The sequence below is a fragment of the Papaver somniferum genome, unplaced genomic scaffold, assembly GCF_003573695.1.
Source record: "Papaver somniferum cultivar HN1 unplaced genomic scaffold, ASM357369v1 unplaced-scaffold_117, whole genome shotgun sequence".
NCBI lineage: Eukaryota > Viridiplantae > Streptophyta > Magnoliopsida > Ranunculales > Papaveraceae > Papaver > Papaver somniferum.
The window spans coordinates 1,845,134-1,972,063 of record NW_020620714.1 but is presented as its reverse complement, the minus strand read 5'-3'; the positions used below and the strand labels follow the sequence as shown (position 1 = coordinate 1,972,063).

Here is a 126,930-nt window from a genome sequence, read left to right as displayed (position 1 = left end):
CTTGTTTCTCCAATATATGGTACCATTTGCATGCACTGCCGGGCAACATGGAGGCACCACCTCATTAATTTTTATTAAGTTAGGAGCCACACTGATCCTTCGCCATTTAGTGTCACGACCCACTGTCAATACCTCCCAACTTGCATAGCTACTAGCCGAGTCACTAGCAGATAGTCTCCGGAGGCAGAAAACTTTGTGTTCCTTCTTCTCTGGATCAAACCCAAACTGATATATCTGATTAAAACTACTCGCTATTTCTAACGGGTTATCTTCACTCTCAAATTTTTCTTTTTCTTCAGCTAATAATGTTGATTCGATCCATGGTGTCACTTCTCGTGTAGTGACATTGTATATCCTAACAGCTGCTGATTCCCAGTGCATGAAACAAACCAGACCATTTACCGGTTCCATTACTTTATCATCGGTTTGCCTAACATTATGAATAATTACTTTTCCCTCGCCACCAGTTGATAAATTTCCTGAAAAAATGCGCAGAATTGGCGTCTCTTTTCGTTTAGGATGCACTGGAGCGATGCAGAGGAGATTCAGACGTGATTTTGAACGGGTACAGTGTAGATGAATGAAGTGTTGAACCTGTGTGATCAGATTCAGCCAATATTCGCTTACTGACTTGAACCGTGAGAGTGATTTGGCCGGAAGTCTGCTTAGAATCTCTGTTTCTATGCCCTCATCCACATAACATGGGAAACTACCAACTGGAGTCGCATTGATCCCATCATCATCATCTTCACAAAACTTCAAGGATAACAAGGAATTACTGATCATGTTGATCATGCTGTTGCTGTCCTCCTCTCTTCTTCGTTTTTTGTTTGATGTGCAATTAATGTTTTCATCCCTTCTTCTTCTATTCGATGACCGGCGGCCGTAATTACTAGTGTTGTTAATCTCCTCCTCCCTTCTTATTTTCTTCAATGACCGGCGACCAGCATTATGGAAATCGCTGCTACTGCAAATCTCCCCCCTTCTTCTCTTAATTGACATTAGGGCAAGTAGAGCAAAATTACAAAAAATTCATGCTGGGACTCTTGGCGAGTGCGCCTGAGTTGTTTAAATAGGGAGCAGTAGAGTACGCCATAAAAAGATTAATCAGAAAAAGGAAGGGTCTAAAACTTAGATAGTCAGAAGCCCAAGTCCAATGCAACAAAATTGACTTAGTTTTGGAATGATTTTTCGGGGACCGTGGTTTTTTTTGGGACCATGGTTCTATTTTTAGTAAGACATTTAGAAGTAAATCTAAGTCACCTCTTATCTAGATATTTTATATTAATACCTAAACTACTCTCCTAATTAATTTTGGATAATGATTAGTGAATTCACTAGTGAAATGATTAAGCTAAAGAAGTAGAATTATTGAGAGAGTAAAATTAGAGAAGATGAAGAAGAAAAACATGGAAAATAATTTTTTTTTCCAATTCACTAAGCTTGAGTATTCAAGTGATGATAACTCATCTGATTCTTCATCTCCATCATCTCCTAGAGTATTTGTTAATCTTCACAATGATCTAGATATGAGTTATTTCTTAGATGGTGAATGTATTCTTCCATAAACTCAATCTCAAGATGATAATGATGGATTTTACCAACCACAACCGGAGGAAGATTATATGGGTACCCAAGTATACTTTAAACTTAGATGATGGTGGTTGAATTGGTCCAAATATTCATAAAACTGTAAATTTTTATAAAAATTCCTGCTAGGTTCAGGTAGTTCGGTTACCAAGTGTGAAGAACAAGTAACCGAACGCGGAGTTCGGTTAATAAATGTCAAGAACATATAACCGAACACCGAGTTCGGTTTCTTTTTTCAAACACGCAGGTAGCCGAACTTTAGTAATAAGATTTATAGAGGTATCTTCGGTTAGTTTGCAAACTTCAACGCAACCAAGTTCCCAACCGAACTGCAGGTTAAAAGTAACCTAGTATTAGAAGTTCGGTTGGTTCGCAAACTTCAACATATTTTGCGAATCAACCGAACTGGGCTTATATATGCGTATATGCAATTAGGCAAACGTTCGTTACTACGAAATTTGTTTCTTGCGAATTAGGTAGAGTTCGGTTACGAAGTTTCAAAGGTAGAGTTCGGTTACAAAGAAAACTTAATATTTTTGCGGACGAACCGAATTTTTGGACTTCTCATTATTTTCGTAAACTAAAGTTCGGTGATATCCTTATTTTGCGAAGGAACCGAACTTATGGACTTATGTTGTTCTAATACAAGGAGTTTGGTTAGAAGTATTTTTTGCGAATCAACCGAACTCTGAGTTCGGTTAAGAAAAAAATAATTCATGATAACCGAACTTTTTGCGACGAAACCGAACGTTTTACGACGTAACCGAACTTTTCTCTGGAAAAAAAAACCTCCATTAAACCTCTTTGCAACTTCAATTTTCAACTCATTTTGATGATTACTTCTCATTTATTCAACTAAAAACGAATGACAAGTAATGGGTTTGTGAGAATATCTTTGTTAATGTTTTTAAATTAAGCTATATATATATAGAGGTGGTGGTGGTTGGTGGTGGTGGTAATCGGAGGTGGTGGTGGTAATCAGTGGTTGGTGGTGGTGATAATCGGCGGTGGTGGGTGGTGGTTGTGGGAGGAGGTGGTGGTGGTAATCGGTGGTTGGTGGTGGTGATAATTGAAGGTGGTGGCGGTGGTAATCGGCGGTGGTGGGTGGTGGTGGTGGGATGAGGTGGTCCTACGGATGATAATATAACGTAATTATTAGTGTCTATAGGATCGGCTTATATGGTAGTATTAGTTTTGCGCCGAATAAATGGTTTTTGAATTTCAGAAATTTTGCATGTGTTTAGGATCGGCTTATATGGTAGTATTAGTTTTGCTCCGATTAATGTTGTTTGAATTTCATGAATTCTTCATGTGTAGGATCGGCTTATTTGTATGACATCAATTTGCGCCGAATATATGTTTCAATCATAACTATAGATTCGGCTTATTCGATAGTATTAGGATTGAGCAGAATATCATTGTTAAAATTCATAAATTTTATAAGTTTAAAGGATCAGCTTATTTATATGATATCATGTTAATCCGAATACATGTTTCAATTCATAATTATAGGTTCTGCTTATTCGATAGTTTTGGTTGTGAGCCGAATATGTAGAATCGGCTTATAAGTCTTTGGTTCTGATGCGCCGAACCACTCTCTGTGTAAGGTAAGAAAAATGTTAAGACATAGTTCGGCGTATATGTGCTATTTCGGATAAGCCGAACATTCTTATTTTCCAAATCCCTTTGTTGTTCGAATTAGTCTTATAACTTTCATACTTATGTCAGGACCAATGCAGCTACAAAGAGGAAGAAGATGGAGGTAACACCTTCTACTTCTAAAACTCCCGATCCTAGAGGAGGAGGTAAGAAAAAATTGGAAGCAGGAGGTAGAGGAGGCATTTCAGAAGAAGAAGCTGAACAAGTAAGAATTGAAAGACAAGAAGAAGGAATAGCTGAAGATGAAGAAGTTGATGATAATCAAGAAATTCATCAAGAAACACAACCCCAAGGAAAACCCAAGAAAGACAAGATAGGTAAGAAGGTGGCAGAACCCGAGAAAGAGAAGGATGATGCTGATCGACGGATCACTGGTTTACACATTCCTGATGAAGATGACGTAATTATACCTCCATCAGATGGTTTGCCTCATGGTCTTCCGGAAGATGGAGGAAATGTGTTGATTGGTTATGCCTGATCTTGGGAAAAGAGAATTTATGAGACTCCTGATCACAACCGTGCGGTCCGAGTATTGAGACACCAGAGGGCAGTGGAATGGAAACTTTCTGAAGAGGTTCCTGAGGTGATTGCTTACATACAAGTCAGTGCTTTATGGCCTTCTATCAATTATGGACATAAGGAATATGATAGTGTGTCGACCTCTGCCTTTACCGAGCGTTTTTTTCCAGAAACTTACACATTTCAATTACGTTTTGGAGAGATGTCAATCACTCCTGATGAGGCTAGAAAGATTACAGGCCTTAAAGTAAGGGGTAGAAGTGTGTATGTTGATTTTTATGACATGAATTGGGATGAGATCTACAATTTGTTCGAGGAAAGTCTTGGTTGGGATTCAAACAAAACTGAGTTGGAGTTTGTCGATCCGTTAAAGATTTCAATTACGTATGCACTCCCAATGGAAGAAATAAGAAGAATAAGAAGATCAAGCTGACTAACTTGAAAAAGGAGTTTGATAACACAAAGCAGAGAGTAATGGATCCCGTCAAAGTGAAGCAAGCCGGAACTGCCTACTTGCTTTATACTCTTGGTAGAGACATCTTTACCTACACAACCGGAAACAAGGTAAATGCTAATTATCTCCAATTGATAAATAATCTTGAAACTTGTAACAAGTATGCTTGGGGAACGACTACGCTCGCTTACCTGATGGAACAACTTGCTACCGCGTCTAGGTTGACAAGTACAAACATCGGAGGGAACTTCACTTTGCTCCAGGTAACTTTTGGGAGTTCAGAGTATGGTTCGGCTTATAACCATAAAATCGTATAAGAAAAACTTGTTATTTATTTGCTTCGGCTTATAGTACTTGATCCATATAAACCGAACAGTTCTCTGAGTTTGCAAATTTTATTCTTACTTTGATGTTTCCAAGTAAAAATTGTTTTTATCACTTCAATCACTTTGATTTTTGAATGTGATTCTTTGGATGTAGGTGTGGATATATGACCGTTTCCCAATTTTGAACTTGGCCAAAGTATTTGAGAAGGAGATCGATTATGTTGATACAGAGCCAACTGTAGCACGGTACGAGTACGAGGACTCGAAGAAAAGGAACAAAAAACACTTGGTGGCAAGATTGAGAGAGACGTTAGACTTACTGGGTGTTGATGATGTCACTTTTAAACCATATGAGAAGGAAGATGAAGAAGATGAAGTTGTTGAAGATGGGGATATGCCGGTAGGTATGTATCATGGTCCATTGTGGTATCTCGGTGGTTATGTTATATACGATCCTCGGCGAGTACTCCGTCAATTAGGATGCGTGCAAAAGGTTCCTTTGTTTGATGAGAAATTCAGGTTGTTACCAAAGAGTGGTACTGGAACTAAAAGCACCACTTCATCTTGGGAACCAAAGTAAGATCTTGATCCCACCCTTGAGTTTTGGAATAACTTAGACGATCACACATTAGATGCGTCCAAGTTAGCACCTTTACTTGATGATCCATGTGAAGAGGATCCGGGCTATATGGATTGGTATAACCAAATTTATCATCCCTTCATTATCAATAAGAAAAGTCAAAAGGTAGTTGATAAGAGGAAGGTGAAGGCAATCAAGATCACCAACAAGTCTACTTCCGAAGATATAGTCAACGCTTTCAAGATAATGGTAAGAATGACTTCACTTTATACTATTTTCATATATTAGTTATGGTAAAAATGTCTTCAACCTCACGGTTATAAGTTATTGACAAATAAAAAAATAGCTTGCCGCGGGTAAGGAGATGTTGAAAAAAATGAAGGCCAAACTTGGTTGCAAAACACCAATGATCGTGGAAGAACAAAAATACCTCTACAAAAAGTGGGATGCAATCATCAACAAAGGATAAAGACCTGAGGAACCCGCACAAAAGCCTACCACTAAGAGGTCTCGACAAGTTGGTGAAGGTACAAGCCAAGATGGTGCTACCGGCCAACCCGGTAATGATGCGTCGGAAGATGAAGATCAAGGTGGAAGAAGAGGTGGTCGTGCAACTAAGAAGAGGTGTCGTGGTTAAATGCCCTTTTATGTTTCCAAGTTCCTTTTAATGTTTTCTTAAGTTTTAAGTACACTTTTATGGTGTTTCCAATACTTTGGTTTTAGGTGCTTAAATTTATTTTAATGGTGTTGGGATTGTGTTATGGACACCTTGAATTTCATGTTTTAATGAACTGCATAACAGTTAATTAGTTACTTATTACCTGCAATTTACTCTGGTTCGGCTGATCCTGTAATTTGAGTTATGCTCCGAATATGGAAACTCTGTTTCGGCGTATCCTGTAATGTTAGTTACGCGCCGAACCATTTGTCCTTCAGGTTCGGCTTATTCGATGGTATTAGTTTTGCGCCGAACCTTTAATTTCGATAGTATAATTAGAGTTCAACGGATAGTTTTTTTATTTTTTCTTAAACTATTGATCCGTCGGGGAATTTCTATGTATAGTGCATCCCATTCCTACTCATTTCCACACATACCAATTTTTGTTTGTTGCATTTCTACTCAAAAATGGAACCATTCACCGTTGAAGATGATAAAATTCTTGGAGCTTTTATTAGAACCTATCGTGAGCGGCATAATTCACGAGGTATTTAAATGAAGTTCCACCGTGCTTAACGCTTTATTTTGCATACTAACTTCGGTATTCTTATTTTTTAAGGAAGCTAGAGTTCAAAGCCTTTGTAAAATACGCCATGGAGGAAGATACGAGCTTGGAATGTCTTATACATGGTTGAGGAGAAGAACTCCGAGATTTATTAGAGAAATAATTGTCGAGATTCGTTAGAGATAATTTAAGATTGAACTATTATGTAAATCAGTGGATGGTTCGGCTTAGATATGCAAACTCGATCAGCACCGAAACAGGTAATCCTCACAACCGGGATAGTGCGGCCTTGTTTTTCCGAATTGAAACTATTAAAGAAACGGTGAAAGACTTTATAGCTTTAGTTCGGATTGTGAGTATATATCGTCTCAAGGGTGAAACAAACTCTTAGATTAAGATCGAGCTTTAAAGGAATGGAGAAGATGGAAAGGAAAGAATTTCGAATACAAAAATCACTACTACATTCTTAGAAGGTTTCTCATTACCCGTTTAGGATATTAGAAGAATTCGATTAGAAATTTATTGTAAGGCTATTATGTAACGGGTGTGTAATCCACATTTTATATGAATTTGAAAAGTCTATTTGGAATGATATAATATTTTCTGTGTTCATGAATCATGAAAGGTTCGGCTTATCCCGTAATTCCAGTTATGCGCCGAATATTGAAATCCGTTGTTCCGCTTTCTTAAAAAAATATAATACAAGCCGAACCTAGCCGAGTAACTCAGGGTTTTTTTTTTTGGTCAGGTTCGGCTTGCAGTGAAATAACATTAGAAGCCGAACCTAATAAAAAACTCTGGTTTTTTTTTGTCAGGTTCGGTTTTCAGCAAAATAATACTCTAAGCCAAACCTGGCATAAAAACTCTGGATTTTCATCACTCTGTCGGTTTCGGCTTTCCTTGAACTAAAGGTACCAGCCGAACCATCTCCTGTGTTCATGGTTACAGTTTCTAGAAAACGACACGTTCCATAACCAAAAAGTAAATCATTCAAGTATTTCGTTTTGATGGGTACATGTAATTGCAATTCTAGTCAAAATATCATCCTCATCATACTTGAAAATCAAAAGACACATAATACGCGGATAAATCCATGAAACATTTTTATGGAGATCATAAACAAATCTCATCCTCTTTACTGACCTCTTTATCATCCTCTTCACTGACCTCATTCTCATCATCTTCACTCACCTCTTGCTTATCATCTTCATCCTCATCACTTGAATACATAATTACTTTTCCTCTTGGAGGATGCACATTCAAATATATCCAAAGATCCAATTCCGTCGCATAATTTGCACACCAATACATCGCTAAATTATTTTCAAATCTAGGCCAAAAGGATGCACTCATCAAGGGTGGTAATTGGCAACCAGGTCTAAGTTTGAGGCCGATAAAATGAAAATTTTGAACAAATCCAAGAACAAGTCTTCTATCCTTCACACCATCATTACAAGGTTTTGTTGGAGGCGCGTAAGTAAAGCTACTACTCGTCCATGAGAAACAATGTACGACGCAATTGAATGTCTCCGCTATTAAAAACCCACAAATGGGCATTGACATCCAATCTTTTTTCTTGCATTGTAGATAGTTTGCATAGTCGAATTGTTATTCTTGTTGTCCGCCTTCAATTTGCTAAGAATCCTAGACGGTGGAAAACGTGCTCGTGTCATTTTATCCACTTCTAGCATCTCATCAGGTTTGAGTCGCGCTACTTTCGCATGTCCATGAAGGTCTTTGGGACGTGGGTGGTTATGACGACAATCCATATTTTTATTCATTATCCAATATTGATCTTCTTTGCTCAAGGACTTATTCTTGAGGTTGAAAACGATCTTGAAAGGGAAATTTCTTTTCTTCGTCTTTGTCCTATTCTTTCTCCCGGTCTTCCCAACGTATACAATACCCTTTTTAACCTTTCTAGCGCCGGTTCTACTACGCTCACAAATCATTTCAAACCGATCCCATCGGATTTGTTGTCCTTTAACTAGTACACAATTTATCTTCATCGCGTGTTCCTCAAGCCAATCCAGAACTTCGGGTTTAATTTTCCATCTCCACGTTCATTCCAAAACAAGTAATTAGTAAGAAAAACTTTGGAATATTTCGACAACATTAAGGTAAACAAAAGGTTCTTACATACCAAATCATTTTGGAAGTGATCCTTGGTATCCTCGTGAATTATGTCTACTGGATCGGGTTGATCTTCCATGGGTACGATCTACAAAGAATATCACAAGGTTCAAATACTTGAAAGGGAAAATAATAGAAATATTCGGCTCATATAATAATCATATTATGTGCCGAACCCTAACATTTAAAGGTTTCGGCTTATACGATGTTCTCAATATCTGCCGAACCAATAACAATATTTCAATCCAAAAATTAAAAATTTATGTTCGGCTCATACAATAATCATATTATGTGCAGAACCATGAACATTTAGAGGTTTCGGCTTATACGATATTCTCAATATGTGCCGAACCAATAACAATATTTTAACCCAAAAAATAACAAATTGATGTTCGGCTCATACTATTTTCGAAATATAAGCCGAACCAGTAATTATTTTTTTCCGGGCTATTCAGGATGTTGTTCGGCTTACTATGAAACTTTCATATAAGCCGAACTAGTTTCTAGCAAAAGGGTTGGAATTGAAAATTATAAGTTCGGCGCATGCTGCAAACAGATTCAGTGAGCCGAACCGTTCATCAATTGGTAGATTCGGCTCATAGATTTGAGTCGAATCTCAACCTGTTTCGCCGAACCATGATCCAAAAAACCTAACTTTTGATAATTAAGAGCTATAGAAGTGAGATTAAGCATAGGATAGAAGTGTACCTGTGTATCAGAAGTATTGGGTTCCTCGTCAATGTCTTCATCATCAGGATTTGGCTCATAAAAATCATCATCTTGAGTTTGAGTTTGAGTTTGAGTTTGAGTTTGAGTGGGTGTAAAATTATTCTCATAATCTAAGAAATTAGCCATTTGGGAATCATTGGTGTAGTTGATGTGTATTTTCCTAGGTTTTTTAAATGAATTATGACCCTCCTCATCCTCCATTGAATCAAGAATTAAAATTTTCTCACTGTCTCCTTCTCTTTCTCTCCTTCTCAATAAAAACTTTGATTTTTTTCCCCAAAATTTTTCATTTAAACAACCTTTATAGTTCTGAAAATTATCTTAATCATTAAACAAAATATTTAATCACTAATCAATATTACTAACACTAATACGTAAAGGGCAGATTTGCCATTAAAAAGAATTTGGATTAAGGAGTTATCTGAATTTGCTCTATTCAATATGCCCAGAAAGATTTCAGTATTCCAAATTCAATATGCTTTATTCAATCACAACCTTTTTTGTCTTTATTCAAGATTTCAGTATGGCCAAAATCAGGGTTCTTCGTATAAACAATTAATATGGTAGTTGGTTCCCATGACCCATATATGTTCCTGTTACAAGTTTGGGTAGTTAGCACATTTGATTGTCTCCCCAGGTTCCTTTCCTTATATAAGTATTAGTGTGTGAACTTGACTTTGAAATTCAGTACTTCTAGCAATTTTTTCTTTGCTTGTCCCGATCATTTTTTTTCCTTTGCTTGTAGGTCCTGACACTGCATTGCATTGCCAAAGGCTGATGGTAAACATGTTTACTGAAATATCACTGAATAGGACCTGATGAATGGGTAGCCAGACGATTCGCCCATCAGTAACTCCTTACCATTGTAATAGCTCACATCCTGCTAATAAAACGCGGCGCAGAGGCCTCATTTAGCTCCGAGTCTTACCTCAAACCATATATTTATGTCACTTCGTCGGGTAACAAATTCAAATCCTAGCAACGAGTCTCAATTTATATCAGAAATAAGTTTTCTTTATCGCAAGGAGAGTTTCAGTTAGCAATTTGTAATTACAAGACTGTTTCAAATACTCCCTCCGTTCCATTTTAGATGATGTTTTAGGGTTATTTCTTTGTTCCATAACACTTAAAGTTTTCATATTTTTCCACAAAACTACCAATAACACCCTTATATTTTGCTTTGCAACTGTAAATTTATTTTTAAATGCACTTATAACATTTAATGTTCGAAGATTTTTCTTAAGGTTATGGATGGATCTTAATCTATGTGAAAGCTCCAAAAACATTATCTAAAATGGAACGGAGAGGTATGATTCGAGGTGATTTCCATTTTAGAACTTCATATATATATTTTACTTATTAAACCTTTAATGTTTGCTAAATGCCCTGTCACAGAAATTACAACCACCAAAGGCAGCACAACTCCGAGAGGCAGAAGCTGGGTGTGATTTGATTTTTTTTGTTGAGACCTTGCGGTTTGTATTGCCACTAGTTACAGTAAGAATTTTTTTGCTACCAGGAGCACGCAGGTTAACATTGTCATGTTTCGTGGGACAAGAAGAATAGTTCTAGTACGTAAAGAGAGTCAGTTACAGAACACAAGACATTCCATAACATCAAAACTAATGAGAACCCCTAGAAAACTAGTTCTGATTGCCGACTCTTGTCTTGTTGAGGCTGCACGGGAATGAGGCTTTCGTAATAAGTTGTAAATAGAGACCTATCAGGGTGAAGGGGAAGAAACCGGAAGATTGTGTCCATCATCTCGATCTCTTCCAAAGTCTTTGTCTTGCGATCATAAGAATACAACCGGCCTACCTTATTATATCTACTATCGATTTCTCTGTATGTGGAGATAAGGATCCTGTCAGCATCTGTTGCAACTTCATGAAAATTAAAATCTTTGGTATGAATAGGCAGTGTAATAGTTTCTGAGCTGCAGTTACTACTTCCTTTCCTTGACAATTCTCCAATTTTTTTCTCGACTCCGTCGTGTAACATCCATAGCTTAACAATGTGATTGCTCTCATATATTAGCGTCACGCGTCCACTCAACATAAGCATAGCAATATGCTGATTATACATTTTCTCACGAGGCTCGTCAAGGATGAAACTAGGAATAGGAATAACCCTGAACTTCTCACTTCCAACATCAAATGCAATTATGACGTCGATATCTGTAGGAACATAATCCCCAAGGTCTGCCTTGCTGCTCATCAGCTTGTTTCTCCAGTATATGGTACCATTTGCATGAATTCCCGAACAATATAGAGGCACCGCCTCGTTAATTTTTACTAAATTGTTCTCATTTGGAGCCACATTGATTTTTCGCCATTTAGTGTCACGGCCCACTGTCAATGCCTCCCAACTTGCATAGCTACTAGCAGAGTCTCCAATAGCGGACAGGCTCCAGAAGCAGAAAACTTTGTGTTCCTTCTTCTCTGGATCAAACCCAATTTCATATATCTGTTTGAAATTACTCTCTGTGCTGAATGGATTGTTTTCACTCCAAAATTTATTTCTTTTTTCGGCTAGTAATGTTGCATGGTGTCACTTCTCGTGTGCTGACATTGTATATCCTAACAGCTGCTGTTGCCCGGCTTATGAAACAAACCAGGCCGTTTACCGGTTCCAAAACTTGATCATAATCAAACCAATTATAATCATCGGTTGTCTGCTTAACATCATGAAGAATAAATTTTCTTTCACCTCTAGTTGTTTGCACAGATACATTTGCCGTAAAAATACGTTGAGTTTGAATCTTGTTATTTTTTTTGTTCCTGAACCACCGGAGCGATGCAGAGGAGACTCAGACGTGATTTCGAACGGATAGAGTGTAGATGGATGAAGTGTTGATCATGTGTAATCATAGACAGCCAATGTTTGCATACCGACTTGAAACGTAAGAGTGATTTCGCCGGAAGTCTGCTCAGAATCTCTGTTTCTATGCCCTCATCCATATAACATGGGAAACTACCAACTGGAGTCGCATTGATCTCATCATTATCATCATGTTTATAAAACTTTAAGGAACACAAGGAATTACTGATCATGTTGATCATACTGTTGCTGTCCTCCTCTCTTCTTCGTTTTTTATTTGATGTGCAATTAATGTTATCATCCCTGCTGCTGCTCTCCTCTCTGCTTCTTCTATTCGATGACCGCCGGCCGTAATTGCTAGTGTTGTTAATCTCCTCCTCCCTTTTTATTTTCTTCAGTGACCGTCGATTAGCATTATGGAAATCGCTGCTGCTGCAAATCTCCCACGTTCGTCTCTTTATTGACATTAGGGCAAGTAGAGCTTAAATAAATTTCATGCAGACGGAAGAGATGAAAAGATCAATATAGAATCTGACTTGGGACTCTTGGCGAGTGCGGTTGGTTTTAAATAGGTAGCATACGCCGTAAAAAGATTAATCATAAAAAGGAAAGGTCTAAAACTTGGTTGTCAGAAGCCCAGGTCCAATGCAACAAAATTGACTTTTTTTTCTCTTTTTTTTAGAAACCTGTTTTGAGGCAATACTTTTTAGTTTTATTTTTTTAGGCATACTTTAACATTATCTCATCTACGATGGATTTATAAAGGGTGTCTAAAAGATAGTGCAATTTCCTATATATCTTTAAGCGATTTAAATTTCTCAATTGCCTTTACTCATAGAAACCTAAAATCAAAAATAATAATTATCTTTAAACTTAAACATATTCTATTCGTCTCTAGATTTAAAGTCGAAAATCAAAATCGATATTTGTTTAATTGCCACAATTAATTAGCGGTTCATGAAAATTTAATCGCCTATTAAATATAGATATAAAATGACTCGCACAAAAAGAAAAAAACACTAGATAGGCGTTTAAATTCTTCTTCTAATCCGTCAATTGAAGAACAAGAAGAAGTTGAGGTGTTGAAACTGAAATTCAATCAGAAATTCAATTGAGCGAAGAATAGACTCTTGAAATTAATAGAAGATATCTTCTATAACTCGTTTCTTATTTTGTTGTTTTTCATTGATAGAATAAGTTTAATCATAAAAAAAGCCTAGTTTTTTGCAACTACGGGATGAAGTTCAGTTTATAATTGAGATGAATTAGTAGCCGAACTTCAGTCTGTTCGTCCCCTGAAGGTGCTTATGTACAGTTATCATCCGAACCTAGTTTAACATATTTAGCGAACTGCAAGTTTGTCTCATTAGATAATATGAAAATAGAGCTGAACCATACGATAACGTAGAAGATGTATATTTTTCGGGTTCGGCTGATTATTTAGTTTATAACCTGAACCTATTATTTAAAAATGGTTCGGCTGATTGATTATTTGGTTAATATGCTTGTGCTTTTTCACAAGATGGAAGTTCGGCTAACAAGCATTTTTTTCAAATGAGCCGAACTGTTAATCTATATATATGTCGTACCAGTTATCAGTCAAACCTCTCTCTGGTTTGCCAAACTTGCATATGAAAACTCAGTTTTTTAACGAATTGAACCTATAAGGACATTAAACATACCTATGTGCTATATTCTCTTTACGAGATGAAGATTGTCCTTTGTCATTTGAATCACCCATCTTGAATTTCAATAATCTCAAAAATCTAGGTTTTTTTATTTTTATTTCTTCTTCCTCTCAAAAAATCCAACTTTATCACAAATATCTGATTTCTCTACTAATGCAACACGAACAACACTTTAATCAATCAATTACTAATTAATCATTGTGATTCAATCTAATCATAATCATAATCATAATCATAATCATTTACTCGAATTAATTATGAGGGTAGTTATGCCATTATCAAAAAAGATCGATAAGGCACGATGATGTTTTTTATCTAGTGACCTTATTTGGGCACCATTAGGTATGCCTAGAAAAAATAAATGAGTATGCCTCAAAACTGGTTTCTTATTTTTATCTTTAAAATTAATACCGTAAACTTTATCCTTAAAATTAATACAACAACTATTAGTAAATTACTAACTGAGATCAAACAAATCACTCCTTCCATTTCAACATGCAGTTTTCACATATATTCTTTGTTAAAGATTTAGTTATCACATTTTGATAATCGTAAAAATTCCATGTATCACATGAATTATAGGTTATTTCGATTGCATTCTTCTATTGAATTTATAAATATGTGCAGTTTGTATGTGTTTTTTTTTCGTCTCTTTTTTTTTGGAGTTTGTGAGACTGTTGAAAGAAAATTGTTGAAGTTTTCATGACTTCATTTTTGATATAGAAGAAAAGGGGGATAAACGTAAAGCCAAATCAGATCAGCTCTAGAATCGAAGTTATTTTGGAATATACTTCACTACTAGTATTTTGTTGGTCCAAAATAAAAGTTGTGTTTGTGCACTTGATATCTTATGAAATTATATCCTATTTCGCAAGTATTGAACCGATGACTTTTGGTTAGGTGAATTAATGGATTTGAAGTTGCTCGTAATTATGTCCCTCTAGTGGTACATCTGTTAATACAACATGAATATGTTTAATCTTTCAACAAATAAATGAGTTTTTTACATGAGAATAATGAAAGTTTGATCTCATACATGGATGTTTTTACAGTAACTCAAGATTTTGTGGCCACCAACATCAATATGGTTTATCTCCAACATTGGTAGAGTATGGTTTTTCCTTAAATTCACATCTGCCGAAGACTTACTGAAGATTTGGGAAGCTGGCTCATAGGGTCTTCAATTCGGAGTTCTCCACCTGTTTCAATGGAATAAAGACTTTAATCTTGCAATGCAAAATAAAACCCATGCTCATGTGTGGGTTTGCATCACGGGATTAATCCTAGAATACTGGTGAATGAAAACCTTGTTCCAGATTTCTCGAGCTATAGATGTACTTGTTTGAATTGATGAAGCTATTAGAAAGCGTATGTCTAATTACTATGTGAGAGTTATTGTCTCGGTATGTCTAAAAGAGATGGATTTTCTTTTACGGTTTACCTCTCCTATGAACGTGTTCCATCATACTACTCTTTTTCCTCAGTCTTTGGACATGGTCGTAAAGACTGCAAGAAAAGAAGAGATGATGATGATACTCAATGTAGAGGAATATCTGAAATGGATATGACTAGTTATGAGTGAAAATCTTGAGTTCCCAACATGGAAGTGATGTCTAATTCCACTGCGAAGAATGAAGTTTATAGTAGTAACATAGAAGACAAAACAGTGGTGGAAAGACGTAAAGTTCCTACAGAAGTAATTGTTGTTGAAATATCCAACACATTTCCTTGTTGTTATATTCTCAATTTTCAATTTTGATGTTCTTGAATTGGAATTACATGAATCGACTATTATGGAAATTTTATAATTTGAAAGTTTAAGAAGTTTAACCCATATATTCTCTAGTTATATATGATTCAAGAGATTTAGAAACACAATATCAATATCAATATTTTTTATTAGAGAGTTCACTGAAAGCAGACGGATTTGAATTGATAATATACCCAAAATGTACCTAAATTAACCATGTATAATTATAATATTTTCTTTTGTTTTTCTCTTCATCTAGTTCTTCACAAACTCGAGAACTTTTATTCTTCGCCTACTTCAAAAACCTCGTTTCTCGTTGCTTGATTGAAAATACTAAATCAAAAAGTCCAAAAACTCCATTTTGAAAAGACACTGAAATAAAAGAAAATCAACACAACCTCTTGTGATTTTTTTTTAAATTCAAGTATGAAAAGATTATCGAGTCAAGTAAGTAATAGATTATTATAAGCAGTCATTAAGTTTCAACACACAACATATACAGGGGTGCTGTGAACTAAGCCATGATTCCTCAGTTAGTTAGCTAAGTATCACAATATAACGAATGTTGCTACCATAATAATTTACGGCGAATTTGGCCCTATGTCAACTTTGAAGAACTTATGACATACTAAGGGTCAGTTTGGCATATAGGCCCTTGTTGAAGGCCACTGTGACAGACCGGAAAATTACGCATAGCACCTAGACGCGCAGACCATAAATTTTCCGATGCGCCATGCTACAAACAGTGCCTTAACACTAAGAATATTGCACGTTCATTTCCCTTGCAAGCATGATCATGGATCATGATGCGGCTAACTTAACTTCCACACCGTTCCAAGTTACCGTAGAACAAGGGTATAAACTATGTAGTCGATTTCGGCCATCTCGGCCGAAATTTCGGCGAAATTCCGGATTTCGGTCCAAGAAGACAAGATTTTGTTAATTTCGGTCGGACGAAATCTTTGCGAAAATTTCGGCCGGAAACGCATTTTTCGGTCGGAATTTTGGCCGGAATATATATATATATATATATTTTTTAAATTGGGTGGATTAATCTCAAGTACAAAAATTAAACAGATTAATTCACTCACTAGTATTATTGCTTGTTGTTGTGTTTGAATTTCTTGACCTAAAATTATCATTTGGTGTTGATGATGAGGAAGGTGAACAACCAGATTTACTAATACTATGTTTCTTTTAAGTGGGTCAATACTCCCTCAGTCTTCTAGTATGACTCAAACTAGGATTGGAATTAACGCTCCATCCCCATGAAATTGAACCTGGCAACAAACACTTCTTATTATAAAAGTTGAAACCGAAATTACACCGAAATTTGAAAACGGAATCTCCCCAAGACAACGTTGTACCAGTGTCTCATTCCGTACTTTCCTTAGGCTTATGCAAGCTCCGCTAACTTGCATATTGATATAGCTTACTTTCCAGGCCATGCCCAATGCGCCATTGGTACATGCCTATGTCGAACGCCTTGATAGGAAGTATGAGCATCCAAGGAATGAAGTGCAACTAGCCTCATCAAGTTTGACCGCAATCATCTCTTGCATCGAGCTACCAATCCATATGATATGAGAGGCCGGTGTGCAGCAATTATCTCACAATTAAATGAATGAGTGACAAAGTGTTGGACCGGCAATGATGCAACTCATTGCGGCTGCCTTCGTACCCTTCCCTACTCTAAAGGGATCAAGCACAGACCGTAGTTCATCCTCGAAGGAACGACGACTTAAGCCAAACTCGTTTGCAAGGTCGTGACCAAGCCATAATGGTAATAGCCTAGTCTGTATAGGCTGTTCCGTCAAAATGTACCAAGGTTGCGCATTATCAAGTCCGCGACATGGCATAATGATGACTTAGCATCAAATGCTTTATTTACAAGGTTACACAACTATAAACGAGGCTTACACATCATTTATACTCTTTCGACTAAGCTATGAAGCTTACTTGGTGCATGGTCCGCATATGCGCATTCAACCAACTACCCCTCCCTATATATGCTAACTTACCATTTTTACAACTTAGAAATGGGAGAGGATTGACATGCTTGCTTCACTATTCATGAAAGTTTCCATGTACTTCTGAATATCCGGCAATGATTGTTGAGTTCTGTTCTGTATTGCGCAATGATTGCGAAACACTCACTCAAACGTATTGTATAATGATTGTGCAACACTGATTTTGGATATCTCACAATGATTGCGCGAAATTCTCTCTGGTGTATTGCACAATGATTGTGCAATATTCTCTTGGCCAACCCTCTCTGTCCTGATACACAATGATTGTGCAATATTAGCCTTAGGCTAATCGTCCGCATAATGCACAATGTTTGCATTGCAACGTCCAAAATCATCTACCCCAACTGGCATAATGCATCATGATGATGCAACATCGGCCCTTGGCCAAATGCCAAACATAATACGCCATCCTGGCGCGATATTGGCCTTAAGTCAATATACCTCTTACAAAACAAATAAAGCTTTGTATGAAGCTTCATCTCATGCCATTACGTATTTTTTAACATGCCCCACTAAAATCACGGGGTGTTACAATCACTTTTCCAAAGAACTTTTTTTTTATCAAAAAAAAGTAGTTATGTTTCAACAAAAACAGATACAAGATTACTGCGAACTAAGCCATGATTCATCATTATTACAAATGAGCAGTTGTGGTATAGCCATGATTCTGATCCCCCTGTACCATTGGATAAGGGCCAGTTTGGCACATAAGCCCTTATTGAGGGCCACTTTCCCAAATATTCACGCCCTATACTAAAAAAATCCCAATATTCTCTTCTTCTTCTCTTGTTTGAGTTTCTGCTTCTCTCTCTACTCTTTCCATCCCCAAAAAATCATCAATTTTCAAAATCAAATCTAGGGTTTCCTGTAAATCTGATTGAATTTCTCCCACCATCAATAAATTTCAACCAATTTTGATTTTTCAAAAAAAAAAAAAAAAAAAAGTTCCAATCTCTTTTCATATGAGAGATTTCTAGAGAAGAAGAAGATCCAATCAATGTATAAAGACAGTAGAGGTGGTGGTTTATCCTCAAGATCAGAAATAGGTATTGATAGAAAGAAAATTAATGATGCTTTAGATAAACATCTTGAGAAATCATCTCCTGCATCAACTTCCAAAAACAACAGAACAACAATTCCTTCATCTTCTTCTGGTAAACAACAACAACAAATTGATGATAGAACAGCAGCAGCTTCTTTCCTTAAGAAGAGTAACAGCACCAACAACAACACCAACAACAACAAGTGTTCTGATGCTGGTAACTGACTCCCTTTACTCCTTTTGATGTTATTGTATGATTTTGTATCTGGGCTTTTGATTTTGTTATTATTAGTTTAATTTTTACCAAGACCTGAATGTTTTCGTTTTTGGGGCGCGCCTCGAGGCGAATTCGTTGGTACTGTGTTTATTTATTATTAGTAGATTGTAGTTCTGAAATTTACTGTTGATGTTGGAGAGATTGGTGTTGGGGAGTTGGTAATTTGTTTAATGTTGGTGTTTGTAATTTGCAGAGGAATCGGAATCAGACAGTGAAGAGTCAGATGTTAGTGGTTCTGAAGGGGATGACACATCTTGGATATCATGGTTTTGTAATTTGAGGGGGAATGAATTTTTCTGCGAAGTGGACGATGAGTATATTCAAGATGATTTTAATCTTTGTGGATTGAGTAGCCAAGTTCCGTATTACGAATATGCGCTTGACTTGATAGTGGATGTTGAATCCTCTCATGGTAAGAACTGCTCCTTTAAATTTCTATGTTTTATGTGTTCCTGTAGCTGCATGAATTACAAAATATCCTGAGATATCAACACTTGTAGCCAATTTGTGTGGAACTTTATAAGTGCTGCCTATACTTCCTGTAGAATTACACTTTTGGTTATGAGAAGTCATATTTTTAGCTATGCAATTCCTTTATGAGGACAGTGAAGTGGGTTTTACGTGTCGCAGGGGACAGTAGTCTATATGCATGTTTATCTCTGGCTAATTAAGAGTTGGCCAATTAGATATGAGAGACGGAACACAATAAATGTTTATAGTTTATACATTTCAAAACTAAATGAACAGTCTCGATTTTAACAAGCTTCTTAAACTTGTAATTATTCTAATGTTTTGTTCCACTAGACTTTTATTGGTCATATCTTGTTGGCTTATTGGTCATACAACTTACCCCAAAACATAACTAGGAGCGGTACTTCAACTGGCGAATCCGTGATTTTACTGATATGAGTTTCTGCTGTATACTATTTTTTGGATGAATTGCAAAATAACCCGAGATTTCAACACCATTAGCCATCTTCTGTGGAACTTTATGCCAGTGCTGCCTTTACTTCCTGTAGAGTTACACTTTTGGTTGTGAGAAGTCATATTATTAGCTATGGAATGCCTTTGAGGACAGCGAATATACATGCTGCAGAGGAAAGTGGTCTGTTTGCATGTTTAACTCTGGCTATGAAGAGTTATGGCTGTCACATTTTCCAACTAGATAAGAGACGGAACAAATGTTTATACAATTTAAAACTAAATGAATAACTATCTAAACTTTAACAAGCTTCTTGAACTTGTAAATATTCCAATGTTTTGTTCCACTAGGCTATTATTGGTATTATCTTGTTGCCGTATTGGTCATACAACTCAAGCTTGCCCATTACCCAAAGCATAACTACGAGCAGTGCTTTACTTCAAGTGGTTAATGCATGATTTTACTGATGAGTTTCTGCGGTATACTTTTTTTTTTTTTGGATACATTTTAACTGTTTGAATCCTAGTAATAGCTGCTTATATTTTTGATGTTATCCTATTTGTTTCAATTGGTAAACAGAAGATTTCTTTCCTTCTGACATACCCAGGTGATATGTTCACTGAAGAACAAAATGAGTTGGTTGAATCTGCAGCAGAGATGCTGTATGGTCTGATCCATGTCAGATACATATTAACCACTAAAGGGATGACTACGATGGTGAGAACTTGCTCGGTTTTCTTTTGCTTGCCCTCAAACCCTTTTATAATTATTTTTAGTTTATAGTTAGAACCATGATGATTACTCAAAGTGACGCCCCCTACCGTCTTATTTAGATGGACAAGTATAAGAACTATGACTTCGGTAGATGCCCTAGAGGTTATTGCTGTGGACAACACTGCCTTCCAGTTGGACAATCAGACATTCCTCGGTCAAGTACAGTGAAGATCTACTGTCCCAAGTGCGAAGATATATACTATCCCAGATCCAAGTATCAAGGCAGTATCCTAACATTTTATTTGGTTAATTAGTTCTCTGGCTGCATCCATCAAATGTATATCAACTGCATTAGTTCTGCATGATTTTACTTGAGTTAAATTGTTAGATTTATTTCCATATATGCTGGGGAATGTTTGGGTTGAAGTTTTCCTTTCCCGTGTCCATTCTGCAAGGCAGTATGCTATTTGATTCAGTAGGACTCGATTCTGGACGTATTTAATTGCCTATTATATGCTATGGTAAAATTCGAGTTTGGTAAGTCTTTGGTAGGGTCTCTCATGACTGGATGGTGGGGGCAGTGTCCTCCACTGGCCCCAGCATTTCAGGGGATACTCGTGAAATTGTTCTTGCTTTGATGTATAAGTCACATGCTCGTCCTTGTTCGTACATTACACCTTGATAACTTCATTATGCAAAACTTTTCTTTAACGTGACATAGACATCGACGGAGCTTATTTTGGGACCACATTTCCTCATTTATTCTTGATGACGTATGGTTACCTGAAGCCGCAAAAGGCATCTCAAAGCTATGTTCCAAGAGTGTTTGGCTTCAAGCTCCACAAGCAATGAGCAGAAGCTATGGTTGTTTGCAGTATCCCCCCAGCATTGTAGGTCTCCTGTTGTTACAGTGGTCATGGTTCTTACTTACTCGGGTAGAGTTCAGAAATACCTCAAAAGTTTGCAATTGGCTTTGCCTATTTTAGATGTTATTGGAAAATATTTGAAGAAGTGATTGAACCTACCAGTTGAACCGAGTACATGGAAAGCAAACCCTAAAACGAAAAAGAAAAAAAAAAAAAGAAAAAAGAACCACTAGTTGAACTGTAAGTTTCTTTACTATAGCCTTTCATTGAGAGAGCATATGTAATTTTCCTTTTGCTTTTAGTTCAAAAGTGTTCGAAAGTGCCCTCTTGTATTGTTTGGTTATTATTTCTTTTAGATTATTTCCTCCTTTTACTCTTCATGATATTAAAGCTGAGATTGTTACACTCCCGTTACTTCTGCAAGAGATGAAGTATCTGAAATTCATATAATGGCCTGTTGCTGTTATGTACTTACGTTGTCATTCTGTAGATTGCACATGATTCATGAAGTTTTGTTGGGTTCCATGATTATGATTAATGCCAACTTCGAGATAATGCAATCCAGCATAACTTATTAATACTATTTCAGGTCCTCGAACTCGCTGTCGAGAAGCAAACAGGCCATTTCAGAACCTATTAATGAACTAATCAAAGTGAACACTACAATGAACCTATTAAGCAAACAAGTAGCCACACAATATTGCTGAAAACTGCAACTGAAGCTAAGAGTCTTTGCTTGCACCCAATTGTTCATCAACAAACCCGCACAAGTACAAACTTTCAGATCTTCCCTGAACTTGCAGATGCAGAGATTATAAACTCATTTCAAGGCACACAGATGACTGAACTCCATAGCATTTTTCGAAGAGAAAAATTTATATTAAAGAGAAAAGAAAAGCCGAAGCCAATACAAACTGAGAAAGCAGTGACACAACAAAAGCTTCTCAAACAAAAGACAACTTAGACCACTGAAACAAAACTGAAAAAGCTTAGGTGTGCAGAGATAGCTCCCAGTTATGAATAAGTTGGCTGCTATCTAGAAACTTAAACGTATTCATATCGCAACTCCAAAGAACCAACGTTTCTTTAATCAGAACAATGACTTCTTCCACATCTTTAGACCTCCCACCAAAGACCTTGTGATTCCTTTCATTCCAAACATTCCATATAACGGCATAGTGCAAAATGTTTCATATGTTCTTACATCTTCTGGCCAAAACGTTACACTCCCAAGCTTCAAAAAGCTGTAACACATTTCCAGGCATCGGCCAAGAGATTCTCAAAGACTTAATGAAATAATCCCACAATTTAAAAGAATAAGAACAGTGCAACAACAGATGCTCAGCCGACTCCAACGCATTATTGCACAAAGGGCAATCAGTATTGTCCAATTCAACCCTTCTATGACTAAGCATAACTCTTGTAGGGAGAGAGTTATGAAAAATAGGCCAAAAAAGAAAACTGACCTTTCGGGGGTATGTAATTTTTCCAAAGAAACTTTGAGAAGCAACACTTCGGGACATTTCCAGCAAGAGTATTGTAGCATAATTTGTTGCTGTAGTTGGCAGTGAATTGAACTTCATCATCTCTGTCTACTAGAGTAGGTACCGGACCAATATCTCAACGCAACAGGTCCCATTCCATCTATTCGTTGGCATTTAACATGTTGTCGTGCTAACTTACCAGCGAGCCTCATGCGTAACCTAGCCAAGGGAGCCGAAGCGGATGGGGGTTGAACAGGTTGCCGTGCTAACCTACCAGCAAGTCTCATGAGTAACCTAGACAAGGGAGCCGAAGCGGATAGGGGTTGAGATTGTGTCATAAGGAGGGCAATCTAACACTACCTTCCATGTTAATTCCTGCAATATTACGTTATTGGGGGCTCGAACCTGGGACCTCCTGGAGCACATGAAACTTTGGGAAACGGGTGACTAGCTGAGCTAGGTGCCCCGGTTTAATTCCAATAAGTACTAATTCAACTACTGAATTTGTTGCCTTATTAATTGCGAATCCAAAAAAAATCGGTGTCCAACAAACTTGAAGCCACACAAGAGAATGAGACTCTGTACGGTGTCTAAGAAATTGTCATCCCAACACTCAAAAGCCTGAACCCATGCAGTGTTTCTACACAAAAAGAAAGAACCATTTTTTAGGGATCATGGTATCTTTTTGGGGAGGTGAGGTCATGGTCTTATTAGGCCAACCTCCCTATACTTATAAGGGGTATCCTAAAGTTGGGTAAATACACATCTATCCTTTAATTTAATTTAAATTAAAACTAACCTAATAACTATATAAATCTAATCATATATATCTAACCTAAATGAATCTATTAACCAAAATCAAAATCAAAAACAAAAACAGGGGAATCGAAACTTTTTAGTTTTGAAAAAAAAATTATTCTCTTCTTCTTCTCTCTCTCTCCTTGACGTTCCTCGTTCGATTGAAAAATGAGTATTAACCATCAAATGAGTTGAAAATGGAAGTTGCAAATAGAAGTTCGGTTAGGAATTATGTGAAAAACTTTGTCAAACTAACCGAACCTAATGAAAATGATGAACATGAAGAACAGTTTGGCTATTTCGCAAAAAAAATTCCCAACCGAACCTTAGTTCGGTTAGTAGCAAAAAACATTTCCCAACCGAACCCTAATAATTCGATTAGTAACAAAAACATTTCCCAACCGAACCTAATAGTTCGGTTAGTTGCTAAAAACATTTCCCAACCGAATCTAGTTGTTCGGCTACTTGGAAAAAACATTTCCCAACTGAACCTTAGTTCGGTTATTTCGCAAAATATTTCCCAACCGAACCTTGTAGTTCGGTTAGTTGCAAAAAAAAATTCCCAACAAAACTAGTCAGTTCGGTTACGTCACAAAAAATGTTTCTTAACCAAACTTTAAGTTCGGTTTGATCGTAAAAATATTAAATAGTTTTGTAACCGAACTATTTAATGGTGACACCAAATATATAGTTCGGTTTGATCGCAAGGAAAATTTTCAATTTTTTTGTAACCGAACTTCTTACTGGTAACTAATCATACTAATCATTACTAATCATTAAGTTCGTTTTTTGGTCATAAATTTCGGTAAACGAACTTAATCGCAAAAAAATTTAAAATTTCTCGCAACGAAATTTTTTCATTTTTTGTAATAGAACTTCTTAATGGTAACTAATCATTACTAATCATTAACTAATAACTAACTGATTATTAAACTAACACATTTAATTAAGGAGGGTAAGTTTTGTATTAAGAAAAACATTTAGTTAAGGGATGACTTAGAATTACTTATAATATCTTGCCTAAAATCATGGTCCCAAAAAAATGGTTCAAAAGAAAAATTGACACCCCACCCGACCCCCAAACCAGGGCCGTCTTTTACATAGGGCCTGATGGTCAACCGCCCCAGGCCCAAAAATTTGAGGGGCCCAAAATGTTTTGTTTTTTAACGACCTATGTATATGTATTTCCGCGCTAAATCGACGGAAGTGAAGAAGTAATAGTGGAAGCAAGCGAGCAACTGCTTCAACTATCTCAGTCATTTTTGGTTAGTTTCCCAATTTCATAGTGTATCGTTCCTTCTTTGTTACCATAGATAGGAGAAAAACCGACAAAGAATAAGACACTGCCTCCAACATGAATTCCTAGCTCCGTCCCTGGCTGTGACTAGCTATGAACCAAGGACTCGCAGGCATATAACACGTTGGTGGACGGAACTAGTATAGGGGAACTCCTCCGAACTCTATGATCTAAGCACCCGCTTTTCGGTGAAAAACAACCAATTTCCTTTAAATAATCGCCTTCGACGATTTGACAGAAAGGTTAATATTTTCTAAGAGAGAGATATTTTGATAACAATCTAGAATTAGGATATTCCAAATTCACGAAACGATTTTCTTATATATACCGTCTCTTGTCCGCAAGAAAAGATTATACTACTCAAACTGTAATCATGGCGGAGACTCTTCCCACAGATATCTTAAAAAACATATTTTCTCGCTTACCCATCAAAGCCATCTTGCTCTGCAAACGAGTATGTAATACACTGATACTTGGAGAGCAGTCATCGGGAACAACGTAGGTCTCCTTTGTAGATTTCAAAACAGATATATATGGAAACTAAAGAGAAGATATAAGAAGATATTTTGTTACTAAACTCTGCAAGATTTTCATTGATTGATAAAACCCTTAAATAGGCAGTACATACACACGTTTACATTAAACCACGACTAACATAGTTTCCTACCTTTTAGGATTCATATCCCACTACTACAATACTTATTCAAAACTCTTAAAACACCTAAATACTAGGACTAATACCAGCTAAATCAAAAGACCAAATCTTAAGCAAACTAACACAAAATATTCAAACGTGTTGGACACATTCAAATTCCAACACCCTCCCTGAATGTGTCAACCATAAATTTTCTTCCATCATCTTCATAACATCATCACATCATTCATCATCATTATCCTCATCTTTATAACATCATCACATATCATCATTCATCATTCATAACATTACAATAAAATTACCTCTTCATCATCAATGGCACCCGTGCAGAAATTTGCATTCTCCTCCTTTGGTATATCACGACAATATTTTTCGATGTGGCCGAATCTCTTATAGTGGTAACATTGCACTGCGTGTCTCTTGCTATCTATAAAGTAACATTTTTCAGTAGTATGGTTAGTTCTTTTACAAATTGAACAGAACTCACCTTTCTTTGCCCAAAGTTCCTTTTCTTCATAGCCTTCATCCTCCAATCTGTGTAATTTTTGTTCATGTGCTTGAAGAGAACCCATAAGATCATTAAAAGTATATTTTGACAAATCTTTTGACTCTTAAATGGCAACAACAACATGATCATATTTGTGAGTGAGAAAACGTAATACCTTTTCCACGATTTTTTGATCATAAATTACTTCACCATAGGCCCTCATCGCATTAACAGTCTTAATAACATTATCAAGAAAAACTTGAACTGAATCAGAATTTCCCATAGCAAAAGTTTTGAATTGACGACGGAGAGTTTGCAACTTTACCATGATTGTTTTATCTGTCCCTTCAAATTTTTCTTTCAAAAGATCCCACGTCCCTTTTGATGTTTTGCATAGAGAAATCTTTGGGAAAATTGCATCATCTACACCTTCTTGTATAACAGTTAATGCTTTAGCATCCTTCCTCACCTTCTCTTTGTATTCTTTTTCTTGCTCTGGAGTTGCCCTTTCTAGATTGATTTCATCGTATCCGGTTTCTACCAAATCCCATAAATCAAAAGCAATAAAAATTGTTTTTAGTTTAATTGACCATAAATTGTAACTGTCACTTTTGAATACAGGAACATTTGTTTGCAGCGACGCTCCTTTAGTTGCCATTAATTGTCCGAGGATCTACTGGCTTTGATACCAAATGTAGATTTCAAAACAGATATATATGGAAACTAAAGAGAAGATATAGGAAGATATTTTGTTACTAAACTCGGCAAGATTTTTATTGATTAATTAAAGCCTTAAATAGGCAGTACATGCACACGTTTACATTAAACCAAGACTAACATAGTTTCCTATCTTTTAAGATCCATATCCCACGATTACAATACTTATTCAAAACTCTTAAAACACCTAAATACTAGGACTAATACCAGCTAAATCAAAAGACCAAATCTTAAGCAAACTAACACAAAATATTCAAACGTGTTGGACACATTCAAATTCCAACACTTTCACCTTTAAAAGGACTACACCATCACCATGGATTGGTATGGATCATGCAACACAAATCTTCTATGGAGATCCAGAATACGAAAATAAGATCCAGAAATACTATTCAGGTGTATACTCTTGGGAGTCACCTTGGATGGAGAAAAGAAGAAAAAGTCCCTCACTATTGCTTCTTCTCATCCGAGGACTCTGGTGTCTTTGGTAATGGAGCCGTTCATTGGATCAACTTGAGAGAGTCACAAAAATGTGATATTTTAGCTTTCGGTTTAGCAAATGAGGAATTCTGGCCCATTCCATCCCCTCCTTATACCAACAGTTTTGGGGCGAATCTATGTTCCAAACTCACCCTATTGGGAGGTAATTTGTGTGTCGTTCATTCAAACTATCAATCTATAAATAAACGCCTAGATATTCGGGCGTTTAAGAAGACTAATAATGGTAATAGTCAGGGAGAAAAGACAGAAAAACAACGAGAGTACGACACATGGAGTTGGAGTAAAGAGCACAGTATAGCATGGGAAGTCGAAGTTACGTACACACCATTCGTCATCACAAAGTGCAGTACTGTTCTATTGTGGGAAAATGAGACTAGTAATCTTCGTTGTTTTGATCCTAGAACGTCAACACTGGAAAAATATTGGGATGGAGGCGAACGCGACAGTGTGTACGTCCAAGCAGTTCCTCACATGAACAGTCTTGTTTCCTTGAAAGAGCTCGGAGAAATTTAACTATGATGGCGAGATAATCAACACTAAGCCGTGCTAAAGGTAAAAGCCATAAGGATTAGCTGATAAGAAGTCCTAACTTATTTAGGATTCGGTAGGAGTACTCTAACGCATTTTCTGGAACAAGGTCTCCTGCTTAATAAACCACGGATCAACTTTAGTTCGTGGTTCCGCCACTGGCTTCACTAGAAACAAACTTCTGATCGAAACGTTGCCGACAGACTTTTCGGTAGAGGGGAGGGGACGCAAAATCCCAGCCCCAATACTTTCTGTAGGTAAGAAGAAAACAGATTAATATTCTTTGGAGCAATTATTAAGTGGGTGGGTGATGGCTGGATGGAATTGGTTGGTTTAGATTTTTAGATTGGGTTCGTTTTATAATGGCACTTAAATTTTAATTATTATTGAACCATAAGTCTTTCAAATTCTTATATAATCAGAAAATTCAACAATGCCTGTAGATGAATCAATATCATAGAAAATGAAAGGTCTTTTTTAGATTTTGTGTACAAGAGATCCGATGGAACTAACAGAATAGTTCAGATTTATCCACCCAAAAATTCACAGTTAATCTCGCCTTTCTCTTTTATAAAATTATATGCTCCATATGTTAGACTAGGTCATGTGGACTACATTTGGCTGCCGGACTAGCCAAAAAATGTTACAGTCCAAAAAAAAAAAAAGGTATTGTCGGTTTGTTAACACTAGTTCTCGCTCCTAGTAATTACTCGCATGGTACCTAGTAACGAGATAGTTGCGCTGAATCAAAATCACCTTTTCGTGAAATGGTTTAGCGTATTTAGATTTATTTTTTAATCTAACGGCTGAGATTGGTTGCGCTGAACCATCCAGCGCAACCTAAATTTATTTTTTACTGAATGATTCATCGTCGTAGCTTCTCCAAAGACCTAAGTCAAGACCGAATTTTACATTGCTCATTATATTTTTCCTGTTGAAATTCACTATCCACCGTTGCAATAAATAGTCTTGGTTGCAGTAAATATCTTCTTTTGGTCTAAAATTGTGTAGCTGAAGATGAAGAAAAAGAAAGGGAAAGAAAATAGTATAGTACGTTGTTGAACAAGGACTTGCATGTGGAATAATTGATGTTATTGCTGCATGTTCTTAGTAGTACATAGTTTATGTACCTTATGGGATCTGAATCCCCCACTAGCTGCTACTCGTGGAAAAGAGTAAAATGTCTGCCACACTTGTCCAACATTATTAATTAATTAGAGTACGTGTTTTTCTTCTTCATTTTTTGTTTTAATTAGCATTATTATTAAGTAGTTGTTAACACGTGATTTCGATAATGCTAACACGTGCATATGTTGGTTAGCTAGACTAGATTGCTAGTTTAAATGTTTTACTCCACTTTTCGGTAAATATATATATGGGGATCGAGCTGGATCTGCTCAGGGACTGGTTCAGTAGCTTCTGATCAGTTAGTAACAAGTAAAATAAATTAATTTTACCCCGCTGTAAAAGAGTCATCATGCATTGTTTGTTTAACAAAGAATCTCATGCATGATTTTATTTTCTGCTTCAAAATAAAAAATCATGCATGTTTTAATTTTATTTCTTGATCTAGCGTTAATAACTATTAATAGCGATAGGGTGATGCATATCTGCCTGTCCAGTTGTCGTTTACACATTGGTAAGGAGTTGCCATTTCCACATCACATCGTGATATTTAGTCGTATAGTAATCTCATAAACACCCCATCCTACTGGCCATACTGCAGTGATTGATATCCACTATATGGATCAACGTTTTAAAAGGGATGATCAGAAATTTGGACCTACTCAAGGTCTTGACAGTTGGGCTGAACTTGACTTTTTGCGTTCTTGATATGATCAGTCTTCTTGCATTTGCAGAAAAAACTCTCGATTACTTTTTCACTGCATTGACTATTAAGTGTAAACCCAACGTTATAAAAGTACAGTTGCGATTAGTCCGGTTGACCTCATTTTCCAAAAAAGTTAATGTAAATTGTAAATTTGCTTTCACCAAAATCTAGTTGCTCATCCATCTTCGCAGTTCACTCGCATAATGGTTTACCTATTCTTCCTCTCGGACTCCTCCTTGTTCAGCAAAACCATCACCAGCAATTCTTCTTTGTGGATTGGATGTGAGTAGATTTTTTTCGTTATTCCTTTTATTTTTATGTTATTTATAGATTAGTTATTATCATGGGCTAAGTGGTAAAATGTCCCAAAATCGACTCCATGATTGTGAAAATGTCCCGGACGTTAGGGAAAAGATTAAAATGTCCCAAAATCTTATCAAAATGCGCCAACCGCTACTTTTGCCGTTAGAGATGGTTAAGTGATAAAATTAGCACGCATGTGGTCCCGCACGTGTGAAAAGACGACATTTATACCCTTATGACAAATAAACTGACATAAGGGGAACTGTTTTGGACGGTCGCCACTACCAAACGAACAACCACCAATCACCACCGCTGCCACCTCCGCCACCTCCACCACCACTACCACCACCATCCCCACCACCGCCATCACCACTACCACTAAAACAACCACCACCAACACCAACACCACCGCCACCGCTAAGCCTCCTCCACCACCACCACCACCACCGCCCCCGCCTCCTCCACCACCACCGCCACCACTACCACCACCGTTTCCACAGCCACCACCACCACCAACGCCACCACCTGAACCCTAAATCCTGAACCCCAAACCCTGAACCCTAAGCTCTGAACCCTAAACCCTGAAACCATAGATTCTGTTGAAGGGTAAAAGAGACCATTCATAACACAGTTGACCAGTGAAAACCTGTCAAAATGCCCCATTTTGACTATTATAGGTAAGAGTAACGGAATTGAGCATTTTGATAAGAATTTGGGGCATTTTAATTTTTTCCATAACGTCCGGGGCATTTTCACAACCTTGGGGTCGATTTTGGGGCATTTTGCCACCGAACCCTATCCTATTTTTCACCTATCTATACCGTTATGGTTGCTTTATCTACTTTTTTGAGGTTTATTTCTGCTTTAATGAAGATTCTTAGTTATTGGGTTGAGTTTTAAGATCAATAATGATGCTCTCCAACGACGAAATCTTCATCTTTGTTGTCTCTAGTAGCGAAATCTTCATCATCAACTTATCCGTCGATGGGATCTTCAACGGTGCTTTCTTTAACGAAGGAAGGTTTTTTACTAGGTACAAGAGATTTGAGCAAATCACTTTTATTTTGGAAACATATATTTCTAAAGAAGAAACACAAACTAGTTGAATTTTAATTCCGAGAAAAATCATTCTTCCTCCGATTCAATCGGATCTTACTCAAACTTGTATTTGTCTTACTCCGATAATCATTCTCTTTCTCTTATCGGATTTCTCGATATTGTACTTTTACGATATGTTCTTGTTATTTTGTATTTTCTTTTTTTCGATCTTAAACTCATCGTAACTTCGAATTTATATTAATGAAAAGGTTCTTTGTTTATCAAGAAAAATGGAAAAAAAATAATTTCACATTTCACTTGCAACTAGGGATAGACCTGGGTAGGCTAAAAAGAGTATTTTTGACCATGGCTTAGGCAATCAACAAGCCCAAAGAAACAGTTTTGAAAAACAATTAGGGAGAATTGCTATGAGTCGTCATAGGTCCCTGCTTGAAAAAAAAACTATTATGGATCCGGATCCTCCCGGATATCACCGGTCCCTACTTATAAAAGTCAGGTTGGGTTCCTAAACTTATGTACCGAGAAATGGAATCGTTAAAATCCTAGGTGCCTGTTAGGTATTGAAAAACTATCAATTTCTTAAGTTCTTGATGTCTTCTTCACTTTTGCTTGAAGCCAAATTATTTTTGTACAAATTTATTATTATTTTCAAATTAATATTCTAAATAAAGATTAAGTATAAGATAAAAATGGAAAACGAGAAAAAAAAAAATCAAAGTCAAAACTCGCCAGTCCTTTCAATTTCGCTAAAAGAATTAATAAAAAAAAGGAAATAAACGGGTACCCGCCGAGTATACCCGACTGGGCCCGATAAGTTTTTGGCTTCAAATCGGGTGTATTCATCGGGTATCTAAATGACTAATGGGTCTAATTTTAGGACCCGAAATCTGACCCAATTAGATTGGTTCCAGTTCGGTTCCAATTAACTGGATACCCACTGACATTCCTAGCTAATACTAACGTAGTCGGCCGGCCAGAATCCACATTCCTAGTCTCGATCCATGCCTGAGATCAAGATCTCTCAATCTTTGTGGCCCGATAAACTCGTCGATGAGTGAGCAGGTCGAGAGATAATTTTTCATTATAGAAATAAAAAAATGTGTGAAATTATAATATTAAAAATAATTGAGCTCGTCTATGATCTTTGTGTTTTCATCCGGAAACAAACAAGTTTTCGAAATTTTATCGAAATAAAACTCTTAAAGCGTCCGGTTCAGCCCAAATCCCGATCAATTGAATGTTCGTTTAGGGTTTATCTCAATATACCCAACAATACGAAAACAACTTTGTTAGGCCTGTTTCTACGCACCATTGCAAAAAAATCTATCTTCCATAACGGCGGCATGGAAAATCAGTTGTGTCATTGTGGTAAAACAATTGAGCGACAGTAATTTAGCGAATGATATTAATAATATCATTAACGATAGAGTCTTTATTGCTGACACATCTCATAATATCGCTCGATGGACTAACTAGCGGCAATAATTAGATCTTTATCGGTTATAAATATCTAATTTTCAAACTAAATTTTTACACCCAAATTTTTGCACAAAATTTTTCTTTATTTCTCCCTTTGTGAATCTAATTTTATTTTCAAAATTTCTCAAATGAAAGAATTCAAAATCCAACTTGATCGGTAACGCAATTTGATCTTTCAGGTAGTGGTTGAAGGTGCTGTTAAGAAGAAAAGACAAAAAAAAATTCAAAGCAAGGTAAATTAAGGCAAAGCAAATTTTAAGACTAAGAAAACTCCGTTCATGAATTACGTGAAATGAAGAAGATGAAGAACATTGTCTCATAGTTTTATTCTTAAAGTCTATATTTTAAATTGTTATATATTGTCTAGTTTTATGTCCTATAAATTGACTATTAATGATTAATTCGAAGTTTATAAAAAAAAAACTCACTTGTTTTTATGAATTCGAAAACTTGACTCGTATTATTGAGAATTAAGCTTATATTTTATTCTTAATTCAATCTTACATTTCAATTTTAACTAATAAAGTAAGAAAAATATTAAATATTCTACTTAAGTTTAAGTTGACAATTAAAAAACTAAAACATAAATATTGGATTATATCTAGGCAACACTTTTAAAAATCTCAAAACAACTTTCATATTGGATGTCTATTTCGTTGTTGCAGCGCCACTGTGCCCGACACCTTTGTTCAGTGTCTACCATGGTTTCACCACTCTTCATGTTTCGACCTGTTTGCCTTTTTGAAGAAACATGCAAAACAATTTTTTTTATGTTGAAGTGATGACTCAACCCATGCGCACCGTGATTGCTCAGGTTTAGTGTTTCTTCATGAAATGTCACAAATATGTTTTCTCAAAATGGTGGGGCATGGAGTCAGACGCAAACGATACGATGATCAATAAAATAAACATCATTCCTGAAAAAACATTCATCTCCGCAGTAGTAAATTTTGAACTTCGCCTTCTTATTCGATTTTGCACATTGGCTCGATTAACAATTGTTTGATTTTCTGCATCATGTTGGTTTTCTATGAAATGTTCATATTTTCATCCAGCTCTTTAAAAAATTAAAAAAGTGTGGTACAAGTGCGCGTTTGGAAATTTTATTAGAGAGATTGAAAAAATCTTGTGTGAGTCAAAATGAATTTGAAGTTAAGAATTTATAAGGATGGGAACTCCTAGCCGTCGAATGGAAAACAACTGAGTGACGCTCATAATAGAGAGCAACGAAAACAATAATGTTGGCGCTTCTCTGACCAACGAGCGCTCTTAAGACCATCGAGCAGTAGAATCTCGATCACTCGCTAGACATTCAACGGCGTTTATGTCCAAGTGGTACATTTTCCATTTAATCACTCATGTATGCCACTTTGCCATATATACCCACAATGGATACAAAAGTGGCAAACCAGTTGATATGCGGTACCCATGGAAATAGGCCTTAACCAGTTGAGTGTTTTTGTTCAGGAAACAAGCAAATCCAGGAAATTTTACCAAGATATCTCGGACTCTCGGTAGGTCCGGTTCCGGGTCCAAGTCACTTTATAGGATGTTTTTGTCATTTGGATGGTCCACTAGGGTTTATATCGGTATACCCAACAACAAGAAAACAACTTATCCCCCGAACATAAAGGACCCACAGTTTCCGAAAGATATGATGATGATAACAAGGCAAAACGGGCATTTTTTTAAAACACAATAATAATAATACTAATTACTATGAAATTATAATTAGGGGTTCCAAAAATTGGATCTTTGTTTGTTACTATTAGGGATTAACAAAGTAAATATTTAGGTTTTCTGTTTTGTTAATAATCCTAATTTTTCCACTGAATTCAAAATTTATTTCCTTTGTGTCCATTTTTTTTCTACCTAGATTATCACTACTGTCAGTCATATCCCTCTCTTCTTCTTCTTCTTCACTTGTATTTCTACCTACTTAACTTTTTGTCAGTAGAGTCACTCTCTGTGAACAGTTGAAACACACTGCTCAACACAATAATACTGCACAACAGACAGAACACAAGGGATCTAATCTAATCTAAGAGTTGAGTTGAGTAAATGGGGTGAATTTAATGGAGGAAGATGAAGAACAGTAGATGGAGATGATGATGATGATCATCATCTTTAGTACCTGCTGATCCAGACCCTCTACCAGATTTCTTTTCCTAAAGTGAGTTTTTCTGATTTCATGTTTGTTTCTTATGGTACATTGATTTGTTATTGGTGTTTTTATTGATTCGTTGCTATCTAATTGGAAAAGTGATCTTTTTTTTTTCAATTGGGTTTCATGGGGTTGGTTGATTGTGATCAAAAAGTTGAGGTTTTTTTGAATTGAGAAAAAGGGTTTGAGATTTTTGTTGTTTATGGGGTTTTGAAGACAAGAATTTGGATGAACTTTTTTGGATGTGTATGTGTTTAATTAGTCTTTGGATTCGGGTTCAATTATTGGGGTGTGTTAATGTTTGATGATCTGCCAAATTATATTATTTAGATCTAAATGTGGGTTTGATCATGAGCTGTATATGTTTACAGAATTCATTTTCTATTTCATTTGGTGGTGGTTTCATGTCAATTAGACCCACAGACACAGCTATTCAAGTTGAAATTCTGCGATTTGGACTTTCATTTTGTCCATGGTTCTACTCAATTGGGTTCAGTTGTTGTTTGAGGGAATCGTCTTCGTCCCAAATCTCAACTTTTAACTCTGTACATTGCTTCACCTGACCAATTTTTCATCTTTTTATTGTGTCGGCTGGTCTTGTTAGGTTTGACTCTTCTCATAGTTTGAATCTTTCTTTTGTTTCATTTTGGGAATTTCAGTGTGATTCAGTTCTTAGTTGTTTGAGAGATCATATTGACGAATTGTATTGCCAGGTAAAGATCTCTTCACTTGTGGTTTATCTGGTGAAAGTCAAGTCATTGAATTTGCCGTAATGAGGAATTTTGTGTTGGGGTTTAACAAAATTCCTTAACAGAGAATTCACTTGTCCTCGAGCTTACTCATTTTGGTTGTAGCATAGTAATTTTGAAGATCATTATAAACTTGAATGCTGGAAATTGCTGTTGATGATCCAGTGAAGTGAATTGTAGGACCAAGGAAACTCCAATAGAATAAAAAGCAGTCAGTTCTGCCACTAGTTATTCTTGGCAATCTTAGTAAATTTTTGAATTATGAAGATGAAATATGCTTTCACAAACACACAAGTATTGAGAATTCTGTGATTTGGACTTCATTTTGTGCCTTTTTTTGATCTGTGGTCTTGTGTGTACTGTAGGTATATTGGAAGAGCGAGGTTGACATTATAGGTTTTGAGGACAGCTTTAATGCCGAATTAGTTGGGTTTTAAAACTGTTTTGAGTTTGATCTGGCTTGGCTTGATTACTTGGATTTGTATATTAGATACAGGAATCACACTTTTGGCAAATCAGAACAGATTTTTTGGTTATTTTTGGCTGGAATCATGGCGTCGTCTATGTTACATGGTGAATCGAGACGGTTGTATTCCTGGTGGTGGGATAGTCATATTAGCCCAAAGAATTCAAGATGGCTACAGGATAATCTAACAGGTACAGCCTTTTAAAGTTTTTAACCAGATTTGGACCACCAAATTTTGCCCTGCTCTACCACTGTTTGTTCACATGTGCTTTATCGAATCTTCATAAATTGCATATGCTGTCAGATCAGAAAGCTAATACTTGCGAGGGTAGATTTAAGTCAATACTATTTACTGATCAAAGATATGCTGTTACTTGAACAGATATGGATGCTAAGGTCAAAGCGATGATCAAACTCATAGAAATAGATGCAGATTCGTTTGCAAAGAGGGCTGATATGTATTACAAGCAACGACCTGAACTTATGAAACTGGTCGAGGAATTCTACCGTGCATACCGTGCTTTGGCAGAAAGATATAATCAAGCAACAGGAGATCTTCGGCAAGCTCAAAAGCAAATGGCAGAAGCATTCCCAGACCAAGTTCCCTTTGGGATGGCAGATGATTCACCCACAGGCTCTTCAGTCAGTGATGGGGGTCCTCATACTCCTGAGATGCCACATCCTCTACGTGCATTGCTTGATCCTGGGGACTTCTCCTTAACTGGCAAAGAAGGGTTGAAGATACTCAATGAGATGTTTGGACCAGAAGGAGTCTCTCGTCATGCCAAATTTGGTGAAGGAAAAGTGAGGAAAGGTCTGAAATTTCATGATGAAGATGCAGATCATAAGTCAACTAATGGATCCGGGGATTTCTCGAATCACGATGGGCAAAATGATGTATCTGAGTTGTCAAATGAAAGCCACAACGTCAAGAATCGGATAATGTCTGAATCTGAAGAAGTGGGTCAAGCTGAGATCAAAATTCAGACCCTAACAGAAGCCCTTGCAAAATTAGAAGCCGAAACAGAAGCAAGTCTTCTTCAGTACCGTCAGAGTTTGGATAGGTTATGTAGTTTGGAGGCTGACGTTTCTCGTGCGCATGAGGATTCCAAAGGACTGACTGAGCGAGCAGATAAAGCTGAAAGTGAAGTCGAATCCCTTAAACAGTCTCTTGCTAGATTAGAAGATGAAAAAGAAGCTGGTCTTCTTCAATATCAACATTGTTTGGATATAATATCTAATCTGGAAAGAAAAATCTCTCTCGCTGATGAGGAAGCTGGAAGACTTAGTCAGCGAGCTTCCGAAGCAGTAGCCGAAGTGCAGTTCTTGAAGCAAGCTCTGGCAAAACTAGAATCTGAAAAAGAAGCCGGTCTTGTCCAAATCCAGAAATATTTAGAGATGATATCTTATCTGGAGATGAGAGTTTCACAGGCAGAGGAGAATGTGGAGCGACTAAATGGCCAAGCAAGTGAAGCTGAAAATGAAACCCAAAGACTTAAGGAAGACGTTGCTATACTAAAATCCGAGAAAGAAGCTTGTCTTGTACAGTACAATCAGAGTTTGGAAACCATATCTAATCTAGAGACCAGAATTTCTCAGGCGGAAGATGATGCTGAAGTTGTAAATGGGCGAGTTACTAAAGCTGAAGCCACAGCTCAAACCTTGAAGGAAGCTCTTTCGATTTCAGAACTTGATAGAGAATCCAGTCTTGCACAATACAATCAATGTTTGGGGACTATTTCTGATCTAGAGATCAAACTCCGTCGTGCAGAGGAGGATGCTTTAAGACTTAGTGAGAGAGCTGAAAAGGGGGAGAGTGATGTCCAGTCTCTGAATCAACTTGTTGCTACGTTACAGGAAGAGAAAGAAACAGCTGCGCTTCAGTATCTCAGTTGTTTGGGGACAATTTCTGATTTGGAGAATGACCTCATTGGTGCCCAAGATGAAGTCAAAAACCTGAGAAATGAGATAGCTAAGGTAGTTTCAGAGTTACACGGTACTGAAAAGCATAATCTTCATTTAGAGAATTCGCTTTCTGATATGAATGCACAAGTAGAAGGGTTGAGGGCGAAAGTGAAAGTATTCGAGGGGTCGTGTTTGTCTCTTCAGGAAGAAAAACTTACACTTGTTGCTGAGAAGTCCAGCCTAGTTTCTCAGTTGGAGATTGTTATGGAGAAAGTTGGGAGGTTGTCAGAGAAAAACTCTCTACTGGAGGTTTCTCTCTCTGCTGCAAACGTTGAACTCGACGGGTTAAGAAATAAATCAAACAGCTTAGAAGAATCTTACCGATCTGTTGACAGTGAGAGAGCGGTTCTTCTTACTGAAAGAGACACTCTCTTGTCCAATTTAGAAAGTATTCAGAGAAGGCTTGAAGTTCTGGAGAGCAACTACGCAGAACTAGAAGAAAACTACTCAAATCTGAAGAAGGAGAAGATATCCACAATTCAACAAGTAGAGGAACTCCGCAAGTCCTTGAATCTGGAAAAGCAAGAACATGCAAACTTCGTTCAGTCTAGTGAGACCCGGCTAGCTCGTCTGGAAGACCAAATTGTTCACGTGCAAGAAGAAGGCTGTTGGAGAAAGAAAGAATTTGAGGATGAACAAGATAAAGCAATCAAGGCTCAAGTTGAGATCTTTATCCTGCAAAGATCAATCCAAGATATGGAGGAAAAGAATTTCTCTTTGATGATTGAGTGTCAAAAATACTACGACGCATCAAAACTATCAGAGAAAGTAATCTCGCAACTGGAACAGGAGTCGTTTGAACAACATGTGGAAATGAATTCCTTGATAAACCAACTTGAAATTCTGAGAATGGGACTTTATGAAATTTTGAGGTCACTTGAAGTTGAAACAGATCGTGAGTGCGAAGACGATAAGTTGCTTCTACAGAAAATTTTGCAAAAAATTGATGATGTCGGGAGTTCTTTATTGGCAAGCCAGGAGGAGAACCAAGAACTTCTATTCGAGAAGTTCGTTCTTGAAACTTTGTTAGGACAGCTGAGATTAGAGGCAGTAGAACTGGAGTCTACAAAAGATACTGTTGATCAAGAATTGAAGATGAGGTCCGAGGAGCTAACGAGGCTGCAAGACGAGAAACAAGAACTGTTGGAGATGAACGGGCAACTGAGAGTGGAAGTAAGGGAAGGGGAGCAAAGAGAGAATGGACTGAAGGTTGAGATGGACCACCTACATACGATGTTGTCAGATTTGCAAGAAGAACATCTTGTGTTACAGTGTGAATATTCCAGTGCACATGAAGAAAACAAATCGTTAGCAAAGGAATGCTCAGAGACGAAGGAGAAAAAATGCTTGCTAGAGGAAGAGAACAGTGTTATTCTTGAAGAGTTGCTGACTCTAGGTAACCTGTTTTCAATTTCCAAAAGTCATTGTGCTGAGAAGGATGCGGAGTTAGAAAGGCTTTGTAATAATCTTGATCAACTTCGTGAGGTTAAACATAAGCTTGGGATGGAGAATATTACAATTGGAGAAAAACTGGAAACTGTTGAAACAGATAAGATTCATCTCCAGACTTCAGTTTTGAAGTTGGAAGATGAACTGAGTGGAGTCAAGAATGTAAACAGTCAGTTGCGTCATGAGCTTCTGAGTGAAAAGGATATGGTGAATCAGAAGGATACAGAGCTTTTGGAAGCAGAGCACAAGCTCCTAGCTGCACAGAGTGATAATGTAGAGTTGCTTAGAAATATCGAGGAACTGAAGAAGGAAAATGACATGGCTAGGCTGGTAAGAATGGAGTTGGAGAATCAGAATTTTAAGCAACTAGAAGAGAATACTCATCAGATCAAGGAGATTAGATCGCTTCGAGAGGCACACGACAAGTTCGAATCAGATTTGGCTAAATTACATGAAGAGGTTAATGGTTGTAAAACTAGAGAAGCTTTTCTGAGTGTTCAGCTACAAAATGAGATCCAAGCACGTGAAGCCGAGGCCGCAGAGATGTTTAGTGAGCTTCAGATCTCCACAATCTGCTCTCAGCTATTCGAAAATAAAGTACACGAGGCCTTTGCAGCAAATAAGAATCTTGAAGGAGAAAGTATTCTAAATCAAGCAGAAATTGAACACCTTAAAGAAAGGCTTCGTGTTTTAGAGGGCGAAAGTGCAGGACTAAAATCAAATTTAGCTGCATATAGCCCGGTCATTGTTTCTCTGAGGGATAGTGTAACGTGTCTTGAAGATCATGCACTTTCTCAAGCAAAGAGCCGGGAAGCTGGTAAGCAGGTATGCGCCTTTTGTCTCTCTGTCTGTCTCAATTTTGTTAACAATTTGAATAGTTCCTCAATCAGATAAGTATATCTTATTCTTCAGTTACAGATTCAGGATGAAGAGTTTGCAGATAGCTATTATGAACCGAATGGTATAACTTCTCCTGAAGATCATGCACTTTCTCAAGCACAGAGCCGGGGAGGTGGTAAGCAGGTATGTGGTTTTCTCTTCTTTTGCAATTTTGTTTACCTTTTGAATAGTTCCTCAATCAGATAAGCATTTCTTACTCTTCAGTTACAGATTCAGGATGAAGAGTTTGCAGAGAGCTGTGATGACCCGAATGACGACCAAAATTTGTTGGTGGTAGATGGAGTTTCCGAGTTGAAGGAGTTGCAGGCTAGGGTTAAATTATTGGAGAAGGCACTTGTGAAAATGGTGAAGCTCTCAAAGCAGGAAGCCTTAGCTGCCAGTGCTAGACTCGAGACTGCATTGAAAGATGCTGAAGAGCTGAGATCCAAAAGTAGTATTATTCGAGAAATAGTCCAGACGAGTGGGGTTACTGTTGCTATGCACTTGGAAAATGAGGAGCTTGACAATGAACACGGGAATGTCAATGCGCAGAAAGCTGAAGCTGAAACCTCTAAAGTAAGAAATAGTGTTTCAATGAAAGATATCCCACTGGATCAGATGTCGGAATGTTCATCATACGATCACGGATTTGGTTCACACGGAGTAAGCAGGAGAGAAAATGCGGAAACTGATGACCAGATGCTCGAGCTGTGGGAAACCAGCGACCATGATTACAGCATTGATACAATAGTCAATAAACCACAAAAGATGAAACGTGTGTTAACCCGAGAACGTCCCGCTCAGCAGCAAATTATTGCAGTGGATGAGCAGAGAAGTCGAAATCCCTCTTCCGAGTTTGAAGTTGAGAAGGAGCTCCGAGTGGACAGCTTAGCGGTATCCAAGAGAATCACAGTGCCACGTCAAGATGCAAACAAAAGAAAGATCCTGGAAAGACTTTCTTCTGATTCGCAGAAATTGATGAATCTACAGATAACCATCCAAGATTTGCGAAAGAAGATAGAGAAGTCTAAGAAGAGTAAGAAAAGTACAAAGTTTATTGAATACAACAACGTCAAGGAGCAGCTACAGTTAGTGGAGGAAGCAACCATGCAGTTAGTAGACGTCAATGGTACATTGATTAAAAATGCTGAACAGAGTCCTCTTCCCTCTGACCGTAGAGGTTTTCAAGAGCCTGAAGAGACTGCAAAACTTCAAAGACGAAGGGTTTCGGAACAGGCACGAGAAGGGTCTGAAAAGGTTGGACAGTTGGAATTGGAAATGCAGAAGATCCAGTTTATTTTGCTGAAACTTGAAGGCGAAAATGATGTCAAAGGAATAAACGTTGCAAAGAAAAGTACTGGAGTTTTATTGCGCGATTACATCTCTGGTGGTGTTAGAGGTAGTAGCCAGGGGCGAAAGAAGAAGATTCCTTGTTGCGCCTGCGTGAAGAAACCTTCAACCAAGGATGAATGAGGTGATAGAGAGTCAGCAGCAGATTTTTCCTGCCAGTTTAGTTAATATGAGTTGATGAACCTTTCAGTTTTAGATTTCTACATTTTCCCACTGCTAGAATAATTAAGCTTTGTTTAGAGATGTTTTGTGGTCTAGAAATTAAACTACTATTCTTGGTTGAGTATTTCCATTATTAACCGGAAAAAAAAAAAGTGATGGTGGCCCTTAGTAAGTAAAGTGTTATGATATTAACACCCACTTATTTGTTAAGGGCAACAGTATTTCTTAAAATAATCCCAAGAATTAAAATTCCAAATTCACGAACATACTGCAAGCAATTGTCTCTTATATGCAGCCTGTGATAATCATGGCGGAGGATCTTCCCAGGGATATCTTAAAAAACATATTTTCCCGCCTTGCAGTGCAAACGGGTATGCACAACTTGGAGAAAGATCGTCTGTAACAATGTAGGTTTCCTTGTCACGTTTAAAAAACTTTCACCGTGGAGTAATTATGCAGCAAAACTCTACTATGGAGATCCCGAATACGAGTCTAAGATTGAGAAATACTATTATGAGAATACACTTGTATCATTATTAATCCCTGTAGATGATAATTTGCAACCCGATATGGTTGGTTCATGCAATGGTTTGGTTTGCTATAAAACGGATTCTATACATTATATTGGCTTTACGTGTAGTAATCCCATAACCGGAGAAGTTGCTGATATCCCATACGGTAGGTGGATTCGGATACGTTGGTTCAACCAATGAGTACAAGGTTGTTCGAATCATTGATAGAGCTTGGAAGTCATACCCACGTGTTGATGTATATACTCTTGGGAGTCTGCTTGGATGGAGAAACAAAGGAATTTTGCGTCCCCCATACTTCTCATCCAGCGCATCAGGTGTCTTTGCTAATGAAGCCCTTCATTGGATCCGCATGAATGGGATTGTAGCTTTCGGGCTGGCCGATGAGGAATTCAGGAACATCATAACGCCTATTAATATTTGCAATAAGGACTGTCGCAATTGCAGACTCATTATATTGGGGAGGTAATTTGTGTGTAGTTCATACCAACCATGAACCTATACATAAACGACTAGATATATGGGCGTTTAAGAGGAATGTGATGGATAATGGCATTAGCACTAGTTACGGTGAAGGACGAGAGTACTAGTACGACCACACATGGAATTGGTGTGAAGGGTACAGTATAGCATGGGAAGGTGAAGTTCTATACACACCGTTTGTCATCACAAAGCGGAATACAGTTCTGTTGTGGCAAAATGGTACTAGTAATCTTTGTTGTTATGATCCTAAGACGTCAACTTTGCAAAAATACTGGGATGGAGATGAAAACGACAATGTGTTCGTTCAAGCGATTCCTCACATGAACAGTCTTGTTTTGGAGAATCTTCAATTCCTCCCAGAGGAGGAAGGAAGAGGAGTTCTAATTTAAGTCAGCTTTGATCAACGTTTTTTCCTGGTACTAAATTTCTGGCTAGACAACAATACTTGGGATTCTTAAATATGATTAGGATTTATTAGGAAATCTTGACAGCTTTTTTCTCATTCAAGTCTCTTACTTTATGAATTTAGCTTTCATTTAGCAGCAGTTGGTAGAAATTTGTTTTAGATCCCAACTTTTTGGAATTTGTTTTGATTCTTTGATAAATTCTTGGAGTGCTATGACAATATAATTAGATGTTTAATGTGCACTATTCTGTCATTAAAATTTTACGTAAATAAAAAAAGAGCTGTTGAGAGCAAGTCTTATGGTGGAATCCATCCATCTTCCATCTTTCATGCCACCTCAGCACTTGGAACTGTGGATGGAAGCGCAAGTGTAATGGTGGAATACTAGAAACGCTATTCTTAATGGAGCTAAAAAAACGCAATTAAGAATGGAGCTAAAAAAACAATTAAAAAAATGGAGTTTCTTTTTCAACCGTTAGATTTCAACAACTCATTTTAAATCTACGGATAAAAAAAACGCAATTCTTAATTGCACTTTTTTAGCTCCATTCTTAATTGCGTTTAACACTATTCTTATTGGCGTTCAGATGGATTCCACGAAACCGTGGAACCTTGCTTGGATTTTCTGTGGAAGACTCCAACTTGAAAGCCACTAGACTTGACATTCTATGATTTTTCCACATTTGAAATAGTTTGGATTCCATCATAAGACTTGCTATGATAGGAGAATCCAGAAGGGATCACATGTCTACCGAAAGTCTTCAATTATTCACCTGAAAACAATGTTCAACCTTCGCTAGTGTTCAAAAAAAATTACATTAACTTATGCATTCCCATTCTGGAACATTGACGTGTGAGCACCTCAATTAGAAGAAACACATTACTCAGATGCCTTTGTTAATCCTACATTGATTTCTAATATCAGCTCGGCTTATAAGCAAACCAAACCAAAAAAGATAGTACTAGAAGTCTAGAATGCCAGCTTTCTCAAAAAGTAAAAAAGTTAAGATATCATGTCAGCTTCCTCGTGCTTTTACCTCTAGCACGTCTTAATGTTGATTGTCAGGCCATCACAGTTCGATTTCTCCGATCTCTTTCAAAGAAACAAGACTGTCTGTGAGGAATTGCTTGAACGTAAAAGTTGTTGTGTTCATCTCCATCATCCCAATATTCTTGCAAAGTTGACGTCTTAGGATCGAAACAATGAAGATTACTAGTCCCATTTTCCCACAATAGAAGTGTATTCTGCATTGTAACGACAAAACGGTGTGTACTGAACATCGCCTTCCAATGCTATGCTGTACTCCAAACTCCAACTCCATGTATGGTCGTAGTAGCTAGACTCTCGTTGTTTTTCATTCGTTTTTCCGTAACTAGTACTAATATTATCAGTCGCTTTCCTCATAAATGCCCATATATCTAGGCGTTTATGGTTCGTATGAACAACACACAAATTACCTCCCAATAGGATGACTTTCGAAATGGATTGCCTGCCTTGAATGTAAGGTAGGGATGTGGCGGGCCAGAATTCCTCATTGGCCAAACTGAAAGCTAAAATCGGTACAGGTTCGATATATATTTTCATGTTGATCCAATGGAGAGCTCCATTAAAAAAGATGCCTGACTCATCAGCTGAGAAGAGGGGAGGGTCGACATTTCCTTAGTCTCTCCATCCAATGCGACTCCCAAGAGTATAAACCTGAACATATGGCCCCCAGAACTTGAACGAGATTCGAACAACCTTGTATTCATTTGTTGAAGCAACATAACCGAATCCACCAACCGGTGGTAGCAAACTTCGCCCACGGTTCTCCAAGCCAGGAATATAAGCAGTCTCTCCGGTAATCGGATTGTTACATTTAAAGGCAAGACCGTCTTTGGAATATATTGAATCAACTGCTTTATAGCAAACCAAACCATTGCAAGAACCAACCATGCCGTTCGGTTCCAAAATAACCACTCGAGGGATTAATGGCGTAAGTGTATTCTCAGAATAATATTTCTCGATCTTAGTTTCGTAGTCCGGATCTCCATAGCAGAGTTGTGTTACATGATCTCTTGTACTCCCCGGTGTCGTTTTCTTTACCGCGAAAATGAGACCTGTGGGTAAGCGAGAAAATATGTTTTCTAAGATATGTGGGAAGAGTCTCCGGATCCGCCATGAATCCAGTTTGAGTACTATAATCTTTCCTTTTTTTTCTTTTTTAGGGTTTCCATAATATCCTTTTCAAAGGAAACAACTATCTATGTAAAGGAAGTTTATTGCCCTTAGCTGCAAAGTGTGTGTTTAGGTCAAACTTGGGGCCACCAACGTCGATGTGGGAAACAAAAAAAAAAAAAAGGAAGGAAAATCATACCGACGATTAGGGCCAGATTTAGCACACTCCTACACTGAATATCTTCTCTTAGGGCTGGTAATTGGGCCGATCCACCCGAGGGCCCCGAAGGGATGGTGGAATAGGAGTTTTGGATGGCCGTGAAAACTACAACCACACCCATTTTCTCAGCTTCTACCACTGTCAAACCCACGCGTGTAAAAGTTCACACGCGCACCCAAAATCGGCGTATAAATTCTGCCGAAACCCAAAATTTTCAAAATTCAGTTTTCTTTTTATTTTATTTCCAAGTTTAACCTCACTTTATGTTTTGAGATTTTGTTCTGAGAGATTGAGATAGAGCCGGAGCGGGAGCTGAAGTATTGAATTATCGAGAGTTGAGAAGGAGCTGATTGAGAGATTCAATTTACTCAACAAAGATAATCTGAAATTAAAGCTCAGGTTCGTTCGTTTTATCTTTGATTCTGATCCTGTTTTACTTGGATTATGATGTTGTTTAATCTTGATTCGATTCTAGGTTTTAGTTTCTTTAAGATTATGATATATTATTCTAAGTTACAGAGTTTAATTTAGGTTTTCGAATCGATTTTTAGATATTTTAAGCTTGTTTTTGAATTTACGATCAATGTAGATATTTTCGATTCAATCTTTTAGTTTCGATTTCACAGAGTTTCAACTCCATTGCACTGTACTCATCTCTAAAGTTCTCCTGAAACTGCAACATGATTTAATAACACTCATCAGGGAAGGCATAACTTTATATGCATAACAGGTTATGCAGATACTCTAAAAAATGCATAACTTGTCATGCAGTCAAAGTTACGCAGTTATGCATAGTTGTTTTTACTGCATAAGCAGTTATGCATAATAAGTTATGCAGTTCTGCATAGTTGATTTTACTGCATAACCAGTTATGCATAATAAGCTACGCAGTTATGCATAGTTGATTTTACTGGATAAGCAGTTATGCATAATAAGTTATGCAGTTCATCATGTTTGCTTTTACTCAATAACCAGTTATGCATGATAAGTTATGCAGTTCAGCATGTTTGCTTTTACTGCATAACCAGTTATGCATGATAAATTACGGAGTTCAGCATGTTTTCTTTTTACTGCATAACAAGTTATGCATGATAAGTTACGCAGTTATGCATAGTTGTTTTTACTGCATAATCATTTATGCATAATAAGCTACGCAGTTATGCATGGTTGATTTTACTGCATAAGCAGTTATGCATAATAAGCTATGCAGTTATGCATAGTTGATTTTACTGCATAACAAGTTATGCATGATAAGTTACGCAGTTATGCATAGTTATTTTTACTGCATAACAAGTTATGCATAATAAGTTATGCAGTTCTGCATAGTTGATTTTACTGCATAACCAGTTATGCATAACTTATTATGTAACATATGTTATTTAAAAGTAAAACACATGCTATTATGCATAACTTGTTATGCACATTTTCTTTGTACTGCATAACTAGTTATGCATTTTTTTTACATCCGCAGTGATTTATGATAAGCATAACCTTTGATGCATCTGCATAACTAGTTATATGCACTTTTTTTTGTACTGCATAACTGGTTATGCACATTTTCTTTGTACTGCATAACTAGATATGCACTTATTTTTTGTACTGCATAACTTGTTATCCACATTTATTTTTGTACTGCATAACTGGTTATGCACATTTATTTTTTGTTAACTGAAAGTGAAAGTTTCGAAGGAAAATAAAATGTTGATTTTGTTTGTGTTTCGTTCATTTTTTCGAAATGTTGTTTCTAGGATTTGTAAACTGTAAATAGTTTCTAGGTTGGTTTTTTAGAGTATGAAATTGATTTTCTAGGGTTTAAATGGAGAAAGAAATTTACTCTCCATATACGTTACAGAGTTTTTGGAGAATGAGAAAAGAATGATTTACTGTTTCTTCTACTTGATTTTTTCTTCTTCGTCTGTTTCATCCATTTTTTTGAAATGTATTCTAGGGTTTAGTCAAAAATTATTTACTTCTTTGAATCATCGATTTTAAATGATGGAGAAAAAATCTTTGCAGATCCGTTACAGAGATTAATGGAGGAATAGGGAAAGAAACCGGCGGAGAAGAAAAAAAATTATGCCCAAAAATGATGAAGGGTAATAGAGTCTTTCAGTATGTTTTAAATATTTTTAAATAATTATGGGTGCGACTGTATCAGAAATTAATTGTGGGCCTGGCGGTAAGATTTTTTTTTTTTGGGCCTGCGCCTAAGTTCCCCTTGTTTTTGTCTGCAGTGGCGGAAATAGACGTTGAGCGTGGGGATCAAGTTTCTGGGCTGGCTTAGGCACATAATATGGCCCCGCTCAAAATAGTCTATAAAATAAATGGGTTTTTGGTTTGTTGGGATGCTTCAGCTAGCCCTAGTCACCATGTAGTTTCGCCTTGTTTGTATGTTTATCTAGATGGGGAAGAAGACAAGTGCAGTTATGAAGTATGGATACTAAGAAGGAAAAATGATGATCATGACATGAAAGAGCGAAAGAAATATCAGTCATTTGTTTGGTGTAAACATTTTAGGGTTGATAATAGCGAATTATTCGTCGTGACGAAGACTAACGATATTTTAACTTACATTGGTAACTATCTCAACATTTACGACACTAAAGCTTCAACCTCAAAAAATTCTTGTGACTTTGAAGGAAGAGATTTGGAGAGTAGTTCTTCACACGAACACGTTAATTTCTTTGAAAGAATTAGAGAAAAAGGATACGAAGATAATGGAATTGATTGAAATCAAGGAGACAGAAAGCCGTGCAAGCCTTCAGTTATTGGTGAATGAGATTCTCGCGTACATGTAGACGCCTTTATGTTCCCTTCATACTTATCTACTGGTCAGGTAATTCTTTCTTGAGAGTTTCGTTTTATAATCAGATAACAAGTAGCATAAAGGAAGTTCCTTTCATGACCACTTTTTTTTTGTAAAATGTGCAACTCGATAAAAAGATTAGAAATGGTTACCACTAGAAAATCCAAAATGTCCCTCCCTTTTAGTCCAATTATTATAACTTTTTATGTATCTTATTTTTTGAGGGGTATAATTGACAAAGAAACTATAATCTAAGATATCTAAAAATCCGTGCCTTGGAATTTTAAAATTTTTATCTCGTTGGAAAGATTTTAAAGATTTACACAATGAGTACATGCAAATCGAGCTTTTATGAAAAATTCGGAGATTGTTATCTATTTATTTTTTTTTATTTTTGTAAATAAGATATTTCATAAAGGAACTAAGACTCAGAAAGAGTCGTCGTTACAGCAGAAGTAGAGTCGTCTAATCCGGATCTCGAGACAACCTCCCCAGATTAGATTTATTTACTGATAATTGGTTCAGAATACATGTAGGAGGTATATTCTCCGAATCTAAAACCGAATTTAAAGGTCTTACAAATTTAGCTAAAATGTCTGCAGCTCCATTACCTAGTCTTGGAAAAAAGTTAAAACCCGTATTAATTAGTTATTCTGAACGCCTCATTGAGACATGCCTTTGTACGCCATGATATGTCTTCATTTTTCCCATGAAAGAAGTTGAAAATACTTTTACAGTCACCTTCAATGTTAAACCGTTGAATCTGCTTCTCCTTAGCCCATATTGCTGCTTGAAGCACACCTACAACTTCTGCTTCTTTAGAGTCTGAACTTGTTGACTGTCCTACTCTTGCTCCTTCACATATTCTTGTGTCTCCTCCTGCATCTTTGATGGGGTGGGAGATGGGAAAGGGATTGGAAGATATGCTTCATATTATGTTGCGTATTCTTGAAAGTTAGACCAATATTGATCTATCAAAATAAGCTTTCTATCTTTTAAAGATATTTGAATCAAGATTATCCAAAGACTCTAATCAAGATTCGAAATAGTACAAACTACACTAATTTAAAACAAAATTTTGTTAACAATGATTTTTCGATTCACGATTCAACAACGATGTGATACTTCACAAGGGACAGTGAATCATATCGCTTGTAAGTGTCGTGGTGGCTAGAATTATTGAATTTGACATGAAAAAAGAATTTAATAATTGTGGAATTTTTTTTCACAATGGGGTTAATTTGTATTTCAGAAGTAATCATCCCATATGGGAAATTCCAAGGATTCATCAAATCTCTGTAACAGGGATAATTGAGATTATATTGCATTATGATATCCAAAACGCACCAAAACTCTCGACAAAAGAAAAAGAAAAAGAAAAAATGACACACTAAATATGATAAAGTCGTTGGGTGATCATACCATTGATCTATGTTCGTAACTCGTAAGTTCTGACGGAAATGCACCTAAGCGGGAGAAAAACACTTTTATCTCCAAAACAGTAACCATTAGAGAAACCGACACCACCGACTAAACTTCATCTGCACAGATCTTCTCTTTTGGAGCGGATCTGAGCAGGAATCTTCTCTCAATCCCTTTAAATCTTCGTCTTTGCTTCTTAAAAAGCGGGGAAACTACACCACACCTAATATTTCGTTCGAAAATATGTATGGACTAAACCTTAATAATATTCCGAGAGTAAAAACTCAATCAAAAAATAATACTAAAGAGTTTATTTCTTTTTATCGAATCAATTAGCAAATCAAACAGATAGAAATCTATGAGCCTGATTGATGTGAGAAATACTTGGACGGTTGGCAGGTCCGGAAAGGTGTGTAAAAATGATGCGATGAAAACGGGCCTACAGTAATACCGCAAGTGCACGGTCGTCGGTTGTAGCTCGTGCAAGTACGGGTCGATCCACAGAGATCGGGTGTGTTTCGGAAGTGTTTTAGCTAATTGGGTTCCTAGATTTGCTTTGGGCTTAGAAGCCTTTTGGCTTAAATTGGGCTTGAGTACTAATGGGTTGTTCACAATAAAATGAACTGAGCTTGGGCTCAGTTTGGTCTTTGGAGTGCAAATGGGCTTAGGCCTTAAACTTAGGCTTTTGATTAAGCCTGAATTGGATTGGGCCTTAATGAATTTGGGCTTTGGTCTTAAACAACTGGGCTTTGGTTAAGCCCACAGTTGACTGAATTGGGTTTCAGTTTGATGGGCCTTTGGGATGAAATGTATTGGGCTTAGCTATTGAACTAGGCCTTTTGGGCTTTGGACTCAGTTGTTGAACTAGGCCTTTGCTTGGCTGCAGGAGTAGCAAGAACTGGACTTGGCTTGGCAGGAGAAGAAGTGGCAGCAGCAACAGCCTGGCAGCAACCTTGGCAGGAGAAGTGAGCAATGCAGCAGTGGTGGTCTGATGCAGGAGCTGCAGCAGGGAAGTGGCAGCAGCAGCAGCCTGGCAGCAACCTTGGCAGCAACAACAGCAGCAGCAACCTTGGCAGCAACCTTGGCAGAGGCACACAGCAGCAGGAGCAAGAGAGTTGCAGCAATGCAATAGAATGTACAAGATGAGCAGTGCAGCAGCAGTAGGAAATGCACAGCAGTGCAGCAGCAACAGAGTTGCAGCAGCAGCTGCAGCACAAGTAAACAAGAAGACAGCAAACAAAAGCAATACAGGGCAAAAACAATGAAGAAAACTAAACAGCAACAAAACAAAATAAAAGCAAAATAAAATGACACAAAGGCAGTTAGCCTAAGGCAGGGGAAGAAGGTTAAGCTAACATGGATCTAAACTAAGGCACTCTTTTAGAGTGGGAAGAGAGCTAGCTTGCTCATTGTCACTAGTGAGCACTAGTTTCTTCCCACTACTCAATTAACACTATGCAACAAGGTTTACTCCATTTAACAGAACTAAATGAACATGTATCACACTGAATTCTTAGCTACCATCATTCTTTCACCACTAGAATCAGTTGTCTTCTTACAGCACAACTGATCACAGATGCATTCATTCAAGTAGATATTATCAGTCCTATGACATTTAAGCACTACAATAACAATTAACATGATCTGAACTAACAATGAACACAAACAAACATCTAACACATTACAGGATACATTTAACAGGCATTAACAATTAACATAACAGAATACAAGCAATTAACAGAACAAAGCAAACACAAGCACATTTAACTGAAACATGAACATTTAACAGAAATTAGCTGAAATTGAACTGAACATGAAATTGAAATTGAGTTGTAAACTGAAAATTAACAGGACATGAGAGTCCTGGATGTAGGCTAGTCCAAACATATCTCTATTACACACCAATCAACCTAATTTATACACAATATCTTTTTCCCCCAAAACAGTGAACTAGGGTTTGGTGAAAATTGAAATTAGGTTTTACCTAATCACTGATAGCACTCAATAGCTTCGACCCAATCTTCCTTGTCATCTTCTCTTGCTTCCCATACCTTCAATTTATCTATATCATCAACTAATTTCACCAATTCACTCTTAGGGTTCAGTGGTGAGAGAATAGGCAAAATTGGTTGTTTGATAGAGATTAGAACGTGATATAGGTGATGGGTCGAGTGTGTATGATGGTGGAGGTGTGGTGGTGGCAGTGGAGTTGGTGGTGATGATGGTGGTGCGGTGGCGGACATGGTTTGCAGCAGGGTGATGGTTCTGCAGAGGGGTGGGTGGAGGAGAAGGGGTGAGCTCGATGGTTTGGCAGAGAAGGCGTGTTTGGTTAGCTGGTATAGGTTCGGTCGATAGGGTGTGAGGCGTCTGCATCGAGTCTTGATGTTCTGTGACTCTGAGCTGCGAGATGCGAAGATGGTAGGTAGATCGGACGGTGATGCGGCGGCAAGCGATGAGCGACCGTTGGATTATATGATACAACAAAATGAACGGTACTTGATGGAGTTAGGTACTGTAGTGTAAGGCGGAGATATCAAACTTCGATGCACAGCAAGGGAGCGACCGTCGGATTCAACTACCATCTAATCTGAAGGCTTGGAATTTCAGCGCTGTGGTGCTCGGCAGAGACATCCGATTTTGATGATCTATGAAGGAGCGACCGTCGGATGGTTCTGAGAAATGATCTGATGGCTGAGAACGGAGGCGCTTTTGTGTGTAGAAAATGAGGTTGTGCGCACCATTCTTCGCGGCTTCCTTGCGTAATTTCTCCCGGCTTTTCACTACTTTTCTGCTCTTTTCGCTCCGCGACTCATCCGAACTTTATTTACTACCTAAAAATGCAAAATTAATTAATAAAAATATTTAATCTTGAAAACAATGAAAATACAGAATATGGGATAAAATGTAGAATTAATGCATAAAAGATGAGTTAAAATGCCAACAAAAAGGGATAAATATATACAATATTTGGCACTCATCAACGGTACCAAAGACCAATATCCAAGATGAATCAAAATCATATCCCACAAACAAGGTCGGATTTATCAATGATGATTGATTAACGCACAACTTGTGATATTTCAATTATAAAGATAAACAATATAATGCGGAAAAGAAGTAACACAGACACCAGAAATTTTGTTAGTGAGGAAACCACAAATGCAGAAAAACCCCGAGACCTAGTCCAGAATAAATACACATTGATTATAAGATGTTACACCAATTTCCTACTATCTATTCGGACTAGATGTAATACCTGCTTTAGTTTTATTGAAGCACTTGTAGAACTCCTAGCAGAACACTGATTCTCTTTAGGAATTCTTTTTGTAAAACTTCTAGCAGAACACAAATTCTCTTTACAAGTTATTCTCGAAAACCTTCTGGCAGAACAAGGTTCTCTTCAGAAGCACTGTCAAAAATCTTCTAGCAGAATGTTAGTTCTCTTTAGAAGATGTAACAACGGAGGTTAATACTTATCGATCTTTTGTTGTCACAAAACACCGATTTGATTTCCCTTTAGATGTGAATCAAGGTTTCGGAAATCTTGTGTTTGTTTCGAGAAAAACAATTACTAAGTAAAAGTAATATCAAAACAAACTTGTAGATTAGGGTTTATTTCTTCAAAAATGGAAGACACATCTAATTATTCTACAACAAGAATCAACTAGAATAAATCTAGAGATATGTTTTTTATAACTTCTTAAGGATTTTTACAAAATACCTTAATCGAAGTTTTCTTTCTAGTTCCGATTTCAACTAACAAGTGTTGGTATACGATTGCGAAATGAAATCTATCAAAACCTAGGGTTTATGATCAACAACTCTTAAATGGTCTTATGTCAGAAGAGAAGACCTTAGAATAGACAATAGGTGAAAAACCTAGATTACAAGTTGTACAACAATCACGAAGATTATTATCAACTAGCTTTGTGACCCCCAATACAAAGACTTTTATCTCACTCTTGTACGAAGAACAGAAGACATAGAAAACAACCTTATGAACTTACACCAATTTTTCAAAGGGGTTGAAAACGTGTAGCACTCACAAACCCTTTATTTATAGTGAATAAGGTAGCTTGAAACCTAAGCTAAGTTATTTTCCTTTTTCAAGACTCTCGTAATTTTGGGAGTCTTTCCTAAGTTACAACTCTTCCCCAAATAATTAAATAAATAATTAATTTAGCAAATATTCTATTTATGTGAATAAATCACAATTTATCGTAGGAAGGAATTAAAAGATATCACAAACACTTTAATATGGTAATCAAATATGTTTGGAGTAATAGCTATCTTCCCTAGGTAAGGAAACATCAAAAACTTGACCAAAAAAGGCTTCTAGTCACGTAATTGGGCTCAAGTCCATGAACCGTTACAAATAGTTCATGGATTGTTTCCTACTAACGAACTGTAACAATTACAACAACACTTATAATTGTTACTTTAATAAATCACTCATAACTTCATCGTTATAACTCAGAATTGAGTGATTCTTGGCTCGTTGAATTCGTAAGCTCATTCACTATAACATGAGAACCTTTCTAGGGATAAAATTTATTTTCACAAAAATCGTGTGTCAAATAACCTCGAGTATATGTAGATCCATAGAGTGACACTACACCATATTAAGGTTTTTGTTATGCAATAAATACATCACATAAAATATTTGTTATGGATTATAATTGTCTTAAATATGGTGTTATATTTAGTGTTACAGTTTTGATATGACTATTACATCCATAACAAAAAATAATTATTATATAATTAATATTATAACTACTACCCATTAGATTAACTTTGTTTTGGTTTGACCAAAACTTATATATTACAATTATATTTAATTTTGTTATGGTTGTAATTGCACTAGTATAAATCTTCACATTGGCCACACTTAATCACGTGTCCATAGGCTTTTGGTCATAGATTTTTTTCACTCCAAAAATGTGGCATCAGGTGCCGTGACAAAGAGGTACCTTTATGGCTACATAAAATTTGAGTGGCTATAAAATATGATTTACCATGGGCATAACTCTATAACCGTGTCTATATGGTACCCTATTTTTTAAAGTAGTAGAGCATTTTTTCTTCATCCATGGCCATAAGTTCCTTATAGCCACACAATTTATGTGTGATGTGGCTACTGTTTACTTTAAAGCTACATGGATTTATTTAAACCATGGCCTTTTCTAACAATCAGACACACAAAAGTCATTTTATCATGGCTGATTCGTGACCTACAGTCACATTGGAATTGTAATACCACGGCAATAGACTTTCTTAAGATACAATACATGATTTCAATGTGGCGATTGTTTATTCTAAAGCCACATGGATTTATTTAACCATGGCAACCTCTATTATATAGACACGCAAAATAGTTTCGGTATGGATAATTCATGTCTTATAGCTACACTAAATATATAGAACCGTGGTAATCCCTATCATTCAGTCACGCAAAAAAAAAACATGGCTAGTTCATAAGCTATGGTTACACGCAACCTAAAGCACCATGACCAAAAGCTTTATAAAGACGCATCAAATGTTTTCAATGTGGTTGTAGGTTACGTTTTGGATACATGAAAACTGGTAAACTGTGACCGTATTTCATATTTGGTAGGCCTCAAAGATATTATATTTAAATGCAAAGTGTTCCCCGGCAGCGGCGCCAAAAACTTGGTGGGCCCCGGAGATGTGTATAATTAAGCGAAATGAAACGCGGGCCTACAGTAATACCGCAAGTGCACGGTCGTCGGTTGTAGCTCGTGCAAGTACGGGTCGATCCACAGAGACTGGGTGTGTTTTGTAGTGTTTAGCTATTTTGGGTTCTAGTTGCTATTGTTGGGCTTTGAATACCCTTTGATTAAATTGGGCCTAATGGGTTTGTTTTTAACAATGAAATGAACTGAGCCTGGGCTCAGTTGGTCTTGAAGTGCACTAGGCTTTGGGCCTTTGAATGATGAACTGAGAACTTGGGCTTTGGTCTCTGAATTAGGCTTTTGATTAAGCCCACAGTTGACTGAATTGGGCTTTGAGCCTTAACCTAAACTGTGGCTGGGCCTTAATGAACTGGGTTGTGAGCCTTAATGAACTGGGCTTCAGTTCGTACAAACAATGGACAGTGGGCTTCAACTTTTGGTTCAAACCTGGGCTTGGTCTTGAACTGAGAACTGAGCTTGGGCTTTTGGATTGCTGTGAGCCAAGCTCAGTTGCAGCAGCAGTAGTGGAAGGAAAGCAGCAGCAGAAGGGTAATGCAGGCTGCTCAGGGAAGCATAACAGGGCAAAACAAGGCAATGAAGAAAGAAGAGATGGCAGTGAAGCAAAGACAATGCAATAAATAAAATGTAAAGAAGCAAAGACAATGAAGAAAATTTACAATGGAAGCAACACAGGGCAACACAGGGCAAAAGAAATATGAGAAGGTGACAGAACACAGCAACTACAAGCAGAGAACAATGCAAGTGAACCAAGGCCTAAGCCAAGGGCAGGGGAGATGGTGAAGCTAACAGTGATGACAATGCAAGGCCAAGGCAGTGGCTCTAGGCATACAAATGGAATGGAAAGAGAATTAGCTTGCTATGAGCACTAATTTCTCCCATTGCTCAATCAAAACAATGCATCCTAAGCATACAAATGGAATGGAAAGAGAATTAGCTTGCTATGAGCACTAATTTCTCCCATTTCTCAATCAAATCAGTGCACTGAGGTTTCTAGCCTAACATTCCACTAAACATGTATCACATAACAGGTACATTAACATTACATGGAACACAAACATCAACAGGAACAACACATTTAACAGGAACACATTTAGAATGGCAAAACAGTAACACACATGTAAACAACACACATTAACAGGAACAACACACATTTAATAGGAACAGAGAACAAAATGGAAAACAGCAAATATAAACATTAACAGTTAACTTAGCAGTGAGATAAACATGAACAGGGCATAAAAATGGAAGAAACAGTGAACAAAAAGATTGAAAAAGAAAACTGAAATTACACAGAACATGAAAGTCCTGGACGCCGGCTATTCCAGGCATAAGCCTTTACATCACACCCACAGTTCCCTTTTATACCCAATTACAAGTTAGGGTTCTTCCCAAAAAATCCCTAAAATCAAACAGAAATTAGGTAAATTATTTCTACCTAATTTGACAGTACAAATCAGACCCATATCTTCTATAATGCTCCTCCATGCTTCTCCCTAACAGTAATTAGAGTTTACTCGAAAATACCCAAATTAACTGAAATTAGGGTTTGGGTTTTTCTTACCTTGATGTGACAAATCTCCTCAATTAGCATCGACCCATGTCTTCTCTGCTTCTCCTGGTGCCTTTCCCATACCTTGATTTCTTTTCTAGCTTCACCTAATTCTCTACCATGTCTATCAATGCTTTTTCTCTATTTTCAAAACCCTAGACTAGGGGAAAACAGTGAAAAGAAGTGAGAGGCATGTTAGAGTGAGAGGGGTTTCGATGGTTGAGCATGTGGAGAGTTGGTGGTAGCGGACATGGAGGTACGGCGGTGGTGGCAGTGGAGTTGGTGGTGTACGGTGTGGAAAAGGTGGTGGTGCGGGTAGAGGTGAAGAAAGAGGAGAAGAAATGATTAGGGTTTCTTTTGTTTTTTGGGTTATATATCCTAGGGTTATTTCGGTGTGATGCGGGTTCATAGAGTTTTGATGTCTAGCAATACGAAGCCGTGGGATGTGAAGATGGTAGATAGATCCAACGGCTTGATTGAACGGAGCATGTAGCGACCGTTAGATGTATAATACATCAAAATTAACGGTGCAAGATGGAGTTAGGTGTTGTAGTGTTAAGCGGAAGTATCGAGGTTTGATGCGCAGGCAAAGAAGCGACCTTAGGATCTAAATGTGATCTAATCTGAAGGCTTGGAATTTAGGCACTATGGTGTTTTGCAGGAGCTTCAGATTTTGATGCACGATGAAGGAGCGACCATCGGATGATGAGATGGATCCAATCCGACGGCTGAGAATGGAGGCGGGTATGGATATAGAAAATGGGTTTGGGTAAGGGTTTTGGGCCTTGGGTATGCCAAGCCCATATCTTCTTTAAGAACAATTCTTCCTTCTTGAGCCCATTCCTAGCTTTTTGGACGTGCGCTCCTTGCGTAATTTCTTCCGGCTTTTCACTACTCTTCAGCTCTTTTCTGCTCCGCAAGTTATCCAGACTTTATTTATTACCTTAAAATGCAAAATTAAGTAAGAAAAATATTTATTCTTGAAAACAATGAAAATACAGAATATGGGATAAAATGTAGAATTAATGCACAAAAGATGAGTTAAATGCCAAGAAAAATATATAGAAATATGCACTTTTTAGCACTCATCAAATACCCCCAAACCTGAATTTTACTTGTCCTCAAGTAAAACAAAACTAAGGAAATCCTACCTATACCACTGTCGCTGGTCTCTCGAATGCATTTAGCATATGCACTAAGCCTTTTAAACCACTAAGTGTCCCTAGTGGACGAGTTGAAGTCTCGTGAAGGTTTGCTTAGAACGTACCTACAAAGTTCTAGGTCAAAATATAAGCTCAGATTCCATCAAATGTGACATGTGCAAAACAGTTTAAGCTCACAGCAAAATGGAGATGTCAATCTAGCTATCAAAGGCACAATCCTAGCACTGATAACAAAAAAAAAAGACATGTGATAAGAGTGTAAAGTGTATCTACACATGTGTAAAGAAAGATCTGAAGTTATGACTACTAATCACCAAGAGATAGTTTCTCAGGCTAAGAACCAAGGTCGAAATCTAGCTAGCTGTCCGGACTTTACGAGAATTGTGAATGAGTTGGAGGTATTTCACAATTACTCGCGTTGTACATCAATGGCATACACCCTTCCTTGCTTATTACAATGAAACAACAAAATGACTCTTTACATGACTCTTATTTACATTGACTACTCTCTTTTATTTTTGGAACAAGAGAGAATGGAATTGATAAACACTTGATTTTTTTGTATTTTTCTGATATTTTTTTTTTTTTTTTTTTGCATAAGGAAACACTTTTGATACATATACAAAAGGAAACAAAAGATTACATGACACTTTGCAAGAGGTAGCCCTTTTTGATGCACCCAGTTAAATTCGATGGTTGTCTTTCTTAATGTAACCTCCACCTTCTATCCCAACCAACCAAAGAACAAGCTAGTCAAGTTTCGTTCAGTATTCTAAAGTGATTGGCAATCGTGACTTCCTATCAAACACCTTGAAGATCGAGGCCATACATGTATTGGTAGATCGTGCGTGTGCAAATTTCTTATCACTATGTGAATTGTGCTAGAATCAGGGTGCCTAAATATCTAGACTAAGACTCCTAATAATTACATATTTGCACAAGAGTCAACATTTCAAGGTAAATGAGCTCCATTTTTTATGATTTTTCATTTTTTTTAATTTTTTTGGAATTTTTCAATTTTTTCAAAAAGAAGAAGGAGTTCGTTTTCAATTATGGCAAATTATCATGGTATCTACTCTATACCCCCAAACCTAAACTAAACATTGTCCTCAATGTTTCAAAATATGGAAAGAATTAAAATGCAACATATGGAAAGGGACATGCTGAGTAGAGTAAAAGGAGAGAGAATACCCGATTTCGGCGAAAGCAGAATTAAAACTCCGTTATTCAAGGCAAAAATCCAACATATTTCAGCCGAGATCATATTGGATTAGCAAAATATATACAAAAGGAACAAAAGGGTTTTTAAGAAATTTTATCTACTGGATTATATACAAAAAATTCACCATACACCAAAAGTCTAAAGAGTTGAGGATCAACCCAAAAGAAAAAGTGTAGAGACATAGAAAGTTTCAAAACACTAAAATTGGACTTAAATGGGAGTGAGAGTGAAAAACCGAATGAATCACCCCTAAACCAAAATTTTTCAACAGGTTCACTTTTAAGCACAAAATCTAACAATTTTAGGGGTGCAGGATTCACAAGGTCTAACTGAAAATGGACTTTGTTCGGGATGGGCAAAGAAATGCATTCCAATTGTGGCTCTTTAAAAGTGTTATATTTTGAAACAAAATAGTCCAAGAGGACTTGGGAGGCACACAGTTCCAATCCTAGATTAGGAATTTTCAGAAAAATCGGTTTGACAATATGGGTACAAACCAAATCTAGGTTGGGTGGAAGGCCATCAGATTGTGACTTAGGTAGAAGAATAGGCATATCATTATTAATCAAATCAAAATCTCCTAACTCATCTACACATGTCACATCATGCTCACAATCATCAATCAAATTGGCAAGATCACAATCAGAATCATCAACAGATTGATTCTCGTGTATCGGCACATCAAGGGAAACATCACATGGAATACTAGAAGAAATATCATGCATTAAGGTCGGGGCAGAGAAGCCTAATGTATTTGAACCCAAAGGTTCCATAACATTTTCAGTATAGACATGTTCTTCTAACATAACATCATAATCATCATCATCATGATAGTGATTTTGCAATCTAGGATAATTTTCAATCCTAAGGTCGGAGCTATTACAAGAATAAAACTCTAATTCATGGGGGTGACTCATATCATGTGGTGTTGTTCCTGTTTCCCTAACGGATTCCCATTGATGGGTTTTCTCTGCAATCTCGGCTAAAAAATTCCATGCATCATCCACAGATTTATCAATAAACTCACCATTACACATAGACTCAACCATGGTTCGAGATTTAAAGTCTAGTCCCTCATAGAGGATGACGACAAGTCTCCACTTCTCAAATCCATGGTGCGGACATTCACTCAACAAATCATTAAAACGTTCAAAATAGTGAAAAACAGTTTCCTCATCCAATTGGACAAAACAATTGATACTTTGACGAATAGCGATGGTCCTATGATGTGGAAAGAATTTTTTGAAAAATAGATCTGTGAGTTGGTCCCAAGTGTTGATTGATTGTGGTCTCAAACCGTAAAACCATGTTTTGGCCCTTTCCTTTAAAGAAAATGTAAACAAACGCAATTTCAGAGAGTCTTCGGACATATGATCAGGTTGCATAGTCCGACAAATTTGTTCAAACTCTCTTACATGAGTATAGGGGTTCTCAGAATCGAACCCTCGAAATATAGGAAGTATTTGTATCATGCTTGCATTTATTTTAAAAGGGTTATTGGTTTGAGGTAATACAATACATGATAATGGAATTTGTATTGATGGATACATGTATTCATGGAGAGCACGAGGTTGGCCCATTTTGAAAAGACACAAAGCCCACTATTTGGTTTTAAAGGGTTTTCAAAAATTTGGTTTTTTATGGGAAAATTTTGGTTTTGGTGGGAGACATTTGAAAATTTGGTTTTAAAATGGGAGTAAAATAAAAATTTTGGTTTAAGATGGGAGAAAGAAGAAAAAATTTTGGTTTAAAATGGGAGCAAGTAAAATTTGGTTTTTGGATGGGAGAAAAGTAAAAATTTTGGTTTTTTTTTTTTTTTTTTTTTAAAAAAGAAAATAAAATTTGGTTTTTGAATGGGAGCAAGCCCACTGTTTGTTTTGTGTTTGCTTTGGCTCCGCTTGGTTGAAAACTTTTGGTGGAACTGAGTCCAAAATCTCGGCCTAGAATTTGGGTACTCGGCCTACTAACGAGTTCAACTAGCGTGATCGGTTACAAGCTCAGCTGGGTTTAAAAACCCAGAATACAAAATACAAGTCCAATTTAAACAAGCTCACAAAAATTAAATACAAGCCCACAAATTAAACAAACAAGCCCACAAATAAATTATTACAAACCCAACAGAAAATAAGAGAAGCCCAAAAATTGGCTTTAATATTACAAGCCCACAATTAAAAATGGAAGCCCACAATTCGGGTTCTCTTAAATGGGTTACCTTTTAAGCACAGCCCAGCTGCTCTGATATTGTTGCAAAAACCCAGTTGGGCTTTGGTTCTTTTCCTTAGTGGCGTCCCAGCAGAGGAAAAACTTGTTCAGAACAGCAGGTCCAACAGCAAATGAAGTGAAGCAGATGCAGATGCAAATGCTATGCAGTGAAATGCAAAATAGCTAATAAAACAACAAGAAAAACACAGCATCAGTCCCCGGCAGCGGCGCCAAAAACTTGGTAGGCCTCAAAGATATTATATTTAAATGCAAAGTGTTCCCCGGCAGCGGCGCCAAAAACTTGGTGGGCCCCGGAGATGTGTATAATTAAGCGAAATGAAACGCGGGCCTACAGTAATACCACAAGTGCACGGTCGTCGGTTGTAGCTCGTGCAAGTACGGGTCGATCCACAGAGACTGGGTGTGTTTTGTAGTGTTTAGCTATTTTGGGTTCTAGTTGCTATTGTTGGGCTTTGAATACCCTTTGATTAAATTGGGCCTAATGGGTTTGTTTTTAACAATGAAATGAACTGAGCTTGGGCTCAGTTGGTCTTGAAGTGCACTAGGCTTTGGGCCTTTGAATGATGAACTGAGAACTTGGGCTTTGGTCTCTGAATTAGGCTTTTGATTAAGCCCACAGTTGACTGAATTGGGCTTTGAGCCTTAACCTAAACTGTGGCTGGGCCTTAATGAACTGGGCTGTGAGCCTTAATGAACTGGGCTTCAGTTTGTACAAACAATGGACAGTGGGCTTCAACTTTTGGTTCAAACCTGGGCTTGGTCTTGAACTGAGAATTGAGCTTGGGCTTTTGGATTGCTGTGAGCCAAGCTCAGTTGCAGCAGCAGTAGTGGAAGGAAAGCAGCAGCAGAAGGGTAATGCAGGCTGCTCAGGGAAGCATAACAGGGCAAAACAAGGCAATGAAGAAAGAAGAGATGGCAGTGAAGCAAAGACAATGCAATAAATAAAATGTAAAGAAGCAAAGACAATGAAGAAAATTTACAATGGAAGCAACACAGGGCAACACAGGGCAAAAGCAACACAGGGCAAAAGCAATATGAGAAGGTGACAGAACACAGCAACTACAAGCAGAGAACAATGCAAGTGAACCAAGGCCTAAGCCAAGGGCAGGGGAGATGGTGAAGCTAACAGTGATGACAATGCAAGGCCAAGGCAGTGGCTCTAGGCATACAAATGGAAAGGAAAGAGAATTAGCTTGCTATGAGCACTAATTTCTCCCATTGCTCAATCAAAACAATGCATCCTAAGCATACAAATGGAATGGAAAGAGAATTAGCTTGCTATGAGCACTAATTTCTCCCATTGCTCAATCAAATCAGTGCACTGAGGTTTCTAGCCTAACATTCCACTAAACATGTATCACATAACAGGTACATTAACATTACATGTAACACGAACATCAACAGGAACAACACATTTAACAGGAACACATTTAGAATGGCAAAACAGTAACACACATGTAAACAACACACATTAACAGGAACAACACACATTTAACAGGAACAGAGAACAAAATGGAAAACAGCAAATATAAACATTAACAGTTAACTTAGCAGTGAGATAAACATGAACAGGGCATAAAAATGGAAGAAACAGTGAACAAAAAGATTGTAAAAGAAAACTGAAATTACACAGAACATGAAAGTCCTGGACGCCGGCTATTCCAGGCATAAGCCTTTACATCACACCCACAGTTCCCTTTTATACCCAATTACAAGTTAGGGTTCTTCCCAAAAAATCCCTAAAATCAAACAGAAATTAGGTAATCATCTAGAGCAATTCTTCCTTGGGTATGCCAAGCCCATATCTTCTTTAAGAGCAATTCTTCCTTCTTGAGCCCATTTCTAGTCTTTTGGGCTTATGCGCACCATTCTTCGCGGCTTCCTTGCGTAATTTCTTCCGGCTTTTCACTACTCTTCAACTCTTTTTCTGCTCCGCAAGTCATCCAGACTTTATTTATTACCTAAAAATGTAAAATTAAGTAAGAAAAATATTTATTCTTGAAAACAATGAAAATACAGAATATGGGATAAAATGTAGAATTAATGCATAAAAGATGAGTTAAATGCCAACAAAAAGATATAAATATATACATTATTTGGCACTCATCAATATTCAGCCACAGAAAGGCACAATCTTCTGTTATTGGTGTCTTTAGGCCTTGTATGTATGCCAGATATTAAGAACCTATTGGTCGCCTATTTGTATTAAATGTAGCAAAGTAGAATCTATGGTCATTAATACAAAATAATCACTGATACTAATGAATCTGTTTACTAAAAAATTCTCAGATACTCTTTATTTATCATTGAAAAATTATTGTTATTACATTTCCATAGAAAATTCCTAAAGGTAGATCATTAAGTAAAAACATGGAACCCATATTCATCACCACTGTTAGATCTTCGAAGATGATTAACCACCAAACTATCACCTTTAATTCCAAGTCTTCCCACATGAGCACAGTTTCCTCTGCATCTCTGTGTAGCTTCTAATTAAGTACCTGCAAGAGAAAGAGGGAAGGGGAACAAATTCAATCATCTGGATGGAATGTTGCAAAGAGAACTATTACGATCTTTTATAAGAATAATCTATGTCTTAAATTAGAGATTATACCACGAGAACATTCATTAATATAAATAAGAGATTGTGACAACTTTCTATGCACCGTAATGACAAAAAATTCTAATTTTGCAGTGACTAGAAAGGGGAGCCTGGAGAAGTCAATATTTGGATACAAAGGAAACATGCAAGATGAGTGAAAAAAAAGTACATATCGTATCCTTTTTAAGCAAAAATTAAAAAAATGACACAAGTAAGAGATGAAAATTGAAATACCTTATTTTCAATCTCTTATCTTTTTCCTTCTGAAACAAAACAAGTCTCTTAAGCAGATTGTAGGCGATTTATGAATTACCAAGAAAACATAAAATGCAGTGCCAAAATTAGAAAAATTTGAACCCAAACAGAATAAAATTGTATTAACAATTAAACCACTGTATTATATGTTCAAAACTGCAATTTAGTTCTCATAAAACCACAATGTTGCGGAAACTATTCAATGAAAGCAAGTAATTTCCCCCCGTCCCTAAAATATCCCAATGTACAACATTGATTCTATAGAGAAAAAAGATAATTAAGTATCAGACACATGGATGAGCTCTAGAAGATCTAACTGTCCCTCGGCAACATCTATTACTTGTGGAGTCATGGGGCATATGAGGGGTGACCTCCAGCGTATGAGCTACGCCAGGCAGATGAGCAAGCGGTAAATAAGAACATGAATGTTCATGTAATTGGATTCTATAATGCCAATCTTAGTAATAAAGCAAATTATTTATCAGTTATTAATGTAAATTGCAAGACGAAGAAGAAGAAACAAATAGGAAAATAATAAGATCATTAAATTGCGCCAAAAAGTCATGGTCATTAATAAAAAAAAAGATAGAATTGACAGGTTATTCCACATATGATTTCAAGATAAGTGTGTCAAAGTGTAAGGATGAGATGGAGAGGCATACCTATAATGGTGCTGAGTTCAGTATTAGCACTGGTTCTTACTATGAGAGGGAACAGAAAATAAAGGGAACTAAAAAAAGTGAATCATATGTAAAAGAAAAGCTTTCAGTAGTAGCACTAGTCTCCTCTTCCATAACCCACAAAGAACCGATAAGACTCAATTAAAACAAGAATTGATAATTTTATTTGAGAATAAGGTTACATAAACGAAAGCAAATTGCAGAAGAAGCTGATACACCAATATCAAAGCACATCGATTATATTGCAGGGAACTCTACCAAAGAAAAAATGGGGAAGTTCTCAGGAATGATACATGCGAAGGGTAACTTCAACTCCCAAAAGCTTACAGCATCCCTTGATTATCACTGCACATTCCTTTAATCTCAGCAACCAATATAAAGAAACATTACTCTCAATAATTTTTCCTTCTTTCACGATGAAAAATAATCTATCTCTGCAACATCTATCCTAGAAATCAATTGATAGTGATCATAAATGTTAATGTCAATGAATTCAACGAAAACAAAATCTTGGGTTTAGATTTTTACGATGTGGTTTAAATGTAAATCAGTTATAGCTATAGAAAACTAATCAGAAAAAAAAGTTCAATCAGGATCTCTGAACTCAAGATTGTACTACAATTAGAAGAACAATATATTGACAGATAAAGATTAGTTAACAACCAACATTAATCTGTGAAACACACACATAAATAAGTCCAAAAGATAGTAAGGAGGGTATTGTTATCATCGGTGGTGGTGATGGTGGTGTATCCAGTTCATGTTTATCTTTTTCCGGTATAATATCATCCGCCTGTATTTTTACTCTTCCCAGTTCACTGGAAACACAAAAGGGAATGATGTGCTCAGGTACACCTGCACAGTAGAGAAAAAAAGGCTTGGATTAAAAAACAAAACAAAAAAATAGTATATGAAAAATCAAGTTTCATTGACAAATAAATCAATTATTGCATACTTACTCATCATTTTCATCACTTCGATTAGGGATTGTGTATGACAGATTGGAGTTTCTGGTTTTGGATTCACGATGGAAAATATGGGAGTTCTTGGATTTGAAAAATAATACGGTTTTTCGTGTTAGGGTTTTCACGAGGTTCTGCATCTTCATAATTCACATTAGAGGCGCAGGTGTTCTCATCTCTTTTAGTGATACAGAGGCAGATCTAGAGACGACGGTAAGTGGAGGCGCATAGAAAAAAGCGAGAGAGAAAGAAAAAGGAATACTATATAGGGTTGTACAGTATAAAGTTTTGAAGTCTCAATGGAACGAATGCATCAAATATTTGATGTTCAACAAATAAGAATATGCCACGTTGAGATCATGATGGTTTGACTTTTTCATCCATAATCTAAACCGTCCACTCATACGTCCAAGCAAGTATGAAGTATATAGCCAAACACGCTACTTATGTTGGCTCCGATCAAACTTGGTATCTATGTCCACCTGACTTTTTGTGTAATCTTTTGGATGAAGACTCGGTGGGGAGAGCTTTCCCCCGTTTTGTAAGGATCAACTAGTTTTTTTGTTAATAAATCATGTTTACCAAAAAAAATAAAATCAAAAAACAATGGTATCAAAATATTATCTGTCAAATTTTATGAAAAATCCTTTTTGTCCAAGCTCTTCGGTAAGACCCTACGAGCTATTCGAAAAAATCAACTTTATCCAGTTTCACACATTACTATTAAATCCGCTGAATAACCCTTTATTTCACCATTGTGAATCAATTGATTGTATCAATTGATTACCATTATCAATTGATTATCCAGTTTCACACATTACCATTAAATCCGCTTAATAACCCTTGATTTCACACATTACCATTAAATCCGCTATTCGAGAGCTTTCCCCCGCTGAATAACCCTTGACGTCAATCATTTTTACCTAGTATCCTTCAATTTCATAATATATACCTCAATATCACCTTATTGATTTCACCATTTATCAATTGATTGTATCAGGTGCATTTTTTTCTTGGAATTATTTATCACAAATATCTAAGTAAATCTAATGATATAGTACAAATTCTTGAAACATATAAATGTATGTGATTTTTATTGAACTAGCTGGTATTAGATGCATAATCAATTATATTGACACATGATGATATCGAGTATGATCTAGTGATTTTGATAGATGAGTGAAATTGAGTAAATTTGGGTTCAGCTTATGGATAACTAGCGCATTTTGGTATTATCTAGTGAATGTAATTGCATGATGTCATTCAGACACACCAACACATTCAGCTTTCTCTGCAGTTAACTGTACATCTACATAATGGCATTTTGCTTCAATTCAATAAATCCCGGGGTAAAAAGAAAATTATAAGACACAACATTAAAATCTGGGTCTAATCCATATTCAACGTCTGATTTCAGTCTCTCACGATGATGCATATATTGTAACACCAAAGGCTGCAAAAAATAAAATAAAAAAATTACACATACAACATAGATACATACAAATAATTGTAATATAACACCCGATCTTATCTGGTGCTTAGAGTTATATCCGTGTTAATTTAATTCATGATTTCAGACTTTGCTCTATCTGATCAGAATTCATTTGATGCTTAAATGTCTAAACGGAATAAGTTACTTTGTAATTAAGGATTTCAAATTTCTTTCTATCTCACCGGGCCTTGTCTAATGTTTGAAGTTTTTTACAAACTATCATCTGATTTATGATTTCTATTTTGTTTTATCCTACTCAATTTTATCGAATGCTTAGAGGTTCACATTGGTCCCCTAAAATGCCCAAGATATAATGAATTCATCCGACTGAGGAGATTTCATTCGATGTTACTTGTTGTGCATCACTGCATAAAAAGGCCATAAATTTAATAAAGTCATGAAACTCTAATTCATTCGTTTGGAAAACAAATCGATCTATTATAATAATTTACCGAGTTATCTATACATCGGTATCTAAAAATTATACATTTAAGTCATTTAGCGAATTGAAATTTCATGTTAAAAAGAAAAAAAAAAATAGTTAACACAAAAGGCCAAGTGTGATCCGTATGTTGTTTATCTGACTAGTAGAAAATCGGAGTCTCTAATCCAACGAATGTAAATGCAAACAGAAAAGGTGACATGGATCACTACTTAGAGGAGGGAAAATTGCTGGATGGGCGGGAACAACAAAATTTTGGCGCATTGTTTCCCCCAAAATTTCACTAAAATTTCTTTCCCCTGTGAAAACCTAAACGCATCTTGCGATTCTCTGCTCTTCCTCTTTTTTTTTTCTTCTTTTCTTTCCAAGCTTGAAACCCTTCCACAAAACGCATGAACAGAACCTCACCACTTTCATTGTTCACAACCATAATATCAATAACCTAGAAGTAGAGAATTAAATCAGAAAACTGAAAACGGCACCTCTATGAGTCGTTAATACCCCCTAAACCATAACACATCTTATTTTCTTTCAGGTTTTATCTCATGAAATTTTTCTTTTTTCCAGAGATTTTGAAGATTGAGAAAAGGAAGATCTTGTTCCCTGTTATCGTACATTGATTTTAGGTAAGAAGATCCGTGTTAATTTGAAATCTTTATCTTGTTATCTGGGGATTTTCGAAATCTCGATTTAAGTATTGATTCAAATAGGTTTATGTACTTTTATGTCGTAGGTTTTGTTATGGGTTCATGTGAATCATGTCCCTTAGTTTCCTGTAATTTTGAACCTTCCTTCACTGGTGTTGTGTTGCAATTTCTCTTTTGCGAAGAATAAGAAAAGGAGATGGTTTGACAATAATGAACAGGTTAAGGGTTTAATTTAAATCAACTTATTTGGTCTGCTGATAACTTGATGTCCTTTATCTGTTTGTTGGAATGATTAATTAGAATCTACTTGGTTTTTATAAATAGGTAGAAAAGATGGATTGATGTGCAATCAAGTACCAGGAGAAACAAAATTCAGTCTTGGTTTCTTGATGCGTTTGACTATGATATTCCAATCAAGATGGATCTGCTGAATTTGAGTATAAGAGGCCTCTGATTATTTGGACCTTCCTTTTGTCGAGAAGGTAAAACATTTGTTGGATTGGCATTCGGATTACCCTACATACCAAGTGAGTTGCATACTGCCAAGGCATTATTAGAACACTTGAAACTCAACTTGCATTTTTGAGAGATCATCTTCATTGTCAGATTATAATAAAGGGGGAAAGACATAGGGATATTGAATTTTAGAGCTTACTGCTTTTGGGACTTACTATGATCCATATTGCTTGATTAGTCTTTCCAATTTCTTAAATTTGAGCATCATATGTGAAAACTGTCGTAGTTTATTTCTCTTTGTCATTGTTCAATCATACTTCATGAACATTAGATTTGGTGTAAGTACATTGGCAGGGGATGGTCCAAGCAGCAATGTGTCACTAGTGTCCAACTGAAAAATTAGATTTAGTTGATCGTTGTTTATGTCGGCAGCTTGGAAAAACAATTTTTAATAGAACATGATTACATTACTTAAATAGATTACTTGTAATTGCCTGATAAAACTAAGTTTCTAAGTAAATTACTTGTTCATATGTTTTTTTATTAAAAATAATTGGGTTAACATGATCTAATTAAAAATAAAGAACAAAGAAATTGCTCATCAATTTGGAATCAGACACTATGCGATCCTAACCCATACTCGCTTCTCATGCCTGAACAGATCCGTGGAATTCTGAATGCTGGAGGGTTGGGGAATGATGTTTCATGTTCGCACGGTACCTTGCGCATGTTTTGAAGCAGCAAACCATGCAATTGGAGTTGCAGGTCATGGAATTTTGAATTAAGAGGTACTGAGAACTTAGGAAGTTAGGTGCATCTCACTACTTGATTGATCTAGACACGGATTGGAATCCGAGTCTTCTTTAATACATTTGCAATCATTAACTATGGAGTTTGAAACTGTTAATTTTCAGTTTGAGTATCATAAATGAGAAATGTGAATGAGTTAATCTGTCTCTAGATCGGGCACTATGATAGTGAGCAATGGTATTTAATAGTATACAAAAATGATGAATTTGTGGTTTTACGTCGATGTCTTACATGCCGCCGAATCACATTTTTTTCTTCTTTTTTTATCTCTTAAATTGGTTCTTAGTGTGTATTACATGTATCATTTCAGGTTTGAGTCTGTCACTTTTGAAGAACAAAGGAAGCTACTAAAAAGCAAAATCCAATGCGACAAAAGACTGGATTGGTAGAAGCTGCTTTGTTTGAGGTCAATAATAGGGATAAGATAGGTGGTTTCTTTTGTTGGTCTTGATGCATTGTACTGTACTCCTGAACTTGCCGAGCATGGAAACTGTAAGTTTGGAGAAATTATTATTCACCGTCGGGAGAATGGTGAATGGAAGTACCCAAACATTCTTAGAAGGAGAAGAGAAAGAAGCTAAGATGACACCTTTATCTCATTATCTGTATAAGTGGATAGCACTTGAGTGTATTGTCCAAGGATTTTGGATTCAGGAGTACTTTTTTCCAACTGTTGGACTTGCTGCTCCCCCTTTAATTAGTGATTTAAAGATCAGAATATGCTAATGCTGACAAACACAAGGAGCCTGATATTTTACATTCTGGGAAGTATCTTACTCAGTCGATGATTTACGTAATGGGCTGGTACATACACATGTTTGTGTCTATGTAAGCATAGGATTTATACTTTGTTTTGGATAGTATTTGCGCCTTGCTTTTTATGTTTAAGTAGGATACTTTAGAGTTTGTACAGTGTAAGGGACCTCATTTGTATTGAATCCGTAATTTAAATATATGGATACTCTTTTTTGTAATGCAAGTTTTCTGAAAGATGCACATTAGCATGATCGATTTTGGCTAAGAGGGAAGCACTTATCTTACACCATTTCATAGCATATGCTTTTCTAATAAACCATATATTATGGACACATAAACAAACCAAGTGGCTAAATAAATTCCCTTTCCGTCACAGGTTAATAGTTGTGTCTACTATCACCTTAAACATTCGACACATACGTAATTGCTTAATGTGGCCATATACACATCTACGACTACATGTGATGGGATTAGACTGAAAACCATGACCAAACGATACCCTATAGCTACACTCGATGGGTTTAGGATTAAACCCATGACCAAGTGCAGCATTATGTCATGCAATATTTTGTAACATAATTAATAAAATCCAGCTGACCACTGAGGATATGACATGTGTTTTTCTTTATTATGCTTGTAATTGTTGCAAAATATTTTGTAACATGTTTTAATACAGTTTAACAAGCCATTCATAAAATGACACATGTCTTTTTTATTTTGCGTTACAAATCTGTTATATGAGATTACAGTTACAAATTTATTACTTAACAAAAAAAAGTGTTTTCAGGTGGCATGTAGCAGATATTATGTAGTTCCTGGTCATCCTGATCATGAGAGCCTATTTTGGATTTTCAGGTCACCCTGATCCTGGGAATAATAATTTAATATAAATACGACTCAACTAAAATTAAACTGTAAATTTTATTATTATCATTCAATATCTGTTGTTCAATACACGTTCACATTTATTATTCATGAATTTAATAAACACAAAACCAAAAGAAAAACACTTGAGAGAAAAGACATAGTATGAACAAAAAAATCTACCTAAATCAAAACCTCTGCATAGAATTGATATCCAAAGGTAGAAGTAAACACAATCCCTCTGCAAATAAAAAACAAATCCACTATTACCTAAACAACAAAATCCTAATTCACAAGATCAAACTGTAACTTAAATAGTGAGATTAGGGAAAAATAAAATTCGAAAGCCTAATTACATCACCTGATACAGTTCGAAGAAAATCAAATCCTAATTAAATGGCTTCGTTTGCAGAAAATCAGACACGGCCCAGAAATTTTTTATACCAAATCAAAAGAAAACCCAATGAAAATTTCTACAAACACAATTCAGTGAAACCCTAACAAAACCCCCTAATCAAATCCTTAATTCTATTCCAAATCTAAGCAGAATTTCAGATCTACTGGTTTCCTTTGCAAATAAGCAAATAAGATAACTTATCAAATGAAATTAGAGTTTTGATTTTTGGGATTTAGATAACAATGATTGTTCCTGAAGTTTGAGAAAAAAAACTAGAAAACGAACAAGAACAAGAACAAGAAGAAGATCGGCGTTGTTAAATTTTGTTTACCAAACTGCAGGTTAGTTCTTGTTCGTTTATAAAAACCCCCAACAAAACATGAAAAGCTATATATGTATAGATCTACGAAATCGAAGAACATCTTAGAAGTTGTTAGAGATTTCGACAAAACCCCTAAAAATGAAAACAAAAAAACATGGATTCAATCGATAATAAATTGAAATTAAATTGAGAAGGAGCAATGATGTAACTATATTTCCAGCAGGTTTGAGATCTAATTAGCGGCATCTGGGGTTATTGATTAGAAGAAGAATCAAGAGAAGGGATTTTCATGGTGCTGGTTCTTTAGGCGAAAGATGGAGTCTGAGGGTAGAGGTGAGGTGAGAGGGATATGATATGCGGTGAAAGAGAGGGGATTTTTTTTTAAGTAGTGAAATGATAAAAACGAGAGAGAGATTGTAATCATCCAGCCGTTCTTTTAAGTTTAGTGAATCGTGACCATAAAAATTGTGGGGCCCAGAGTTATTCACCAGATCTGAATCGGAGTTTGAGGGTCGTTGAATCGGTAGTTCTATGATGGAAAAACGGTAAATAAAATTTCTAACTCAGAGACGGTTTATTAGGCTCTCGGAAAAATTTTCATGTTTTTACCGAATCAGAGACCGGTATCTTTGGTCAACGTATCGGCTACAGTCAATGAGGGTCTCTGATGTAGGTCATAGATACCCCATTTTCCACTAGTGAATTGATATTGTAGTATATTTTTATTTCGATTACGTATGGAAAGTTTGTGCCATTACGGTTTCTCATACCTCCTAGAGGGCCTTAGATTTTGTTCAATCTTTCATTCAACCATCTACGAACGTGATGAAGAAAGATTACAGAATTTGGTATTGAATTTGGGCGTATTACTTCTTTTATGGAAGCATCATTCCTTCCCGGAGAGTATCCAACAAAATGGTGATAAACCATTAGAAGATGTCAATTCTCATATCGGTTTACATATATTTGGTGTAGAATTTTGTTTTCGATTATTTTTGGTTCAATAATATTGTACTAATCATGTATTTCGATTCATGGATGTAATTGAATATTATGTAACTATGTTCTACTATGGATGAAGTTTGAGGTTTTCATGCTCCTCATTCCTTCGGGAAAAAAATAAAAAACCCAAAAATCGGCATAGACAAACGTACTCGAGACAGTGAGATTTTAAATGTGCAAATTTTTTCAGGTGATTACTCAGGCGTTGGGTTCCGGGTAGGGTATCTTTGTTTCACGGACGTTGAGGGCAAAACAACTATATCCACTAGACAGTTTTTCTACAAACACTACGATCTAAACACCCACTTACCTGTTAAGGGCACCAGTCTGCCTTTATTCCTCGAGAGAAATCGAAACCCTAAATAGAGATTCATCTTCTTCCTTCTACAACCTCCGTCTCCGCAGCCATGGTAAGTCCTTCAAATCTCATCTCACTCTATTTGAGTTTTGATCTTAACTCATACTTGTTTTGATCTTGTAATCGTTCTTCTTATCTCTATTCTGATGACTAAAGTTATATTTTGATTAGATCTTTACTGAAACTGCTGAGATTTTTTCATTTTCTGATGTTATGTTTAGATTTATTGAAAACCCAGACAGATTTGGGGTTTTTAGTTGGATTGTAGAAAAGGGTTCTTCTCAATTTAGGATTTAGTTGTACGATTTCGTTTAATTTTCAGATTTGTTGTTAGGGTTTTAGGAGTGAAAAGCCAGTGATGTAAGGATAATATTTGCTACTATTGATGGGGGTGAAAACCCCTTCTGATGATTATTTATCCACCAAGATCTCTGAGGCTTCTTCATATCATCCCTAACTTTTTTTTTTAATTTTGTTTGATTTGATGATTTTTTTTTTTTTTGCTCTGTTTTGGTTAGAACTGATTTATAAGTTGATTTGCATTTTTGATGATTTCGTTGTATGTGTTGTATTGTTTGATGGATAGAGATTTGGGATTGTTAATCGTGTTTAGATGTAGTTTAGGTTATGGTTTTCTGAAGCCAGTGATGTAAGGATAATATTTGCTACTCTTGATGGGGGTTATAACCCCCCTCTGATGATTATTTATCCACCAAGATCTCTGAGGCTCTTAACTTTATTTTGCTATTCAAGTTTTTATTGTTTTTTTTTTTAATGGTGATTGCTTTGAGATTATTGATTCCAAAAAAAAAAAAAAAATTGATTTGCTTATGGCATAATAGTTCACTTTTATGATTTCTTTTAATGTTTCCATCAATGAGTATTCACAAGCCATATTGATCTTTTCAAAATCATTTCCATCTCAGCAACCTGCAACTTTCAAAGGTGATGGTGTTTGAGGAAGATTGAATATGCATGGGCCATTTTGGTCTTTTCTAAAATATCTCAATCTCAGAAACCTGCAACATATCCAATCCTCCTTAAACACCATCACAATTGAAGGTTTGATCACTCAAAGAGCACTGAAGTCACCAACCTTTTAAGGTTCAAAATGTTTTGTGAATACTTGTTGATGGTTCTTAATAAGGCATGATCAGCATTGATAGTAGTGGTCTTGGTTAAAGAGAAATGTCCGGTTTTATAGTTTTGGCTGTAGTGTTTTTGGATTTGTACGGTTCTTACTGTTAGTGGTCTAGTGTATCCCCTGTTATGTGTGTTTCCCTGATTTGATTAAAAGAAATTCCAAGATGATTTATTAGTTTGTGTACTGATATCCTGATAATTTTTATTGTCGATGCAGACTAAGCGTACTAAGAAGGCCGGAATCGTTGGAAAATATGGTAAGCTGTTGATATTGCTTCTTGGCTCTCTTTAAATTAAAAAAGTCTTGTTTGAGTCTATGCTGTTTAGCTGAGCATAGAGCATTGAACCTTGGTGTTCCTGTGAAATAAGGGTCAACGTTTTTCTCAGAAATTGTATTGATACGTTAAATTCTATTATCGAGTTTTCTTTAAATCTAGTATAAATATTATTGTTCTGTAGTTGAACTCTTCAGACTGGTAATGCTTATAATAGGCTTTCTCTAGGAATATATTCAATTTTACCTTATTACAATCTTTACGTATGCAGAAGTACAGTATGCTTTGGTATTTCCTTTTGATCAACATGAGTTTGTTTATTTCAGGAACAAGATATGGTGCCAGTCTGCGAAAGCAGATCAAGAAGATGGAAATCAGTCAGCATTCCAAGTACTTTTGTGAATTCTGTGGAAAGGTTAGTTGTTTAATCTTTGGTACACAAGTTTCAGTTTATTTTTGTTATGTTTTGTTTTCCCTTCTTCAATGGAGTTAGTAATCAATTCCAATTCCGTTCCTTGTGCAGTATGCCGTGAAGAGGAAGGCCGTCGGAATTTGGGGATGCAAAGACTGTGGCAAAGTGAAAGCTGGTGGTGCCTACACATTGAAGTAAGACTTGCTCTCATGTTCACTTTCCATTCTATATCTGTATGCTACATACAATAGCAAAGCTAACCATCTAATTGTTGTTGTTCTGTATTGCAGCACCGCTAGTGCAGTCACTGTGAGAAGTACCATCCGAAGGTTGAGGGAGCAGACAGAAAGTTAGAGAGCTCATCAGTCTTTTGTCGTTAAAGCTTCTTTTTTGTTCTTGAAGAGTAGCTGTTTATCTATCTTTTTTGTTTTGATATTAGTAGCTTGACATGGTTATCCTACATTTCGCAATTTAGATGTTCATGGCATATATGGTTACTCTGATGAGATTTTGAAGACTTATGTCAGCTTTTCAGCACATATTTGTCTCTTGTGCATGCATGCTTTAAGATTTTCCTTTTCAACCTGTTATCTTCTTTGTAGTTTCAATTTAGCACATTTCCTTGCCTATGGTGTCTGAGCTTGGGAGGCAGTTGGGTCACTATTAGAGAGTTGTACGACTTGCCAGTCCAGATATTATTCAAAGCTTATTGGATGCTGATTTGAGTTTTAATTTCTGTAAACTAGTACTACCTTTGTTTATAGGAAAATGATACTTTCTGCATTCCATTTTGCCTAAAAGCCTAAAAAGGCCCGATTGAAAAAGTGAAAGTATCATTTTTCATAGAACGGAGGCGTTCTTACTTTTATGCATAAATGGGGTTATCTTTGATATAACATCATCGTAACAAGACAATCATTCATTTTATGCTGTCGGTACCGACATAAAAATAGCATATTGTCAATTCATTATAGTACCTCCTTTCTTACAAATCTTTGGTAGATACTCGAATACGAGAACAACCCCAAGAACTGACCCTTGGTAGACAACCAGGAAATTATAGCAACAAAACAATTAGTTCGTCATTGTTTCTCAGCCGAAATAACACCAAAAACTCACTCATAAATCATGCATCCCGATTCCAAAAACATAAGCACCACCACTCCTACCTTGAATTCATAATAGATTTAATAAGCTTACACTCAATACTTCACCATCAGAAGGAAAGAGAGTGAGGCGACATAGACGAGACGATGATGGTGGTGGCGCTGGTGCAGTACGGCGAGAAGGAAAGAGAGTCGTAAAGAAATGAATTTCTTCACACCCATCATATTATGCCAAGGGTAAATTTGGAATTTTACATATTGAATGATCTTGAACCGTCGATTAGAAATGTTTGTTGGACGGTTAGATGGGCTGATGGTGGGCCTTAACGGAAGTTTAGTTGGAGGGTGTATCTACATAATGGGTGTATTTTTATAACTATTAATCCCATAGGGTGTATTTTATGAAGTGAAAACTACTGCGAGACCCATTCTCCCTGATGTTTCTACTGTGAAACCCACGCTCCCAAAACTACAGGCGCGCACCCAAATTCTGGAAGAAAATTATTCTCAAACCCAAAATATATAAAAATCATGTTTTCCCGAGATTTCCAATTCAATAAAACTATTTCTCCTCCTTCTAAAACCCTAAAAACATCGAGATTTCTGAGAAACCCTCGGCAAAAATGGCGACTTTGAGTAGAATGATGAATAAAGTCGCATCTTCAGTAACCCCGCTAGCAACCAGAACTCCTTGTAGAAACTACACCTCTGCCATCTTCACTACCAGCACCGCCATTAAAACTGTCACCGGCAATAGTAATCTATTTAGAACAACTTCAATTCCAACTCATCGTCAGTTCTCTGCTCTAGCTAAGTTTGTTTTATGAATTTATGTAATGGGTTTGTGTTAGTTTTGCAATTAGTTACTTTAATTGTGATTTCATAGTAAGAGATTAATTTGGTTGCCCTTGTCTTCATCAATTGAACAAGATTATTGTATGTATGTGTGTTCTCAATAGGTTGGTGAGGCACCAAGTGATTTTCCATTCAAGATTGTGAATAATGATGGAGCTGAAACTATTACACTGACTAGGAACTATCAAGGTGAGGAGATCAAAGTCACAGTGTTCAAGCCTGATCTCTCTGGTGATTATGAAGAGGGTGATGAGGAAGACCAAGACGACCAGGAAGCAAATCAAGGTGGTGAGGAGGTGGAAGAAGAAGCTGGTTCTCAGCCTGTTGATATGGTTGTAACTGTTACGAAAAAAAATTGGTCCAACTTTGGAATTCGATGTTATGGTTGAGGCAGATGAAATTACAATCAACAATTTGGCTGTCAAGAATCCAAATGTTTCGGATGAGGATATTGCTTACGAAGGACCTGAGTTCTCGTAAGTTTAATTCATTTTAAGTTTTGGTTATTATATTTCTTGCTATTGGTTTTTGGAGTTATCTATTGATGTTGGTCTTTTGTTGCGTTTTGTTTTGAAGGAGTTTGGATGCGGAACTGCAGGAAGCTTTCCACACATATTTGGAAGTCAGAGGGATTAAACCAAATGCCAATTTCTTACATGACTACATGGTTAAGAAAGAGCATAAGGAATACACTGCGTGGTTGAAGAACTTGAAGAATTTCATTGCCAACTAGATGTTGCTCGAGTTCAAGAGCTTTTGAAGGTTAAATACTCTTGCGCAGGGTTAGGAAAACAGATTGTGTGTTCACAAATGAATGTTTTTTCTGGTGTTGGACGATGTTTACTAGAAATTGAGAGACAAATACTGGGGTCCGTTGCTGGTGTTGGTATGTTTAGTGTCTGCAGATCATGGTTAAATACAGGCTCGAGCTGTGCAGGTTGTGGTGATGTGCAATAGCCGATAGAAGGTGCACTTAGCCGCGTTGCATAATCCGTCAGGAGATTTGGTTAGTGCTGTGGAAGATTTGGTCAAGGCTAAACAACAAGAACATAACCAGCTGCTTGACCGCACCGTTTCCTTGCTAGTTTGTTGTGCGTTTGTGGGATGAGTACAAGGGTTGTTTGCAACGGATGTGGCGTTAATTAGAAACCAGTAGGGTGAGCTAACTTGGGTACCAATTTGTTTCAGCATCGGATAGAGTTTGTTATGACTGCATAACATGTCAAGATCAGATTTGGTTTTTAGTCTGTTGGGTGTTGTTTTAAGTTGTTATGCAGCTATGAAAATGGATGCATAACCTGTTATGCATCTACAAAATTTGTTGCATATCTTGTTATGCAGTCCAGAAAACGGTTGCATAACACGTTATGCATCAACTTTTTCATCACTAATGAAACCAACAAAAACAAAGACTGCACAACTTGTCATGCACCTACAATAATATCTGCATAACATGTTATGCAGTCGTGAAAATTGATGCATAACATGTTATGCATCCGAAAATATGGCTGCATAATGCATTATGCATCGAGAAATTTGTTGCAAAATCTTTTATGCATCGAGAAAATAGATGCATAACCTGTTATGCATCCGAAAATATGTTTGCATAATGCATTATGCATCAATTTTTTATGTACGCACTAAAATCAACCAAAACAATGGATACATAACTTGTTATAGATGCATAACTTGTTATGCAGTCGATAAAATGGTTGCATAATTCGTTATGCGTCTGCAGAATGTGTTATGGATCTTTTTTGGTGGCTGCATAATGGTTATGTAGTCAGTTTTCGAAATTTTGCCTAAAATGATGATCACCTCCGATTTTTTCGTGAAAAACAAAAATTTAATATTGTTGTTTGTACTCGTTGCGTAGCTCTCTTAAAAAGATTTCCAACGATATAAAATTTGTAAAATTCCAAGGCGCGTATTTTTAGATATGTTATATCCAAGTTCCGTTGCCAATTATACCCCTGAAAAATTAGGCTGCATAACGAGTTATGCCTGAAAAATTAGTATGCATAACGAGTTATGTATTAATTCTTAATAAATTTGGATAATTTTGGGTGTCAGAGAAAAATTATTATGGGTGTCACGGTACACAAAATTAATTGTGGGCCTGAGAATGAGAATATTTTTTTTTGGTCTCCCTCTAATTTCTCCTTTTATGAATTGTCCCTTGATATAACACCAGTAGTAGAGCTGGCAAACAAGCCGAAACCCGCGGGTTAACCCGTGCCCGGACCGTGAAAACCCGAACCCGGACTGGCTGGTTTCTAAACAAGCCGGGTTAGGGTTGGAGAAATGGTGACCCGTCGAGAAACGGGTTAACCCGGCCCGGACCGTGAAACCACGGTTTAACCCGTGAACCCGCACTTCATACGTGTCGCCTCTCCTTCACTGGATTAATCGACCGAGAGGATAAACTCTCATTTATATTTTCTTCTTCTTCTCGTTTCTTTCTTCTTCTCTTCTTTCTGTTTTTCACCTCTGGTGAATTCTTGTGAGGGCTCTGAGGTGGTGAGGTTGGGATAATTAGACAAGAGTCATGGGTTGTTGCTGGAGGTGTTGTTGTTCTTGGCTGAACAAGGAGAGAAGAGGAAATATTAAATCAGTGAAGATATGAATTAGAGTTTATAGAGTTGGATGATGTTATGAAGATTTAGAAGATAAATTATGAAGTTATTGTTGTTGAAGATTCATGAGTAGTTTTTTAATTTAAGCTTTGAAGTTGATTCAGTGACGAATCATTGAAGAATCAATAGTTAGGGTTTTCTGTAATTGATCGAGAATTCAATTAAAGGTGAATAAGAAGAAGTTAGAAGATGAGTTTGTTTTTGATTGGTATTTGATGTAAATGGTGGAGTTATCCTGAAAAATTGATTAAGAAATTGCAGATTTAGGGTTCCTCATGTTCTTCCCCAATTTATAAATTAGAGTTTCTGAGGGTTGCTGATTATGAGACTCAGATCGAGACAGAAGAAGGGTAGAGTTGGTTTTGGTAGATGGTGGTGATCTTGAGATGAATTCTGAGTCAGGTCAGAGTAAGAAGAATCTAACTCAATTGCTTGAGTTGGATTGGTTTGAGGTAATTATTCTTCTCAATCGAATTAGTAAAGTTATTTATGTATGTTGTCGAGACTATGTGGTTGTTGATGAACCAGGATTTGAGATGAGTATTTAAGATATTGTATATATGTTGAACTGATACTTGGATGTGCATGTTGTTAGGTTGAACTGCAGTTATTAGCGCAGAACTGAAGTGAGTTAGTATTAGTAATATGCCTGGTGTGATCGAATTACTAGTAGTATTGTTGAATGAGGTATGCCTTTGTTTGTTGATAATTCTAATTGAAGTATATATGGTCCTGTGGATGTAATTGCAGTTGTTGATGATAATTCTAATTGAAGTATATATTGTTGAATGAGGTATGCCTTAGTAACTCATATTTTTGCAATTTTAGTAAATCATTAGATTGATTGATTGTTTTATGCATTATTGCACAGTTTCTGTTTTACTCATTGGTTAGACGGACCATTAACAGAAGTAAATGTAAGACAATATGGATTGGTGGTGGCCAGACAAAGAAATTGATGTTCTTGTTTATCCTCAAGGAAGACGGTAAACCCTCAAATCCAAATTATGTTTGCTTATCTGATTTCTCTTTCTGAAAACATAGTGAATTAGCCACCGATTCTGCAATCTTTGATTATTGATCATCTTAGCATCTAAGCACGAGAAGAGACTGAAAAGGTACGAGTTTGATGAACTTTATTGACATCATTAGTTTACGAAGAATTATAAATAAAAGACGTAACTATAAAATTCCTCACAATTTTATGAGATGGTTAATTGGCATTCTTCATTTGTTTGGTTTATTAATAGTTTCTTATGCATTGAGATTGAGTTGAAATTCTTTACATACTTCTGCAGGCCAAAGAAGGTGATGGATCCACAACACTTTCAATGGTCAGTAGATCATCCTTCCCGTTTTCATTCCTTTTTTATTTAATTTTTTCCGCCTTAATTATGACCTACGAAAAATTGCAAAAATATGAGTTACTGGTGTGATCGAATTACTAGTAGTATTGTTGAATGAGGTATGCCTTTGTTTGTTGATAATTCTAATTGAAGTATATATGGTCCTGTGGATGTAATTGCAGTTGTTGATGATAATTCTAATTGAAGTATATATTCTAATTGAAATTGATTTTCATCTCTGTTTTTATTTCTTTAAAGAGTGGAAGATGATTTGGTTAAATGGGATTGTTCTTGTTTGGAAAAAGGAGAGAAATAGAGAGCTATTGATGGCAGTAAGAGTTGGTGACTAAAATGGCAAGGTTCGTGCTTGGAGGGTGGTTGAAAAATTGTCTCAACAAAATCCCTTGTGATTTGAAGGAGCTAATGCACAGATTCTTCTGCAACATTTTTGTAGTATGTTTTAACTGGCAGTACTCAGTTCTAGCCATCACGGGGGTTGAACATCTAAAATGGTATTGCACCCTGAATTTTATTATCTAGTTTTGTAACTAAATGGTGTCATTTCTTGTAAAGTTATCTACTAATTCTAAAAGGGGTTGGTGACTGATTCTTTTATGTTTCCCGACTAACTATTTTTTTTTATTTTGTATATAAGTTGGCTCAACTGAGGGAAGAGTTGGTGTCCATCATTTGGATTTGGATGATTCTCAGCAAGAGAAAAACTTCACCTTCAAATGTATAGAATTCTTGCTGCGATTGAAGAAACGATGGGTTGAGCTGAAAATGGACTGATTAGATGTATGTTAGGTGTTATAGGGAAGGATTTGGAAGGATTTGTGTTTGCTTATTGTAATACTTGTGTTTGATCTTTGTAATTTGTCCTAAATTAACTTAATTAAAATTTGATTTGATTTTTAATCTAACAAGCCGGGTAACCCGTGAACCCGCAAGCTTTACCCGTTACGGGCACGGGTTGAAGAAATGACTACCCGTGAAGAATATCAACCCGCGGGTTTTGGCCCGTATTAACCCGAACCCGTGTAACCCGTAACAAGCCAGCCCCGGCCCGCCCGTTTGCCAGCTCTAACCAGTAGTGACAACGTCCCGAAAAATCTAATAAATCTGCACGTCCAAGTATGTTTAGTAATTAATTCGTGAGTAACATTTACGTTTTGAAAATCAAAAACCACAATTTGCTCCAACATCTTGTCTATTTCCCGATTTTTCTAATTAGCTGCGTGAAACCCGAGTGAGTACAAGAAAATAAAACATATCCTCCATGAAGGATCAGGAAGATTACGAGGCAGTTAGCAAATGAAGTTCGTGTGACTGTGCATACCAGAATAATATAACCTTTTTGATCCCGTATTGCCATTGGGTTTAAGGTATGTTCGGACGGGGTTTTAATCCGCCCTGGTGGTGAGCATGCCACCTCAAACGACCATGAGTGTTGCGGCTATCATAACCCGTCGGCGTGGCCTGACCGCCTCAGCGTCCTTGGTGGGACCAAGGAGAACACTCTTCGGCTCAACCTGTCGATTGATTAGATCCGCTTTCCCGTCTCGTTACTTCGCATATCATGAGGTCCGTCTATTAGCAATAATTCGTCTCGTGTTTTAGACCAATTGCAATTGTTAGGTCTATTCCACTTCCCCGATGACGCCCCTACCAAATACATCCCGCCTAACGGATGATGTCCAATCCGGAATAGTGGGCCCGGGCATGGCCAGCGGGCGACTGTTCGAGTCGGACCGTCCATCATCAGTTGTCGGCTAGTCGTTTTCATTATCGGGGACAAGCTGATCCGCCAACAAGGGATTGAATGCCCTTGCTTGCAAAATCTATCCCCATGTGGTGGACTGGCACGTGTGCGACCAGTGCAAACGTGGTACAGTCCGCCGATTCCTGCCAGGAGGTCGGCTTGGCGAGCATGTGAATCCTTGGCCCATCACAGGCATATTGTCGACAGAAATATTGGGTCATTTGCCAATGCGGGGTTTTGGAACCAACACTCTGGGTGTAGAATGCGTGTAATTTTGGTGTCGTTTATCCAAAGGTTTCTGGTTGCGTCCCTATCTAATCAACAATCAGACAATTTGATATTTTTATTTGATTTTTTGCCTGTGTGCAATCAATTTATTCTTTTTTTTTTTCTTTTTTATCAAGTCAAAAAATAATTACAAGATTGTTTACGGGAAAGAGGTCACGGCAATCCAAAAACCTACATACTATTTAAATCAAAAAATAAGATACATTTAGAAGTTCAATTGGATTAATGAACACGCCCAACATACTCCATTGCCAAGATCACGTACGACCTCTCTTAGCCATATTGTCGGCAACAAAATTACACTCTCTATAAGAATGCTCCAAAGTAATAACATCATAAATCAATCAATTTTTCCCTAAAAAACAATATAGATGTTTTTTTCACCCACAAATTATTGATTTTGGTTTTTTAAACCAATTTTGTGTATAATCACAAGTCATGGTGTTAGGATCAAAGGTGGAACCGATTAGAAGCAGAAAATTACGAAAAATATTACACTAATTTTGTCTCGTGGAATCCTTGGGCGTTTCGAACACCACACACCAGCAGCTTTGCTTCACTGAAAGCACTAGGAGAAAACAATGTCAAGGATATCTGACAGCAGCATCATATGAACAGAAGGCTCGCTATGTTGGAACTTGAGAAGTAGTATTAGGTACAAATTAGATGTCAAATTGTCCGTTTTTTCATTTTTCTAATCTTTAATTTAACGGAAAATGGGTCATTTGTCCAATTTTCTAATCTTTAATTTTCTAATCTTTAATCTTTAATCTTTTTAACCAATTTTGGGTTAATTTAAAGGATAACCGGACACGTTTGTCACATATATCATTGGATTCAAAAGCCAGAAACTAAGAGACTACTTGCAGCTGGTTGCATATCTATCTACAACAATATTATGGACACTTTTTTAGTTTTTCTGGAAACGGCCCCGACGGGGACTCGAACTTTTAATCTCAAGCACTTCACGAATAACTGGTTACTTACTGGGAAAATGTGAATCTGGTAACTAAATTGTATTAGAGTTAGCTCTTATTTCCGCCGCAGTAAGATCATTGACGTGTATAATGGACTAGCCAGAACTATACATGGTCGTACGAGACCATTTTAGTACTGGATCCATTAATACTTGATTATGATTAGTTTCTTGATGATAATTAATGATCAAGCTTCATTAACGCGTCATTCAATAATTATGATCAAGCTTCATTAACGCGTTATTTCAGGTCTAACGCGTACCAAGTATACTTAAAGATGGATGCATGATTTTTTATTATAACTATCACTTACGAAGTATAATTAATGTCATGGCTCTACTTAATATTCTCAGCATCTTGGTTTTTTAATTATAGAGAGTGGACTTCAAATTTCATATTATTATTAGGAATTGCCATTAGGTACATGCTCCTTCCCTCCGTTTCTCGTTCCAAAATACTATGGGTGTTCATGTCTTTCGGGAAAACCATCGACAACACCCTTGGATTTTATCTTGGAACTTTTTAAACATTGTAATAGCAAATGATGTTAACAGACTTTTTTCATGGACGTGGATGAAAAGAATTTAGTCATTTTTTTCTTAATCCGCATGAAAACTCCAAACCACCGTCTAAAGTGGAGAAGAGGGAATAGTAGATGACCTCTTCCTCGGTGGGGCCTTACAAAAGATTCGCATAGAATTCGATCTAGCCGAGTTTAACTAAAATCCTTTTGTTTCACGGCATTTATCATACCATAGGGGATATAATTGTTCCATGTTTCCGGAAAATAACATATTTTGAGCATCATTGGACTGAACTCATGACCAATTCTAAAATTCTCTTTGTTTTTCAAAAGAAACTATGTTTTGTATAAAATTGATTCTCTTCAAAGTCACATGATTGTGAGCTTCAATCAGATAATTGGGAAATTGTAAAGTTGTAATCATATTTTGCAAAAAAAAAAAAATGAAGTTGTGAAATTCATGCGTAACTTCCATACCAAGGTTAGTATAGTTGATAATATCAACCCAAATGTTAATTAACTACACGACCTTGGTTGTGAACTATGAATTTGATAAGATTGAAACCATTTAAATCAAAAGCCACAGTGCTGACACCTAAAGTTGTGAACCTAATACCTATTGTTGGCCAAGGAGAGGAAATATAAAGAACGAGAGTTGTTGAAACTAACATATTGGAAGATCAATCGGTCAAAATAACTATGAGCGACTACAATGTTATAAGTTTCTTCCTCTTGACCAAAGCTGTAACCTGCATTAGCAGATTCATTTTCTGTGGTTTCCCTGATCAAACTAGAAGTTACCAAGGATCCATGCATAGCACTAAATAAGGACGCCCAATACACCAGCTATGCCTAACATGTGAAATGGGTGCATATGGATGTTGTCCTCAGCCTGTACTACAATCATGAAGTTGAAAGTAGGGATTCCTAGAGGCACACAATCAGAAAAGATTTCTTGACCATTTGGGTTGGTCAAGAAAACTATGGAATTAGCTGGTGCAAGTAATCTAACTGCACCATTTCACTCACTAGAGAAATCAAACTCTTGAAATCCATTAAAAGTTTCATCAAATTGGAGTTTGGATAGTTGGAAAACTAAAAAAGCATTACAAATCCCAGCTTATAATGATAAACAAGAACTTGAAGATGTATTAAAACAACTTGAGAGATTCCCACCATTAGTATTTGCAGGTGAAGCAAGGAAATTAGAAGATAGATTAGCTGATGCTGGTGTTGGTAAAGCTTTCTTACTTCAAGGTGGTGAATGTACATTCAGGGTTTTGTTACGGATGGGTGTTGTCTTGACATTTGGTGCCCATTATCAAGGTTTGATTTTAAATTAACATTTCTTGAATTTGATGAAGTTTGAGCTGTTCAATGCAAAGATAATTCTTGGGTTTATGGCGGCGCCGGACTTACTGAGGATTACCACTGAATTTTATACGTCAACGAAACAATGTAAATGATAATTGATTTCTCCGGCACTTCCCAGCCACTGCCACTTCAAAGTACTGGAAGCGATAATTAATTTCTCCGGCACTTCTCCAGCTGCTACCACTTCCGAGTACGGTGATATTATATTAACCCCTGCATATATAGTGTCCAGAGTAGAAGATTCTAATATCCTTTTATTTCTTCCTTCTGTTTTTCTTTTTCGTATATTCTTGTTGAGCATGAAATGATTCTTGCTGTTGGTCTTCCACTCTTCAAAAAAATTGATATCGCCCGCATATGTTTTATCTCCAGATGTCAGCGCACAAGATAAACCTGCAGGTCAAAGCGAAGCAATGAAAAAGATAGCAGCTGCTCTCGCCGGTGGTAAAAAATCATTGAAATTAGTATATATTAAAGGCAGACCATTTGTATTCCCTATATGTTGCTTCTGTTATCTGCCTATTCTTCTGCAACCGTACGAGCCGTCGACTGCATTTTCTTTTTCCTGTCAATAAATGTTGTTACTGGGGGCGGTAAACATAGTGTGTCTCAACTTATTTTTTTAATTAATTAATCGGAAAATGGGTCATTTGTCCAAATATTTTTAAAACATGGTTCAAATGGACGAGTAAAAAATTAGTATGGGTGAAATGAACACCAAAAAAATAGCAAAGATGAAACTGGATACATCCTGACTTAAACTTAAAAAATTGGAAGGATGAAACTGGATGTATCCTGATGTAAATTGAAAATAAGAAAAAGTATTTGAAAATGGGTAGGATGAAACTGTTTACATCCTGACTATTTTTACATTTTTATCCATTTAAACCGTACCAAAAATCTAAATGTCCTTTTTCATCCGGGAATTGTTGATTTTGGTCTTTTTAACCAATTTTGTGTTAATTAATTAATTAATTCGGAAAACATGTCATTTGTCCAAATATTTTTAAATCACGGTTCAAATGGATGAATAAAAAATAGTTTGGGTGAAATGGCCAAAAAAAATAAATAGCAAGGATGAAACTGGATTCATCCTAGGATATATTTAAAAAATAGCAAGGATGAAACTGAATACATCTTGTGTAAATTAAAAATAAGAAAAAATATTTGAAAATGGGCACGATGAAACTCGTTACATCCTGCCTATTTTTACATTTTTTTCCATTTAAACAGTATCAAAATCTAACTGTCCATTTCATCCAGGAATTGTTGATTTTGGTCTTTTTAACCAATTTTGTGTAATTAATTTGTGTGGCATTATCATTTGATTTATTCCAACTTATTGGACGTGTGAATAAATATTATGAACTGGTATCATATCAAGGTTAGAACGTACCAAATTGTGTTACTTTTTGTTTTTCGAAGCAAAAAAAATTGTGTTATTGTTATCCAAGTTTGAGTATCTCGTAATTATTTATAGGATTTATGAGAAGCTATCTCATGATTATTTAGAATTTGTCCAATGATTCAAAATCTTCCATGCTAAAGTTTATTCGCTTGGATTTATTACAATTTACCTCCTTGTGATCTCCAACTGTGACTCAAAATCTACTATGGTAAGTTTCCAGCGACGAGGAGCAATTTACCTTGGTAATCGGATAATTTTAGGAAAACATCCCAAGTTACTCCTAGCGATGAGAAGCAATATGATCAATCGGACCTGGGCGGGATGATGCTTGACCCAAAGTGATCTAGACTAAGTACACTGTACATGTGTTAGGCATTTCGATGCGAGACTCGATACATACTTAGTTACCTCAATCGGGACATGACATTGAGCCCGACGAGCTTCGTTTTTCGACGGACTTTAAACATTATTAACAAGTATTTTGAAATGATAAATATTGCAGGAGCGTGAACAAGCATAAATAATAAACCACCATATGTGAAAATAAAAACGATAATTGTCAAGGTACAATCCCCGCGGCGAGGGGACGATTACGGGGACGTAGCATCAAGAAAAATTGTTTAAAAACCCGAAAGGAGAAAATGTACTTGCCAGGTCGTGGCTATACTTGAGACCAAATATCGGCAAAGATATCACGAACCAGGTCGTGTCTATACTTGAGACCAATCCCATTTGAGCAATGAAGCATGGTCACCAAATCGTGTGCGGTAATCTGATATATTTGAGGGTCAGACCACTTTGGGACACATATGACAAGCAAAAGGTAATTTAAAGTATGGTTATATTTGGAGTCGTATCATGATAATATATTTACGTTATATGCTACCGAAATGTGTAATTTCATTTTTACCATTGTTTTCTATGTCCCGGCAGAAGAAGGACGAAAATATAGAAATAACTTAATTTACAATATAATTACGTTATACCCTTGAAACAATTATATTTTTTTATAGAGCCAAGTGTTTATTTTGGTTATTTCTGCTTCTGGTTGACAAACACCCTTCTGTTCCACGTTCAAAGTATTCACAGAATGCCGTGGATCCTATTGGCTTTGAGCCCATTACAAAACCCAGATTTTTTACCATAGAATTACCCTGATTCCCCGCTCTAAACACCGGAGTCCTCATGGTAAAAAGAAATGAATCTCCCAGAATATTCGGCGGTTAAAAACAAAACCCAAAAAGAATCTCGTTTTTCAATTTCGTCTCATTTGATTCATTCTTATCTACAAAAATACCACAGAATCAAAAATTTCCACAAACCATAGAGAAATCTCACCAAAAAAAAATCCCAGATTTCACCAAAAATCATCAGTCATGGCGTTAGCAGGTGCAAGTAATCTAACTGCACCATTCCCAATCCCAAAATCCCCATTCAAAAAGCTTCAGAACAAACCCAGAATCTTTGCTATTCACTCCCTAGAGAAATCAAACTCATCATCATCAAATCCATTAAAAGTTTCATCAAATTGGAGTTTAGATAGTTGGAAAACTAAAAAGGCATTACAAATCCCAGCTTATAATGATAAACAAGAACTTAAAGATGTATTAAAACAACTTGAAAGATTCCCACCATTAGTGTTTGCAGGTGAAGCAAGGAAATTAGAAGAAAGATTAGCTGATGCTGCTGTTGGTAAAGCTTTCTTACTTCAAGGTGGTGATTGTGCTGAGAGTTTCAAAGAATTTGGTGCTAATAATATTAGGGATACATTTAGGGTTTTGTTGCAGATGGGTGTTGTCTTGACATTTGGTGCTCAAATGCCTATTATCAAGGTTTGTTTGATTTTTATACCAATTTTGTTCTTCAGTTTCACATTTTCTTAATGCATATTGTCTCAATTTAGTCATTGTGGTTGTCCTGCAGTGTGGGGTTTTATGGGGAAAAATTGGGGTGTTACATTTTTATATTTTAGATTGAATTTGTGTGATGTGTTGATGTATTGATAAAGAATTTGTGTTTTTTAATGCGATTTAGTCGGCGCAGTTGTCCTGCAATGTGTGGGTTTTCATGGGCAACAACTGGGGTGTTATATTTTGAATTGAATTTGTGTGATTTGCTGATGTGTTGATGAAGAATTTGTGTATATTTTGCTGTTTTTTAAGGTGGGAAGGATGGCGGGGCAATTTGCGAAACCAAGGTCTGATCCATTTGAGACAAAAGATGGGGTGACACTGCCTAGTTATCAAGGAGATAACATCAATAGTGATGCATTTGATGAGAAATCTCGCAGACCAGATCCTCAGAGGCTTTTGACAGCTTATGCACAGTCTGCGTCCACATTGAATCTTCTTAGAGCTTTTGCTGTTGGAGGATATGCAGCTATTCAGAGAGTTACAAAGTGGAATTTGGATTTTGTTGAGAACAGTGAGCAGGGTGATAAGTATAAGGAGCTTGCGCAGAGAGTGGATGAAGCTCTTGGGTTTATGGCGGCAGCTGGACTTACTGTGGATCATCCCATAATGACTACTACTGAATTTTATACGTCTCATGAATGTCTTCACCTTCCTTATGAGCAATCGCTGACAAGAGAAGATTCTACTATGGATGGTGGTCTCTTTTATGATTGTTCTGCTCACATGCTTTGGGTTGGCGAGAGGACTCGTCAGTTGGAGGGTGCACATGTTGAATTTCTCCGTGGTGTGGCCAATCCCCTTGGCATAAAGGTCTGTGCTCTTGCATTCAAAGCTAGTGTGTTTAAAATGAACGTTAATTTAGTTTCTCTGTTTCATTTTACCTTGGTATTCCTAAGAGAGTCTTTGCAGAGCTGAGTTAGCTAGTCTTGCAACCTTACATAGTAGTCTGTGTTGTTTCGTGCTTGTGTAGGTAAGTGACAAGATGGATCCAGCAGAGCTCGTGAAATTGTGTGAAATTCTTAACCCTCACAATAGACCTGGAAGGCTGACCATCATCGTCAGAATGGGAGCTGACAAAATGCGAGTGAAGCTCCCACATTTGATTAGAGCTGTACGCCAAGCTGGGTTAATTGTCACATGGGTGAGTGACCCCATGCATGGAAACACCATCAAAGCTCCATGTGGCCTCAAGACCCGCTCATTTGATGCCATCAGAGTAAGTAAAAAACTCTGCAATAGTACTTTCCATGGTGAATCGGTATCCTAGGAAGTAAATCTTCTGACACACCTTCCATTTAAACAATTTCAGGCGGAACTGAGGGCATTTTTTGACGTTCATGATCAAGAAGGAAGTTACCCAGGAGGAGTTCATTTGGAGATGACAGGACAGAATGTCACAGAGTGCGTCGGAGGGTCAAAGAATGTGACTTTCGATGACTTAGAATCAAGATACCACACTCACTGTGATCCAAGGCTGAATGCTTCACAATCTCTAGAGCTTGCTTTTGCTATTTCAGAGAGACTAAGAAAGAAAAGACTTAGAAGATCAGCAAACCAAACCGTTCTCCAAAGTCAGAACTAAGGAGCGTTCTGATTATTCTGCCTGCTTATAGAGAAATCTTCACATCTAATCCAATAATCTTTTTTTTCTTCGATCCATACAACGTGGGCAAGTTTTCTTGACAGATGCTTGATCTTTTTCTCACTGAATCGCTCGTTTGTAATTGTAGGAACAAGAAGAATCTGTGATGTTATCTTTTTTCGCACTGTTGACGGCCAATTTGCCTGAATAAATCTTTATTATAATATATCAGAAAGCTTGTTTCAGCAGAAACTTCATCTTTAAGGTATCACCATGTTACTAGTATCTCATGAATTCCTTCAAATCAGCTCCAAGTTACTTAAACCAGATCTTTTGCTGACTTCAGCGTCGACGCATAACTTGATAAAGGTATGATATACTTGAGACATTGACATTTCTTTCTTGCAGTGTATTCTAATTCTTCCTCATCAAACTTCTGTTATCAAGCAATTTCTCACCGATTTCTGCAAAAATCCTCTCAACTTCTCTAAGTTAACGGCTGCAAGTACATTCTTCTTGAAATCATATTCTCAGAAATGAATTATACGTTATTCTTGCTTGCATAGCCTGCGCTTCAAGTCCGAAACCATAAAAATGCACTGGCCTTTCATTTCTATAAAAGGCGTACTCCATCAGCCAAATATCTTATCTCTTTATCACCTCAGCTCTCTCCATTTCTCTTAGCCATGGCAGAAATCATTCATAACAGCAACTATATTCTTCTTTCAGCGACAATTTTCTTCACAATCTTCTTTCTAGCACTACTGACCAATGCAAATGCAATGATTCATAACGTTGCAAGTTTTGGCGCAAAGGCTGACGGAAACACTGATGCAAGTCCAGCGTTTTTAAAAGCATGGATTGCTGCTTGCAGTTCTTCCAAACCATCTATGATATATGTCCCTCTTAAGAAGTATCTTATCGGTCCAACCGAATTCTTAGGACCATGTAAAAATTCCAATATTACTTTTCGAATTGATGGGATGCTCATTGCTCCAGATTATAAGAAGATGAAGTTCTCTGCTCAGCACTGGATAACTTTTAATTATGTGAACGGAATGTCTATTATTGGAGGATTTCTTGATGGCCGCGGCTCTAGCTTATATGCGTGTAAGCTTGCGAAAAAAGATTGCCCAGCAGGCTCAACGGTGAGTACATCCTGAACCATGAAGTTTATAACTCTTTGTATTGTTTTTATGTGCAGTCGCTTTCCATCTACAATTCACATAACATAAGAGTTCAAAATCTGAAGTCCCTTAACGCAAAGCTGTACCATGTGGTTGTTTATGGATGCAAGGATGTGGTTTTAGAAGGTGTTCAGATCCGAGCTCCAGATGAAAGCCTCAATACGGATGGTATACACATACAAAAAGCATCCAACGTCCGTGTCTACGACTGCGGTATAAAGACTGGCGATGATTGTATCTCCATTGGTGCTGGCACTAGAGACTTATTGATTCAGCGTGTTGCTTGTGGACCTGGACATGGTATAAGGTAAGGCTTTAGATAGACAGCTTTTCTTAAGCATATGGACTCAAACCAGACTGCAACTAACTTGTGTTATTGTTACAGCATTGGGAGTTTGAGACATCAACTCGAGGAAGAAGGCGTGCAGAATGTGACAGTGAGAAGCGTAGTTTTCACTGGAACACAAAGCGGGATGAGGATCAAATTCTGGGCAAGACCCAGTAAAGGATTTGTCAAAGGAGTTGTATTCAAGAATGCTGTGATGAACAACGTTCTATTTCCAATTGTCATCGATCAAAATTATTGTCCTGGTATCGAAGGTTGTCCTACCTCGGTACGTAGATCACTAAACCTTAAAAACAATTAAGCTTGTGTTTTTCATTGTTTGACAGGTTCTGATAATTGTTTCTGCAGAACTCAGGGATACAAATTAGTCAAGTTACCTACTCGAATATTAAAGGAACATCAGCAACTGAAGTTGCTATGAAATTCGATTGCAGTAAATCACACCCATGCAAAGATATCCATGTTGAAGACATCAAACTTGTTTATCGACAAGAACATCAAGAAAAAGAAGGGAAACCACAACAACCAGCTACATCCTTCTGTCGAAACGTTCATGGCATAACTCGTGGTTCAGTCTTTCCACCAAGTTGTGTATAATGAAGTAGAATGTACTTAGCAATGTCAAAGTTCATAAAGATTTGTGAACATTTCATTTGTCTGTAAATATAAGCTGCATTTGAAGTTATTGAACATCTTTGGTTTCATTATACAACAGGTGACATTTATACAAGATAAACGAAATCGGAAACTAAAAACATTTTTGATATCTCAAACCCAAAGGGAAATCAGGAATGATCATGCATTTGAACTACTTAATGCTTCAAAAGAGCAATAAGAGATGCAACGAGTGAAGAGCATAAGAAAGCGCTAGAGATCGGTAAACCAATCGATGCTGCTCCTTTGTCAGGTGATGGTGCGGGAGCTGAAACATCTTGAGCAGAAGCAGCCACAAACATGGCAGCAGCACCGCAGAACATTATCAGTGTTGTTTTGGTGCTTATTGAAGCCATCAATACGAAAAATCGAGTAAGACTTTGAGAAGACGAGCAGAGATAGTGAAAGAGCAAGCAAATGAAGAAGATAAAGAATGCAGATTTTGGCTCCTTATTATAGAGATTAGAAAAAGGAGCTTGGCTTTGTGGGTTCCATTATAACATGGGCAGCATAAAAGTGGAGTCGACAGCAAGAACATGCAGCATATGATGCTGTGACCAGCTCAATCTCTCCGTAAAGGCAGCTTAGAGTTGAACCGAAAATTCACTTTAAGAGCTGCATTATTATGAGGATAAGGATATGAATTTTGTCTGATAAAATTTCACATGGTTAGGTTGTCAGGTACCTTTTTTGGTTGTACCTTAAATTGCCAGAGTTTTTGGCCTCAGACTTGTTGCACAGCCAACCTGCCTTCTTTTTAGGCAGCTATAAGGATACAGCAGATGGAGATGACTATGCCTGTTAAGTTTTCGGTGGGAATGAAGTCTACAACCTCATAAAGCTTCTTACTGCACTTGAAAATTACAGTCAGACATTTTGAGCATCTATACCGTATATGAAGGAGCTAGAAAATTTTCAATTGAAATTCGGTTTTAACAAGAGTAATGTGCATTTTCTATCATTGCAGTCACAGCACCTAAAGAACGTACAGCTAAATTTAAACCTGCCATTTCCACAGACGCACATTCTTTTTGCACAGGAAAAATCAGTTGGCGACCAATTTACACATGAATAGCCTGACTTTTGTAATAATCATATAGCCAAAGTTGCTCGCAAGCACACAGTGGTAGGCCTACACTGGGTTTCTATTCACATCCTTGTATAGTAGATATCGTGACCGAGTTTTCCCAAGTGCAGCATACCTGAGGGGGAAAACAGAAGTACAATTAGGTGTGAAAGTCGAGGATACTCCTACCAACGGACGGATATGTAACACACTTACCACTGTGGTACAAATGGTGCCATCCAAATTGCATCACCGGATTGAACTGGATACCTGTATCAAGACACGGAGAGATTAGTACAGATTTTTCTGCGGTGTTGAATAAATCTGACGATTTCCCCTGATATTTTTCCTAAGTGATGCATTGCTCCCTAAGTGATGAAATCTTACCAGTTGTCTCCCAAGCGATAGATTCCTTGACCCTCTAAAAGCAATAAACCATGCTGGTTATAATGGACTTCCTGCAATCACAGATAAGTAAACCATATTACAGATCTACCTTTCAGAGTTTTTACGTTAACCTGGTGACACCATTATGTAAGTTCATATGCTGACACTTTCAAGAAAACAAGTGATATGAGCGTGCAAGAGGTAAAGGATTGACAAGGTGACTTTCAGCAAACTTCTTCAACCAAGTGAAAAAAGAAAAATTACCTTCACATTAAGAAACTCCCCAGGTTGAAAATCCATGATCTACATTTTTTACAAGACATGACGTTAGAATTGGCAATCAAAGAGAAAGAAGAAAATAACAGTACTTGATACTGGATTGTGACGGCCGAACATTCCAGAACAATATTGAATGACTCACATGGACATTAAAGTCATAAGCAGCTGACATAGGCAGAAGCTTCCGTAGCTCAAAAACCTGAAAGCATACAAAATGGAATAAAATGGTGACCAGATGAAGAATCTTAGAGTACCAACCAACGACAGACAGTTGCAAGATCTAGATAGTCTTACAAAAAAAGCCAGAATAATCCAAGTAAAACAATGGTTTCAAAAATATCAATATGGCTGGATATTACCACACGGCAAAAAGAATGTATGATGAATTATGACTATTTGGAATGAAAACTTTACCTCACCTGGAGTTTCAAGAAGTGGCTGCTTATAAGTTGAGCCAACAATCTGCTCAGGAATGTGATTTGGTAGACTGGCGTACCTATATGAGAAAGAAAATATTTTGCAGATACTGAGCATTGTCTTGTCTGGAAACTTGCATTCTTTGCAGTAGATTTAACTCACAGTAATACACAAGTTTAAGAAAAGTAGACAACCTTCGTTCAAACACAACAAGAGTAGCTGGTGCATCACAGGTCACTGAGTGCTCAAGATTAGCAGGTAGATATGCATAAGAATCAACCTGAATTCCAGACAATAGAATGTTCCTTAAAACTACTAAGAAGAGAGACAAGTACAAACACACGCAAAAACTACTTTGAAGAACTGAGTACAGCTGCTTCTCATTGCTTTATCTGGGGAGGATCGATCACTAAAATTTCCCTTACCCAGATACTGTTGCAGGACCTTAAAGGTATATCCATAGAAACTTACAACTAGACAAAGAAATTACCAGTAATTTGTGAGTGCTTCCAGACACATTTGTCAATGTAACAATTCCTTCAACAACGAAAATGAACCTAAAAGCATAACCAAAAGAGGGACACGGGAAAATAAGATTACCATCGAAACTTGTTTTCTCAAGCAAGACTTCCAAAATTCAGAAAAAAATACATACCTTTCAACATCTTTTGGAGGTAGTGCTGACATCGAACCCACTGCAATGACAAAATCGAAACATCAAACTAGTGCGAAACAAAAAACCCATAAAATTCTAACAAAAATCATCATACCTTCCATCTTGGCAAGGTACATTACAAAATGAGATCCCATTGCTGGCGTAACTAAATATGCTCCCAATGTGTTTTTCCTGCCAAATTATAAACCCAAAAGGTAGCATTTTACACCAATTAACAGCCAATTTTTTATTCAAATCGCTAGTGTTAGTGAATTTACCATTCAGGGAGGGGGCTAAATACATGACTTTCAGGTGTTATAAGAGCATGATCTCTTTTATACACACTGCGAGTAAAACCTGGTAAATCTGTCCACCACAGAAAATCAAAATTCCCCAATTAGATATCACACGCCACTGTTGAATTGAATTTGTGGGGGCAAAGTTAAATCATCTGAGTAAATCAAATTTGAAAATTTTCATCCTGGGGCAACAAAAAAGACAAGTTTTTTCAGAGAATCAATTCAAAAAATCATCTGAGGAAATCAAATTCGAAGTTTTCCATCTTGGGGCAACAACAAAAAAAGAATCAGTTCAAAAGAAGAAGTAATAGAGGGTAGGTAGAGATTAAACCTTGAAGATGGAGAGGAGAAAGGGTTGGATTAGTGACTTTCCAATACTGTGATTTGGAACTTGAGTCTTCTTCCTCAGAAGGAGGAGCTGAACAAAATCTTTCTTCACTACCCACAGCATATTTTAAAAAATCTGAAAAAACCAATTAGTTTTACAGAAATTGAGGAATGGGTACTTCAAAAATTCAAGTTTTTACAAAGAGAGAAAGAGGGAGAGATTACCAAGTCTAGTGAAGAAGAAGAAGAAGAGAGGCAATAGTAATAATGATTTCAGCATTATGGGGTTTTTCTTGTTTTTTCAGCTCCTGCAATTAATGAATGATTCTCTTCTCTATGCTGAATAGGTTTTTGTTTGGTTTATTCTTCTTCTGGGTTATTGGTGAGTGTAGTCAGTGGTGGAAGTTGATGTGGCCATTGCTGAAGTAGATAGAGTGGAACAGACAGTGACAAAAAAGGCCCATAACCCGGAAATGCATCTGCATCTTTAGGTTGGGGACTGTAAAGTAAGGAATATAAATGAATCATAGAGTACAGTCCACCCAGTGCCTCTCCTGGAAGCATAGTTGCTTTCTCTAGTCTGGTCAAAGGAGAACCAGATGCCAACGCCTACAGGTTTCATTGGTGCAAAAATGGAGGTGGGATGGTTTCTCCTTCCCATCTTCCCTCCAGAATCCTGACTTGATGAACTACAAATCCAAACATTGCAGAATCGGAGATCTAAAATTTAAAACTGCTCTTCAACAAAATTGTGTTTCAACAGTAGGTAAAAGTAAAATAGAAAGCTACAAGTACAACTGAAAATTACTGAACAATCTGCTAACCAGATGAGTAGGATAAACACTGGTGAAAATTATATGAGCATTTCCATAAGATAATCAAGCTCTGCTTCTCTTACAACCTTTATCGAAGCTCTATACATGGAATCTGTCACACCACCAAGTAAACATCTCAGAAACTCAAACAGCAGAGCGATTATAAGCTTTCTGCTCTGCGATGCGGATCCATGTTACTCTTTAAAACTAAACATGGGTTTTCTTCAGACAGCCCCCCCAAGAGTAAGCAGCAGATTATTAACCACAAGGGATTCTACAGTAACAACTAACAATTCTAGAACAAGACTAAGAAGGGTAGCAAAAGGCATGGAAGTGTTAACTCACTGTAACAGCCTACAAGATAAAACCTGGTCCCAGCAAATCAAAAATACTCTTTAAAATGTCACACCATTGCTTCTCGTCTGTTTCCATCTTACAACTTGATGAGTCAGGCTTTTAGACTAAAAGGCCATAGGTTTTCTTTAATCCCTCCTTCATCTCTTGCGGCGTTTTCTCTTCTCCCTGTCACTCTCTGAATGGCGCCGTTTTCTCTTCTCCCTTTCACTCTCTGAACTTGACGATTCAGATTCTGATTCAGAACTCGAACTATCTCCACCAGAAGAACTTGAACTCCCAGATTCTCCTTCCGATTCTGAAACTTCTTTCTGTTGCTGCATAATGAGCCTTGGCATGTTCTTCAAGTATTCACGCAAGTTCTCTGTGATTCCACCAAGCCCTATTGATGTAAAGAAGTTAATGGAAAATCTAGTGTTTTTAGGGTTATCCCTAGGGAAGATCGATTCAAAGGAGTCCTGCATAGCGGGATCAGTAAGCCGCTCATTCAGCAACCTGATACCAAGATGCTCAGATAATTCCTGCCAATACGAAATCATAATTTTATAAGGTTCAATATCACAACAAAAGAAGGTGAAGTTTTGAGACGTCTTTCTCATACTGCCTAAGCAGTGCATCATTAAAAAAAAAAAAAAGTAAATACATACCTGGAACAGAATTTTTATGAAGATACGTGAAGATGAAGTAGTATCCTCCTCTGTCAAGCGAATATAAGCTAACACATGCCATGGTAGAGCATCTGTACCAAGTAAATGTGCAAAGAATTTGGCGACGTTACGGAGCTTATTGGTTTCGAGCCTATGAATCATAGAGTACTGCTGGACAAAACACTTCTCAAAGTTTTCCTGATGGATTCTGTTGATCATGCAAAAACGCTGCCCTAAGAGACCATAATAACGAAGATAGGTTCTCTCCTGACTACAACACTCCAACAGCATTATGCACAGTTCCATCTGCAATACCCAATGTGAAAAAAAGGTCAAGCATTAGGTTCCAAGGAAATCATCAAATATTTCAATTAACATGTGTAGAACTGGAGAAACAAATAACAGTTTGTGGAAAGCAGATCGGGGAGAGGCGTAAATCATATTAAACAGAAACCACATCCATCACTTACCTCTTGACCCGGCTCAAGCTTAATTTTTAGTAGTTTGTGTCCAGCTTCCTCAAAGTCCACACTCGACATAATAGTGAGGTAGATTGTCCTCCTTAGATTCACAAGATTCGTCTCGGTTTCATCCTGTATCTTCATTTGCTCCTCGTCCTCATCTTCCTCGTCAGAGTCATCATCATCCTCACCATCCGAGGGTGCATCAGAGCCTTCTTCTTCAGATGACTGATCATCACCAAGTATGTTGCGCTTCAGATCTTCATAGCGCTTCTCATTCTCCAGAAATTGCGGATCCACCTTGAAAATATCTGAATAATTACAAAAAATATGTTATACAACCATAACGGTGTATCAGAGAAGACTATCTCAGGGAAGCTTTTTTACAAAATGCATTACCTAGAGAAGTGTCTGGGTCCATCGTATCCTCGAGGGATAATTCATGAGTAAGCTGGTCTTCTTGTTCCACAAGATCTAACTCAGGCCTGACTGCAGGGTGTCCCTGCATATATTCACAACTATTTAGTGTGTTTTTCTTTTACATGGTCTCAGCTATTTAAAAAAATTCTGATACCAAACTGAAATGAAACTGCAAAGCATCACAGGAGGGGAAGTATGGGCATTACCTGAAATTTGGCTTTTCTGATGGCAAAGAGGCCTTCAATTAGAAACTGGACCCTTTTGTCTATCTCTCCTTCGTGAAGTATTCCACGAAACCGCTCAAAGATACCTTAGAACAAAAAGTGCCACAAATAAGAGTTAACATTGAGAACACAAAAGAAAAAACGGAACTAGATAATATATAAAGATAGTGAATCAGTGCCCAGTACAATACTCTCATTTGATAATCAATGTTAAACCTAATCTGCAATGTTATAACCGTAAGCAGGATTACAAGAACAACGTTCAACACAACCACAACAAAACGTATCAAGTTTCGCAAACCAATTACACTCCCTGCAACTGACCAGACCACATGTCAATCCCATTAACTAAACAGAAAATCACTAACCCAGATATATACCAATCTTACTCATTATCTTGCCACCAACTCTTAATAAACGATTCAGTCACTTTGAGCTAAAAAAAAAAATACCATGTTTGGAGGCAGAAGAAACTAAATAAGAATCAGTAGTTGTTTCTTAAAAAAATCAAAATAAACTCACATTCTTGAGATAATGATTAGTTACCACAAATCTGTATTTCAAGAATCAATTCACCTGGAAACTCATGCCAATCAACCAACAATGCATGCTAGAGTACGAAGAAATGAGGCAAGGCAAGAAAGTCAGATTAGAAAAAATGTAGAGGAAAATAAATAGGTACCCTAGCGATCTACAATGCAATGACCCCAGAAAATTCTAACATCACCAATGGGTAAATAAACCACAAAATTGTGGATTCTTCACCCGGTGGTGTTGTAGGAATCTTCAGAATTTTCACCTTCATAGCATTCTTCCACTCAACATAGCTTTATAATTTTGTTGGGTGAATACACAGCTTGCTACTACAATGTATATATAGTTCGATTGAAAGAGAGTGGTGAGAGAGAGAGAGAGAGAGACTTAGATGAGAAAGATATAAAAGAAAAAAGAAGTTGTTTCTTGAGAAGTTGGGTTTTTAGCTAGTTAGACCACTAGTATGGCATGCATTTTTGCGCTAGTTAGTTAGACCACTACTATGTCATGCATTCACAGCAAGTGCCACATCAGATTTTTTTTTTCCTTCTTCTTTGGAACCCCTTTTCCGCATGCTTTTGGGTTTGAGAACCAATTTCGGAAGGTCATAAGACCTAGTTTAATATGACAAGCTATAACCTTCTAGTCTCTTACAGTGTACCAATGAAAAAAGAACAAAACGAAAAAATGAAAAAAGGTTGTGGTGAATGGAGTGTGATAAAGCTAGGTATGCATTCTTAAACCTGAGAAAACTGACAAGTTGAGTTTCTCATGTGCTCACAAGGATGCCAAGCCTGTTAGCTATAGACAGAATCCATTTAACAAAGCATTGCCCAAATACTATACACGCTTGGTCATTTAACAAACAGATCTTAATTGTCGACACTCGAAACAAATTTCAGGTAGAAGACTATTAACCAACCGACTACTGCATCTGAAAAGTTAACTATCTCATATGCTTATCACGATAGTTATTCAATCATATGTTGCAATATTAATCAGTAATTGGTATCAGGAAATCTATTAGTTTTCATGCTCACCAGTTTAGAATTTTCGATAGCCCCTAAAACCACATATGTTAGTCTGTTACACCTTTAGCTAAGATATCAAGAGAAACCAAATAAATCTATTTGAAAGGAAAAGAAAAACAATGGTTTCCCTAGACAGAACCAGTAATTTGTGTACCAGACCCAGTATTTGTGTACCATGCTTCCTAACAAACTTGAAGGTTAGAAAAGCTTAAGAGCATACATACATGTCTATTGATAACCCAAAACTTATATAAGGAATAACGGAACTCACCATGGAGACCCTTGGGTGTAAGATCCTGAAGAAGTGAACCACACTCGGTAACAAAACCGACCGCAACCTCAACACTGTCATCCGTGGGATTCTCTAGTAATACCGTCAGAAGCTCCAAAGCAATAATCTCATGAGCAACTTGCTGGTTAACAAGATGTGCTATAAACTTGGTGGCAGCAAGTAACTGTGGCTTATCATTCCTCTTATAAGCTCTTTTCAGCTGTAACACAATCCTCCTCAAAAGCAATTCACCCACTTCCGGAAACTTCGTATTAACAACAGCAGCCAATGCCGCGAAAACATCAGTAAACCCCGGTGAAGCCATCTGAGACTTCATACATGACCTACAGAACAAACCTCTTCCTCTTATAAGATTCTCAGCAAACAATTCAGGTATAATGTTCTTAATATTCATCGCATTCACTTTATTCACAAGTCCATTGATTGATTTACGCAATGCATCCCATGTCAATCTCTGGTATTCAGGGCTACTCTTATCTTCTATATCTCTCATCATTCTAGCTAACCTAAATGGTGGAACGTATATTCCTCCACTCTTGCCCGATTTTCCTCCTAGATCAGAATAATCCACAGTTTTCCTTGCTTCAGCCGCTTCTTCTTCCGATTTCTTAACATCTTCTCCCACATCATCTCTATCTAGAAAATGTCTCCTCCTGCTACTTCTATCCTCATCATCATCATCCTTATCCCTTCGCCGACTACTTTTTCGATGTCTATCCTCATAATCATCATCCTCACTGTCATGTTTTCTGTGAGATCTTCTCCTATCTCTATCGTCATCCCTTACTTTAGAAACCCTACCTTCCTCGTCTTTGCTAGAATCATGTTTTCTGTGAGATGTTCTCCTATCTCTATCATCATCCCTTACTTCAGAAACCCTACCTTCCTCTCCGTCGCTAAAATCATGTTTTCTGTGAGATTTCCTCCTCCTATCATCATCATCATCCCTACTACTCCTCTTCTTATCATCTCTCACATTAGAAACCCTAACTTCACCTTCTTCACCATCACTGCTATCATGTTTTCTGTGAGATTTCCTCCTCCTATCATCATGGTCATCCCTACTAGTCCTCTTATTATCATCATCCCTTACATTAGAAACCCTAATTTGATCTTCCTCGCCATCACTGCTATCATGCTTTCTGTGAGATCTCCTCTTCCTATCATCATCATCGTCCCTACTCTTCCTATCTCTGACTTTAGAAACCGTAAGTTCACCTTCTTCTTCTCTATCATACTTAGAACTCCCCATTACCAAGCCCTAATTTTTCTGATTTTTTTTTCAGATTTTGAATTTTTAGACCTAATTTTCTTAATCAGATTTTGAAAACTGAAACTATAAAGAAGATGATGATAATCAGATTACTGTAATGACTGACCTGGTGATTGAATCGATGGATTGGATTTGCGTTTCAGAATCGGAGTTCTGATGGAATCGGGATTTGGAGATTTTTCGTCCGCCACTCTCAGGCAGTCCTAGAAGAAGAAGAGAAGAGAAAGATAAAATCTCGAGGAGGAAAAGATATTTGGAGTCTCAAATCTGGATTAAATTGTAATTGCGTTCTTTCTTTATTTATCCTTTCTGTGGGACCCACTTGGTAAACAAAGTTAGAGATAATCCGCAGTAACTTTTGTTTTTTCTGTTACGGTGGTGGTGAAAATTTTAATAATTGTTTTCCAAATTTTCAACCCAAGATTTCTATATCTGTGTCTAAAATTTTTAAAATTCTCTTCCTATTTTTTTCCCCAAAATTTCTATTTCTATGTCTGGTTTAATGTCTAGTTTAACATTTGAAATTAAAATGTCGAAACTGGTTGGCTTTGACCGCTATAACACATTTTAACGGGTGTGAGTACGCCTTAAAATCGTGTTATCAAGAGAAAAAACGTGTTTTACTTACCTCATTTTAGTTTCCTATCTAACGGTTACATTGTGCGAGAAAACTGTTATAACAAGTTTAAAAATGTTGTAACAATGTTTTATGTATTTTGTAATTTTATTTTTAAGATTTTAGTTTTAGAGAAATTTGTGTGTAAAAATATTTTTATATTCTTTTCCTAAAAAAAGGTTATAACAGATGTGGAAATTGGAAGAAAACGGTCTAAAAAATTGTTACATCATGCGTAAAAACGGTTATAACGAGTTTAAATAACATCATTCGGGTATTAGTGACCCGCATGGACACACTACATATGCGTGCATTTTAGAACCTTGATTATTGTAATTTCTCTAAGCATTAGTGACCCTCATGATTTTAATATTTTCTTTTACAAGACAATATCAAAATATAATACATTTCAGTTATTCTTCAGACGTGTCAACAATAATTTTCAGAAATTCATACACCATTGGAGATGTTGTTAGATCTCCAGCTATATTAGTTATAAACTGAAATGTTTTTGCACGTCATTTAGCGATCATGTCTTATTACGTCATTATTGAAATCGTAGTTATAATACAATAAATTTATTAAGGATTAACACAAATAACTTCAAAAATAAAATAAAATCATATGATGTTTATATCATTTATGTCGTGGAAGAATCTTGTTTACCGTTTAATAAATTATATTTCAATATTATAAGCTTCGTCAGCAGCAATAACACCGTCGTTGTCTAAAAGTATGGTTACGTTTAATGGAGTTATCGCGATGCACAATTACTCTTTAACATCACTGGTGCTATCAACATGGTATTCAAGAAGTGGCTCTTGTAATGATTTGATTTGTAAATCATATTCTAGATTTTGTATTTTGAACCATTTGACCGGTGACTATAAGAGATATCTTCATCTTTTTGAGGTTTTTGAGCTACCTAGCATGACACGTAATCCGTCTTCCGGGTGGATAATTTCGATCCTTTTGGCTACTAAATTATTTTCTTATCATATCCGAGAAAAAAATTTGATATAATCTATTCATATGCAAAAGTCAGTTGAAACATCAGTACAACAACTTGTGCATGAATTACTCGTCAGTTGTAATCTATCAATACTGAACCACTTTGTTTTTATCTTTTGTGGTTTATATGTTTCTATAAGTTATTTGGTGGGACCCCTAGTATTTGTTTGATATTGTCGCGATGAAAAATCATTGGTTGAGATAGAAGCCCCAAAGACTGTGAAAACAGATCAAATTGTTTGGTTTTATGAAATATTTTTCCTGTCTCATAAACACAAAAAGTGAGCCAATACATAAAAATTAGGCTTGACTATTACCACGTTACTAATATTGATAACAAATCCAAAATATTTTATTTGGTATTCTACACTTTGATAGCAATACGTATGTGGTCACCCTGTCTCCGTCGCCTAAAACAAGCGTGGAATGCAGGGTCCATGGGAACTATCATGTAAGTTGCTGATAAGAAGCATGATCTTATCTTCACAAGATCTAATCATGTTGTCGATAAATTGAGTGAAGCCACATCATTATTATATAGCATATCCAAGAGATTTGCTAATCCGAATAACCAATCAATTACATAGCTCTCTGTGGGAACGATCTTTACTACCGCTATACTACCAGTTAATTAGTGGAAAATATATTGATTAATTTGTTATTCCTACGACATCCCATCAATGTTCTTCGTAGATGAATAAAATCAAGAAAAATTTGTTGAAGTTTTGTTTAGATATGGTCGGTTATTCATCATTTATGAAAACCATAACCCAAAATCAGCAGATTATACTACAAACAGTGACTTATTCTTTAGTAATGAAAATTCTCATACAAATATGTTAATCAAAAACCTAGAAAAATCAATTAAATGGTTGATAAAAATTACCTGTTTTTTTTGCAATTTATTGATGTTGGAAGAGAGTAATTTCCCTAAAATCCTTAGATGATTCTTCAAATTATTTTTCAATATCTTAATTCACTGTAGGTTCTTTCGCTTTTATATATCTTTCCCAATTCGAGAATCCTTGGTAATAATACCTCTTTAATTGCTTGATTTAGCTCATAAAACATATAAAGATCACATGATCTTCATCAAATGGACAACAATACCAACTTGATTGATCGTAGTTTTCGAAACCATGCACATATGATTAGTTACTATGAACTTAATCGAGTTCATGGTGACAACAATTTTTGGTGATTATAATTTCTTTTAGTGGAACAAAAACTCTTAACTATCTTTGAATAGATTTTATTCTTTATTTTTATTTAAAAATTAAAGAAAAAAAAATCAAATATACGTCAAAATTAACCATCCATGTATCAATAGGATAACTTAAACCAAAGATATGCATTACTCCGAATAATAAAAGAAAAATGTAGGTTAGAAATAGTTAAAAAGAGGTTTTTTTTTGAGAAACTTATCTCGATAGCAATAGAAGAGGAAAAATAAAACAATCATCATGTGTGTATGTACGAAGGCATTTTGATGGAAAATAATAATTCTCCTTTGTTCTGTTTCCATTGAATGCCTTTGCATGTAATGTGTGCATCGATCATCTGAAATATTTTTTTTCCTTTAAAGTATGTGTTTTTATATTGGAATTAAATTAATAGCATGTTGTCATGCACATTTCTATGTAACTATGACGACTATTGAGTCCAGTAGTATTGAACATTAGACGCAGTGAAAAAGTTATTGCTAGCTTCTAGAAAAGCACGAGAAAATGATAGAAGAAAAACAACTACAGTTCATATTAAGATATTAGGGTATGACCCGTGCCGTAACGGCCCGGGTTTTTATTTGTTGTTTGAAATAGAGACCTGAAATTTGCACCTCTAGTTACTCGCGAAGAGTCTCTTAAAATCTCTAAACTCACGAAGAGTCACCAAAAATCTCCTGCATAAAAAGTCTCTCAGTGTCTCTACTAATACCAATTGAATAACCCCATGTAAGTTTGTCTTCATGCTCTCTTTCAGGGTCATATCTCTTACAACTCCAATCACTTTTCAAGCTTCAACTAATTAAGTCAAAATAATCTGTCAACCAAAATACCTGATTTTCTCGGGGACTTTCCCAACTTGATCTTCCTAGATCTTAGTGATTGCAAGTTGTACGGAGAATTCCCACAAAAACTCCTTCATAAAAGAACATTCCAAAATCTTTACCCACAACATAATAAGCGTCTTCAAGGTTCTTTACCAAAATTCTGTAAGGATGAAATGTTCCACGAACAAGTACTGACAGGTACGAGTTTCACTGTTGAGTTACCAATTTATATTGGTAATCTTAGTTTCCTATTGTTGATGGTGGTTTTTAGCTAAGGGTTAAAACCGTAAAACCGTACAACTGACATGACGTCACTTTGACCATTATCACATTTATTGAATCGATCAGCATGCGTACGTAAGAATTACCAAGGCATGCCAACCATGCCAGCCGCACCATTGTGCCAATGGCAAACCATGCCAGCCACGTCTACCGCGCCAAGGCATGCCAACCATACTAGCCGCACCATGCGCCAATGGCATGCCAAACCCTTGGCCCTACCATGCCAAGCCAACCGCACCTTGCCTTGGCCCCAACCATGCTAGCTGCACCATGCGCCAATGGCATGCCAAACCCTTGGTCGCACCATGCCAAGCATTGGGTTCCTCATCAATGTCTTCATCATCAGGATTTGGCTCATAAAAATCATCATCTTGAGTTTGAGCTTGAGTTTGAGTTGGTGGAAAATCATTCTCATAATCTAAGAAATTAGCCATTTGGGAATCATTTGTGTATTTGATGTGTATTTTCCTAGGTTTTTTAGATGAATTATGACCCTCCTCATCCTCCATTGAATCAAGAATTAAATTTTCTCACTTTCTCCTTCTCTTTCTCTCCTTCTCAATAAAAACTTTGATTTTTTCCCCAAAATTTTTCATCTAAACAACCTTTATAATTCTGAAAATTATCTTAATCACTAAACAAATTATTTAATGACTAATCAATATTACTAACACTAATACGTAAAGGGAAGATTTGCCATTAAAAAAATTTGGGTTAAGAGGTTATATGATTTTTCTATTTCACAACCTTTTTTGTTTTCATTCAATATGCCTAGAAAGATTTCAATATTCCCAAAATCATGGTTCAGTTTGAAGGTGGCGAAGGCTCGAAGGCGCATAATGACTGTAACTAAGTTCGATTGGTAGCATATGGACAACGATCGTGTATGGTCTGATTGAGTTGGCATGCAATACACTATAATGATGTCAATCAATGTGGAGTTGTGAACATAAAGGAGTAAGGTGTATTTTCTCAAGATGTTGCATAAAAGATGATCATATGATGATTGTTGGTTTGATGGTCAGGATTTTTCACCGTGGTGGAGATTTGTACAATCACCGGTAGGTTGGATTGTTAAGTCTGATTTGGTGGCGTTCAAGTTTGGTTTGCTCTCTTCTGGTGGAGGTTCCATGGAACAAGTTTGGGTGAACTACATTTCGGTTTGATTCCTATCGAGGATATGTAGGCAACCGGTGATGGTGCAATCGATGTTCAGAAGATGGAGGGATAACAGTTGATCGTCTCATGCATGAATGCATGATCCGAGGTGGAGAATTGTAAGGAAACGTGGGTTTCCTAGTTTAGGTTAAATTCTTAGTTTGAGTTTATTACCATATTAACTCGTAGAGATGTTACCATATAAGGATCTTTAGGCTAAATGTTTTAGTCATGCAATCCTCAATGTAAATCTCGTAGAGATGTGAGGGATTCATCCCACCTATTGAGGTGGTTATGTGAGATAACTAATGGTGGAAGGAGCACATCATTATGGTGTTTATGGGATACTTATCGATGTTGGAAGATATGTCGTTATGGAGTAATCATATGGAGATGTTGGTAAGACATCTTGTTAAGGAGAAGATCATCTTGGTGGTGCTGGATTAGATTATTGGTGTTGAGATGAAGGCGTCCATGATAATCTATACCAGGGTGTGCAGAGAAGATCGTCTCGTTGTGGTAGATAATGTGGTAGACGTTATCTCGTATGGGTGAAGACGCTACTTGGGATCTTATAGGGTGCTTATGAGAGTTCTTGTGTTCGGTCACGTTGTGGTGAGTCGATGGATTGATTTAGTCAATCAGTTGTGTAATTCTCAGTGGTGATTCTATAATGAATAAAGAGGTCGTAGCCGTTTGGTGGATCTAGACAATATTACACACGTTGTGTATATTGTTGAACCACGTTAAATCCGTGAGTACTTTACTTCTTGTTGCTTTGTTTATGGCTTGCATCTATGTGGTTCTCTTTCTCTTCTTCTTATCCTAGATGATAGTAAGGTTCATGGAGCATTCCGAGAGATCAAGTGTTTCTTGTTAGCTAATATATTTCCGCAAAATTAGCACGTAGATGGCTCTGAACCCCAACAATTGGTATCAAAACATTAGGTTAGATACCAATTGCCCCAACACAATCTTCCAGTGTTGTGCAGTAGATGGATTATAAACAACTACGGTTTTGCTTCTTGCCGAGTTTTCAGACATATTCATGCACAAAAGAAGGCCATTACGAGAGTCTTTAATAATTAAATTATAATAACAATTAACACTCATGACTTCATAGTGAACCCTGCGATTAGTGGCCATTTCTTTGTTGTGCAAGATAAGTTCATACTCTTGGCCATGTTCTTCGTTTATAAGTCCTTTATATAACAAAAACAAACAAGATCTTGAAAGTTTGCTATGAGTGCAATGTTTTTGAATGAAGCATGGACTAGAAATTAAGGATTTCATGGTTTTGAGACACCTTTGAAACAAAGGAGTGATTTCACAGGTAAACACTATAGTATTTGAATTAAAATATCATATCAGTAGCTTCGATTATGATATATGATGAAGTTATATTACCTGAAATCTCCATCTTTCAACAACATCTCCTCTCGATACATTATTGTTACGTCTTTCTCTACCACTACTTGCGCGGCCACATGCATCACTATTATCACAACTAAATGCGGATTTGATTACGGAAGCCACCTTGACGATTACAAATAGCTGAAAACTGTAAATGCAAAGCTTTGGACAAATGGGAGTTACACTACTCTTGACGAATACAAATTGCTGAAAATTGTAAATGCAAATCTTTGGACAAACGGGAGTTACACTACCCAAGTTGAGGTTTATACATTAGGATCCAGCGTGCATAAAACTATAAAATGCATGAACCAACACCGTGTTTTTCCTCCAAGTGAGTATTGTGTTTGGCTCTACTCTTCGTTGGTTAAGCTTTATCAATCCAACAAGTTTCAGAATTATAGTCTGTTTTGATATCAGCAGCGAGAGATTTTTGGATTTCTTGTATCCTGAAGAAATTATTAATCTTCGCCGGATAAATATTCCATGTGAAGACCATCTCTGTTTGATTCTCTATGGTGGGTGTTACTTCCTTACGGATGTTTGGGTAATGCAAGATTACGGAGTGAGAGAATCTTGGACTAAACAATTCAGCTTTAAACATTCTTTCTGTCTAGATCCTGATTTCTTCAAGCTGGCATGGTCTTCTACAAACGGCATGGCTTTAATAGATGTTGGCGAGAGAAAAATTCTATATGACACTAGGAATGACTCAACCAAAGTTTTTGAAATCTGCAGTTTTGATCATATGGCATGGAATCAACCGGTGAGTTACGTGGAGAGTTCAGCATCACTTTATAAATCAGATCCTACATTTGGTTGGGTAAGGGAATGCAATGCTATAAGTACCCCGTTCCAGAAAAAGTTGATGATGGGAGTACTATTTATGTCAGTTTTACTTTCTGAACCTGTATGTTTCTTGTGATTTGTGTTTTTTTTTTTTAAATTGCACCTAGCCCTGTTTCTATAAATTCAATTCATATATACTTTTGTTAATTCTCAAGGAAAGCTGAAGCAATGCCTCATACTCAGCGAGGCAAAGTAAAATTGCAGAAACTTTCACAATAAAAAATACAAAATCATTATTACAAACATCTCTTTAACAAATGGTTTCATGAATAACATCTAAGGATAAATCTCAGGAATAACCGAGTGATGTGTTAATCAATGAGTAGAATAAACATTGGACGGCCTTTTTTTTGGTGGAGGGGTTTACTGATCCATGTTTTTCTTGGGCCGATACTAGTGAAAACGATGTGGAATTGATTAAAATGAGTTTCAATAATCTCACAACATTGTTGGAAACTTGGCATCAAGGAAGTCTCTAAGCGTACGGGCAGCTTTTTGACCACCCATTAATTCTGCAAGCTTATCCATAGGAAGCAGAGCAAGTTCAGCTAGACTTTTACACCCGTCTATCAAAGCTCTATAGTTGGAATCTGTCACTCCAGGTAGCCGTCTCAGAAATTCAACGGCAGATGTGTTGTAAGTTGCAGCTCTGTGACGCCCCAAGGAATCCACATTAGCCATTTTTTTTTAAAAAAATACAAGGATTTCAAGGGTTAAATTTACAATGGAATTTCGCGTGGTATACCTGACGTCATCCGCAATAATGCCCTGTTCAGAAGGGACACCCACTCTCATTGCCTTCTCTAAATCAGGTTCATCTTGATTTGACTTGAGCGATGCAAATATTTCAGCAATTGCATACAAGTTGCGTGACCAGACTAAACGAAGTCGAGGAAAGTGCATCACAAGCAGCGACAGCTTTGAAATTATACTTGTAGGGGGTAACATCATCACCTATGTCACTTGCTGACTGTAAAATGATCCGGTAAGAAGAAAGAACAGTAAGTATTATTGATGTAAATAAAGATTGTTATTTAATTCTTTCAACTTCAAACTGTTTTTCAACAACTCATTAAACTAACTCCCTTAATATCTAAGCCAATTCAATTTACCTGAAAAGAGAAACTCTTGTCTTGTGAAAACTCAATTAACAGAACGGGCATTCGGTAGTAGCGCACCATCGTTTCTACTTGAGTATACAGTCGACCAGATGCAAAACTTTGAAAGAGATCTGAAATGCTCTTCCTTTCCACACAGATCAATGGTGAAAGCACATAATCACCAACATCCAACGTCACTGGTATAATCCGCAGGCCCTTCTGGTGGAGAACATTCGGAAGGCTGCTCATGAACTCCCTCATGTCAACTATGACCTGCAATAAGGAGACCCAAATCCATGTTTAGAAAATCAAAGATACATAGATATCATGGAATTACCTCGAGATAGATAAAAGACTATTTCAGTACCTGCATTACTTTCTCTGTTCCCTTTCGTCCACCTGCCTTTCTAGTCAGTGAGTTTTGTGAAGTTAGACCTTGCGGCTCAATAGAGGTTGTTGGTCCAACACAATGCCCATTCTGTACAAAAAAAAAAGCACAAATTTTAATGGGCAAGGCAGCAGCTTAATATAATACTAAAATACACGAATTTTCCTATCTTTACATTTTTCGTTTTATTTTTCTCCTATTTTCATATGGGATTGATAAGAAACGATGCTCAGGCAGCCGAAAGCTTAAATTCATAATTTTACATCGAAAGAAGCATAGGGTAAATGCAACATGCGAATTGAATCAATTGATAAATAAAATCATGCTGAATAGAAAAATACCACATATAGAATGTAAAGAAAACAGAACCTGATCAAGAGGAAACATCATTAACGACTTCTGCCTGATCAGAGATTCAAATGCGCTATTTTCCCTGCGTATGCTAGCCTCAAACTTCTGCACCTCAGTAGAATCTTCATAAAATAGAAAATAAATTTTCAACTTCATAAGCGGATTTTCAGCTTTATAAACTTCAACTTCCCTAACAAAAGTCATGTCTGGATGGTAAACAATAATTCTTGTCGGCTTCAATATATCTAGAATATGCTGATCACTATCTAAAGCAAAGAAGTGCACTATAGGAAGTGGCTTGACATGCGCAAATTTTGTAGCGTTAACCCCTTCATCAATAATTGGTGAAACTGTTTTGTTCACGGATTCACTTTTCTCTGTGTCTTCACGGGAAACTTCAGAATCCACAGCATTACTTTCACTCCTTCCGCTTTCATTGTCTACCTTAGACATTGTAGATTTCCGCTTTCTAGTTATTCTCGTACTAACTTCTTTACTTGGAGAAACTTTAGCGTTTCCTTGGCTTTCTTTGCTTTTACCCTTACCTTTTCCTTTCCCGCGGCCTTTAGTTCCACCTTGTGGTTGTGGATCATCTCCAACGGCAACGGTTCCGTCTTTTGACAAATTCTTTATACCTGAGGCAGCTGCAAGTAACGCATCATGCTCTAGCTTACTAACACTGCTGGCTTCGACATTCTCTCTGGACATTACGGGAACCTTTCCATCCAGTATACCAACACCCTTAGGGTTCCTAGGCTTCTTTCCTTGACGTGCTTGCAGACCGTGCAACCCTGTTTTATCCCGCAAGTACTTCTCCCACTCGTCACGCATGACCTGCAGAAATGAAAAGAGTAAACAGTGATTATTATCCAGCACGTCCTTAAATGTAAACATAAAACCTTATCAATCACCAATGAGAAAACAAGAATGAAATATTGGCATCACTGTTCAGATTTGTACAACCATGTGAATAAGAATAAAAAAAGTTAGAAAACATAAAAACCTGACGTGCGCCCTTTGTAACGAAATCTTCCAGCTGCATGCATGAGCGTTCATCCTTGCAAGCTACTAATACAATACCATTATCATCATCTGCATAATCAGTGATATCCTCCCCCTCCTCTCGAGGCATAGCTTGCTTTTGCCTTTCTTCCTCAATCTCCTCTAGTATCTCCTGCAGAAGACAATGTCACAACCACAGGGTCACGTTGATTTCCAAACTGAGACCAGCTAACATTATCCAGATGTTATTTCATAAAAATCGAAATGGAACTCACTCACTCACACGTAACACCTTCCACTTGGGTGCTTCATCCAGAACTTCCTCAATAACCACCCCACTAGTCGTATTTGGCACTAAAATGAGCATGGAAGGGAACAACACCACAAATTCAATAAACATATAAATAAAATATCGAACATCATGAAAATTCAGTTTTTATAGTAAACCAAAAAAGAAAAAGCAAAGAAAAAAAAGAAGCGCCTTCTTTCTCATTACTATTATCCTCCTTTGCCTTCGTCTTCTTGTTTCCAACACTCTTGTTTGGCACGGGGAATTTCTCACCATTAGCCTGCACCAAACGGTAAACCCTCTTCTTTGCAAACTCAAAAGTCTTATGACTCGAATCAGCAAAAATCCAAATCGACCGAACACCTTCTGATACTCTTAAAGTATCCAAATACTTCAAATAAGTTACTGCATCGTACCTAGCCATATTATAAGAAGAAAATAGGTTCATATATTTCAGCTAAATATGCACATCATATCAACATTGTCAAATAGCACACTAACAATCAGACTATCAGAGTAACTAACAAGGTAATCAAATGTAAAATGCACATTATAGATTGAAATAAACACGCAACCACCTAAAAGCAAGTACTTCCATCATCATTACCTCACAAGATAATCGAGCAATTTCCTCAAAGTTTTCAAATCCATAACCAACTGTTTGGTCTTCTTCCCTAGCACATGCCAAATAGGATCCAATTGTCTCCTCACAATCTCATCAAAACTCTTAAACAAACTATTCTCAACAGTCAAATCATCAACATCAACCTTATTAGATTTCTTCAACTCTTTCAAACACGCATCCATAGCTTCAATCACCGCTTTCTGTATCCCTTTCATATACCCCGACATCCCAACTCTAACATCAATCACAACAGGTGGATCCTTCTCCAAATCCTGACTCACATAAACCTGAAACCTCGGCCACAAATGCAATTTCCTCATAAACAAACATTTCATAATCCGCTCCGTTTTCCCAAACCCCGATATCATCCCGTTCGGCTTATCGCTAAAAGCCCTAACATAAGCAACCTTATTCAATCCTCTAAAAATCCTCACAATAAACGATTCAGTACATGTCTCAGTCAAATTATGTGCATTCAAAATAATAATCCCGGCGATTGCACTCGTCGGCACTTTCGAATTCAATAAATCAACGATTAAGATTCTTGAAGTTATGAAGAATGCCGATGAAGATGTGTATAATGAATGACGGTGGTTCTGTGATAATTCTGATGTGATTTCTAATGGAAGAACACTGAAATTTTGTAATTCGAGTGATTGTATGATTGATGAACGTTGTGATGGAGTTGAGTTTAAGATTAGAAGCGTACCTTGTGATGATGAATGCAGAGTTAATAACGATGAGATTAGTTTGTGCAAGGCGAGACCAGATGATAAGATTACTAATCCTCCATTGTTTTTTGAGTTTGGCTCTTCTTCGAGTAAGTCTGAGATTATGTGCTCGTGGAATTGCACCATTTTTCGAACCCTAATTTTGAAGGGAAAAGCCCTAGTTTGAGAGATTTGGCGGGCAGCAGAAGAAGAAGAGACTGGGTTTTGGGGGAAAATGAAAAACCCTGATTTGATTTAGTAAAGAGGGCCGCGCAATTTACGAGGTGGTTCTTGGCCCATCCAATTTACGAGGAGGTTTCTGGCCCGTAAGGAGTTTTTTGGCCCGCAGATTCGATTAGGAGGACTGTGGTGACTAATGAGGAAGGTGGTCTTGTTTTTGACTTTGACTTGGTCAAGTTAATAAATTGATAAAGAGGATCAACTGGTAGTAGTAATAGAAGGGAAGCTAATTTTGCCGACATGTTTGCGTTCATTATTAGTAGATTTTTACTGTGGTTACATAACAGAATGGTAAAATTGTTAGATAATGATACTAATGATCTCAGTTTAAAATGTTTTTTTTGGTCAAAGATATTTTTCACGATTTTAACGGAGGTCCTATGACTTATCTAAGAGTATATATCTCATATTGCTCTAATGATTGTATTGACCGATAATGAGCCAACCGAGTTTGATTGCAGTACTATAATGATTGTATTTAACTTGGATTTTCAAATAAAAACTGTAACCTATGCAGTTAATACACTTCTGTTGACTGGAATCAAAGAAATTAATCTAGCTAACCAATAATTATGATAAAGCATTAGTTCAAGTCATTTAACTTCGGATCACTAAGAAATGATAGGTAATATTTTGGATTAAGGATTTTCCAACATTTGACTTGTTCAGTCAGTAGGAAATGATAAGCCTTAGGTTGGGTTTGGTAATGCTTTTATTTTCCAAAAGCACTTTCAAAACCTATATATGTCAATAATTTTTGTATTTGGTAAAAAAAAATCAAACTGCTTTTTACACAAAGCATTTCTTAAATTCCTCAATTTTTAAAAGCCGGGGAGGAGGAGCTTTTAAAAGCTACAAAAGCATAAGTTTTGGTCCCACCAGAATTTAATATTTGATTTATCCTTTTTGTCTCTATGTTATTTTGTAAATGGAAAAAATTACCCTTAGATATATGTACAATCAATTTTATATTTCTTATATTTTAATCTTTAAATATTAAAAAATAATTTTAGTTTAACTTTTTGTTTGAAAATTCTATATATATTAAAAAGTGGTTAAGTAAAATAATTTGTTTTAACAAAAATAATAATAGTACAATTAATAAATTTAATATTTTATATATTTATATATAATAGTAAAAGAATTAATTATTTTTAAACCCAATAAAATTGAATAAAACAATTTTTAGAGATATGTCTGTTTTTGTCATTTACCATAACAATAATGGTTGAATCTCATATTTTACCAAACACACTTTAATTCATATTTTACCAAACGTCTAACTGTATACGCACAGCAGAAAAGTGTTTTTATAAAAGCCACAGCAATATCAAACTAATCTTCACCAAAAACACGGTCTGTTTAGAAGGGCTGATTCATGATATACTCCGTGGCATTTACTTTTACAATTTTCCTGTCGTCTTCGGTAAAAAATGTTATAATTCAGGTTTAGTCTCTTCTTTTAGAATTCCCAACCGAATTCTACCGCACTGGCCGCAATCTTACTTTCACACACACGCATGATATGCAAAGTTACAGGTTGACTACGGATATATCAAAGTGGCTCATCACTGTAATGAAGCAGCATATCAGTTTATCCGAAAATGCTAGCCATCCCCCACTCCCTTCTCCCACTCCTTTTTTCCATTAGATGTCAAACAGATAGTGGTGTGACGCCACACAAAAGAACTCTATTAACTCCAATCCAAGTGATCAAGAGTTAAGATCCCTGTCACCTAATGGGGGAAGGGGACAGGGGAAAGGAGTGGAGGAAGCGGAGAGCTTCGCAATTTATCAAAGTAGTCAGTCATGTATATAAAGAATCGTTTTATTTACTATACTGTAATTTTGACTTTGTATCTAATATTTGACATAAAAAAAACCTCTTTTGAAGGTAAAAATATCAAAAAGTACATCAACAAAGTCATTGTCTATCGATTTAAGTAGTAGATTAATTAATTAATAAGCAGATGGACTGGGTAAACAGCTCTGTAGTGCTAATGGACTAGTGAGTCCTTTACTACTATTACTACGATCAAGACTCAGCTTGCGCAACATATCAGCTTTTCTTGATTGGAACGAATTAGCTTTACTTATGTATAGTTTCTTAACATTCGAACCTTGCTCGGTCACCAACTTGTATAAACTCCTCTTTGCATTTGCTCTGTACGGACAATCTGACGCCAAAAACCCATCCACCAAGTGTAAATAAGCCTCCAAGTCATGGCAACATGCGACGTCCGCGTTCGGTTTAAGATATGGCGACATCTTACTATCCAGACGGAGTTCGCAGCCGACGTGTGAGTATGCCCAGGGCATGTTGTTATCCAGTATGTTCAGTACTGTATTTGCTTTAACTTCTTCACGTAATTTGTGGTCTAGGGTTTCGTTTACGAACATACCCGGTACACGAGTGATCACGTCTTGGGAGTTTACGATTCTTAAGACCTTGACGCCGTTGGATTTGATTCTGTTTGCGAAACCTCTGTTGCCGACACGTGGTCCGCCGAAGGTGAAAACAGCTACTGGTGGTGCATCTTCCACCGATTTTTTAATCTCGTCTGCTGCTAGTACAGATAGCGCAGCTCCTAGGCTGTGACCAGTTATTGTAATACTTAATGACTCACCTTTGTAGAGTTCCATGAGTCTCCGAACTTCCTGAGTTATGGACTCGGATAGACTCGGTGTATGAGCTCCTCTAGTTTTGTACAGATTCCAGAACCCGCATTCCACTTTAGCTTGTAAATGCTCGTGACCGTGTTCACTCGGTTCCGATTCATCCTCGACATTGACCAGGAGATCTCTGACGTTCTCAGCCCATTCGAGACACGTGGAAGTACCTCGAAGAGCGATGACAATATCTCTCCTACCCATCCGTTGGATCTCTTTTTGGTCGTCGCAAACCGCCACATACCCGATCCAACTAGATCGCTGAGTCATCCACCCCAAATCCGGTGCCACATTATCCACCCAACCCGGTAATCCAACGGACGAAGTTGCAAACAAACTCTTGGTGACCTTGTATGACCTGTCCGGTACTTGTATATGACGCGGCGACGGAGCTTTGTCAGTTGGCATCGCCGGATCCTCATGAAAAGCCACGTAAGCTGCTTGGATGAATTCACCGTACCTGACAATTTCTCGTCGGAGATTTTCATCGAGAGGATCAAGTAGACCCATCCAATCATTACTGCCATGATACTCCAGCCACCGGCTACCTAAACTGTTCCTCGGAGAATATCTGGGTGACGGTGAAATTAAGCGTTGCAATTGTTTTGGTGACAGTATATTATTTTCTTCCACAGCTTGTTTCAACTTTTCTGACCACATTCCGGTCAAATTCAACGCATCCAAGAAACGCTTATAATTGTTTCTTGAATTTCTCGGATTATTCCCATTAATTGGTTGTTGTTGATCTTGTTTCTGCTGTTGATTCTGAAACGATGATCTGCTATTCCCTAACAACTTGTCTAAATTAGTGATCTGGGATTGAAGAGAATCGACAGGTTTGAATTCAGTTGTTGCTGAAGCTGATATTGGATTATAAATCGACTTTGATGACGGAGACCGTGTAAATTTCGGGTTGAGATTTGAACGCCGGCGAAGAAAACTTGATTGTTTATTTAATGAACCGTATGTATTATTAGCTAAGGATGACGATGATGCCTGTGTAGGAAAATTTAAAGTGGCCTGCATGGAAGAAGAAGAAAACAAGGAGAAATAGAAGGATTTGATCTATAAGTCTGTGTTTTCTTTAGGAACCGGGGTGAAAATTGAAATAGAAGTAGGATATGAAATGGATATTTGGAGATTATATATAGTTGTAAGAAAAAGGACATAACCCGGAAAGTTCTTGTAAATAATTTAAATAGTGTTATCTGTTAGTTTTGCAGACAATGAAAAATATTCAAAAGTGGTTGGTAATATTTAATTTGTGTAGATCTACTATGGAGAGACTGTTCAAACTTTTCAGATGGTATAACGTCACAAATTAACGCGGACATCCTACCTTTGTATTTTATCATTACGACTGAGACTGATTTTTTCTGGTATTGGTTTTGATTTTTTTTTTTTAAACTAAATATATCCAAGGGAGAAATATCACAAAAATGACTAGTGACTGCTTTGTATAAAAGTGTTTGTCAAAAAATTTCAGTCTTCCTTGCTCTGTGCTGTTTGATTTTCCATCCGATGAGCTTTCCTTTATAACAAAGTAAAGTTGGAACGGGCACTCTATGTGACTTTTGCCGTTCTAGTGTACACACTTGTAACTTGTAAGGTCAGATAGGAAAGAAAAAAAGGTAACTTCGCAATGGTGGTTGTTGGGTGTAAACGTATTTCTCTACAAACTGAAAATTTTGTGGTTTTTCTTGTACATGAAAATGAAAAATTTGCAGTATCAACTGTTCTAGAGCTGGCAAACGGGCGGGACGGGGCTGGTTTGTGACCAACCTGCGGGTTACGAGTTAATACAAGCCTAAGCTTGCGGGTTAAAACTCTTCACGGGTGGTCATTTATCCGACCCGCGCCCGTCCCGGGTAAAGCTTGCGGGTTCACGGGTGCTCACGGGTTAATTCCTAACTATCTTTGAGAGTCGTATCCCTTCTAATATTCTCTCTTATTCTTCTTTTTTCTTATTTCTTCTTCATCTTCGTTTTTCTTGAGTTCTTTTCCGAGCGATTCTGAGAGTTTGTGAGAGATCGATTGAGAGAAGTGTTTGATGAAACTATTATATGATGGAGGTGTTGTTGTGGTGGTGAATCTTTAAGGAGGAGAGTCAGGGGATTGATATAGTTCTGCTCGAGATGATGAAAAAGAGAAGTAAAATTAGGGTTTCTGTTAATTGTTTGGAATTCGATACGAGAAAGGATTAAGAAGATTTAAACGGAACTACAAGATGGGTTTGTTTTGTTGAAGATTTTGGATGTTAAATTATCGATTGGAGATTGTTCTAATGAAGAATCAAAACCAGGTAAATTTGGGGTTTCAATTTTGATTGATTTCTTTATGAAATTGAATTTGTTTTGGTATAATATTTCATGGGTTTGTTATTGATTAAGGTAGAGATGATTGTATAGGATTTAATTTTGATTCTAAGAATTAGGGTTCTTGTTGTTCTTCCCCAATTAGGAATTAGAGTTCCTGAATCGAGTTGTTTCAATTAGGGTTCTAAGTTGATTTAATTTTAGTTTCTGAATCGAGTTGTTTCAATTATCGAGTTTTGTTGGTACTAATGGAACTAAGGCTTGAGTTTGGGATGGAGTGGAGCTGCATGTATTTGTAGTTAGAGTTATGTTGATGTTCAGTGATGGGTTCATGTGTATGTGAAATTGAAAGATGGGTCTGAGCTGAGGTAATTTTATCTGTTACGATTGTTTCTGAGATATGAAATTCAGAGAAGAAGAAGTCATACAAATTGTGGGTTTGAATCAAGATTTCAGGGAAGAATCAAGATGGGTTCATAGTCATTGTCAAGGAATTGAAGGAGTTGTCGATGCTGTGAAGATGAAATGGGTTTAATCGGTTGAAGAAGGAGATTCGATTGGTGGTGCTGTTGATACTGCAGCTCAGTTCAAGAACGAGATTTCAGAGAATCAAATTAGTGGTGTTGATATGAGGAACTCAGTGGGAAGAAGAACAATGGATGGGGGAGGTAATGATTGATTTCTGCTGTCGAAGAAGAGGCTGGACTGGAGCCTGGATCTGTTGCTCTTTCACAGTACGGGAATGAAATTACGGGTTTACGGGCCAGCCGCGGGTTTCACAGTACGGGCCGGGTTAACCCGTTTCTTCACAAGCCACTAATTATACAACCCGCGTCCGTCTTGTTTAGTTACCATGCGGGACGGGTGCGGGTTTTCACGAGACGGGACGGGCCAACCTGCGGGTTTTGGATTGGTTTGCCAGCTCTAAACTGTTCTTACTTGAGTTTCAAATAAATGAATAATATAGCCGATGAAAAGTTTTACTGAATCAACATGCACGTACGAGTGTGCGACCCAGCTCATCGTTGGGTGTAAACGTATTTCCATACTTATGTTTAGACTTTGGAGTAAAATTAGGAAGAGGATGCTTCTTTCTTCTGGTCGATATAAATTCAAAAACATCATTTTGAGGCTACGTAGTTTTACGTACCAAGTCATAATTTGGGTTATGTAATAAGTCATCGGATGATTTTTCAGTTCAAACACAAATGCATGATAATCTGGCCGGGTGTTTGGAGTTCAGGTCATTGAAATTATGTAATAAAAGTCTTGTAGCAAGAAAAAAGATTTACTTGTCAACCAAACAAAATATAGTTGAATGACCATCTTTATATCGAGTCTTATACGACCTTATAACCTATAATTCTTTTGAATATAAACAGTTATATGACCGGGGAATGGGGTTATTAAATGATGTGCGCTGCCAAGAACTACAATAGTGCTATAGCTTTCAATTCATGCAGTCCTTTTTTGTATGGATAAGAAGGGGAATGTACCCCGACATTAGTAAGTACCTTTAGATGGCATACTAGGACCATGAACCTACAAATTTAGTTGAATAAATCTTTGACTGACTGAGACATTATTCTATATACATTGACTTATAACTTATTCAAAAATTTGAAGCCACTGATTCCAAATGCATGCGTTTTGCTGGAAAAACTTAATAGTACCTTAATTTCTATATTGAAAAAAATGCAAAAGAACAGTAAAACCATTTATCGATCTATTACTTAGTCTAGGTAGAAAACACATCTTTTCCTTTAGCACAAGTAAGACCGTGTCCAACAAAATTGGAGGTACATAGTTTTACGTAATGGATGTTATCTCATATAATATAATTTATCATTCAACTACTGACATGATTTTACCCTATCAAACGAAATAACATAATATTCAAAGTCTTGGTGTCAGCTGCTCTATATACAGTGCCAAGGAGAAATGTAGAACTAGCTAGGATTGAAGTCTTGGTATCAGCACCTGCTTTGCTATACCAATATTTATCGATCAACGGTTTCGTTTTTATGGCGAATGATATGTTTTTTGAACAACTGAGATTTGCAGACTCTGCTCACAAGTCGGCTTCTTCAACCAATCCATCAATACGGCAATACCATTGACTTGCAAAATGTTTTCGAGACATGGTCAATCTTGATAAATAAAGAGCATAGTGTCCCATGAAAAAAAGAAGAAGTCCACGTTCAGGTTATGTTTGGCCATTTGTTCATTTTTGGAGCATTTGTATATGAAAATGAAAGCTCAACCATATACTGACATAGACAATAATAATTAGTTAACCACTACCTTGCTAGTTGCCATGTTAAGTGGTTTTCGGCATACATCATCAAGTAAGTGGGGGCATTTAGGGTTTATTTTCCTTGAACCATAATTTGGTTAAGAAAGCTGAAAGCTAATAAGTAACGAATTTTTTTTATTTGGATAATTATGAGCTTAAGCACTCTAATAGATTGATTAAATTAGTTAGGAAAGTCGGGTAATATGCCCCAAAATGGAGAGTAATGTTGGAAATATGCCCCAAGATTCCAAATTACAGGGATATGCCCCAGCCATCAAAAAATCCGTCCAGAAACGTTAACTAGTTAATGTGTCGCTCGTGTGAGGTAACACGTACAACCCAAAGACAAATCATCTTCTTCATCGTCTTTCACACAGTTGATTTCCCGTGTAAACCATCATCTTCATCGTCTTCCACAGAATTAATTTTTTCCGAGAGTTGTTACCCAAAGAAAAATCAACGAGATTATTATCTGCTCCCCAAAGAAAAATCAACGAGATTATTATCTGCTCCCCCTAATTTAGGTAAATAAATATCCATCTTATGAAGTATCAAAAAACATATATATAGCTGAATTTGATATTAAACGATAAATCAAAAAAAATCCCAATTTCATACATAAAACCTAATTTCCTCTGAGAATCTTAAAGGCTTTAATTGATGAAACCAAACCAATAGAACTACAATTCGAGATGATTAATAAAGTACCCATATATCAGTCTAAGAAGAAATCATTAGCAATTGTAGGAAAATCTCATTCAATCAAAATGTTATTGCCCTGTTTGAAACCCCTTGAAAGATTCTCGATAATGATAATTCAATCATACAGATCGATGTTATTGAATCCGACAAAACAATATTGGTCTTCATAAGGTTTGATGTTGGGTAAAAAGGAGAAGCTGTTGTTGCTGTTGATGAAGCAAAAACCCTAAATTTCGGGATTGAATAGAGGAGAAGGGACTTTCAGGTTTCCTTTTTCCTTTTCTCTAACAGAGAACAAACGATCTAAAGAGAATAAAAAATTCATACATGTTCTTATCTTCTCTAACATGCGTCCCCAGTACAACTGCTTGATATCATCGACATCATCGGAGACGATACAAAACGTGAAGATTTTTATAATGTAACGTCAAAAGAATCATTTCATCAATCCATGATATATCATATTCCGAGATTTTGACTAGTCAATGTACGAGATATTGACCAGTTAACTTACTTAGACAGAATCTGTTATGTTGGGGCATATTCCTGTGATTTGGAATCCTGGGGAATATCTCCAAGATTACACTCTGATTTTGGGGTATATCCCGAAGTTTCCCAATTATTTAAGCATAACAGTGGAATTGACAACCCCCATAACTATAGGTTGTTAACTATAAGCAGTATATGTAAGAATTGGCAACAATCCATTGGCTTCCGTCCATGTTAGTTATTTCTTTTATTGTTGCGGAGAGCATCAATTACATTGTTTCAAATTAAAAATGGCTATCTTACACAAAAGCATGAAAGGGGAAGGGAAATTAAAACAGAGATTCCAACCACAGTCTCGAATATTAAAATTACGTCAACTCTGATGTATACCACTGTCTGGTAGAATAAAACAACATTTAAATTTCCGAGTTAAAATTAATTTAGCACAGATCAGGATTGATAGAGGTGAAAGGAAACTAGTTGCTGGAGATGAGAACAGAGCTTAAGTTCCGTCAGAAACTTAATAAAATATTATTCTAAGATCAAGACATTAGGATTTGATAATGATAATAATAATATTGATAACTGATTAATAAAGGATTGTTTTTCTAAATAAGAAGGTGATAGGCGCATTTATGTGTCTATATTGTCTCAATTTTCTGTATTGTTGGTACTCGATTTCGTACTTATTATGGTGTTTTTTTTCTATATGTAGGTATTTTTGGGAAATAAACATTTTTGGAAAATTCGGCTCGAAAAGTTGCTGGGGGCACCCCGGAGAAAAGTACTCAAGGCATCCTCATTTTGGATAAGGGCACCCCCATGCACCCCTGCTGTTAAAGGTGCATGCGTTTTGGATCAGGGCACCTCTTCTTCTTCATTTCAAATTTCAAAATTGGCGGGAAAATAAATAAACAGAACTATGTAATTTTCAATCGAAGTTTGAAGGAGTTCTGGGTTGATTAAAGGGCTGAAATTTGTTGGGTAGTTGTGATATGTCCCAACAAAACTATCATGAGTGATTTAATTGGCTAAATTTGGATAGATAATTCACGAGAAGAAAACAGAGGAGTTTATTCTCGGAAGAGGTTATCACGGGATTCTGCAAGATTTACACGTGTTGGAGTGTGCTAAACTGGAGCAGAAACGTGTAGAAGACAACTAAAAGTTTGTTGGATGGCTACAGACGCGTGAGAAGCTGTGAAAAAGGGAAGAAATCCCGTGACTGGCAGTGAAGAATATTATCGAGTAAATGAAGATTATCCGGAGTTATTGGCGAGTATTTTTGATTCTGGAGAGTATATAAAGGGTGCTGAGGGTTATTAAAAGTTTGACAGAGAGTTTGGGAGATTATAGAGCATCACAGAGTCGAGAAAATCAAATTCCAGAAATATTTTTGTGCTGCTGCTCATCTGAAGAACGCGAAGAACAGACCATCCAAGACAGTCGTTTTTCAACAGTGGAAACGACACACGGCCGTGGGTCGAGAATCAGCTATCATTGTTTCGCCCATTTCATCATTTTTAAACACCATTTGAGCAATGAAATCAACTTTTGAGCGTGTATTCCTAATGATGAGCTAAACCTCATCCTCTGGGGCGAAGGAGGAAGCTATTTCACCAATGAAAAGTGGTAATCTCTAATTTATGCAATTATTATATGATTATTTGCCTAGATAAATAAATTGATAAAATGGTTTTTGTTAAACAATTGTCATTTCAATTGATGGAGCATGCTAGCCTAGGGTTGTGATGTCCCATAATTTCGATCTACAATTGTTATTTCTAAAAAATCAACTATTGCAATATTAAGAATCAATTTTAATGCATGATTTGCATGATTATAATTAGAAAATATAAATCACTTTGATTTTGATAAATAGTGGATTCCATAGCCCCGGTCTTCTCCATATTTTTCATATCACTTTTATTTAATTTTGCTATATTTTTAGTCTTAAAAATTAAATCTAAAATTTATTGCTTTCACAAGTCTCAACGAACTTTTTATTACAACTCAATTTGAAAACACATCATTTTTTGGCACCGCTGCCGGGGACTTGTCTTTAGACTAGATTTTTTTGATTTTTTTTTAGGTTTTTATTTGTTTTTCATTTTTATTTTATTTGTTCTTCTTTACATTTCTGGGTTTTTTTCTTTTCCTTACAAATTTTGGAATTTGGAGCGAAAGAAAAGGAGAATAAAAATTAATTAAAAAAAAGAGAGAGAGACAATTTTTTAGATTATCTTTTTCTTTTGCACTTTATTTTTGGACTTTGGACTGTGGATTTTGGGACTCTATTTTTTTAAAACCCTACGGAAGGGTAGTTTAAATATAAACTGTTTGCAGAGAAGGACGACGATTACGATATCACCTCGGCCCCTCGGGTTCGTACATGACATAGGAGTCGTGGCCCGAGTTAACTTCAGCGGTTCATCTCCCATCTGGTACGGGAGGTAAGTTTGTCGAAACACCCGCGAATCTCCTGTCAGCGAGTTACTGTATTCCTTCAGTTGCATATATGCTGAGGATCTGAAAACAACTTCTTTAATTTCCTAGTAAAGGGAAAGGACTGGCCATACAAGATAAGGGATCGGATTTCATCACCGTTCCCTTCTTGCCCGCCTTAGGAAAACCAAACTAAACGCGAACCTAAGCCTAAAATTTGACTAGAACGAGACCTATAGGGTAACGAGCTTAATAGAAAAATCATTCGAAAAATATTGGTTACTCTTTTAAGCATGCTTCAAAGTTCATGATGGTTTCAGTGAGTTGAATACGCCGCCTTGAACGCCGGTGAGGCCTTGGGTATCAAAGCAATGGAAAAAAATCATCAAAGATTTGCAAACTTTATCAATGGTCTGGGAACGTCTGGGAACATTTCTTCTCTATCTTATTTTTGCGGACTCTCCTTAGACGATTTCACCATTAATTAGTGAACCATATACCCCTAGTGGCCATTTTATGTGGATTTGCTTGAATAAATATTATCAACTAACTGGATGCATTTTTGGGTTTCTTTTCTTGCACCATAATTCTGGAAAGAAAGCTAGCCAACAAATAACCGAATTTTCATTTGGATCGTTAGGAGTTTAATTCGGCAGTCTAATTGGTTTAATCAAGCACAACTTTGGAGTTGACATAACCCCCGTACGTAGGTTGCAATCTTTTTTTTTTTTGGAGACATGGTTGATAAATAGAGAGTATAATGTCCCATGAAAAGAAAAAGTCCACCCTGTGAGGGAGTTATTGGGGTTATATGCAAGATAATAATTTGTTAACCACTACTACATGGTCAACATACGCATCTAGTGGCCATGTTAAGTGGATTTGTGTAAACATCAACGAGTAAGTGGGCGCATTTTGGGATTCTTTTCCTGAAACCATAATTTGGTCAAGAAATTAAGTTAACTGATGATGAAGTTCTCATTTAGATCATTATGGGGAACTCTAATTGATTAAATTAAGCACAACTTTGGAGTTGACAAACCCAGAGCCAATTGGTTGTTAATTAAGCAGTATA

At 36.8% G+C, this 126,930-nt stretch overlaps 9 protein-coding genes, 1 long non-coding RNA gene, 2 other non-coding genes and 1 pseudogene across 21 annotated transcripts; 9 read left to right on the top strand and 4 right to left on the bottom strand.

Moving 5' to 3' along the window:
• Window positions 1-18,266: 18,266 nt before the first annotated feature.
• Window positions 18,267-21,763, top strand: LOC113330009 (putative casein kinase II subunit beta-4). Its single transcript, XM_026576864.1, has 5 exons — window positions 18,267-18,760; window positions 19,014-19,232; window positions 20,350-20,459; window positions 20,576-20,741; window positions 21,178-21,763. Exons 1-5 carry the CDS (start codon window positions 18,499-18,501, stop codon window positions 21,306-21,308), a joined length of 888 nt encoding a protein of 295 aa, XP_026432649.1. The 5' UTR covers window positions 18,267-18,498; the 3' UTR covers window positions 21,309-21,763.
• A 5,348-nt stretch (window positions 21,764-27,111) lies between these two features.
• Window positions 27,112-27,774, top strand: LOC113330118. Its single transcript, XM_026576973.1, has one exon. It carries the CDS (start codon window positions 27,112-27,114, stop codon window positions 27,772-27,774), a length of 663 nt encoding a protein of 220 aa, XP_026432758.1.
• A 6,428-nt stretch (window positions 27,775-34,202) lies between these two features.
• On the top strand, window positions 34,203-41,769 carry LOC113329881 (protein NETWORKED 1A-like). Of its 6 annotated transcripts, XM_026576704.1 has the most exons (6): window positions 34,205-34,634; window positions 35,285-35,338; window positions 35,740-36,031; window positions 36,223-40,079; window positions 40,167-40,277; window positions 40,359-41,769. In XM_026576704.1, exons 3-6 carry the CDS (start codon window positions 35,926-35,928, stop codon window positions 41,604-41,606), a joined length of 5,322 nt encoding a protein of 1,773 aa, XP_026432489.1. In that variant the 5' UTR covers window positions 34,205-34,634; window positions 35,285-35,338; window positions 35,740-35,925; the 3' UTR covers window positions 41,607-41,769. The 6 variants fall into 6 exon arrangements, with proteins under 6 accessions (XP_026432493.1, XP_026432491.1, XP_026432492.1 ...); XM_026576708.1 differs by lacking the exon at window positions 35,285-35,338 and having other exon boundaries at window positions 34,203-34,634; window positions 40,173-40,277; window positions 40,365-41,769; XM_026576706.1 differs by lacking the exon at window positions 35,285-35,338 and having other exon boundaries at window positions 34,204-34,634; window positions 40,173-40,277.
• A 31,749-nt stretch (window positions 41,770-73,518) lies between these two features.
• On the top strand, window positions 73,519-76,147 carry LOC113329534 (60S ribosomal protein L37a). 2 transcript variants are annotated; one of them, XM_026576392.1, is made up of 5 exons: window positions 73,519-73,638; window positions 74,947-74,986; window positions 75,331-75,419; window positions 75,528-75,610; window positions 75,707-76,147. In XM_026576392.1, the coding sequence occupies exons 1-5, from the start codon at window positions 73,636-73,638 to the stop codon at window positions 75,768-75,770; spliced, it is 279 nt and encodes a 92-aa protein (XP_026432177.1). In that variant the 5' UTR covers window positions 73,519-73,635; the 3' UTR covers window positions 75,771-76,147. The 2 variants fall into 2 exon arrangements, with proteins under 2 accessions (XP_026432177.1, XP_026432176.1); XM_026576391.1 differs by lacking the exon at window positions 73,519-73,638 and having other exon boundaries at window positions 74,941-74,986.
• On the top strand, window positions 73,937-74,025 carry LOC113330266. The gene has a single exon (XR_003350141.1). It is a non-coding gene; the product is annotated as a small nucleolar RNA SNORD24 (small nucleolar RNA).
• LOC113330263 lies at window positions 74,226-74,315 on the top strand. Its single transcript, XR_003350138.1, has one exon. It is a non-coding gene; the product is annotated as a small nucleolar RNA SNORD24 (small nucleolar RNA).
• A 4,829-nt stretch (window positions 76,148-80,976) lies between the features above and the next one.
• Window positions 80,977-82,121, top strand: LOC113329563. Of its 2 annotated transcripts, XR_003349934.1 has the most exons (4): window positions 80,977-80,999; window positions 81,312-81,347; window positions 81,618-81,871; window positions 82,015-82,121. It is a non-coding gene; the product is annotated as an uncharacterized LOC113329563 (long non-coding RNA). The 2 variants fall into 2 exon arrangements; XR_003349933.1 differs by lacking the exon at window positions 80,977-80,999 and having other exon boundaries at window positions 81,242-81,347.
• Window positions 82,122-88,954: 6,833 nt separating this feature from the next.
• Window positions 88,955-91,438, top strand: LOC113329959 (phospho-2-dehydro-3-deoxyheptonate aldolase 2, chloroplastic-like). The gene is made up of 4 exons (XM_026576812.1): window positions 88,955-89,523; window positions 89,854-90,414; window positions 90,575-90,820; window positions 90,914-91,438. The coding sequence occupies exons 1-4, from the start codon at window positions 89,068-89,070 to the stop codon at window positions 91,184-91,186; spliced, it is 1,536 nt and encodes a 511-aa protein (XP_026432597.1). The 5' UTR covers window positions 88,955-89,067; the 3' UTR covers window positions 91,187-91,438.
• Window positions 91,439-91,580: 142 nt separating this feature from the next.
• LOC113329961 (polygalacturonase-like) lies at window positions 91,581-93,476 on the top strand. Of its 2 annotated transcripts, none has more exons than XM_026576814.1 (4): window positions 91,581-92,334; window positions 92,484-92,680; window positions 92,759-92,987; window positions 93,068-93,476. In XM_026576814.1, exons 1-4 carry the CDS (start codon window positions 91,873-91,875, stop codon window positions 93,314-93,316), a joined length of 1,137 nt encoding a protein of 378 aa, XP_026432599.1. In that variant the 5' UTR covers window positions 91,581-91,872; the 3' UTR covers window positions 93,317-93,476. The 2 variants fall into 2 exon arrangements, with proteins under 2 accessions (XP_026432599.1, XP_026432598.1); XM_026576813.1 differs by having other exon boundaries at window positions 92,391-92,680.
• On the bottom strand, window positions 93,380-97,393 carry LOC113329962 ((S)-ureidoglycine aminohydrolase-like). 2 transcript variants are annotated; one of them, XR_003350034.1, is made up of 14 exons: window positions 97,029-97,393; window positions 96,808-96,939; window positions 96,456-96,543; window positions 96,293-96,369; window positions 96,178-96,217; window positions 96,013-96,079; window positions 95,717-95,802; window positions 95,520-95,601; window positions 95,248-95,304; window positions 95,091-95,129; window positions 94,827-94,897; window positions 94,656-94,709; window positions 94,074-94,575; window positions 93,380-93,988 (listed from the first exon to the last, which is right to left on the bottom strand). XR_003350034.1 is itself a non-coding variant. In XM_026576815.1 (13 exons), exons 1-13 carry the CDS (start codon window positions 97,081-97,083, stop codon window positions 94,506-94,508), a joined length of 918 nt encoding a protein of 305 aa, XP_026432600.1. In that variant the 5' UTR covers window positions 97,084-97,393; the 3' UTR covers window positions 93,380-94,505. The 2 variants fall into 2 exon arrangements, 1 of the variants encoding a protein (XP_026432600.1); XM_026576815.1 differs by having other exon boundaries at window positions 93,380-94,575.
• Window positions 97,394-97,520: 127 nt separating this feature from the next.
• Window positions 97,521-103,103, bottom strand: LOC113329958 (pre-mRNA-splicing factor CWC22 homolog). The gene is made up of 6 exons (XM_026576811.1): window positions 101,561-103,103; window positions 99,707-99,810; window positions 99,480-99,582; window positions 99,090-99,391; window positions 98,620-98,925; window positions 97,521-98,493 (listed from the first exon to the last, which is right to left on the bottom strand). Exons 1-6 carry the CDS (start codon window positions 102,831-102,833, stop codon window positions 98,113-98,115), a joined length of 2,469 nt encoding a protein of 822 aa, XP_026432596.1. The 5' UTR covers window positions 102,834-103,103; the 3' UTR covers window positions 97,521-98,112.
• Window positions 103,104-110,421: 7,318 nt separating this feature from the next.
• Window positions 110,422-114,913, bottom strand: LOC113330030 (annotated as a pseudogene).
• Window positions 114,914-116,748: 1,835 nt separating this feature from the next.
• On the bottom strand, window positions 116,749-118,803 carry LOC113329479 (phospholipase A1-Ibeta2, chloroplastic-like). Its single transcript, XM_026576355.1, has one exon. It carries the CDS (start codon window positions 118,632-118,634, stop codon window positions 116,898-116,900), a length of 1,737 nt encoding a protein of 578 aa, XP_026432140.1. The 5' UTR covers window positions 118,635-118,803; the 3' UTR covers window positions 116,749-116,897.
• Between the last annotated feature and the right edge of the window lie 8,127 nt (window positions 118,804-126,930).

What these genes read in the sequence shown, in the direction of transcription:
- LOC113330009 (XM_026576864.1), top strand. Translation starts at nt 18,499, where the DNA reads ATGTATAAAGACAGTAGAGGTGGTGGTTTATCCTCAAGATCAGAAATA. An exon ending in CTAAAGGGATGACTACGATG is followed by an intron (nt 20,460 to 20,575) that starts GTGAGAACTTGC and finishes CGTCTTATTTAG; the next exon opens with ATGGACAAGTATAAGAACTA. An exon ending in CAGATCCAAGTATCAAGGCA is followed by an intron (nt 20,742 to 21,177) that starts GTATCCTAACAT and finishes AACGTGACATAG; the next exon opens with ACATCGACGGAGCTTATTTT.
- LOC113330118 (XM_026576973.1), top strand. Translation starts at nt 27,112, where the DNA reads ATGGAGATCCAGAATACGAAAATAAGATCCAGAAATACTATTCAGGTG.
- LOC113329881 (XM_026576703.1), top strand. Translation starts at nt 35,926, where the DNA reads ATGGCGTCGTCTATGTTACATGGTGAATCGAGACGGTTGTATTCCTGG. An exon ending in GCCGGGAAGCTGGTAAGCAG is followed by an intron (nt 40,080 to 40,166) that starts GTATGCGCCTTT and finishes CTTATTCTTCAG; the next exon opens with TTACAGATTCAGGATGAAGA. An exon ending in GCCGGGGAGGTGGTAAGCAG is followed by an intron (nt 40,278 to 40,358) that starts GTATGTGGTTTT and finishes CTTACTCTTCAG; the next exon opens with TTACAGATTCAGGATGAAGA.
- LOC113329534 (XM_026576391.1), top strand. Translation starts at nt 74,941, where the DNA reads ATGCAGACTAAGCGTACTAAGAAGGCCGGAATCGTTGGAAAATATG. An exon ending in TTTGTGAATTCTGTGGAAAG is followed by an intron (nt 75,420 to 75,527) that starts GTTAGTTGTTTA and finishes TTCCTTGTGCAG; the next exon opens with TATGCCGTGAAGAGGAAGGC. An exon ending in GGTGGTGCCTACACATTGAA is followed by an intron (nt 75,611 to 75,706) that starts GTAAGACTTGCT and finishes TCTGTATTGCAG; the next exon opens with CACCGCTAGTGCAGTCACTG.
- LOC113329959 (XM_026576812.1), top strand. Translation starts at nt 89,068, where the DNA reads ATGGCGTTAGCAGGTGCAAGTAATCTAACTGCACCATTCCCAATCCCA. An exon ending in CCAATCCCCTTGGCATAAAG is followed by an intron (nt 90,415 to 90,574) that starts GTCTGTGCTCTT and finishes GTGCTTGTGTAG; the next exon opens with GTAAGTGACAAGATGGATCC. An exon ending in GCTCATTTGATGCCATCAGA is followed by an intron (nt 90,821 to 90,913) that starts GTAAGTAAAAAA and finishes AAACAATTTCAG; the next exon opens with GCGGAACTGAGGGCATTTTT.
- LOC113329961 (XM_026576813.1), top strand. Translation starts at nt 91,873, where the DNA reads ATGGCAGAAATCATTCATAACAGCAACTATATTCTTCTTTCAGCGACA. An exon ending in ATTGCCCAGCAGGCTCAACG is followed by an intron (nt 92,335 to 92,390) that starts GTGAGTACATCC and finishes TTTTATGTGCAG; the next exon opens with TCGCTTTCCATCTACAATTC. An exon ending in GGACCTGGACATGGTATAAG is followed by an intron (nt 92,681 to 92,758) that starts GTAAGGCTTTAG and finishes TTATTGTTACAG; the next exon opens with CATTGGGAGTTTGAGACATC.
- LOC113329962 (XM_026576815.1), bottom strand. Translation starts at nt 97,083, where the DNA reads ATGCTGAAATCATTATTACTATTGCCTCTCTTCTTCTTCTTCTTCACT. An exon ending in GAAGCACTCACAAATTACTG is followed by an intron (nt 95,803 to 96,012) that starts GTAATTTCTTTG and finishes TCTGGAATTCAG; the next exon opens with GTTGATTCTTATGCATATCT. An exon ending in CTTATGACTTTAATGTCCAT is followed by an intron (nt 95,130 to 95,247) that starts GTGAGTCATTCA and finishes TAAAAAATGTAG; the next exon opens with ATCATGGATTTTCAACCTGG.
- LOC113329958 (XM_026576811.1), bottom strand. Translation starts at nt 102,833, where the DNA reads ATGGGGAGTTCTAAGTATGATAGAGAAGAAGAAGGTGAACTTACGGTT. An exon ending in GGACCCAGACACTTCTCTAG is followed by an intron (nt 99,392 to 99,479) that starts GTAATGCATTTT and finishes GTAATTATTCAG; the next exon opens with ATATTTTCAAGGTGGATCCG. An exon ending in AGCTTGAGCCGGGTCAAGAG is followed by an intron (nt 98,926 to 99,089) that starts GTAAGTGATGGA and finishes TGGGTATTGCAG; the next exon opens with ATGGAACTGTGCATAATGCT.
- LOC113329479 (XM_026576355.1), bottom strand. Translation starts at nt 118,634, where the DNA reads ATGCAGGCCACTTTAAATTTTCCTACACAGGCATCATCGTCATCCTTA.